This window comes from Coregonus clupeaformis, chromosome 10, assembly GCF_020615455.1.
Source record: "Coregonus clupeaformis isolate EN_2021a chromosome 10, ASM2061545v1, whole genome shotgun sequence".
Lineage (NCBI taxonomy): Eukaryota > Metazoa > Chordata > Actinopteri > Salmoniformes > Salmonidae > Coregonus > Coregonus clupeaformis.
In genome coordinates, this window is record NC_059201.1 from 30679815 (window position 1) to 30788021 (window position 108207).

General features: G+C 43.0%; 4 protein-coding genes across 11 annotated transcripts; 2 read left to right on the forward strand and 2 right to left on the reverse strand.

The window, feature by feature from the left end:
• Nucleotides 1–13983: 13983 nt before the first annotated feature.
• Nucleotides 13984–16106, forward strand: LOC121574989 (opioid growth factor receptor-like). The gene is made up of 7 exons (XM_041887713.2): nucleotides 13984–14055; nucleotides 14191–14211; nucleotides 14825–14885; nucleotides 14974–15052; nucleotides 15156–15222; nucleotides 15389–15537; nucleotides 15692–16106. The coding sequence occupies exons 1-7, from the start codon at nucleotides 14029–14031 to the stop codon at nucleotides 15933–15935; spliced, it is 648 nt and encodes a 215-aa protein (XP_041743647.1). The 5' UTR covers nucleotides 13984–14028; the 3' UTR covers nucleotides 15936–16106.
• Nucleotides 16107–21539: 5433 nt separating this feature from the next.
• On the forward strand, nucleotides 21540–39442 carry LOC121574987 (opioid growth factor receptor-like protein 1). 2 transcript variants are annotated; one of them, XM_045222950.1, is made up of 10 exons: nucleotides 21540–22500; nucleotides 23033–23068; nucleotides 23473–23538; nucleotides 26203–26241; nucleotides 26400–26454; nucleotides 26538–26616; nucleotides 31692–31758; nucleotides 37800–37948; nucleotides 38098–38749; nucleotides 38810–39442. In XM_045222950.1, exons 1-10 carry the CDS (start codon nucleotides 21775–21777, stop codon nucleotides 38942–38944), a joined length of 2004 nt encoding a protein of 667 aa, XP_045078885.1. In that variant the 5' UTR covers nucleotides 21540–21774; the 3' UTR covers nucleotides 38945–39442. The 2 variants fall into 2 exon arrangements, with proteins under 2 accessions (XP_045078885.1, XP_045078884.1); XM_045222949.1 differs by having other exon boundaries at nucleotides 38098–39442.
• A 9374-nt stretch (nucleotides 39443–48816) lies between these two features.
• On the reverse strand, nucleotides 48817–75027 carry LOC121574990 (death-inducer obliterator 1). Of its 3 annotated transcripts, none has more exons than XM_041887715.2 (16): nucleotides 74791–75027; nucleotides 66775–66895; nucleotides 65656–65774; nucleotides 64393–65374; nucleotides 63255–63588; nucleotides 62557–62781; nucleotides 61488–61695; nucleotides 57831–58362; nucleotides 57466–57625; nucleotides 57035–57151; nucleotides 56712–56867; nucleotides 56217–56370; nucleotides 55378–56051; nucleotides 55031–55120; nucleotides 54741–54936; nucleotides 48817–53182 (listed from the first exon to the last, which is right to left on the reverse strand). In XM_041887715.2, exons 3-16 carry the CDS (start codon nucleotides 65735–65737, stop codon nucleotides 49404–49406), a joined length of 7689 nt encoding a protein of 2562 aa, XP_041743649.2. In that variant the 5' UTR covers nucleotides 65738–65774; nucleotides 66775–66895; nucleotides 74791–75027; the 3' UTR covers nucleotides 48817–49403. The 3 variants fall into 3 exon arrangements, with proteins under 3 accessions (XP_041743649.2, XP_041743650.2, XP_041743648.2); XM_041887716.2 differs by having other exon boundaries at nucleotides 56760–56867; nucleotides 61488–61698; nucleotides 74791–75026; XM_041887714.2 differs by having other exon boundaries at nucleotides 61488–61698; nucleotides 74791–75026.
• Nucleotides 75028–75349: 322 nt separating this feature from the next.
• LOC121574991 (protein kinase C-binding protein 1) lies at nucleotides 75350–92501 on the reverse strand. 5 transcript variants are annotated; one of them, XM_041887718.2, is made up of 21 exons: nucleotides 92381–92501; nucleotides 85318–85388; nucleotides 84821–84972; nucleotides 83691–83912; nucleotides 83331–83444; nucleotides 82151–82216; nucleotides 81693–81785; nucleotides 81508–81595; nucleotides 81362–81417; nucleotides 81201–81278; nucleotides 80950–81065; nucleotides 80128–80639; nucleotides 79741–79884; nucleotides 79379–79534; nucleotides 78727–79260; nucleotides 78123–78623; nucleotides 77782–77981; nucleotides 77371–77451; nucleotides 77183–77261; nucleotides 76782–77021; nucleotides 75350–76654 (listed from the first exon to the last, which is right to left on the reverse strand). In XM_041887718.2, exons 1-21 carry the CDS (start codon nucleotides 92392–92394, stop codon nucleotides 76482–76484), a joined length of 3690 nt encoding a protein of 1229 aa, XP_041743652.2. In that variant the 5' UTR covers nucleotides 92395–92501; the 3' UTR covers nucleotides 75350–76481. The 5 variants fall into 5 exon arrangements, with proteins under 5 accessions (XP_041743652.2, XP_041743654.2, XP_041743653.2 ...); XM_041887720.2 differs by having other exon boundaries at nucleotides 92461–92483; XM_041887719.2 differs by lacking the exon at nucleotides 92381–92501 and adding an exon at nucleotides 89589–89612.
• Nucleotides 92502–108207: the final 15706 nt, after the last annotated feature.

Here is a 108207-nt window from a genome sequence, read left to right on the forward strand (position 1 = left end):
TAGCCTATCTGTAGCATGCTTTCCCAACGAGTCGTAGTGGGAGGACCACACAACATGTCATCGGGTGACTCCAAGTTTACTTCGATATGATGGTTATTATATCAATATTTGCGTGCATAAAAGCATTCTATCTACATTTCTCGCATAATTCATTTTACCGACACAAAAATATGGAAAGTTTACACGAAAAATGTTCCGTTTCCATCCGGCCTGTCATTACATTTTTTATCCGACATGTACTTTACTTGCATAAAAAGGTTGGATGGTTACCTGGTTATTGCAATGTATTTTTTTAAAATCAGTTTCCACTTCTCCAGTTTTATCGCTCTCCTTTGGGACATTAGATAGCCTGGCTGACGCGAGGACTTCGAGTTACAGTGCATCAGGCAAGTATTCAGACCCCTTGACTTTTTCCACATTTTGTTAATTTACAGCCTTATTCTAAAATGGATTAAATCGTTTTTCCCCCCTCATCAATCTACACACAATACCGCATAATGACAAAGCAAAAACAGGTTTTTAGACATTTTTGAAACTATTAAAAACAAAAAACGGAAATATCACATTTACATAAGTATTCAGACCCTTTACTCAGTACTTTGTTGAAGCACCTTAGGCAGTGATTACAGCCTCTTTTAGTACCCTATCATAATAATAGAAGTCATACCAATCTTTAAAGGTTTTATTTACAACCTCTGGGGTATAAGGTGTTGGGCAAATTGGTATAGGACCGTCTGACATGAAATATAACCCCTAACCCTAACTTGAGTTCACTGTCGGTAGCCATTTCCAGTGTGAAATGCTCAGTCTGAAGCCATTCGGCTATAGGTTTCAGAGCCCTATCATAACAATACAATACAAGTCAAAGTCAAATCACATTTTGTTTGTCACATGCGCCTAATACAACAGGTATTACTGTGAAATGCTTACTTACAAGCCCTTAACCAACAATGCAGAGTTTTTAAAAAGTAAGTAAGAAAAATGTGCTAAATAAACTTAAGGAGAAATAGTAACACAATAAAAATAACAATAACAGGGCTATATACAAGGGGTACCGGTACCGAGTCAATGTGCAGGGGTAGGGGGTAGTCGAGGTAATTTAGGTAATATGTACATGTAGGTAGGGGTAAAGTGACTATGCATAGATAATAATCAGAGAGTAGCAGTAGCGTGTGTTAAAAGTGTGAAGGAATGTGAATGTACAGTGCCTTGCAAAATTATTAATCCCTGTCACGACTTCCTCCGAAGCTGCCTCCTTTCCTTGTTCGGGCAGGCTTCGACGTTCGTTGTCACCGGCCTTCTAGCCACTGCCGCTCCTCTTTTCATCATTCCATTTGTTTTGTATTGTTTTTCACACACACCTGGTTCATATCCCCTCATCAGTCTCTGTATAAGTATTCCCTCTGCTCCCCATGTCTTTGTGTGTTATTGTTTCCATGTGGAGGTGTCACTAACTCGGTTGAGCATTATGTACTTTTATCGCCGGGATATTCACCTGTGTGTTTTTATTTTCCCAGTACACATTGAAGGTGCACTGTATTTGGTTTATGCATTGCTGCTAACTGCTGTATTGGACGAATAAACCATATTTTGTGATTCACACCTCCTGCACCTGACACCCACTACAGAATAACACACCAAAAAGAATGGAGTCAGCAGGAGCGGGGAATATGCCTGGAGTCTTTGAGCGGGTCCGGAAGCATTCCAATATAGTAGCCAGCTTGGGCGAAGCGATGGTTGGGTTCTCCAGGCCATCCAGCGCCTGGAGAGGAGAGGACCCGACCCTGCGGAACCAGCTGAGTGACCGGTTCCAGCACCCAGTGGTATTCACCTGTCTCGACCAAGGGAATACAATGGGACAGCGGCCCGCTGCCAAGGTTTCCTCCTGCTGCTGGACCTCTATTTCAACACCATCAGCCCTGCTCCATCGGATCGGGAGAAGGTGTCCGCCCTCGTCTCCTGCCTCTCGGGGAAAGCCCTGGAGTGTGCCAACGCGGTCTGGAGTGAAGGAGGAGATGCGTTGGACAACAACAGAGAGTTCGCTCGCCTCTTCCGGGCAGTCTTTGATCATCCCCCCGAAGGAAGAGAGGCAGGCGAGCGTCTGTTCCATCTGAGGCAGGGGACTAGGACCGTGCAAGACTTTGCCCTGGAGTTTAGAACTCTAGTGGCTGGGTCTGGGTGGAACGAGCAGTGCCTCATCGACCAATTCCGATGCAGCCTCCGTGAGGACGTCCGAAGGGAGCTAGACTGCCAGGATACCACTCTGACCTTTGACCAACTGGTGGACATGGCCATTCGGTTGAACAACCTGCTGGCTTCGAGAGGACGTCCTGGAAGGGGCCTGCCCATTTCACCCCCCCCTCACCCCGGCTCACGTTCCGATGGAGCTGGGTGATGCAGCGGTCCAGAAGAACGGAGGACGACAGATCCAGTGTCACTCTTGTGGCAGGATAGGATATTCTGCTGCACGATGTTCTTCTGGTTCTGGAGGCGGCAGGCAGGCAGGCAAGGCGCTCTTGCATCACTCAGGGAGCGCAAATCCACACTCTTTCAGAGCCCTCTGCTGCACAGTTAACCATCCACGTCCACTTCCCTGATTACATGGTAGGTCCCCAGTGTAAGGCGCTTGTTAGGTTGGGTGGGGGACTCAGGTGCAGAGACGGACACACGGACAAAGAGGGTGAATAAGGATGTAGTTTATTCAGCGTGTATTGGCAGAGAGAAGCAGTTCAGGGTGGAGTAGCTCCAGGCCGGGGTAGGAGCTGAGTGGGGTGGAGAGCCAGTAGTCCTGAGAGCTGGATGACGAGGATATCAGACAACAGAGGAGCAGGTTGCGGCGTGGGAATGGCAGGCAGGCAGGCAGCAGGAACAGACGGGATCTGGTCGAAGGAACGAACTGGCGCTGGAGAGGTGTCCAGCCCGGGTAGATAACTGCTGGTTGATTGGTGACAATGAGCTGCAGCTGGATGTAACTGATCTTGTGAGAGAATGGCCACGCCCCCTGACCTAGATCCTCTGACTGGGCTGCACAGCAGGGGGAGACAGACACAAACAACACACACAGGGGAAAAAGGGAAAGGAAAACAAGCGGGGACAGGACCAACAGTGCCGGACCGTAACAGTACCCCCCCCTCAACGGGCGCCACCCGGCGACCCACCCGGCTTGTCAGGGTGGTCCCTATGGAAATCAGCCACCAGCTGCGGATCCAGTATAAACCGTCGGGGAATCCAGGACCTCTCCTCGGGACCGTATCCCTCCCAGTCCACCAGGTACTGAAGCCCTCTTCCACGCCTCCGGACGTCCAGCAGTCTCCGCACCGTGTAGGCTGGATGGTCGTCAATAATACACGGTGGCGGAGGGGGATCCACAGGCGGACACAAAGGGCTGGAGGAGACCAGCTTCAGCTGGGACACGTGAAATGTAGGATGGACTCTCATGGCCTGGGGAAGCTTCAATCGAACAGCTGAAGGGTTGATGATGGAGTCGATCTCGAAAGGACCCAAATACCGGGGCGACAGCTTACGGGAGTCAGTGCGCAGGGGGATGTTGCTGGAGGAGAGCCAGACTCGCTGACCAGGCTGGAACTGGGGAGCGACTACCCTGTGCCTGTCCGCCACTCTCTTGTTGCGCTCTGCTGTCCGTAGAAGGGCTTTACGGGTGTCCACCCACACCTTGCGGCAGCGACGAAGGTTATCCTGAACTGACGGGACGGTTAACTCCTTTTCCTGAGACGGGAACAATGGCGGTTGGTACCCGAAAGCCGCCTCAAATGGTGAAAGGCCGGTGGCAGATGAGGTGAGGGAATTGTGGGCATATTCGACCCACGGGAGGTGTTTGGCCCAGGTGGACGGGTTCTGGGATGTCACACAGCGTAGAGCAGCCTCCAGGTCCTGATTGGTCCTCTCAGTCTGGCCATTGGACTGGGGATGGAAACCTGATGAGAGACTGACAGAGGCACCCAGAGCAGAACAAAACTCCTTCCATACCCGAGAAATGAACTGTGGACCTCTATCGGACACTATGTCCACAGGTATTCCATGGGGACGGAATACATGTAAGACAAAGAGGTCGGCTGTCTCACTGGCAGACGGTAATTTTGGTAATGCAACAAAATGGGCAGATTTAGAGAATCTGTCCACGATGAGTGAGTATGGTGTCATTACCCTCAGACATAGGAAGTCCAGTGACGAAGTCCAAGGCCACGTGAGACCAAGGACGACTCGGGACTGGGAGAGGCCGCAGCAGGCCCGAAGGAGCCCGGTGGGAAGCCTTATTTTGGGCACAGATGGAACAGGCCGCCACGTACTCCCGGACGTCAGTCTCGACGGATGGCCACCAAAAGTGCCTCTTCAGTAGCGACAGTGTACGGTTCATACCAGGGTGGCAGGAGAAGCGCGAGGTGTGGACCCAGTTGAGCACTTGCGGCCGCACGGCTGCGGGAACATAGAGAAGGTCGGGGGGGCCATCGGCCGGTCCAGGTTCCGACTCTTGTGCCGATCGGACGAGGGACTCGATTTCCCAGTGAACAGCCGCCACCAAACAGGAAGCGGGCAGAACAGGTTCAGGATTGCTGGAGTCTTCATTGTCTGTAAACTGGCGAGAGAGAGCATCAGGCTTGACATTACGTGTGCCAGGACGATATGTTAAAATAAACTTGAACCTGCTGAAGAACAGAGCCCATCTGGCCTGACGGGAGTTTAGCCTCTTGGATGACTGGATGTAAGCCAGGTTCTTGTGGTCTGTCCAGACTATGAAGGGTTGCTCTGCTCCGTCTAGCCAGTGCCTCCACTCCTCCAACGCCAACTTGACAGCAAGCAACTCCCGGTTACCCACGTCGTAGTTCTTCTCAGCAGGGGTCAATCTCCTGGAGAAAAAGGCCACAGGATGGAGCTTCTGGTCCGTGGGGAACGTTGTGACAGGACAGCCCCCACCCCCGAATCAGAGGCGTCCACTTCCACAATAAACTGCAAACTAGTGTCTGGATGAATAAGAACAGGTGAGGTGGTGAACAGTTCCTTCAATGTACTCACGGCTGACTCGGCCTCAGGCGTCCACAGGAATGGCACCTTTGGGGAGGTGAGCTTGGTCAGGGGGGAAACCACTCGGCTGAAACCCCTGATGAAGCGGCGGTAGAAGTTGGCGAAGCCCAGGAAGCGTTGTAGCTGCTTCCGAGACGTGGGTGTGGGCCACTCCACAACCGCTCTGATCTTGTCAGGGTCTGGTGACACTTGTCCCCGCTCGATAATAAAGCCCAAAAAGGGGACGGACTGCCGGTGGAACTCACATTTTTCTGCTTTCACATACAGTTTATTTTCCAGGAGGCGTTGGAGGACCAGACGGACGTGGGAGACGTGTTCATCCTGTGACTTAGAGAATATTAGAATGTCATCCAAATAGACAAACACAAAACGGTGTAGAAAATCCCTCAACACATCGTTAACCATGGCCTGAAACACTGCTGGGGCGTTGGTGAGACCGAATGGCATGACTAGGTATTCAAAGTGTCCGAGAGGGGTATTGAACCCAGTTTTCCATTCGTCTCCCTGCCTGATCCTAACGAGGTGGTAAGCGTTACGCAGGTCGAGTTTGGTAAACACGGTGGCACCATGAAGGGGTTCAAAGGCTGAGTTGATGAGAGGCAGGGGGTATGTATTTCTGACTGTGATGTTATTTAGTCCTCTGTAGTCAATGCAGGGTCGTAATGTTTTGTCCTTCTTCTCTACAAAAAAAAACCCAGCACCAACAGCGGAAGATGAGGGACGAATGATGCCAGAGGCTAGGGAGTCGCCTATGTAGGTTTCCATAGCTTCTCTCTCAGGACGGGACAGATTGAAAAGCCGACTGGACGGCAAAGGGGCTCCAGGCAGTAACTCAATAGCGCAATAGTATGGCCTATGAGGTGGTAGTGAAAGTGCCTTGGACTTACTGAATACCTCGGCCAGGTCCAAGTACTCCTCAGGGACTGAAGAGAGGTCTGGGGTTTTGACAGGGGAAGCAGGGGAACCTACCGAGGGCGGAATAGCCGACCCAAGGCAAGCAGAATGGCAGTGAGTGCTCCAACTGTGTATCTTGTGGTTTTGCCAGTCAATATGGGGGTTGTGAAGGCTAAGCCAAGGGAAACCGAGGATAAGGGGGGAGGCCGAGGAGGAGACTACTTTAAACTGGATGGTTTCTTTGTGATTGCCGGACAGCATGAGAGAAACGGGGACAGTTTGGTGGGTGATGTTGGCAAACTGACGGCCGTCTATAGCGGTTACTGTTATAGGCTTAGGCAGGGGCTTAACAGGGATCTCAGCCTGAGTGACCAGGTTAACGTCAAGGAAACTATCCTCAGCACCAGAGTCAATGAGAGCAGCTAATGGGAGGGACAGATTCCTGAACTGGACTGTAGCTGGGATAACTAGACGGGGTGCTGTGGGCATTGAGTCAGGTGTAGCACTCGCAAGTACGCCCACTTTTACCTGCGAGCTTTGTCTTTTGGGCGAACCGGACAGTTAATCAGGAAATGAGTGCGGTCCCCACAGTACATGCACTCACCAACCCGCATGCGCCGTTCCTTTTCGGCAAGGGACAGACGAGCACGGCCCAGCTGCATGGGCTCGTCTAGTTCCGTGGAGGGATCCGCTGAGGTGTGTGGGCGGTGTCCGAGGGGTGGTGTTGCTCGGGTTGCAGAAAGCGAGGAGGCCCCGCCTGCGGTGTGGACCCAACCGCCCCTCTCCTGTCTCCTCTCCCGTAGCCTGTTGTCTATTCGTGTAGCAAGGGAAACGAGAACATGAAGGTTAGCAGGCTCTTCACGAACAGCTAGTTCATTCTTAATCGTGTCACTTAACCCGTTAACAAACGCTCCCTGAAGAGCTTCGTCATTCCACTTGGAATCGGCTGCCAAGGTCCAAAAATCAATGGCGTATTCAGCCACGCTACCCTTGCCCTGTCGTAGCTTCAACAGTCTCTTTGTGGCGGTCCCGGCATGGTCCGGGTGATCAAACACAACTTTCAATTGAGAGGAAAAATCGTCAAACGACAGGCTGGCAATCTGCTGAGTAGAACAAGCCGCTTCTGCCCAAATCAAAGCTTTACCCCTCAGTAACCCCAGAGCGTAATGTACCTTTGATGATTCCGTGGAGAAAGACAGGGGCTTCTGTTGGAACACCAAGCGGCACTGAAGCAGGAAACCACGGCATTTGTTCAGGTCCCCGGTGAAAGGTTCGGGTGAGGTTGTAGGTGGTTCCCGAAGGGCAGGAGCGGAAGCCGAGCCAGGAGCCACTGTAGGAGGAACAGGCGGAGGAGAAGCAGAGGGAGGAAGAGTAGTGAGTGTTACCAGGTTAGCTACCTGAGAGGTGAGATGAGATACTTGATCCAACCACCGCTGGTTGTTATCCAATAGAGACCGGATGAGTTGGTCGTGTTGTCCCAATAACATTCCCTGTGACTGGAGGGCGCGTTGTACGCCATCCCCCGTTGTTTCATGTGGCATCTCTGCTGAGTCCATGTTTGGCCAGTTCGTTCTGTTAGGTTGGGTGGGGGACTCAGGTGCAGAGACGGACACACGGACAAAGAGGGTGAATAAGGATGTAGTTTATTCAGCGTGTATTGGCAGAGAGAAGCAGTTCAGGGTGGAGTAGCTTCAGGCCGGGGTAGGAGCTGAGTGGGGTGGAGAGCCAGTAGTCCTGAGAGCTGGATGACGAGGATATCAGACAACAGAGGAGCAGGTTGCGGCGTGGGAATGGCAGGCAGGCAGGCAGCAGGAACAGACAGGATCTGGTCGAAGGAACGAACTGGCGCTGGAGAGGTGTCCAGCCCGGGTAGATAACTGCTGGTTGATTGGTGACAATGAGCTGCAGCTGGATGTAACTGATCTTGTGAGAGAATGGCCACGCCCCCTGACCTAGATCCTCTGACTGGGCTGCACAGCAGGGGGAGACAGACACAAACAACACACACAGGGGAAAAAGGGAAAGGAAAACAAGCGGGGACAGGACCAACAGTGCCGGACCGTAACAGCGCTAGTAGATTTAGGCGCAGCTGGGAACTTTATGGACAGGTCTTTAGCTCTTAGTCTACGTATTACATTGGTTCCCCTGTCCATTCCATTGCCCATCAAAGCACTTGACAGTCGACCATTAGGGTCAGGTTTTGTTAGGGAGGTTACAGCACAAGTCAATATGATTACGCAGGAGACCCATAAGGAGCAAATCACCTTTCATATTCTTGAGTCCCCTGATTTCCCTGTTGTGTTAGGTCTTCCCTGGCTAGCACTACACGACCCCACCTTTTCATGGCCGCAGAGGGTTCTCACAGGGTGGTCACGAGAGTGTCAGGGTAGGTGTCTAGCTGTTTCCATTGGTGCGACCATGGTGGAAAGTCCAGACAATGCCTCCACCGTGCGCATTCCCCCCCGAATACCTCGATTTGGCGCATGCTTTTTCCAAAACGCAAGCTACCAAATTACCACCCCATCGGGCGGGGGATTGCGCGATAAACCTCCGGTTAGACGCTGTGCCTCCCAGGAGTCATGTACAGTGGGGAAAAAAAGTATTTAGTCAGCCACCAATTGTGCAAGTTCTCCCACTTAAAAAGATGAGAGAGGCCTGTAATTTTCATCATAGGTACACGTCAACTATGACAGACAAATTGAGGAAAAAAAATCCAGAAAATCACATTGTAGGATTTTTAATGAATTTATTTGCAAATTATGGTGGAAAATAAGTATTTGGTCACCTACAAACAAGCAAGATTTCTGGCTCTCACAGACCTGTAACTTCTTCTTTAAGAGGCTCCTCTGTCCTCCACTCGTTACCTGTATTAATGGCACCTGTTTGAACTTGTTATCAGTATAAAAGACACCTGTCCACAACCTCAAACAGTCACACTCCAAACTCCACTATGGCCAAGACCAAAGAGCTGTCAAAGGACACCAAAAACAAAATTGTAGACCTGCACCAGGCTGGGAAGACTGAATCTGCAATAGGTAAGCAGCTTGGTTTGAAGAAATCAACTGTGGGAGCAATTATTAGTTAATGGAAGACATACAAGACCACTGATAATCTCCCTCGATCTGGGGCTCCACGCAAGATCTCACCCCGTGGGGTCAAAATGATCACAAGAACGGTGAGCAAAAATCCCAGAACCACACGGGGGACCTAGTGAATGACCTGCAGAGAGCTGGGACCAAAGTAACAAAGCCTACCATCAGTAACACACTACGCCGCCAGGGAATCAAATCCTGCAGTACCAGACGTGTCCCCCTGCTTAAGCCAGTACATGTCCAGGCCCGTCTGAAGTTTGCTAGAGTGCATTTGGATGATCCAGAAGATGATTGGGAGAATGTCATATGGTCAGATGAAACCAAAATAGAACTTTTTGGTAAAAACTCAACTTGTCGTGTTTGGAGGACAAAGAATGCTGAGTTGCATCCAAAGAACACCATACCTACTGTGAAGCATGGGGGTGGAAACATCATGCTTTGGGGCTGTTTTTCTGCAAAGGGACCAGGACGACTGATCCATGTAAAGGAAAGAATGAATGGGGCCATGTATCATGAGATTTTGAATGAAAACCTCCTTCCATCAGCAAGGGCATTGAAGATGAAACGTGGCTGGGTCTTTCAGCATGACAATGATCCCAAACACACCGCCCGGGCAACGATGGAGTGGCTTCGTAAGAAGCATTTCAAGGTCCTGGAGTGGCCTAGCCAGTGTCCAGATCTCAACCCCATAGAAAATCTTTGGAGGGAGTTGAAAGTCTGTGTTGCCCAGCAACAGCCCCAAAACATCACTGCTCTAGAGGAGATCTGCATGGAGGAATGGGCCAAAATACCAGCAACAGTGTGTGAAAACCTTGTGAAGACTTACAGAAAACGTTTGACCTGTGTCATTGCCAACAAAGTGTATATAACAAAGTATTGAGAAACTTTTGTTATTGACCAAATACTTATTTTCCACCATAATTTGCAAATCAATTCATTAAAAATCCTACAATGTGATTTTCTGGAAAAAAAATTCTCATTTTGTCTGTCAGAGTTGACGTGTACCTATGATGAAAATTACAGGCCTCTCTTATCTTTCTAAGTGGGAGAACTTGCACAATTGTAAATGAGGCTGTCAACTGTCAGAAATTCACTGGTTGTAGATTTCCCCACTAAAAAAATATATAATCTTAAGAAATGTAGGTTTTGAGTGTAGTTAACCTTTAATTCAACTGTGCAGGCACCTAGCACTGTTGTTTGGTTAGCAGTGTTTCTGTAGTGCACATGAGATGGAGTTTTCAAAACAAATGACCACTGGATTGATGCAAATAATTATATCATTCTCCCAGGTAGGCATAGGCTACTTTGTAGCTAGCTAACATTTAATAGAGAAGGTTTTTGGGAAAGCCTTTCCATCTACCAGAAGACGGTTAGGCCTATCATTAGCATCGCTATATTTTTCCTGTTCCTTAATTGTTTGAAAACTGGACATTTTACCTTATATTATGAGGCATACAGTGGTGTAGTGCTATTTTTGTAGGTGATCAAATGTCAAAAAAATTATGTAAATTGTCATTTCCTCAATCAAAGTTTGTACCAAGAGATGTAGCCTATTGAATAGCCTATCATTATAGAATATGCATAAAATGTCTCCTCCAATTGCAACGTCTGCCTATGCCCACACGTCTGCCTATGCCTGCAGTGCACACAAGTAGCCTACAGCTCTTCATCATTCTCACCACCACCATAGAGAAGACAGGGAAGAAACCACAATTTACCCACCTCGAGGCTGCTATACATTTATACATTGGTTTGTCTTTCAATTTTTTTCATGGAATTTTTTTGGTAATTAAATTGAATTTATTTAGAATGTATCATCCTGACCGGTTGCATCGCTGCCTGGTATGGCAACTGCTCGGCATCCAACCATAAGGCGCTACAGAGGGTATTGCGTACGGCCCAGTACATCACTGGGGCCAAGCTTCCTGCCAACCAGGACCTCTATACTAGGCGGTGTCAGAGGAAGGGCCAAAAAATTGTCAAAGACTCCAGTCACCCAAGTCATAGACTGTTCTCTCTACTACTGCACGGCAAGCGGTACCGGGTGCCAAGTCTAGGTCCAAAACGCTCCTTAACAGCTTCTACCCCCAAGTCATAAGACTGCTGAACAATTAATCAAACGGCCACCTGGACTATTTGCATTGACCCCCCCCCCCCATTGTTTTTACACTGCTGCTACTCGCTGTTTATTATCTGTGCATCGTCACTTTACCCCTATCTACGTGTACAAATTACCTCGACTAACCTAATAGTTTTACCTGCTCCGTGTATTCTCAAATTGAAAAAAGTGAGGGAACGCTGCTCCGGCAGCACTACAACCTTGGAGGCATGTCTTACCTTACTTCAAAGTAGCCTATAGCCAAAATCCCACCATAGAAACATGGAGACAATTTTATTTCATTGTCTAGCAGCCAAAGGCATGATCCTAGTCATATTACCAACCCATGATAGTTTCGAACAGATATTTTCATCTCTGTCCATGAAACCACCGGTGTGCATTTTAGAACTGTGTTTTCCTGTAAATTGTATTTTGGAACATTTGCTCGTAGGCCTACCGCCTGGGCACATTGCTGCACTTAAAATGTGAGAAAATAATAGTTTATCAACATTTTAAGCTAAACATTCTGATCTGTTCCATCAGCCTTATTAATTGATACAGCGTATAGTTCCAATACACGACATTGATATGCATCTTTGATACACATCGTGGGGATTAAGAAGTCAGTATACGCAATGCCCACAAAAAGAAAGTACTCAAGTATCCAGCTCACATGCTCTCTCATAGGCCCAAGTCTGCAGAGCATTTTCAGACTTCTGTAGATTATGAATCAATCATTACTGTCATTTGTACCACATTGCTTTAGCATTTTCCCTGTTGTATTTCCTCAGTACACCGGTCCGTCAACAAGGCAACAAGTAAGTATTTTTTCATTTCTATAGTAGCTACTACACTGAGAAACAGATTTATTGTAGGACAACAATCAATATTTAACCATTAGTAGATGCTATTTAATAAATGTTGCACTTGTATGGCAACATTGGATCTCACATGTTGAGGAGTTGTATTGAATAATTAGGAAGGAATACTGAAAACCTATCTTTCATAACTTCAGATATACAGTGCATTCGGAAAGTATTCAGACCCCTTTACTTTTTCCACGTTTTGTTACGTTACAGCCTCATTCTAAAATGGATTCCATTATTTTTTTTGTCATCAATCTACACACAATAACCCATAATGACAAAGCAAAAACAGGTTTTTAGAAAATGTACCTTATTTAGATAACTATTCAGACCCTTTGCTATGAGACTCAGAATTGAGCTCTGGTGCATCCTGTTTCCATTGATCATCCTTGAGATGTTTCTACAACTTGATTGGAGTCCACCTGTGGTAAATTCAATTGATTGGACATGATTTGGAAAGGCACACACATGTCTATATAAGGTCCCACAGTTGACAGTGGATGTCAGAGCAAAACCCAAGCCATGAGGTCGAAGGAATTGTCCGTAGAGCTCCGAGACAGGATTGTGTCGAGGCACAGATCTGGGGAAGGGTACCAAAACATTTCTGCAGCATTGAAGGTCTCCAAGAACACAGTGACCTCCATCATTCTTAAATGGAAGAGGTTTGGAACCACTAAGACTCTTCCTAGAGCTGGCCGCCCGGCCAAATTGAGCAATCGGGGGAGAAGGGCCTTGGTCATCGAGGTGACCAAGAACCTGATGGTCACTCTGACAGAGCTCTAGAGTTCCTCTGTGGAGATGGGAGAACCTTCCAGAAGGACAACCATCTCTGCAGCACTCCACCAATCAGGCCTTTATGGTAGAGTGGTCAGAAGGAAGCCACTCCTCAGTAAAAGGCACATGACAGCCCTCTTGAAGTTTTGCCAAAAGGCACCTAATGGACTCTCAGACCATGAGAAACAAGATTCTCTGGTCTGATGAAACCAAGATTGAACTCTTTGGCCTGAATGCCAAGCATCACATCTGGAGGAAACCAGGCACCGCTCATCACCTGGCCACTACCATCAATACCATCCCTACGGTGAAGCATGGTGGTGCCAGCATCATGCTGCGGGGATGTTTTTCAGCGGCAGGGACTGGGAGACTAGTCAGGTTCGAGGGAAAGATGAACGGAGCAAAGTACAGAGAGATCCTTGATGAAAACCTGCTCCAGAGCGCTCAGGACCTCAGACTGGGGCGAAGATTTACCTTCCAACAGGACAGCGACCCTAAGCACACAGCCAAGACAATGCAGGAGTGGCTTCGGGACAAGTCCCTGAATGTCCCTGAGTGGCCCAGCCAGAGCCCGGACTTGAACCCGATCTAATATATCTCTGGAGAGACCTAAAAATAGCTCTGCAGAGACGCTCCCCATCCAACCTGACAGAGCTTGAGAGGATCTGTAGAGAAGAATGGGAGAAACTCCCCAAATACAGGTGTGCCAAGCTTGTAGCGCCATACCCAAGAAGACTCGAGGCTGTAATCGCTGCCAAAGGTGCTTCAACAATGTACTTAGTAAATGGTCTGAATACTTATATAAATGTGATATTTCATTTTTTAGTTTTTATATAAATTAGCAAACATTTCTAAAAACCTGTTTTTGCTTTTCCATTATGGGGTATTGTGTGTAGATTGATGAGGAGGGGGGGAAACAATATAATCCATGTTAGAATAAGGCTGTAACGTAACAAAATGTGTAAAAAGTAAAAGGGTCTGAATACTTTCCGAATGCACTGTAAATAGAGTACATTAATGGATATGGCTCATAAAGTCTGCTAGAGTAGGTGTTTGTCAGTGGTAGAATGGTAGCCAGCCTTTGATGCTAGTGAAACAGTTCCCTTCCAAGTTTTTGTTTCACTTTACATATTGAGCTCAGACACGTGGGCCTATCAGCATTGGTCAGGTCAGGTGTTTCCAGTATCTGCCATTTTCTGAACTCATGGAGTGAATGTGTTTTCAGTCTTACAGGTTTAACAGTTTCAGGAATGCAGCAAGGGATATGCAAAAGTACAGATGTGATTATCCAGTAAGTCATCATTCTCTTCAAAAAATCTTACACATTTATGCCATTTGTGTATTTTAAGAGTCCTCCAGTTAATCCGTTGTTCTTTCGTGACCCTTCAGATTGCTTTAGCATTTTTTTGTTCTTGTATTTTCTCAGGACCTATGCGGGCAAGAAGAAGTAAGCGTGTTCTTATTTCTTTAAAGGCCCAGTGCAGTCAAAAGTGTGATTTTCCTGGGTTTAAATATATTTCCACACTGAGGTTGGAATAATGCTGTGAAATTGTGAAAATGATGATAATGCCCTTTTAGTGTAAGAGTTGTTTGAAAAGACCGCCTTTTTGGTGGGATGGAGTTTTGGCTTGCCTGGTGACATCACCAGGCGGTAAATTAGTTAATAGACCAATAAGAAAGACAGTTCCAAAACTCTCTGCCAATAACAGATCGTTTTCAGTTTTCCCCTCCCCACTCAGACCACACCTAGACAGTCCTAGTAAAATTCTTGCTTGAGAAATTGCTTTAGCTAAGAAGCTATTTTTGTTTATTTTTTACCATTTTAATTGGAGAAAAAAAATCACAGTAAGGTACTTAGTTGTTACCTGTTACGGATAAATGATTTTATATTGAGATCAAAACCGCTGCGTTAGGCCTTTAAGTAATACTAGAGAATCAGTATAATTTGGTTCATCATTTGACAGGACAATTTCTCTGATGTTAATCCTGTACTGTTGAAATACAGCCATCTAACCAAGAAATATCCCTATTTCTGAATTTGCATTGCATCTTCTTTTCAGGATGATAGGCGTATGCCTAATTTACAGTTCTTTCGTGGACAGAGGGCCTCCTCCCCTGATGGTAATCTATACTGTTTATTGAATGCTGTGTAGATTTGACAAGACTCCAAGACATGGGCATTTGTAACTGTAACCTTTTCTCTGATAAGGTGTCTACATTGAGGACTTTCACAATAACTGGTATGGGAAGTATTCAAAACTGGAAGCTGTTCATTCATACATCCAATGGTCAGTTTCCTTAACATTTATATGGGCTTTTAATAACTTTTAAATAATTTGTTATAAATCAATTCTTTAAAATATATATTTTTTAAACGAACATTTTATTTAGGGTGTTCCATCTTCAAGAACGAGGAATGAATTATCAAGCCAAGGAACTCACCAAGAAGGAAATTGAGGTACTTTGTTGCATAGGCAAAAAATATAGTAGCTTATTTGAGGAAAGAAAGTGTTCTCTACATACTGCATTTACATAAGTCATATCTATTGACTGGGGGGCATAGAAATGAATGAAAATATATTTTGTCCATTATTGTCCTGACTGACAATCTGCTTCCTTCTCAGGCTTTTCTTGAAGATGAAACTGTGAAGAAGAAGCTGGTCAAGTCGTACAAGCTCATGCTGGACTTCTACGGCATACAGATGTCAAATGACACAACAGGGGAAGTGCGATGTACTAATAATTGGCGTGACAGATTTGACAACATGGACAGGTTAGCAAGTTCTTAATTTGGTCATTTAACTGTTATTATTTTATAGTCCTTGCAATATTATGATTTCAGTTTTAAAATGAACCTCTGTGAATAACAGTGCTGAGGTTAATAGTACCCTTGTATTTTTGTTGGTCTTGTGTTTTTTTTATGGTAGACATACACACAACAACCTGCGCATCACCCGCATCCTGAAGTGCCTGGGCACTCTGGGGTTCCCCCACTACCAGGCCCCACTGGTCCGCTTCTTCCTAGAGGAAACTCTTGTTAAAGGCAAGCTGTACAAAGTGAAGGAGAGCGTGCTCAACTACTTCATCTTCGCTTTCCGTGATCAGCAACAACGCAGGGAATTAGTTAAGTATGCCTACGAGAACTATGAGGCCAAACATGAGTTTGTGTGATGCCCTAAGAAAATCCAGAATATTTTCTCAAACAGAGAAGCAGTCTCAGATAATATGCAACTAATGGCAGGCCAGTCCCAGAATGGTGACTACTCAGATAACAGTGATGATACAGTTGAAGTCGGAAGTTTACATACACCTTAGCCAAATACATTTAAACTCAGTTTTTCACAATTCCTGACATTTAATCCTAGTAAAAATTCTAAATCAGTTAGGATCACCACTTTATTTTAAGAATGTGAAATGTCAGAATAATAGTAGAGAGAATGATTTATTTCAGCTTTTATTTCTTTCATCACATTCCCAGTGGGTCAGAAGTTTACATACACTCAATTAGTATTTGGTAGCATTGACTTTAAATTGTTTAACTTGGGTCAAACGTTTCGGGTAGCCTTCCACAAGCTTCCCACAACAAGTTGGGTGAATTTTGGCCCATTCCTCCTGACAGAGCTGGTGTAACTGAGTCAGGTTTGTAGGCCTCCTTGCTCGCACATGCTTTTTCCTTTCTGCCCACAAATGTTCTATAGGATTGAGGTCAGGGCTTTGTGATGGCCACTCCAATAGCTTGACTTTTTTGTCCTTAAGCCATTTTGCCACAACTTTGGAAGTATGCTTGAGGTTATTGTCCATCTGGAAGACCCATTTGTGACCAAGCTTTAACTTCCTGACTGATGTCTTGAGATGTTGCTTCAATATATTCCACATAATTTTCCTTCCTCATGATGCCATCTATTTTGTGAAGTGCACCAGTCCCTCCTGCAGCAAAGCACCCCCACAGCATGATGCTACCACCCCCGTGCTTCACAGTTGGGATGGTGTTCTTCGGCTTGCAAGCAACCCCCTTTTTCCTCCAAACATAATGATGGTCATTATGGCCAAACAGTTCTATCAGACCAGAGGACATTTCTCCAAAAAGTACCATCTTTGTCCCCATGTGCAGTTGCAAACCGTAGTCTGGCTTTTTTATGGTGGTTTTGGAGCAGTGGCTTCTTCCTTGCTGAGCAGCCTTTCAGGTTATGTCAATATAGGACTCGTTTTACTGCGGATATAGATACTTTTGTACCTGTTTCCTCCAGCATCTTCACAAGGTCCTTTGCTGTTGTTCTGGGATTGATTTGCACTTTTCGCAACAAAGTACGTTCATCTCTAGGAGACAGAATGCGTCTCCTTCCTGAGCGGTATGACGGCTGCATGGTCCCATGGTGTTTATACTTGTGTACTATTGTTTGTACAGATGAACGTGGTACCTTCAGCCGTTTGGAAATTGCTCCCAAGGATGAACAAGACTTGTGGAGGTCTACAATTATTTTTCTGAGGTCTTGGCTGATTTCTTTTGATTTCCCCATGATGTCAAGCAAAGAGGCACTGAGTTTGCAGGTAGGCCTTGAAATACATCCACAGGTACACCTCCAATTGACTCAAATTACGCCAATAAGCCTATCAGAAACTTCTAAAGCCACAACATCATTTTCTGGAATTTTCCAAGCTGTTTAAAGGCATTCAACTTAGTGTATGTAAACTTCTGACCCACTGGAATTGTGATACAGTGATTTATAAGTGAAATAATCTGTCTGTAAACAATTGTTTGAAAAATTACTTGTGTCATGCACAAAGTAGATGTCCTAACCAACTTGCCAAAACTATCGTTTGTTAACCAGAAATGTGTGGAGTGGTTTAAAAACTAGTTTTAATGACTCCAAACTAAGTGTATGTAAACTTCCGACTTCAACTGTATATCTGTTCCTCGCAATGATATTGTGAACACAGCTGATTCCATTAGGCCCTGTGTCGGAGCCATGGAACCCCAGATAAAGGTAAATCAGAAATTACTTGTGACAATTTGGCCACTGAACATCTTTCAATTAGCCAACATCATAATGCTCCAAAGCAGTATGGAGCTACTGGTTCTACAAGGCACTCTAATACTGCCCATGGAAATGAAAATAATCCCCCCACCAAAGATGTGCAAAATATTCAGGGAGATGACACAACAGGGAGTAGACCTCATAGAGATTCAGAGGGCAAGAAGAGTAAGACTTCAGTGAATGAGCCACCTACCGAAGAGGTTTCAGAGAGTCTGTTAAATACCAAAGATTCAGCAAATGAGCCACCCCCTAAAGAGGAATCCTCGAGCCAGGTTATGACCAATGAGGTTCCAGCCACAGGGACACATCCTAAAGAGGAATTCCTGAGCCAGGTTATGACCAATGAGGGTCCAGCCACAGGGCCACCACCTAAAGAGGAATCCGAGAGCTGGACTAAGGCCAAAACCCGTCCAAAGTCAATTCCGATTTCAGGAAACTGCCCATCCAAAAAGTGTAAAAAATTAAACAGTAAAACACCAAATAAGACTCCCGCTCCTACCCAAGAGAAGAGAGGTTATGTGGATATTTAACAGGCTGGGTTTTATGTAACAGTGAAAATGCTCAGAAGAGGAGTATTCCTAATAATTCTGCACAGCTAAATTGCGATGGTGAAGCAACCAGAAAGTAGATAAAAAGGTGGAGGGAAAGATTGCAAAGAAATGGATATTAAACAAGTATTAAACAAGGAATAGGACATTATGAATTGTCATTTATTATGTATACTTATAGTGTGGGGACAAAAAAAACTATCTTAACCATTCAATATATATATATATTTATTTATGACTATACTGGTAGGACTTTGTGATCTGGTGGTCAGTCATTGTTTTTGATGAACATTCTTGCTTGCCTTTGGAAGCGATTTCATACTTTCTACTGCTTAAAATATGCTACGTGCCTTAAAATATGCTACCTGCTTTTTTAGACTTGTGATTACATTTTGCATGTATAAACTGAGCTGATTTGAATTAAGTCTCTCTTTTTAGCTTATATGAGGTGAGGTTCCTGCGGTGAGTAGACTGTTCAAATGATACAACTTATTAAGTGTAATGCTGGCTGCCCTTTTCCCAAATACTGTATAGACAGATATGTACTAATCACTTACAATCATGTAATTATTTTGCACTATGGCCTATTTATTGCCTTACCTCCATAATTTACTACATTTGCACACACTGTATATATATGTTCTATTGTGTTATTGACTGTACGTTTTGTTTATCCCATATGTAACTCTGTGTTGTTGTTTTTATCGCACTGCTTTGCTTTATCTTGGCCAAGTCGCAGTTGTAAATGAGAACTTGTTCTCAACTGTCTTACCTGGTTAAATAAAGGTGAATAAAAAAAATTTAAAAAAATAGTGGCGCAGTGGTCTAAGTGGTCTAAGGCACTGCATCGCAGTGCTAGCTGTGCCACTAGAGATCCTGGTTCGAATCCAGGCTCTGTCGTAGCTGGCCGCGACCGGGAGACCCATGGGGCGGCGCACAATTGGCCCAGCGTCGTCCAGGGTAGGGGAGGGAATGGCCGGCAGGGATGTAGCTCAGTTGGTAGAGCATGGCATTTGCAACGCCAGGGTTGTGGGTTCAATTCCAGTATGAAAAAATTAATAAAAATGTATGCACTCACTAACTGTAAGTCGTTCTGGATAAGAGCGTCTGCTAAATAACTAAAATGTCAAATGTAATGTATAAGTCAGACATCTTCCTGTTCTCAATATTCAGGAAGAATTATACTGTCATCCTCTAAAAATATTTAGGAAAATGTAATCGGTATGATGTACTCTTCTCTGTCCTATTCACTATTCTCTAAGTCAATCATAGAAGTCTCATGTCCAAACTACATTGCTTTTGTTTGTCTGATTACATGACTACATTTCAACTGCCTTTGGTTACAAGACTGAAGTCCTTTGACTTTTGATGTGTTTATATCCATGACAGTTTTTGGTATACTTATCTGTTGCCGGGTGTATTTTAAATTGTCAAATAAAATAAAATCACACTAAATCTTGACCTTCTGATTCACACGTGAATGCAAGTGTTCCGTTGGAGGTGGCTCAACTGGTTGAGACTTACATAGATGGCTTGCTACCTGGCTGCTACTCACAACAAGACTCAGGGCAATTGTCCTGAAGTGGTTTACCCTGACATTGATTTACATGTAACTCAAATCAATAAAGAAGTGATCAGAAGAAAACTGTAATTAACAATACTATAGATGCAACCATTCATACTGTTCAATGACTTCAGACTATAGCAATCAAGTGTTTCCTCAATTCTCACATTATCCATTCCAGATATATGGCTTATAATTTCTCTACTTAGAAAAATGTAATTAAAAATATACCAGTATATACACAAATACATTCATATTTACATTACAAGGAAGGGAGTTTATCAGATTCTTGTACCATGTGAAGGTACTTTGACAGGAGAAAGGTAGATGTAATATATAAATTACATGGTATAATAAAGTCAGTTGAATTTAAATGACCTCAAAATGAGTTTCTTCAAATGTGACTAAATCCATAACATATGAATTGGCAAAAGGAAAACAACAATTTTTAGACCACTACAAGAGCATTTTACCATAAGATCCTTTGTCATGTAGAAAAACATTCCCAATAACATCTATTTACATTTACAGTTATGATGCTGGAAGTGAAAGTCACAGGGTGATTGAGTTTCTACAGAGAAAAGTTGTCCACAAAAGTAAGACATGTGTTTTTATCCCTTTCCACCTCTGCAGGTGTATCACTCTCCTTTGGGACATCAGATTTGTTTGTTTCTTTTTTGTCTTCTCTCTTTTCTTTGCTCTTGCTCCTGTCCCGGCGGTCTCGGTCTTTGTCCCTTTCTCTATCTCGGTCCCTGTTTCGGTCCCGGTCTCTGCTCCAGGACCTGTCCCTTCTCCTGTCTCTGTCATGATCCCGCTGCCTACTACAGTATTTGTAGGCCTACTGATAACTTAGGACTAAGGTTAACTCTTGTATCATGTTCACCTCTCTTTAATGTCTCTGCAGTCCATGTCAACAGAATGATGTATGGGAAACATCACCAGGCTGTGTTACCATTACATACTTATAGTGGGAGAAGGTGGCTGGATGTGTATCCCGGTGAAAGTGTGGACTAATTCAAATTATTTTTAATATACTGCCATAATGACATCCTTTCACTTTTCTGTCGCAAAGTAGCTTAGGCCTATAGATGGTGCTGATGTTCAACACAGAGCAATAATTATGTAGGTGGTAGGCCTACAATATGGCCCATCAAAGGCATTCATTTTTGTCTGAAAAGGTTAGGCCTATAATTTAAGTGAGGGGAAACAGGAGAAAACCAAATAAAGTCTGGTAAAATAGTTCCAACTGTTAGGTATGTTTCACTTTACAAATAGCTAGGCTTACATGACTCCAGTGAGTCATTTGACCAAACCCATATCAACAAAAAAGTGTAATGGTTCGCACTCAAAAAGATGACTGTACGTCGCTTTGGATAAAAGCGTCTGCTAAATGGCATATTATATTTAAGCTGACTTCATTATTCTATTTTTGTAAATGATTTTCACTGTATCAAGGATAGCGTACCAAACCCATATCACTCAGCAGTAAACTGGATTGGCTGGTACCAAACCCATATCACTCAGCAGTAAACTGGATTGGCTGGTGTTTATGACTTCTCGTAAACGTTGGTGGAGGCACATGACGTAGAAAAAAACGAAAGTGAAACTGTACAGACGTTCTCCGAATCCGAATGCAAGATATCGTGGTGGCTCTCGTGGTTTTGTCAATCATAAACTAATCTTTGTTAACCTTTAGAACATTTTCAATAGGCTACAAAGTCAATAGGCTACAGAGTACATTATCTTGTTATTAGGGCAAGGGCGCGGCAGAGTTAGTGGGCGTCCAATGATAATAGGAAGAGAGCTGGCCCGAGCAGTAAGTAGTAAAATGTTTTGCTAAATTGAGACAACAACTTTTTAGGATGCTTCGCAGGATTGAACGGTTGTGGCCATTTTTCCTGGTTCCAGTTCTCTCCTACTTACCCTGGAGATTGTTCATGGGAAATTGTTTCGCTTGGCTTTTGGAACGCACAGGGAAATGTATCATGCCAAGTGATCGTGACAGTCCAGAATCCCTTCCCAGTGAAGGAGTGAGGAGTCCAGAATCACTTCCCAGTGAAGGAGTGGGGAGTCCAGAATCCCTTCCCATTCAAGAAGTGGAGAGTCCAGAACCCCTTCCCAGTGAAGGAGTGGGGAGTCCAGAATCCCGTCCCAGTGAAGAAGTGGAGAGTCCAGAATCCCTTCCCAGTGGAGCATTGGGGAGTCCAGAATCCCTTTTTAGTGAAGAAGTGGAGAGTCCAGAATCCCTTCCCATTCAAGAAGTGGAGAGTCCAGAACCCCTTCCCAGTGAAGAAGTGGAGAGTCCAGAATCCCTTCCCAGTGGAGCATTGGGGAGTCCAGAATCCCTTTTTAGTGAAGAAGTGGAGAGTCCAGAATCCCTTCCCATTCAAGAAGTGGAGAGTCCAGAACCCCTTCCCAGTGAAGGAGTGGAGAGTCCAGAATCCCTTCCCAGTGGAGGAGTAGGGAATCCCGAATCCCTTCCCAGTGGAAAAGTGAAGAGGCCAGAATCCGATGAGTACTACTGCGAGTACGACTCGACATGGGAGGATCCTCCAAGCAAAGAAACCAGTCGTCAAAGGCCCCAACATGTACGTACACAGGCTCCTGGGCCCTGATTATGTTTGTTTTGTTGTGGACTCTCAGCAGATGAGTTTTAGAATACTGTAGCCCAGGGGTATTCAACTCTTCCCCTACGAGGTCCGGAGCCTGCTGGATTTCTGTTCTACCTGATAATTAATTGCAGCCACCTGGTGTCCCAGGTCTTAAGTCAGTCCCTGATTAGAAGCGAACAATGGAAAAAACGCAGTGGAACTGGCTTTGAGGTCCAGAGTTGAGGGCTGTAGCCTATCATTAAAAGTCTCCTATTGGCACCATAAAATACAGATGAGATATTTAATTTTCCAAAGCAACATTTAACATATTTTTTCCAATGTAGACCTAGAATAATGTTAATAACTCATCCTTTAGAATTTTCAGACAAAAATCGTATAAAATGCTTTTCTCAATGGCTTATACATGTGCTCTGTCATATGCCCAAATCTTCAGATAATTTTCAGACCTCAGCAGATTATGAATCACTACTGTTCTTTGTACCTCATTTTCACTGTTGTATTTCATCAGGTGTGGGTACACCAGGACACCGGTTGGTCGCAAAAAGTAAGTGTTATGTTCTGATACATTGAGAAACAGGGTTTTGGGACAACATTTATAAATATTTATTTAACCATTATTGCATTTGTACAACATTGCATCTCATATTGCTCACCATTCAAAGCTCCGCCAAGGGGTTAGGAATACTGATGTATTATGTCTGTCTATGTGAAGATCTCCATCTTTAACTTGAAAATACATCAAATGGGTATTACTGATAAAGTCTGCTATAGGCCTATGTCAGTAGCCAAGTAGAATGATTGCAGGCCTATGCAGCAAGTGACGTTTTACTTCCAAGTTTTTGTTTGACTTTACATATGAGCTCAGACATGTGGGCCTATCAGTATTGTTTAGGTCAGGTGTTTCCATAACTGCCATTTTGTGAACTCATGGAGTGAATGTGTTTTTAGTCACACAGGTTTAACAGATTCAGAAGTGCAGCAAGGGATATGCAAAAGTACAGGCGTGATTATCCAGTAAGTCAATATTCTCTTCACACAATATTACACAATTGATGCTATTTCATATAAATCCACCTCATAATGATGGTGTGCCACAGGCTACATTATCAATCCTAATGCAGTTCTACTGCTGCTGACTATTAATCATAGACTCTTAGGAAACAAGGTTGCTGAGTAGAACCATATAGGATTCTTCGGTTTGTCCCCATAGGCAGTGGTGTCGTGCAATTTTCTTCAATCAAAGTTTGTACCTACAGCCTATTGAATAGCCTATCATTATAGAACAGAGCTCTCTAACCCTGTTCCTGGAGAGCCACCCTCCTGTAGGTTTTTCACTCCAACCCCAGTTATAACTAACCTGATTAATCTTATAAACCAGCTAATTATTAGAATCAGGTGCGTTAGATTAGGATTGGAATGACCAATTAGTGAACATAAATCATTACTACGTGGAATTGCAGGAAATGTATTTTAAAACAGCCATAAAATCAAGCTTTTGGTGTGGTGTATTGATGCATCTCTATAAACAATAACCTACATGCATTATTACCTCCAACTTGGCCCAATTCACATTTCCAATTTCCCACCCTGACATCCCAAGCTAGAATGGGCACTGCGTCTCAATAGCCAATAGAGGCTAAATATCCGAAGCAGGGCTACAGAAACGTCAAGAGTGGGTCAGGCTCCTTGGGCTTTGCGGTGGCCACTCTGGTTTGGGTGTCCTTGGCAGAACGGTGTCACCGTAACCAAGTGGTCACATATCGTTCTGTGTTCCACTGTGCAAAAGGGGTCCGTGGAGTTTTATGAACATCAAGGCAGACACAGGGTGAATTTAGATTTTTTTTCGACGTTCTGATTGGCTAAAGTGGTCAAGCGTCCGACGGGCCTCCGCAGTGCACACACGTAGCCTATAGTTCTTCATCATTCTCGCCACTGCCAGAGAGAAGACAGGGAATACACCACCATTTACCTCAAGGCTGCTATACATATTTATTTGGTTTATCATTCTATCGTTTCTTAATGGAATTTTTGTGGTAATTAAATCAAATTTATTTAGATTTTATCTGAATTTATTTTCCAAAATAGTTTTACCAGCGCCTAGTATTCTTAAATTGAAAAAGGTGAGGGAACGCCGCTCCTCCACTCTCTGGCAGTACTACACCCCTGCCCATAGGGGAACCCTTTTTGGTGCTAGGTAGAACCCTTTGCAGAGGGTTCTACCTAGAACCCTCTATGTAGGGTTCTTCATAGAACCCTCTGTAAATGGTTGTACCTAGAACTCTCTATGAAGGGTTATTCCTAGAACCTTCTATAAATAGTGCTAACAAAAACCCTTTTATCATCTCAAGGTTATTCCTAGAACCTTCTATGAACGGTTCATCCAGCCTTATCAGGCTTTACAATTAAACTTTTTATGACAATCAATACATTACATGTATCACAAGGCCTTTCTTTGAGGGCGGTGTTAGGAAACTCCTGGTTTACAGACCACATCAGGCCTGCAAGTCACATCATGCTGGCTTGCAAAGTGATATGTAATTGATATGTAATTGAGAAAATCCAACAATTTGAACTTTTAATCACCCGCAACCTGCTTTCAGAATGATTGCCAGGGTAGGGAAGATTGATAGGTGAGACTACTTAAATCATCTAAACTTGAACAACCATCTCAGTAACGGGTACAATACAGTGCCTTCAGAAAGTATTCAAACCCCTTTACTTTTTCAACATTTTGTTGTGTTACAGCCTAAATTTAAAATTTATTAAATTTAGATTTTTTGGTCACTGGCATACACACAATACCCCATAATGTCAAAGTGGAATTATGTTTAAAACGTTTTTTTAAACAAATTAATTAAAAATGAAAAGCTGAAATGTTTTGAGTCAATACATTTTGTTATTTTTACATTTTAGTCATTTAGCTGACGCTCTTATCCAGAGCGACTTACAGTTAGTGCATATATTTTTTCATACTGGCCCCCCGTTATGGCAAGCCTAAATAAGTTCAGGAGTACAAATGTGCTTAACAAGTCACATAATAAGTTGCATGGACTCTTTGTGCAATAATAGTGTTTAACATGATTTTGAATTACTACCTTATCTCTGTACCCCACACATGCAATTATCTGTAAGGTCCCTCAGTCGAGCAGTGAATTTCAAACATAGATTCAACCACAAAGACCAGGGAGGTTTTCCAACACCTCACAAAGAAGGGCACCTATTGGTAGATGGGTAAAATAATATCCCTTTGAGCATGGTGAAGTTATTAATTACACTTTGGATGGTGTATCAATCAACCCAGTCACTACAAAGATACAGGTGTCCTTCCTAACTCAGTTGCCGGAGAGGACGCACACCACTCAGGGATTTCACTATGAGGCCAATGGTGACTTTTAAACAGTTACAGAGTTTAATGGCTCTGATAGGAGAAATCTGAGGATGGATCAACAACCTTTTAGTTACTCCACAATACTAACCTAATTGCCAGAACCCTTCTTGCCTTCCAAGGAACCATCAAATAACCCTTTGCCTTACAAAGAACCCTCGTCTTCCAAAAAGGTTTTTAGATGAAAACAGTTCTTGGTAGAACACTATCCCTCTGCAAATAACCCTTTTAGAACCCTAAGAGTGTAGTCGGTAGCTTGTACAGTAAATAGCACTTGGTTCTTGTTTCCACAGGAGCATAGAACACACTTGTACTTCGGCGGGCAACAACAAGTAAATAAGTTATCATTCCTTTATGTAATAAATAGAAAAACTGAATGATTTAAGTAATAATTTCACTGTCCAATTCCTCTATAATTATTGTACTGTTTTGATACAGCTCTCTGAGAAATATCCTCATTTCTGAATTTGCATTGCTTTTTCCCCCTCAGGATGATATGCCTAATTTACAATTCTACCGTGGACAAATACCCTCCTCCCCTGATGGTAATCTATTTACTGTTTCTTTGAGTGCAGTTTAGATTTGACAAGACTTTGACATTTGTAAATGTAACCTTTGCTCTGATTAGGTGTCTTCATTGAGGACTTTCACTATAAATGGAAAAGGCAATATTCACAACTGGAAAGAGTTCACTCATACATCCAATGGTTAGTTTCCTTTACATATGTACATGGGCTTTTAATTATTTTTATTTGGAATATTAATTGTTATAATACAATTCTTTAAAATGTGTGTGTGTGTGTGTGTGTGTGTGTGTGTGTGTGTGTGTGTGTGTGTGTGTGTGTGTGTGTGTGTATACAGTTGAAGTCGGAAGTTTACATACACTTAGGTTGGAGTCATTAAAACTCGTTTTTCAACCACTCTACAAATTTCTTGTTAACAAACTATAGGTTTGGCAAGTCGGTTAGGACATCTACTTTGTGCATGACACAAGTAATTTTTCCAACAATTGTTTACAGACAGATTATTTCACTTATAATTCACTGTATCACAATTCCAGTGGGTCAGAAGTTTACATACACTAAGTTGACTGTGCCTTTAAACAGCTTGGAAAATTCCACAAAATGATGTCATGGCTTTAGAAGCTTCTGATAGGCTAATAGACATCATTTGAGTCAATTGGAGGTGTACCTGTGGATGTATTTCAAGGCCTACCTTCAAACAGTGCCTCTTTGCTTGACATCATGGGAAAATCAAAAGAAATCAGCCAAGACCACAGAAAAAAAATTGTAGACCTCCACAAGTCTGGTTCATCCTTGGGAGCAATTTCCAAATGCCTGAATGTACCACATTCATCTGTACAAACAATAGTACACAAGTATAAACACCATGGGACCACGCAGCCGTCATACTGCTCAGGAAGGAGACGCGTTCTGTCTCCTAGAGATGAACGTACTTTGGTGCAAAAAGTGCAAATCAATCCCAGAACATCAGCAAAGGACCTTGTGAAGTTGCTGGAGGAAATGGGTACAAAAGTATCTATATCCACAGTAAAACGAGTCCTATATCGACATAACCTGAAAGGCCGCTCAGCAAGGAAGAACCACTGCTCCAAAACCGCCATAAAAAAGCCAGACTACGGTTTGCAACTGCACATGGGGACAAAGATTATACTTTTTGAAGAAATGTCCTCTGGTTTGATGAAACAAAAATAGAACTCTTTGGCCATAATGACCATTGTTATGTTTGGAGGAAAAAGGGGGGCGGCTTGCAAGCCGAAGAACACCATCCCAACCATCCCAACGGGGTTGCAGCATCATGCTGTGGGGGTGTTTTGCTGCAGGAGGGACTGGTGCACAAAATTAATGGCATCATGAGGAAGGAAAATTATGTGGAATATATTGAAGCAACATCTCAAGACATCAGTCAGGAAGTTAAAGCTTGGTCGCAAATGGGTCTTCCAAATGGACAATGACCCCAAGCATACTTCCAAAATTGTGGCAAAATGGCTTAAGGACAACAAAGTCAAGGTATTGGAGTGGCCATCACAAAGCCCTGACCTCAATCCTATAGAAAATGTGTGGGCAGAACTGAACAAGTGTGTGCGAGCAAGGAGGCCTATAAACCTGACTCAGTTACACCAGCTCTGTCAGGAGGAATGGGCCAAAATTCACCCAATTTATTGTGGGAAGCTTGTGGGAGGCTACCCGAAACGTTTGACCCAAGTTAAACAATTTAAAGGCAATGCTACCAAATACTAATTGAGTGTATGTAAACTTCTGACCCACTGGGAATGTGATGAAATAAATAAAAGCTGAAATAAATCATTCTCTCTACTATTATTCTGACATTTCACATTCTTAAAATAAAGTGGTGATCCTAACTGACCTAAGACAGGGATTTTGTACTAGGATTAAATGTCAGGAATTGTGAAAAACTGAGTTTAAATGTATTTGGCTAAGGTGTATGTAAACTTCCGACTTCAACTGTGTATGTATATATATATATATATATATATATATATACAGTGGGGGAAAAAAAGTATTTAGTCAGCCACCAATTGTGCAAGTTCTCCCACTTAAAAAGATGAGAGAGGCCTGTAATTTTCATCATAGGTACACGTCAACTATGACAGACAAATTGAGATTTTTTTTCTCCAGAAAATCACATTGTAGGATTTTTAATGAATTTATTTGCAAATTATGGTGGAAAATAAGTATTTGGTCACCTACAAACAAGCAAGATTTCTGGCTCTCACAGACCTGTAACTTCTTCTTTAAGAGGCTCCTCTGTCCTCCACTCGTTACCTGTATTAATGGCACCTGTTTGAACTTGTTATCAGTATAAAAGACACCTGTCCACAACCTCAAACAGTCACACTCCAAACTCCACTATGGCCAAGACCAAAGAGCTGTCAAAGGACACCAGAAACAAAATTGTAGACCTGCACCAGGATGGGAAGACTGAATCTGCAATAGGTAAGCAGCTTGGTTTGAAGAAATCAACTGTGGGAGCAATTATTAGGAAATGGAAGACATACAAGACCACTGATAATCTCCCTCGATCTGGGGCTCCACGCAAGATCTCACCCCGTGGGGTCAAAATGATCACAAGAACGGTGAGCAAAAATCCCAGAACTAGTGAATGACCTGCAGAGAGCTGGGACCAAAGTAACAAAGCCTACCATCAGTAACACACTACGCCGCCAGGAACTCAAATCCTGCAGTGCCAGACGTGTCCCCCTGCTTAAGCCAGTACATGTCCAGGCCCGTCTGAAGTTTGCTAGAGTGCATTTGGATGATCCAGAAGAGGATTGGGAGAATGTCATATGGTCAGATGAAACCAAAATAGAACTTTTTGTTAAAACTCAACTTGTCGTGTTTGGAGGACAAAGAATGCTGAGTTGCATCCAAAGAACACCATACCTACTGTGAAGCATGGGGGTGGAAACATCATGCTTTGGGGCTGTTTTTCTGCAAAGTGACCAGGACGACTGATCCGTGTAAAGGAAAGAATGAATGGGGCCATGTATGGTGAGATTTTGAGTGAAAACCTCCTTCCATCAGCAAGGGCATTGAAGATGAAACGTGGCTGGGTCTTTCAGCATGACAATGATCCCAAACACACCGCCCGGGCAACGAAGGAGTGGCTTCGTAAGAAGCATTTCAAGGTCCTGGAGTGGCCTAGCCAGTCTCCAGATCTCAACCCCATAGAAAATCTTTGGAGGGAGTTGAAAGTCCATGTTGCCCAGCGACAGCCCCAAAACATCACTGCTCTAGAGGAGATCTGCATGGAGGAATGGGCCAAAATACCAGCAACAGTGTGTGAAAACCTTGTGAAGACTTACAGAAAACGTTTGACCTGTGTCATTGCCAACAAAGGGTATATAACAAAGTATTGAGAAACTTTTTGTTATTGACCAAATACTTATTTTCCACCATAATTTGCAAATAAATTCATTAAAATCCTACAATGTGATTTTCTGGATTTTTTTTTCTTCTCATTTTGTCTGTCATAGTTGACGTGTACCTATGATGAAAATTACAGGCCTCTCTCATCTTTTTAAGTGGGAGAACATGCACAATTGGTGGCTGACTAAATACTTTTTTTCCCCACTGTATATATATACAGTGAGGGAAAAAAGTATTTGATCCCCTGCTGATTTTGTACATTTGCCCACTGACAAAGACATGATCAGTCTATAATTTGAATGGTAGGTTTATTTGAACAGTGAGAGACAGAATAACAACAAAAATATCCAAAAAAACGCATGTCAAAAATGTTATAAATTGATTAGCATTTTAAGGAGGGAATTAAGTATTTGACCCCTCTGCAAAACATGACTTAGTACTTGGTGGCAAAACCCTTGTTGGCAATCACAGAGGTCAGACGTTTCTTGTAGTTGGCCACCAGGTTTGCACACATCTCAGGAGGGATTTTGTTCCACTCCTATTTGCAGATCTTCTCCAAGTCATTAAGGTTTCGAGGCTGACGTTTGGCAACTCGAACCTTCAGCTCCCTCCACAGATTTTCTATGGGATTAAGGTCTGTAGACTGGCTAGGCCACTCCAGGACCTTAATGTGCTTCTTCTTGAGCCACTCCTTTGTTGCCTTGGCCGTGTGTTTTGGGTCATTGTCATGCTGGAATACCCATCCACGACCCATTTTCAATGCCCTGGCTGAGGGAAGGAGGTTCTCACCCAAGATTTGACGGTACATTGCCCCGTCCATCGTCCCTTTGATGCGGTGAAGTTGTCCTGTCCCCTTAGCAGAAAAACACCCCCAAAGCATAATGTTTCCACCTCCATGTTTGACGGTGGGGATGGTGTTCTTGGGTCATAGGCAGCATTCCTCCTCCTCCAAACACGGCGAGTTGAGTTGATGCCAAAGAGCTCGATTTTGGTCTCATCTGACCACAACACTTTCACCCAGTTCTCCTCTGAATCATTCAAATGTTAATTGGCAAACTTCAGACGGCCCTGTTTATGTGCTTTCTTGAGCAGAGGGACCTTGCGTGCGCTGCAGTATTTCAGTCCTTCACGGTGTAGTGTGTTACCAATTGTTTTCTTGGTGACTATGGTCCCAGCTGCCTTGAGATCATTGACAAGATCCTCCCGTGTAGTTCTGGGCTGATTCCTCACCGTTCTCATGATCATTGCAACTCCACGAGGTGAGATCTTTCATGAAGCCCCAGGCCGAGGGAGATTGACAGTTATTTTGTGTTTCTTCCTTTTGTGAATAATCGCACCAACTGTTGTCACCTTCTCACCAAGCTGCTTGGCGATGGTCTTGTAGCCCATTCCAGCCTTGTGTAGGTCTACAATCTTGTCCCTGACATCCTTGGAGAGCTCTTTGGTCTTGGCCATGGTGGAGAGTTTGGAATCTGATTGATTGATTGCTTCTGTGGACAGGTGTCTTTTATAGAGGTAACAAACTGAGATTAGGAGCACTCCCTTTAAGAGTGTGCTCCTAATCTCAGCTTGTTACCTGTATAAAAGACACCTGGGAGCCAGAAATCTTTCTGATTGAGAGGGGGTCAAATACTTATTTCCCTCATTAAAATGCAAATCAATTTATAACATTTTTGACATGCATTTTTCTGGATTTTTTTGTTGTTATTCTGTCTCTCACTGTTCAAATAAACCTACCATTAAAATTATAGACTGATCATTTCTTTGTCAGTGGGCAAATGTACAAAATCAGCAGGGGATCAAATACTTGTTTCCCTCACTGTGTATATATATATATATGTTGTTGTTTTTTAAACAAACATTTCATTTAGGTTGTTCCCTCTTCAAGAACCAGGAATGAATTATCAAGCCAAGGAACTCACCAAAAAGGAAATTGAGGTACTTCTAGTAGTTTTTTTTTAGCAAGGAAATGTTCTCTACATACTGCATTTACGTACAGATAACTACGAAAATAAAGGAAACACTTGCGTAAATGAGGGATACAAAGTATATTGAAAGCAGGTGCTTTCACAAAGGTGTCCGTCCTGGGTTAATTAAGCAATTAACATCCCATCATGCTTAGGATCATGTATAAAAATGCCCAGTTGCCCATTATTTTGGCTACCTTGGCAAGAAGAAGAGATCTGTGACTTTGAAAGAGGGGTCTGAAAGGAGAATTGGAGATTTAAAGTGTGTGTGTCTGTGTCTGTCTGTGTGTGTGTGTGTCAGTCACCAGATCTCAACCCAATTTAACTCTTGAGACAGCATTTTCCACCACCATCAACAAAACACCAAATGATGGAATTTTTCATTAAAGAATGGTGTCGCATCCCTCCAATATAGTTCCAGATACATGTAAAATCTATGCCAAGGCGCATTGAAGATGTTATGGCGGCTCGTGTTGGCCCAACGCCCTATCAAATCAAATCAAAATCTAATCAAATGTTATTTGTCCCATGCTTGGTAAACAACAGGTGCAGACTAACAGTGAAATGCTTACTTACGGGCCCTTCCCAAAAATGCAGAGACAAGATGAGATTAAAATAAAATAAATAATAGAAAAATAGTAACACGAGGAATAAATATACAATGAGTAACAATAAGTTGGCTATATACAGGGGGTACCAGTACCGAGTCGATGTGCAAGGGTACAAGGAAATTGAGGTAGATATGTACATATAGGTAGAGGTAAAGTCACTAGGCAACAGGAAAGATAATAAACAGTAGCAACAGCGTATGTGATGTGTGTGGAAGTGTGTGTGTGTGTGGCAACAGTATGCCTGTGTGTACATGTTATGTGTGAGTGAGTGTGTGTATGTGTTGGAGTGTCAGTGTAAGTATGTGTGAGTGTGTGGGTAGAGTCCAGTGTGTGTGTGTATAGAGTCAAAAGAGTAGAAGCTGTTCAGGGTCCTGTTGGTTCCAGACTTGGTGCATCGGTACTGCTTGCCGTGCGGTAGCAGAGAGAACAGTCTATGACTTGGGTGGCTGGAGTCTATGACAATTTTTAGGGCCTTCCTCTGACACCGCCTAGTATAGAGGTCCTGGATGGCAGGGAGCTCGGCCCCAGTGATGTTCTGGGCCATACGCACTACCCTCTGTAGCGCCTTGTGGTCGGATGTGAAGCAGTTGCCATACCAAGCGTTGATGTAGCCAGTCAAGATGCTCTCAATGGTGCAGCTGTATACCAAATATTTTCAGCCTCCTGAGGGGGAAGAGGCGTTGTCGCTCCTTATTCGCGACTGTGTTGGTGTGCGTGGACCATGTTAATTCATTAGTGATGTGGACACAGAGGAACTTGAAGCTCTTGACACGCACCACTACAGCCTCGTTGATGTGGATGAGGGTGTGCTCGGCCCTCCGTTTCCTGTAGTCCACAATCAGCTCCTTTGTCTTAATGATGTTGATGGAGAGGTTGTAGTCTTGGCACCACACTGCCAGGTCACTGACCTCCTCCCTATAGGCTGTCTCATCGTTGTCAGTGATCAGGCCTACCACTGACGTGTTGTCAGCTAACTTGATGATGGTGTTGGAGTCGTGCGTTGCCACGTAGTCGTGGGTGAACATGGAGTGCAGAAGGGGACTAAGCACGCACCCCTGAGGGTCCCCCGTGTTGAGGGTCAGTGTGGCGGATAAGTTGTTGCCTATCCTCACCACCTGGGGGCGGCCCATCAGGAAGTCCAGGATCCAGTTGCAGAGGGGGGTGTTCAGTCCCAGGGTCCTGAGCTTAGTGATGAGCTTGGAGGGCACTATGGTGTTGAACGCTGAGCTGTAGTCAATGAACAGCATTCTCACATACAGTGGGGAAAAAAAGTAATTAGTCAGCCACCAATTGTTTAAGTTCTCCCACTTAAAAGATGAGAGAGGCCTGTAATTTTCATCATAGGTACACGTCAACTATAACAGACAAATTGAGAAAGATAAATCCAGAAAATCACATTGTAGGATTTTTAATGAATTTATTTGCAAATTATGGTGGAAAATAAGTATTTGGTCACCTACAAACAAGCAAGATTTCTGGCTCTCACAGACCTGTAACTTCTTCTTTAAGAGGCTCCTCTGTCCTCCACTCGTTACCTGTATTAATGGCACCTGTTTGAACTTGTTATCAATATAAAAGACACCTGTCCACAACCTCAAACAGTCACACTCCAAACTCCACTATGGCCAAGACCAAAGAGCTGTCAAAGGACACCAGAAACAAAATTGTAGACCTGCACCAGGCTGGGAAGACTGAATCTGCAATAGGTAAGCAGCTTGGTTTGAAGAAATCAACTGTGGGAGCAATTATTAGGAAATGGAAGACAAACAAGACCACTGATAATCTCCCTCGATCTGGGGCTCCACGCAAGATCTCACCCCCGTGGGGTCAAAATGATCACAAGAACGGTGAGCAAAAATCCCAGAACCACACGGGGGGACCTAGTGAATGACCTGCAGAGAGCTGGGACCAAAGTAACAAAGCCTACCATCAGTAACACACTACGCCGCCAGGGACTCAAATCCTGCAGTGCCAGACGTGTCCCCCTGCTTAAGCCAGTACATGTCCAGGCCCGTCTGAAGTTTGCTAGAGTGCATTTGGATGATCCAGAAGAGGATTGGGGAGAATGTCATATGGTCAGATGAAACCAAATAGAACTTTTTGTTAAAACTCAACTTGTCGTGTTTGGAGGACAAAGAATGCTGAGTTGCATCCAAAGAACACCATACCTACTGTGAAGCATGGGGGTGGAAACATCATGCTTTGGGGCTGTTTTTCTGCAAAGTGACCAGGACGACTGATCCGTGTAAAGGAAAGAATGAATGGGGCCATGTATGGTGAGATTTTGAGTGAAAACCTCCTTCCATCAGCAAGGGCATTGAAGATGAAACGTGGCTGGGTCTTTCAGCATGACAATGATCCCAAACACACCGCCCGGGCAACGAAGGAGTGGCTTCGTAAGAAGCATTTCAAGGTCCTGGAGTGGCCTAGCCAGTCTCCAGATCTCAACCCCATAGAAAATCTTTGGAGGGGAGTTGAAAGTCAGTGTTGCCCAGCGACAGCCCCAAAACATCATTGCTCTAGAGGAGATCTGCATGGAGGAATGGGCCAAAATACCAGCAACAGTGTGTGAAAACCTTGTGAAGACTTACAGAAAACGTTTGACCTGTGTCATTGCCAACAAAGGGTATATAACAAAGTTTTGAGAAACTTTTGTTATTGACCAAATACTTATTTTCCACCATAATTTGCAAATAAATTCATTAAAAATCCTACAATGTGATTTTCTGGATTTCTTTTTCTCATTTTGTCTGTCATAGTTGACGTGTACCTATGATGAAAATTACAGGCCTCTCTCATCTTTTTAAGTGGGAGAACTTGCACAATTGGTGGCTGACTAAATACTTTTTCCCCCACTGTAGGTGTTCCTCTTGTCCACGTGGGAGAGGGCAGTGTGGAGTGCAATAGAGATTGCGTAATCTGTTGGGGCGGTATGCGAATTGGAGTGGGTCCAAGGTGTCTGGAATGATGGTGTTGATGTGAGCCATGACCAGTCTTTCAAAGCATTTCATGGCTACAGATGTAATAATGTGGTCCTCTGTAGCTCAGCTGGTAGAGCACGGCGCTTGTAACGCCAAGGTAGTGGGTTCGAACCCCGAGACCACCCATACACAAAAGATTTATGCACGCATGACTGTAAGTCGCTTTGGATAAAAGCGTCTGCTAAATGGCATATTATATTATTATTTATAATAATAATATGCCATTTAACAGACGCTTTTATCCAAAGCGACTTACAGTCATGTGCGCATACATTTTTACATATGGGTGGTCCCGGGGATCGAACCCACTACCCTGGCGTTACAAGCACCATGCTCTACCAATTGAGCTACAGAGGACCACACTACGGGGCGATAGTCATATAGACAGGTTACCTTGGTGTCCTTGGGCACAGGGACTATGGTGGTCTGCTTGAAACATAGTTTTTTGGGTAGAGCAGACATTTCCATTTATTTTTGTTATTTGAATGTGTGACATATTTATGATATAATTTACAAAGATTATACCGTTTTTATCAATTAGTATATTTGAGTTTAACCATAATATTTGTTGTAATATTTGTTCTGTCTTTTCTGGTTGATTAAACTGAAATTCCATCCAACTTTCTATGGCTTGTTTTAAAAAGAGCGATATTTTGGAGATTATTACATTTTCAAATAGCCGAAAGTGAGAGGTTATAATCTGAATAAAGGTAAAAAGGCCATTCTTGAACATGGGGTGAGACATTCTTAATAATCTGCTAGAGAACCAGTTCGGATTTAAGTATAACTTTTGTATGACTGATGCCTTTAGTGAGAGGTCTAATGGTTTAATATTTAATCATTTCTGCCATCCGAATTCATATTCATTATATAAATAAGCCCGTTTAATTTTGGCTTGTTCAGTGTTGCTTGCCTCAAAGCGAGCATAGAAGGCATTTAGCTCGTCTGGTAGGCTCATTTCACTGGGAAGTTTGGCTGGGTTTCCGTTTGTAATCTGTGATAGTTTGCAAGCCCTGCCACATCCGACGAGCATCAGAGCCGGCGTAGTACGATTCGATCTTAGTCCTGTGTTGGCGCTTTGCATGTTTGATGGCTCGTTGGAGGTCGTAGCGGGATTTCTTATAAACGCCCGGATTAGTGTCCCCCTCCTTGAAAGTGGCAGCTCTAGCCTTTAGTTCAGTGCGGATGTTGCCTGTAATCCATGGCTTCTGGTTGGGGTCTGTACATAAGGTCACTGTGCACTTATTAATGAAGCCGGTGACTGATGTGGTAAACTCCTCAATGTTATTGGATGAATCCCGGAATATATTCCAGTCTGTGCTAGCGAAACAGTCCTGTAGCTTAGCAACCACTTCATCGGACCACTTCTGTATTGAGCGTGTCACAGATACTTCCTGTTTGAGTTTTTGCATGTAAGCAGGAAGCAGGAGGATATAGTTATGGTCTGATTTGACAAAGGGAGAGCGAGGGAGAGCCTTGTATGCGATTTTGTGTGTGGAGTAAAGGTGATCTAGAGTTTTGTCGCTTCTAGTTGCAATGTGACATGTTGGTAAAAATGAGGTAAAATGGATATCAATTTCCCTACATTAAAATCATTGGCCACGAGAAGCGCCACCTCTGGATGTGCATTTTCTGGTTTGCTTATGGCCCTATACAGTTCATTGAGTGCGGTCTTAGTGCCAGCATCGGTTTGTGGTGGTAAATAGACAGCTACGAAAAATAGCATGGTCTGCATTTTATCATGAGGTATTGTAACCCAGGCAAGCAAAAACTCTAGACTTCCTTAACATTAGAGATCGCACACCAGCTGCTGTTGGCAAAGAGACACACCCCTCCTCCCTTCGTCTTACCTGAGGCTGCCGTCCAGTCTTGACGATGCATAGAAAAACCAGCGAGATGTATATTATCCATGTCCCCCATTCAGCCACAACTCTGAGAAACATAGAACATTACAGTTTTTCAGGTCCCGTTGATAGGATAGTCTCGAATGGAGCTCGTCCAGTTTGTTCATTAGTGACTGTACATTCACCAATAGAACTGAGGGTACAGGTGGTTTATTAGCTTGCCGACATAATCTCGTCAAGGTGTCTCTTCGCCTGCCTCTCTTGCGCCGTTGCTTCCTCTTTCGAGTCCCAGAGATTAGGGCCTGTTCCGGAGGAAGCAGAACATCCAGAGCTGCCGACTCGCTGAAGTAGAAATGGTCATCCAAATCAAGGTTAGTGATCGCTGTTCTGATGTCCAGAAGCTGTTTTCAGTCATAGGAAATGATGGCAGAGACACTTTGTACCAGACAAACTATGTTGGTGTTTCCTTTATTTTAGCAGTTACCTGTATGTCATCTATTGACTGGTGGGCTTAGAAATTAATGAAAATACAATTTGTTCATAATTGTTCTGAATGACAATCTGCTTCTTCCTCAGGCTTTCCTTGAAGATGAAACTGCGAAGAAGAGGCTGGTCAAGTCGTACAAGCTCATGCTGGACTTCTACGGCATACAGATGTCAAATGAAACAACAGGGGAAGTGCGACGTGCAAATAACTGGCGTGACAGATTTGACAACCTGGACAGGTTAGCAATTTCTTCATTGGGTCATTTAACTATTATTTATTTTATAGTGATTGCAATACATAATAGCTAACATTTCAGTTTTCAAATTAACCTTCTGAGAATAACAGTACCTTTGTATTTTTGTTGGTCTTGTGATTTTTCTATGGTAGACATACACACAACAACCTGCGCATCACCCGCATCCTGAAGTGCCTGGGCACTCTGGGGTTCCCCCACTACCAGGCCCCACTGGTCCGCTTCTTCCTGGAGGAAACTCTTGTTAAAGGCAAGCTGTACAATGTGAAGGAGAGCGTGCTCAACTACTTCATCTTCGCTGTCATTGATAAGCAAGAGCGCAGGGATCTAGTTGAGTATGCCTACAAGCACTATGAGCCCAAACATGAGTTTGTATGGTGCCCTAAGAAGATCCAGATGACTTTCTCAAATGGAGAAGAATTATCAGATAATAGGCAACCAATGGCAGGCCATTACCAGCATGGTAACTACTTAGATGACAGAGATGTCAGTGACGACCTATCTGTTCCTCACAATGCTATTGTTAGCACAACTGTTTCCATTAGGCCAGAAGGCAAGAACAATTCAGTGAAAGAGCAATCTCCTCAAGACTTATCCCAGAGCCTGGAGAAGACCACTGAGGTTCCAGCCATAGAGCCATGTCCTAAAGACCCATCCCAGAGCCAGGTTCAGACCACTGAGGGTCCAGCCATAGAGCCATGTCCTAAAGACCCATCCCAGAGCCAGGTTCAGACCACTGAGGGTCCAGCCATAGAGCCATGTCCTAAAGACCCATCCCAGAGCCAGGTTCAGATCACTGAGGGTCCAGCCATAGAGCCATGTCCTAAAGACCCATCCCAGAGCCAGGTTCAGACCACTGAGGGTCCAGCCATAGAGCCATCTCCTCATAAGGTATCCCTGAGCCAGGTGAATAAAGCCAGAACCAGAGATGGCACAAAGGGCCCCCGCCCCAAAAAGCCTAGAATTGGGGAAACTACCTAAACAGTTTTGGAGAGTGTAGTGTCTGAGGGTCTATGATTGTGCTGACGTTTGCAAAAGTCTGTTAGAGGAAACTTGGCTCTGCTTTCGGAAACATCTGGAAAGCATGACTAAGTTCCTGGAAAAAAGGATATGGGAAGATATGTGAAAAGCCAGGGATTGGTGTATTAAAATCACGCCATACTATGTCACATAGGATATAAATACCAGGTCTTGAACAAAGGAGATGAGAATAGCAAATCACAGAATTGGGTCCGGCTGTTCTTTAGATATCTGCAGGTATCTGTAAATCTGACGCTGAAACTCTTTGTTATAATAAACCTTTATAATCAAAGTACAGTGTCAGCGGATCTTCTTATCATCACGGCATTATCAGCAATGTTTGTCTTTTCACCACATTTTAATGGCGACGAGGCTTTTGGGACGTGATATGTATTTTCTCTGCATTCCATTCCTGGGACTTTTTTAAGAGTGTATAGAGATGTTTTGTAATTGATAACAACATAACTATAAATCTGCAGATTAGGATAAGTGCAGATAACAAACTTGGAAGTAGGATTTGTGTTCTATGTTCTGTGTTCCGTGTTCGTTTGTGAGTTTTGTTAAGTGTTATTGTTTGTCTATGGGAGGAGAGAACGGAGCGACAGCGGGTCTGTCTACTCTGTTGTTTGGCTTGGAGAGAGAGATTTTTAGGAGGGCTCTGTTCACTCTGAAATCGCATTGGTGACTGAACTGCGCACGCGTGGGATTTTATGAGTTTAGAGTTACGTAGAACAGATGTGCCACTCCCCTGCACTGAACAGTCTCAGAGCAGACAGAGAGGGAGGGGGAAACTTGCACACAAGTGGAATGTTCTGCTTGTTGAATTAACTGTTGCTTGACTGTGAAACTGTTTGGTTGATATCGGTTGAGTTGGTGAATGAGAGATATATTGACGGATTAAAAATAATAATAATAAAATAAATAAATAAAATAAAATGTTATTGAGCTATTTATAATATTCCTGAGTTAAGCTGTTTGCTTATTTCTTAGCGTGAATGTGAATATAAGTATGCATAAAATACTAAATTGTTGTCTGTTCCTTTGTTCTTCTGTCATATGAGAGACGAGAAGGAGGAGACAGAGAGAGAGAGAGAGAGAGGAGGTGCTGACCAGTAGATCAGCGACAACAATCCAGTCCAATCAAGGCCAGTACTGTTCTTATCCACAAAACCTACTTTCCCTTACAGGATATAATACATACATTGTGTACACATAGAATATTTCATGTTGTGACCATTTCGCAGGAACTTGGCAACAGACTGATGAATTGATGTAATTGATAATTGCACATTAGAGTTTTTGTGAATGACTTGTTTTGATTAGTGTTGTGTTGGAAATCCAGCATTGACATTATTCTGTAAAATTAAGATAATTGGGTGCTTATTAAGCAATTGGGTTGTGGGTGCTGTAGTGTTGCTGGATTACAGGTCTTTTCTTTTTGGATTGCTCTGAAGTTGACTACTTTCCTTTACTTTTCCTGATCGGATGTGGTAAGACTGCCACTAATCAATAATTTGGTAAAATAAAATTCATAAAATAAATTTATATATTGATTAATTAATTGATTAATTGATTAATTAATTATTTTTAATTTAAATAAATAAATTAATTTAAAAAAAGAGGGAAACATATAACAGAGTCGTTACAATGGGGAAAAAGGACATCAAAACTACAAAAGCAATTACTCCTCTTGATGTAGTACAGAATAGTAATCCTCTAGTTAATGGTATTGCAAGATTATCTGAAAAATGGAATAAACGTTGGCCTGACATTGAACAACCATGGCCAGTGGAAGGGACTCTTAACCCAGACGTCATCAAGATAATGCAAGTGCTTGTATCCACGTATAAGGCAGATCAAAAGAAGGGGGGAAAAGGACAACAACGTAAAGAAAAGAGACAAAGAGAGCTGGGTGTTCTTAAGCTGTTTGAAAATGAAGGACAAAAACTGATAAAAGATACAAAAGATAAGAGAGACAGAGGTACAGAGAAAATGGCAAAAGAGGTGAAGGTGACAGAAAAACTAATGGCAGAAGTCAATACACCTTTCTCACATATGGATTCAGCAAAAACACCCCCACCTTATGAGAAAGAAGCCAAGTTTAAGGACGTTTATCCTCAGCTTCCAGTGATCATTCAGGAGGGTGACTATTGCATCAGAGATGAAGATGAACGAATAATAGAGAGAGGACAAGCAGAAACGACCATAAAGATGAATCCAAACTCCAAAAGTAGGAAGAAAATGAGATGTCTGGAAACTAAGGGTAGAGTGAGGTTCAGGAGGATGGAACTTGATGATGATGATGATGATGATGATCAGAGTGATTCAGAAGAGATCATGGGTGGATATGACCCTGTCATCAGACAGAGGTTGGCCAGAGCGGAAAGAAGGGGTGATGGAAGTTGGAAGAAGAAGAATACAAGTGATTCAAGTTCTGATGAAAATGAAGATGGAGACAACGATGAACATTTGGAGATTAAAGGTGCTTCATATTCAAGAGGATTTTATCCTACAATGACTAGCACAGAATAAATAGAAAGAGATATAGACCGATGCGTATCATACCTGGATAAGGCCAATAATTTAGAAGAAGTAAGAGAGCTGGAAGAACAACTCAAGAAGCTGAAGATACAGAAGAAAAAACTGCTGAAAAAAGGATCCCAAGAATTGGAGAAGAAGTATACATTGAGGCCAAGACAAGGGAGCACAAGTAAGAAGATGATGCCAGTGATCATTCGAGGACAAAACCTAGAATATAAGCCTTTGCAGAATACCGATATGTCAGATATACTTGAGAAGCTGCCTACTCTTCAAGATGGAGCATATCCTTGGATTTCAAAGTTGGAAGAAATTACGGTGGGAACACAGTCTGCCATAGGAGACATTAAGAGACTTTTGGCTAATCTCCTTGTGATTCCAGGCATGGAAGAAATTTTTCAGAGAGCTGGACTTCATAGATATGTGGGGACTGCAGTGAACGACCCTGAATTGTTGGCTGCAAGTAGAAATCGGCTGTGGAGAGCACTGAGAGATACGTTTCCAACAAATGTGCATCCTGACAACATTCTGATTGATCCACTAGGACAACAAGAAAATCCGAGAGCCTACGTGTCAAGAGTTCATCAAGTGTGGAGAAATATTACCGGAAATGATCCAGATGTGAGTCAAATTGAGCAGTCAATCTTGAGAGCTAAACTACAGATGGGACTGCCCTCACCAGTAAGGAGCAAACTGGCAGAGGTGGTTGGACTTGGAAGCATGACAAAAGGTGTCTATACAGATCATATAGCCCATCAAGTGGATCTGTACCGGAAAAAGGAACACAACCAGAAAGAACAGGACCAAGAAACTCTCAGAAAACTCAATCAAATACAACTGGTGGAGAATAAGAAGGAGAAGAAACAAGCTCTGGTTATGCAGAATCAGTGTAAACCAAATCAACAATCACTGCCACAGCTTCAACCGAACCAGTTCCAACCGCAATTGTACCAGACACCAATAGCGGTACCAGTTGTTTCATATCCATAGATAGTTTCTGGAAAGAAAGAATTTCAGAGGAAGATACAGGAGCAAGTGAAGATCATCTGGAGGACAGGTGAACCCTTATAGGAGCAAGGATTCTAGGGGTGCCTAGAAGATCCGAAAGGGGGGTTTCAGCTGGTAGCACCAGTTAGGGAAAAATATCCAACAATTGAAGTGAAAATAAACAATGGACCATGGGAAGTGATGATGGATAGCGGAACTGCTTTTATCTGTGTTCAGCCTGAAGAGGTTACACATCTCACTATGTCAAATCAACTAATTATGAGAAGGATTTGGAGGAGTGAAGATCAGCGATTTCTGAAAATGATGATTTTGGCTCAAGGACAAGGAGAGTCATAAGCTGTATGGATGACAGATGAATCTATTTGAAGTGTGAAGATGAATTGAGAATCTATGGAAGAAGAGATGTTGAAAAAAGTTCAAGAATGTTTGGGATATCAAAGTAGTACTGATATTGGATTTGTGAAATCAGCCCAATCGAGGTGAAAGTTGAACTTCGACCAGGAACCAGACCTCCTTGGAAGAATCAGTATCCATTGAAAGATGAAGCAATCCAAGGGATTGAACCAGAAATTGAAGGACTTTCGAAAGCAAGTGTTTTGAAGACAATGAAAAAAAAAAAAAAATCCTTAGAGTAGCAATCAATTATTGTTTTGGAGAAACCATGATGATTTAGGAAGCTATGGGTTAGCTAATGTTGTAAAGGGGAGGTTAGGAGAAAGATCACAAAGGAGTATGGTTTTTGGAATCATATTTTCTGGAATAGATTGACTATGTCATAGGCAGGTGCATAATCTGTCTGAAAAATAATGTGTGACTGATATTCTTGGTTACATTCATATACCAAGAGGTGCATAAGATGTTCAACTAAGCTAAAAGATGCTCAGTCGGTTGCAAAGTTGTTGTGTAAAGAAGTCATAAGCAGGTGGGAATTTCCCGATTTAATATCCTCAGAAAATGGGAAAGAGTTTTGTGAATAAATCAGTGAAATGGTTTTTGAAAAAAAAAAAAAATTAGAGAAAAAGAAAACATTGGAAAAAGTCAGACTAAAATGTTATGAAAACTAGGGTTGAAATAACTCTAGGAAATTTGGAATATCTGATTGTGGGATAATTATATTATTGTGATATTTAGTATTTTCTTATGAATCAAAGGGGGAAATGGGATGTGATTAATTGTATATATAATCTTATATATCATTCTTATATTATTGCTGATATTGATGTTTTAATTTGAACGTGTTGTTTTGCAAAAGATACTGTTTGGTCTTTTCTTTTCTTCCAGAAGCATATGGGGGAATATGTAGAGGGACTCAAATACTCAAACATGGACAATATGAATGGACTGGAAGAAGTGGAACAAGGAAGGTGTGGAAATGTTCAGATTCCATCATCGACGTCGCATTGAAAGTCGACACTGTGGAGGAGATGAAGTGTAGTGGACTACATTCCAGTGTTATATTCTTTCTGTATTAATTTTTGAAGAATTATGTTTTCTGTTGTTGGGTACATGTGGGGACCTCAGATGTTTTTGTTTATTTCGTTGAAGCTTAGGGATATTGGGTCTAGGCAGGGACAGAGAGAATCCACAGGAGGGTCCGATGGGTCGACCAGCCTGAATGTGGACATTTTGATTGTATTTTGTTTGCTGGGGTTTTCATATGTATTCAATTGCATCATTGCTTAAAATGTATTGATAAAGATTTATGAATTGATCTGGAGTACTTAGGTGGTCGCCTAGGGCAGAGGGGCCGTGAGAAAATTGTTATTTGTCATAATCCTATTCTTTTTGTTTTCGAGACTTAATTAGTCTCGAAGGGGGGAAATATGTAGTGTCTGAGGGTCTATGATTGTGCTGACGTTTGCAAAAGTGTGTTAGAGGAAACTTGGCTCTGCTTTCGGAAACATCTGGAAAGCATTACTAAGTTCCTGGAAAAAAGGATATGGGAAGATATGTGAAAAGCCAGGGATTGGTGTATTAAAATCACGCCATACTATGTCACATAGGATATAAATACCAGGTCTTGAACAAAGGAGATGAGAATAGCAAATCACAGAATTGGGTCCGGCTGTTCTTCAGATATCTGCAGGTATCTGTAAATCTGACGCTGAAACTCTTTGTTATAATAAACCTTTATAATCAAAGTACAGTGTCTGCGGATCTTCTTATCATCACGGCATTATCAGCAACGTTTGTCTTTTCACCACAAGAGCACCAGTAAAATACCAAATAAGTATCCTCCTGCTACCAGAGAAAAGCAATAGTATCTGGACATTTAAACAGGTGTTTAATTTAACAGTGGAGATATTAATAAGATGAGTGTATTCATCCAAATGCACAGCCAAATGGGTAGATGGTGAAGCAACCAGAGAGCATAAAAGGGGAAGGGGAAGATTTTGATATTTTATTAAGGTATAATGAAATTATAATTGACTGTTATGTGTACTTAGTATCAGTGGTGTAAAGTACTTAAGTAAAAATACTTTAAAGTAATACATAAGTAGGTTTTTGGGGTATCTGTACTTTATTTTACTATTAATATTTTTGACAACTTTTACTTTTACTTCTATACATTCCTGAAGAAAATAATTTACTTTTTACTCCATACATTTTCTATGACCCAAAAGTACTCGTTACATTATGAATGCTTAGCAGGACAGGAAAATGGTCAAATTCATGCACTTATCAAGATAACATCTCTGGTCATCCCTACTGCCTCTGATCTGACGGACTCACTAAACACACATGCTTCGTTTGTAAATTATGTCTGAGTGTTGCAGTGTGCCCCTGGCTATCCGTAAATAAAATATTTAAAACATTAAATGGTGCCATCTGGTTTGCTTAATATAAGGAATTTGAAAGTATTTATTATTTTACTTTTGATACATATATTTTTGCAATTACATTGACTTTTGATACTTGAGTATATTTAAAACCAAATACTTTAAAACTTTTCCTCAAGTAGTATTTTACTGGGTGACATTCACTTTTACTTGAGTAATTTTCTATTAAGGTATCTTTACTTTTACTCAAGTATGACAATTGGGTACTTTTTCCACCACTGCTTAGTATAGGTATAAATATCATAACCATTCAACAGATTATAAAAAACGACTGCTCATTTTGTTATATAGATCTATATATTTTTTTATTACCGCTAACTATCTTGGTAGAACTGTGTGATCTGGGCCCCATTTCCCAAAAGCATCTTAAGGTTGAGGTCATCCTTAGGAGCATCGTTAAATCTCAGAAATGTTTCCCAAAGCCATCGTTATTAACGTTGCACTTGTAAACGATTGTAATCTAACGCCTGCCTTTGACCACTCGTCGAACAGCTAAGTGCGTCGTTAATGTTTTTTTGCCCTCCCGCGTCACTTTATACACAGATCTCCACTAAACATAGAAACACATGGTTTATCCGTCTCTATGTGACGCTGATAACTTCAGAACAAAGTTGACTACAAATACAACGTTGCCAATGTTTTTGCAATTTATACAAACAAGCAATGTATAAAAAGAGCGCTGCCTTTCTTTCGATCCTATCAGTATCAACACATGCTCCAAAGACGCACTAGGAAACGTTCTTTCTGCATGGTGTTTTGGGAAACGCACGACATCTTCGGCCGTTGTAGGAAAGATGCATCATTAAAACACTTGTAAACATCAATTCCATCGCTATCGGGAAACCGGGCCCTGGTCAATCACTGTTTTTAATGATACTTTTTGCTTGCCTTTTTGGGGGGTAACTTCACCACTTTTCAACCTCATTTTCATTATCTCCAGCATAATACGTGTAAACATATGTAAAAAACGCACATTCCTACGTTTTGTAGAAAAATAATATTAAGTTAAAAAGTGCTACCCGATGACATGAAAAGTTTAAACATTTTTAAAACTGATTTTCAAACACTATGACATTTGCGGTGAAGTAGGGAGCAAGAAAATACCCTCCCTTGGGCTGTAAACTCTATGCAAGTTTTGAAAATCACTCTTTACTTTTAATCCTACCCTGTGAGTCACAGAGAAGCCTTCATTTAAGGCTGTTTTCACATATGTAGGCACTGGTTTGATGCTGGAGATGATGAATGAGGTTGAAAAGTGGCGGAATTGCCCTTTAAGATATCACATACTTTCTATTGTTTAAAGTAGGCTGCAGGTGCCTTAAAAAGTAGGTGCCTGCCATTTTAGAATTGTGAGTTACATGTATAAACTGAGCAGATTTGAATTAAAACAAAACTGAGCCGATATGTTCTAAATCTTTCTTTTCAACCTCTATGAGGTGAGGTGTAAGTGGGACAACTTCCTGTTCTCAATATTCTGGAGGAATTTTACTGCCATCCTCAGAAAATACACTGCTCAAAAAAATTAAGGGAACACTAAAATAACACATCCTAGATCTGAATGAATGAAATAATCTTATTAAATACTTTTTTCTTTACATAGTTGAATGTGCTGACAACAAAATCACACAAAAATTATCAATGGAAATCAAATGTATCAACCCATGGAGGTCTGGATTTGGAGTCACCCTCAAAATTAAAGTGGAAAACCACACTACAGGCTGATCCAACTTTGATGTAATGTCCTTAAAACAAGTCAAAATGAGGCTCAGTAGTGTGTGTGGCTTCCACGTGCCTGTATGACCTCCCTACAACGCCTGGGCATGCTCCTGATGAGGTGGCGGATGGTCTCCTGAGGGATCTCCTCCCAGACCTGGACTAAAGCATCCACCAACTCCTGGACAGTGTGTGGTGCAACGTGGCGTTGGTGGATGGAGCGAGACATGATGTCCCAGATGTGCTCAATTGGATTCAGGTCTGGGGAACGGGCGGGCCAGTCCATAGCATCAATGCCTTCCTCTTGCAGGAACTGCTGACACACTCCAGCCACATGAGGTCTAGCATTGTTTTTGCATTAGGAGGAACTCAGGGCCAACCGCACCAGCATATGGTCTCACAAGGGGTCTGAGGATCTCATCTCGGTAGCTAATGGCAGTCAGGCTACCTCTGGCGAGCACATGGAGGGCTGTGCAGCCCCCCAAAGAAATGCCACCCCACACCATGACTGACCCACCACCAAACCGGTCATGCTGGAGGATGTTGCAGGCAGCAGAACGTTCTCCACGGCGTCTCCAGACTCTGTCACGTCTGTCACATGTGCTCAGTGTGAACCTGCTTTCATCTGTGAAGAGCACAGGGCGCCAGTGGTGAATTTGCCAATCTTGGTGTTCTCTGGCAAATGCCAAACGTCCTGTACGGTGTTGGGCTGTAAGCACAACCCCCACCTGTGGACGTCGGGCCCTCATACCACCCTCATGGAGTATGTTTCTGACCGTTTGAGCAGACACATGCACATTTGTGGCCTGCTGGAGGTCATTTTGCAGGGCTCTGGCAGTGCTCCTCATGCTCCTCCTTGCACAAAGGCGGAGGTAGCAGTCCTGCTGCTGGGTTGTTGCCCTCCTACGGCCTCCTCCACGTCTCCTGATGTACTGGCCTGTCTCCTGGTAGCGCCTCCATGCTCTGGACACTACGCTGACAGACACAGCAAACCTTCTTGCCACAGCTCGCATTGATGTGCCATCCTGGATGAGCTGCACTACCTGAGCCACTTGTGTGGGTTGTAGACTCCGTCTCATGCTACCACTAGAGTGAAAGCACCGCCAGCATTCAAAAGTGACCAAAACATCAGCCAGGAAGCATAGGAACTGAGAAGTGGTCTGTGGTCACCACCTGCAAAACCAGTCCTTTATTGGGGGTGTCTTGCTAATTGCCTATAATTTCCACCTGTTGTCTATTCCATTTGCACAACAGCATGTGAAATGTATTGTCAATCAGTGTTGCTTCCTAAGTGGACAGTTTGATTTCACAGAAGTGTGATTGACTTGGAGTTACATTGTGTTGTTTAAGTGTTCCCTTAATTTTTTTGAGCAGTGTATTTAGGAAAATGTAATAGGTATAATGTACTCTTCTCAGTCCTGTTCACTATTATTTTAGTCAATCATAGAAGTCTCATGTCCAATCTACATTGCTTTTGTTTGTCTGATTACATGACAACTGCCTTTGGTTACATGGCTCCAAATCTTGACCTTCTGATTCACACATGTGCATCCAAATGTTGCATTGGATTGGACTCAATTTGATGTGAGTAGCAGGTAGCAAGCCAAGGCTCAGGGCAATTGTCCTGAAGTGGATGTACCGGACATTGATTTACATGCAACTAAAATCAATAAAGGAATCTGTTAGTTTAGGTAGTGCTCAAAATACACTACACATTAATGACAAAGAGAAATGTAGTCATAAGGTAGGTTTAATTGGCCAAGTTTAAACAAAATCAGGACGTTTCAACTGTAATTAGCAATACTATAGATACAACCATTCAGTGCTTGACTGATGAACATACAAGCACATACTGTCCAATGACGTCAGACTATAGCAATCAATGTGTTTCCTCAATTCTCACATTATCCATTCCAGATATATGGCTTATTATTTCTCTACTTAGAAAAATGTAATTAAAAATATACCAGTATATACACAAATACATTCATATTTACATTACAAGGAAGGGAGTTTATCAGTTACTTTCATGTGATTCTTGTACCATGTGAAGGTACTTTGACAGGAGAAAGGTAGATGTAATATATAAATTACATGGTATAATAAAGTCAGTTGAACTTAAGACCTCAAAATTAATTTCTTTAAATGTGTTAAAATGTATAAAATATGAAATGGCAAAAGGAATACAAAAATGTTTAGACCTTTCAACTACAAGAGCATTCCCAATAACGTCTATTTACATTTACAGTTATGATGCTGAAAGTGAAAGTCACAGGGTGATTGAGTTACTACAGAGAAAAGTTGTCCACAAAAGTAAGACATTATGTGTTTTTATCACTTTCCACCTCTGCAGGTGTATCACTCTCCTTTGGGACATCAGATTTGTTTGTTTCTTTTTTGTCTTCTCTCTTTTCTTTGCTCTTGCTCCTGTCCCGGCGGTCTCGGTCTTTGTCCCTTTCTCTATCTCGGTCCCGTGCTCGGTCTCTGTTGTTTTCTCTCCTGTCAGGCTCTCTCTCCCTGCCTCTGTCCCGGTCTCTGCTCCTGGTCCTGTCTCTTTTCCTTTCTTTGTCTCTCTCCCGGTCTCTGATCCTGGCTCTGTCTCGGTCGTAGTCTCTCCTGTCAGGCTCTCTCCTGTCAGGCTCTCTCCCCCTGACTCTCCCCCTTCCTCGGTCACGGTCTCTCTCCCTGTCCTTCCTCTTGTCTGTCTCTGGATCCCCATGCCTGTCTGCCTCTGGAACCCTGTGTCCGTCTCCCTCCGGAACCCTGTGTCCGTCTCCCTCCGGAACCCTGTGTCCGTCTCCCTCCGGAACCCTGTGTCCGTCTCCCTCCGGAACCCTGTGTCCGTCTCCCTCCGGAACCCTGTGCCTGTCTCCCTCCGGAACCCTGTGTCTGTCTCCCTCCGGAACCCTGTGTCTGTCTCCCTCCGGAACCCTGTGTCTGTCTCCCTCCGGAACCCTGTGTCTGTCTCCCTCCGGAACCCTGTGTCTGTCTCCTTCTGGAACCCTGTGTCGCTCTCCCTCCCTCCCTCTGCTGCGGTCTCTCTCCCGGCTGCGGTCCCGCTCCCGGCTGCGTTCTCTCTCTCCTCGGTCTCTCTCCCGGCCTCTGTCCCACTCCCTCTCCCGGCTCCAGCGCTTTCCCTGGCTCCTCTCCCATGGCCTTGCCCCGTGGGGCCCCTCACGGTCCCTCTCCCTCCTGCGGTCCTCAGACAGATCCCTATGCCTCTCTGACAACCCAGAGGAAACAGGGATTGGCTCCCGGTCTCTGTGGCCACCCTCAAACCGACTGGCCCTGTCTCCACCGCGAGACTCTGAGCCCTCTCTGGTGGAGCTGCTCCTTCTCATGTCAGGCGAGTGTCGTCGCCAGTGGTCATCCCTGTGGGACTCTGGGCTGTGGCCCCCCATGCGGTTTGGTAGAGGTATGGGGCCCTCTAGAGGGGTCGGGAGCAGTGGCCCACTGTGGCGAGTTGGTCTTAAGTCTCCTGGATTGTCAAGGCAAAACCGGTCAGGTCCTCCGAAATGCTGAGGTGGGCCCCCCCGGTTGTCTTGAGGGGGTCTCTGGTCATCATAAGATCCCCTGTGTGGTGGTGGGGAGGGTGCTCTAGAGCCCCGAAACTGGTTAGGTGGATGGAAGCGCTGTCCACCCACATCTCCACTGGGAGGCGGGCCTCCCCGCCCCTCATACTGGTTGTGTGGAGGTCCTCTGTAAGAGGGGCCTGGTGGGGGAGCCTGGTTGTCTTTGTACATGTGTGAAGGGGTCTGACCCTGGTGATGGTCCATGCCCTGCTGGTAGGAACCAACACTGGCATTGTTGTACTGATCTACAGGGGCTCTTGGTGGGTCGATCATGGGGGCTTGGGACCCGTGATCCCCAAAATGAGAAGGCGGAGGACCTCTGGGCCCGGGAAAGTGGGATGGAGGGGGTCCTCTGTTGTCAAAGTGGCCTGGGGGAGGCCCTGTGAAGGGAGGAGGGGGGCCTCTGGGTCCAGGGAAGTTGAATGGAGGAGGGGGTCCACTGAACCTTGGTGGAGCTAAACCATTTTGCCCGTCAAAAGTAGGAAGTGGGGGAAGGCCTTCCATGAACTGGCCTGGAGGGGGGCCTTGCTGCCCCATGTGCTGGGGAGGCAGGGAGCCCATGGGGGTATTGAACATCTGGGGAGGTGGGGCTCTCTGGCCCATCGGCTGGAATGGAGGGGGTCCTCTGGGTTGCATTATGGTCTGGGGTGGAGGACCAGGGGGTGCCTCATACTGCTGCTGAGAGCCTCCCCACTGGTTCTGATAGGGAGGGTAAGCAGCAGGAGGTGGCCCATACTGAGAGTACTGAGACTGGTCGCTCTCCACTTGCATGGGTGAAGGAACCGGTATGGGTGGAGGTCTCTGCATAGGTAGAGGGCCTGACAAGGAAGGAATACTCTGCATGGGTGGGGGAACTGATATGGGTGGTGGTCCAAGCATTGGTGGTGGACCCTGCATCGGTGGGTGTCCAAGGTGGGGTGGGAATGTGGTTGTTGGGGGAATGTCAGGAGGAGCTCCATAGTCCATGTAGCCTGATGTTTCCATGTGTAACATGTGGGAGGATTGGGTGTCCACCAGGGTGGAGCTATCCTGGGTGACATTCTGAGACAGTACATGAATTGTAGGTGAAGTCGAGGAGTTGTTGTTTGCGGACATGTTGTAGTAGCCAGAGGATGTAGACCCTTCACTGTTCTGCTCAAAACTAGAGATCTCTCCTGTTTTTAAAATGCTGGCTGCATTTGGCCAAATACTGTATTTGTCAAAGTCACTCTTGGTTGGGTCGACTTCCACAGTTCGTTTCTCCACGTAATTGACCTCCATATCAGGTTCTACACGCTCACCTAACAGGGGAATGGACTCCTCTGTTGTGTTTGATTCCAGGAAGGGAAGAGATTCTGTTATAACCTCTTCTTGGGACAGTGGTGTTTCTGGCTCTTGGACATCAGTCTGTTGTGGTGGTGTGGTGTCTGTGACAGGAGCAGGAAGAGGTGTCTCCTCTTTTTCTATTGAGTCTGAGGTTAGCCTCCTGGGGTCCCTACTCGGCCTGGGGTCCCTGCTCTGCCTTGGGTCCCTTCTCTGGTTAATCAAAGGAGCGGCAGCAGAGGAGGATTTCACCAACTCATCAACCTTTTTGCCCAGCTGCAGGAGCTGACTGTTGGCCAGTAGGGATGGCTGTGAGATCAAGCTGTCAGTGACTGAGAACGAGGCAGCTGATGTCCCTGTGGTTGACCTTGGTTGGCGGATGGATTCCTCCTGCTTCTCAAGCTGACGTTTCTGCTCCTCGATTTGTTTGTTGAGATCCTCCAGCATTTTCTGCTGTTCGGTCAGACCTCCAGGTGTGGTCTTGGCTTGACCAGGGACATTAGTCCTGACCTCCTCAAAGATGGTGTCATCCTCCGGATCATAGGCCACATCGTCCACATCCATAGCCTCTGGCTGCTTGATGACATCAGGTTCTTTAACTGACTTCTGGGGTGCTCCATAGCCCATACCTGGGTCATACTCCTCCTCTGGGTCATATGGTCGGTCATCCTCATCCTCCTCCACCTGCTTCTCCTTAGGAATCTGTCCAAACTGCTGAATAATGGGATCAAGCAGAGTAGCAGGGCCGGCTGAGACGTCAACAGCACCATGCTCAGAAGGGGACATGGAGGCCTCAGAGTCATGCATCTTGTTCCCAAACAAAGTCTTCAGGATGGTCTGAAGGGGGGTGGCATTGGCAGCAGAGGACACAGCAGAACTGGAGGAAGGTGACTCTCTGCCTGTAGCAGGGGCTTTGACAGAGGACAGGAAGGACAGCACTGATGAGGCTGCCATGGACGTAGATGAGGTCTCGGAGGAGCTGAGAGGGGGAGGTGTACCTGGGGGGGTTGTGCTGAAGGGAAGATCCTGGGTGTACCGCAAGGCTTTCTCTGCTTTCACTTCAGCCTTGATGGCTGGGGTTGGTTTTGGAAGGCCGGTGTCATCTAGGTCTCTGATTTGGGTCATGGAACGCTTCTCTTCAGTCTCCAAGGAGGCTACAGCACGCTTCTTGTCCTTCTGGCAGATCACCAAGCCGAGGAGGAGGTTAGGACGCGCTGGTTCAAGTCCTACAAGACAGAAAGTTAAAACAATGAAAATGCAATAAAAACATATGTATCCACTCACACACTTGTATACTGCATATCTCAACTAGATTCAAGAAACATTTCCAGAGATACAGATCTGCTTGAAGTGAAACGAGAGCTTGTTTCAAACACCCCCTGCTATGACAGCAACAGAGGAATTCAAAGACAGGGAATCACATTATGAATGGGAATTTCTTTAGCACACCAAACCAAAACAGATCACAAAAAGGTGTTGATTTAAAGTCACAAGCTGTGGTCTTCACTTTCCATTTTGAATTGTTCAAACAGTCAATAACATGAGCAAAAAATGCCACCTGTATAATCAGGTAAAAGTATAACCATTAAATTATAAAATGAATGTGTCAAAAGAATACAAACAAGAATTGTAAGCCACAGAACCTTTATAGGAGTATTAAGAATCATCACACTGCTGAGCAGTCAAACTCCCCATCATACTTTGAGAAATGTGACTGTCTGTAAACCGCATTAGTCTACATGTTCCTGTTGTTTGATCAAACAACCTCATCACACTTCGAAGTTACAAACACTCAACAGTTTCACTAAGCTTTTCATCTTGCTAGATTGTGATTAGTATGCATTCTCATGAAGTCACTTGTAATTAGTGGACATTTCCACATATTCTTTACGATTCCATATAAAAAGACAATATATTTGTTGTACAGTGCATTCCACTCATCTTAAGTTTTTAATGACACATACTAATCCAACCTCTGCTGACAACAAATTATATGGATGTGTTTCTTGATTCTTAAATTCAGTCTAACAAGTGTTTGAAAGCCATAGATTCTTCTCGCCCTTCATCTTCTTTAAAACGGCAACATGAGTGGGCCCATCTCTGTCCAAGGCTCTCTGAGCTGGACATCTCTCAGGATAACTTACCATGGCTCCCCAGACATTCAGTTTGTGGTATGGAATGGGCTTGGTGCAGGTCAGGTGCTGCCCCTTCAGTTATGACGTGTAAGTACTGGAGATCCACTAATGCAGTAGACCAAGTTGCAGTGTAGAACACTTTAAATGTAACATACTGTGGGGCAGATGTCATTTTCAGAAACAACATCATTACCCAAACATTTTTCAATGGAGTATCTACAGTGCAGAATAAAAGGTGAGCCTTAAAAACAACAGGCTGAGACTGACATCTAAGGCTGCACCAACCTGTGATGCACAACATCCTTTATTTAAGACAGACGTGTGATACAAGGTAATATACACACAAAGTACACATAGCACATAGAAAAAGTACAGAGGGATGTTCATGGAGGAAGGCAACAACAAAAGCACATGATCGCCCCCTACAGTGTATATCATAAATGAACTTCATGAAACAATCTCTCATTTCACACAGAGGAAAACTAAGTAAACTAACTAAACCCTGAAGATACTTACCACTCAGAACAAAATGATTGACTGACATCATTACTAACTTAATTGTCTTCAGGTATATTGACACATCATATTGAAACCAGCATGTGAGTGTTAGGGTTATCAGAGGCCTCTGTGTCTCCCTGCAGATGCTTACCTGGCCCATCGAAAGGTAACAACTTGGTGGGCAGGGGGTCCTTGGAGCACAGGGGGATGAGGTACAGGTCTTTGATGCGGCGATTGTTGTTGGCGACCACTCCAAAGCGCTTCCTGCTGCTGAAATAAGAGAAGAGCGAGACGTAGGCCACCTCCTCTTCCTCTGTGGCTGGATGGAACCGGATCAGACACAGCTCCTGGGGACAGGGCAAACACAAACAGGGGTGTGACCTTAGGGTCCTCGACCAGGAAGTAGGTTGTGTATAAATACCTCATGGTGGACAGCTTTACCTTGGACAGAGACGTCTTTAGTTTCCCCACATAGTCCCACACGGTGCTGGGGGAGATTCGGCCTCCGATGTGGATGGTGTCAGGCAGGTCCTGTACAGGATTAACAATGTCACTTTTGTGTTGAACTCTGATGACATTATTACCACATCTATTCACAACCAGTTCAAACAAGTAATACATGTATTCTGGTCATAATGTACTTAAAGTTTCACTATGATTAAAATATAACAGCTGTCATGTAGTCAGTCTGAGTTATTAGTTCTACAATGTGTTTTTTCTTAGCTCACGTAAAACAAACTACAACTACCATTGACGTACGTTTTTTTTCAAACAAATGAATAACCAACCTCTTTCAGGTGCTCAAAGGTTCCAGAGACCAGGTATGCCTTAGTGACAAACTTGGCCACGGTGTGCATGTTGACAAATCCTTTCCACATCATCTCCTGACTATGGAGGAAGATGGCGGTCTCACCCTCTGGAGGAGGCTCTGACGAGGCAGCTTTCTGCATGACGGGCCTGGGGATGGAGGGTGGAGGAGCCGGGGGCATGGGCAGGGGCCCCTTGGGCACCACCTCCATCACTACAACCGGAGCAGGCTCTGCTGAGATAGCCGGTCTTGAATAGGTATCTGCTGGGATAGGTCTTGAATAGGACTCTGTTGGAATGGGTCTTGAATAGGTATCGGTTGAGATCGGTGCCACCATGGAGGTGTCTGGGGCTGAGTGGGTGACCGTCACTCCAGAGCTGTGTCTTGCCATGCGTGGGTCTCTGCGGGTGATGCTGACAGAGGAGACTGCTGGTGCGGTAACAGGGGCTGGGGGCTGGGGCGGAGGTAACATGATGCTTGCGTCCTCCTGGTACGGCAGGGGCTCAGGGACTGGCATCTCACTGCCGGGATAATTGACCGGCGCACCTTCACCTGAGGAGGACCTGGGCAAGCGCCTCACCTCTTGCCTCACCTCGGGCTTCTTGGAGAGTTTGGCCTTCTTGGCTGCTGGTTCATCGTCTGCAGACTTCTGGCCTGGAAGACGGGAGACAGAGGCTACTTAAACCTTCAAATCCACTAAGTGAAGCATGGAGTAATAGGAATGAAGATATTTCCTCAGAGATCTTTGATGGACATATGCCACCGTTTCTTGCATACCATCAAAACACTTCACCTCTCATTCTTTTCATTCATTTTTACCTGTACAGATTTTGCAGTTGAGGTCAAAGAGGTGGGCCCTGTGTTCGGCCGTGGTGTCCCGCATCATGCTGAAGATATCTGGCAGGGCACTGCCACGCTTCACCCCAGCCTGAACTGAGCCAGAGGAGGGAGTGGAGCCAGCTTCCTCTTGTTCCTGAACACATTGGAAAAGGAGACCAGAGAGACAGTCAAATCTACAAACTGACTTTCAGTGGATTCTCAAAATAGCACCATAGCCAAATCTGATGAGGGCCTGAATACCAAAATTATTCTGAGCAACCATTTGTTGTATGGCAATAACGTTTTCTGATACATGAATCATTAGATCATCTGTAAAACGATAGCTACATTTATGCACAGTGTGTGTGATTTGAAACTGTAAAACCACAATATGTTACCCACATGTTTGCCACCCAGCATAGCATGGTTCTAGTCTTATGCAGGGAAAATGAAGATGAAAGACAAGCAGAAGTGAAAGAGAGAGCCACCACTTACTGCAGCAGATGCCATGTGAGGAGATGGAGAGGTGCCAGAGATACATACGTCTCCATCAGACATTGGAGGAGCATCCTCCATGTCCACATCAGGGGGGCCAGCATCCTGCCTATGTCTCGATTTGGACTGCCCTGTGTGGGATCTAGCGCTGGGAGCCTATGGGACACAATGGAGGTCATCAACTTAGTGTCTGTAGCAATATATGGGAATATAAGGCTAATGATATGGTCTCTTTAGTAGTGATATTTAGTTGCACAATCAATGAAATTCCAAGTCTTGCTCTGTTCATAGAATTATTGGTTCCCGTTATCATGTTCTCTTACCTCAGTGGTGTCAGGCTTCCTCCATTCTGAGATCTCTTTGGAGAGCAGCTCATCTGCACTCAGCCTCACCAGCCTGAAGGGGCTGACCTCTCCCCAGACCACCCTGTAGAAAAGGCCCTGAGACAAGCACAACACACTGTCATTCACATAATTCTAGGTCTGGTAGGCTGCACATCTGGGTTGGAGTGAACATAACTTCCAATATTCAGGAGATTAATTTAAATCCAATTCATGACTCACGATCAATTAATGTAACTAAATTTACCCACATACCAACAACGCATTACTATAATATAGAAAGACAGTTTGTCATTAAAATGTACATGGCTTTCCAACATTCAGCATATTTGGTTTAGCCTACACAACTTATCACATGACTAGTCTCTTCTGCAGACACAAAAGAGCCCAAGTCAGTGTTTCTGTGGACTGACCTTGTTTTTGGGGTCCTTCAGGTTGAACATGAGGCCCCTGTACTTGTTCTTGTACTTGCTGTCCGTACACAGGCAGAGGTTGAACATCTCCTTCTCAATGTTGACAGCCAGTTTTCCCACCTCGTTCTCAGACATATTCAAATCATCACTGTCACTCACCCTGGTGGGACAATGAGATACAACTCACATTTTAGAGCTCTAAATTAAAAGTTACAAATAAAGATTTCAGGCAAATCTATTTCCCATTGGCCTACAACAATCTTATTCTCTTAAAAATATCAACATTCAGATGAAAGACCTTAGGTAGCATGAAGTTCACAAAACAATACAAACTATTCTCTCAAATAGACTTATGGGGTACGCACCTCTTGTATAGGATGTCTGTGAGCGAGCGGCGGATGTTCTGTCTCATCTGGTTGTTGGGCGGAGCTGTCGGGCACATCATGGAAGGTGCTAAAGTAGCTGGTTCATGGCGTCGGGAGGAGGGGGCTGGGGATGGTGAGGACAGGATTCTGGACGGACTACGGTCTCTCTGCTGGGGCTGGGCCTGCTTCTTAGGGATGGTAAAGCTGGACTTGCCAACCCTCAGGGCCCCTGTGACGTGATGTCGTGGGGCGTCTAGAGAGCCAGGGCCAGAAGGGGTCAGAACAGCAGGTGGTGGAGGTGGTTTCTTGGATTTGGTTGTTTTTTTAGGAGGGGGGGGTGGTTGTTTCTTTGGTGCCTTAGCACTGCTGACTGGAGTTGCTGCTTTATTGCGTCTGGTGTATGTCTTTAATACTTTGGGGCCACGGGTCTTCTTTCCTCCTTTGCGCGGCGCTGTGGAAGCAGGCGACTTCTTCTCAGGAGGGGTTGGTTCCTTCTCACTCTGGTCCTCTTCACTCTCCTTCTTTTCAGGAGCTGCGGAGGATAAAACAACACACTTTAAACCCAAGTAGAAACAGTATGTGAACCATCATAAACATAATGTGTGAAGTAAATAGAATTCAGAATTTAGGACATGTAGGCATATACAATGTGATCTTGGGGTGGTGTAAGATATCCCCACTTAGGTTCACTTAATGACTGACTGCCAGACAGCATCTGACCAGAATGCATACAAAGAACACAAAATATTGGTGATTTGAAGACAGGACCTCCTCCCTTTGTTGGATCTAGAAATAAATACCTTGCAATTAGAAACACAAAATAAACCTGCTTAAATACATCATTCCATTCACTGAAACAGCCAACCATATGCACACACACAACAACGGGTTGAACAAATATAAAACATAAAGATAGAACTTAGAAATCTCCATTATTCTCTTGCAAAAATGTATTCATGTATTTGTGTAAAGGAGCCATTGTGTTGGCGTTGCAATTTCAATCCTCTTCTCAACATCAGTTCAAATGGTGGTAATCCTCTTCATGAAGAATGTAGACAAGACTTCAGTATTATCAGAAAGGATGAGTTGACTAAATCCTCACAGGCCTGACTGTGTACTAAGTGAAGAAAGCAACACAGTTCTCTCTGATATGAATGGTGCCTGCATAACCAACATTTTACATCTGTTCCTGAGCACTGGACCCCAATCAACAACCCATCAGATAAGAACATATCCTAGATATGTGTCCTAAAAGACACCTGTCTAGAAAGTCACTGGGTACAGGGTTTTCTCCACAAAACTAAAATTATATTGGTTTCTCCCTTTGTCTGGTCTTTGAAGAGCCCACCAGTTGACCCACTCTATCAAGTGGCCCAAAAACAACCAGTTTCCCAAAAGTTCAACTGAACTTGGAACTTACCATGTCTGGGAAAAGAATGTCTGAACATTAATCTGCCTCCACTACCCACCTAAAATCTGATATTTTCACCACTGAAAATTCAGTGCTGTGAGGCTAGCACACAAAACAGTCCTAACACCATCTACCTTCAGGGGTACACGTATTTAATGAGAATTCAATAAAGACAAAATATGTATATTGAATATAAACAACCTCAACAATTCAATAAAAAACTATTCAAGATCAATGCAACATCTTTCCACAGACATTGGAAAGGAAAGTGAAAGGGGGATACCTAGTCAGTTGTACAACTGAATGCATTCAACTGAAATGTGTCTTCCACATTTAACCCAACCCCTCTGAATCATTGGTTGTGCATGACAAGTATACTAGTACAAATTACTTTTGTATGACCATGTCAAAATATGTACATCAATATTAGTTATAGCTTTGTTAAAGCACATTAAGCTTTTCTGCCATGTCTGTGTTGCTCATTACTAAAGTATGAGGATTCTGGCTGTACATGCAAAACAGCAATACCTGCGAGTGCCATCAAGAGAAAATGCTACTGCCATCATCAATTACACAATTGCTAATTGAGCCAAAGGCACAGACCATTCACCTCCAGCCCAAACCGTTAAACCGGTTCTTACCTGTACAAAAATAATCACTTGCATGCTTTAAAATCACTGCATGTTCATTTATGCTGATTTCAAACAAGACCACCTGTTTAGACACACAAAAGGTAGCAAAGGCAATTTCAAGTTGACTGATTTGTACAAAAAAAATATATATCTTGTTGTCAAACAATCAAAATGTCATAATCAGAACTTGTATGTCTGCAAAATAAGATATTACAGATCAGAGGATATAGACATGCGAGCAGGTCATGAGTGAATCACATATGACATTTCCACTCACGGCCGAGAGTAACAGGCAGCTGGTATTATGGTGGATAAGCTGATTCCTGAGGGCATGAACTACCAAAATACCTTGCGACTGCCCTCACACTCCCAAAATCCACAACCTGTAATAACTGCCCTCATAATAAGTAAGCTGGATAAAGCTAGGAACCAAAGCAGAGTTCCTCATAGTGAAAAATATACTAAATTGTCCCTAAATATATCTTTCAATAATTTCATATCAGTAAATCACAATTGTGGTATAACTTTTACGTGACAACAGTCTGCCTCTCTGCTCTTTCTGTAGTTTATGAAGACTCTGGTCTTCCATTCTTCTTGTGCAGTCATTCAAAAATACTTCTGTGCAGTGTCTTCAGCTGGTCTTGTCTCGGTAGAAGAAACTATAGATTTCCTGTCCCAGCTGTTCCCCGTCTGTCTGCTTCAGACTTTCACTTCCTTCTGGCATGGTGTAGATCTGTGCCACATGCTGTCTGAGAGCAACTGGCCAGGACATCCCCAGTAATCCAAGACCTCTCCCATAATCAATCAAGGCATCCAAAAATCTGTCTTAACACCTTTTATTTTATCGCCAGTGTCCCAGAGGGAGTTTGGATGCATGACATTCAATATGAATAATAATGTTAACTATTTTAAAAACCAGCACGTTATTCACAAAGCTAATAGTGAATACTTCCATGGCTGCGCTGAAGAGACGTATTGCTTAATTAAATCAGCAGTGAGCTGTATTTCTGGATAGTCCACTGTATAAATCCAGGGATAAAAAGTCACAGACCTACCTGCTGGAGAGAGGAGGGAGGGACTGCCTTCAGATGAACAGCAGCGTTGGTAAGAGGAGCGCATGGAGAGATATTCACACGCACCACATGGGTGCCAACACACACACGTAATATAGTCACCTAGGATTTATATAAATCTACATCATAAGTAATCCCCAACCATTGCTTTGTTCATGGTTACTGATTTTCTTTTTAACAATAGGGTTTTCAAAATAAATCCTAAAATACTTACCCTTGTATCCATTCATAGCAATGTGTACTTATCCACTCTGCATACCTGACTAAGTAACCATGCCCTGGAACATACCCTAAAACTCTGAATACATTTGGGGACCCATTGTCATTACTGTTTTCCGCACAGATATGGGTCATTCATCTAAGGCATTACGTCACCATGATAACAACCACATTTACAATGGGCAAACAATGTGGTTTTTAAAAAAAAACCATCATAGATCAATGCATATCATACATTCAACAGGCTCACTTGACAACCCCTATAGTGTGAGAAGATAAACAGTTAAGAGTGGATTATTAAGACCTTCAAAGAGATACATACACGTTTTGTTTAACACTGTTGGTGGTGCTATGGGTGTAGTCTTTTCTGGCGTTACTGCATTGTAATTATGGTCGCTGGACCAGGACGACATGGCAGGTGGTGGTGGATGCTCTTCGTGCTGCTCTTCATCACCATCCTCGTCAGCCTCACCGTCAGACTCTTCCTCCTCTGTGGACTTCTTGCTGGTCTTCCTCCCTGTGGTGGAACTCTTCTGGACGGACAGACAGACATGCAATCAAATCAGTAACGGGGCACAGGAAGGGTTTCATATAAAAATATTTAAAGTTATGTTGTTATGTAATGCAGGATGATGCATTTTTGAATGAGGAACAAGGTTATTCACATTATGTGAGCACAAGTTCATTGAATTTCACCTGTGGTGTGTTTGTGCATATGTTCGGCTCAATAACATACTTAATGATCAAAGTCTGACATTGACCTCAATTCACCTATACATCTAATAAAAGCAAATGGACAAAAGCACATCAATATACATACAAATGTAAACTGTTGCCAATTCATTACATTGGGGAAAAAATTGCAATTTAGTAAATCATATGAGAGTTGTCTGTAATTTATTAGACACCATGGAATAGATGAAATAGCAATTGAATAGCAAAAATATTTCTCCTGGGGCAATGTCGCCCTGTCCCTCCTCCACCAGATGTTCCTCAGACCAGAATTGTGTTCTGTAGTTCCTACTGATGCAATCAATCACCAACCTTCCCATGAATGTTTGCTACCAATGATGCAGAAAAAATTACAATCTAGCAAGTAACCAATAAACATTATTTCAGGTCACTATAATTACTCAGATATTTCTGGAAAAAATCTAACCAGCTGTATAATCCATTAGTCATTGGCAATGAGATATTCACACTCAATTTCATAAGAAATAATAAATAAGAAGAAATTGGTGTCAATTTTTGTGGCGATTTAGAGAAAGTATTTCAAAACACTTGAATGTATTAGGCCTATGCTTAATTTGGGCTCCACACAATTTATTACTAACCAGTTTCAGTAGGTGAAAACCTAAACATATTTGGTATCTTATGAACCCCATGTTTACCTTGGGCGTTGCCCTGGTACCAGGTGTTTTCTTCTGTCCCTTGGCCTTGTCTTGGTCTTTCTGCTTAGGTTCATCTTTCTGCTTGGGCTCGGAGATGGACTTGGCTGCCATGGCTGCGGCGGCATGTCTCAGGATACACTCGCTGCCGCAGTAGACAGAGTCCTTCAGAGCATTCTTCTCACAGCCTGGCCCGATACATTTGGGCAGATTAGACTCCTCTGCCGCCTGTTGAAAGTCAAACAGGTCACACAGGTGCAACATATACAATACCACTGACAGATTCATGTATAGGCAAAAGTGTCAGAGGTTATAATATACAAATATCCATATGAAGTAGGGATGGGCAGTTGAAAGAAAGTGTGTTCGAGCACTATCAAACTATTTATGGGGCTGATGGCAAAAGAGTATGCCAGCGTTGTTCCAAATACAGGTTGTCCTGATTCAACTGAAAACGAAAACCTATTTTCACTACAAACAATAAACACATCTCAGAGTTTGAAATGCTTACACATGTTGAGTGCTTGTATTCAATTATTAGTAATAAAATAGAAACCTTCAATCAAGTACTCACACCCATCCCTAATATGGAGCTCTCAGATGTCTTTCAGAAAGCGATTATTGGCATGACATAAACATGAATAGTTTTTTTTTGTTGAGTTCATCCACTGGAGCTATGAGAAAAGTAATAGAAAACCTACTGCCTGAAAAATCTTGATCTTCTTTTTCCCACTGGGGTTGGTTGTTTTCTCTATCCTCCCTTTGATCCCCAAGTCATCTCCACCCTTCTCATCTGCGCCAGCAGCAGCTGTAGGTGAGGAAGCTGCCACAGAGGAGCTCTGCTCGGCCTTGCGGGCCCCAGGGGCAGCTGCTTTGGGTTTGCCATTGGGCTTGGCTGTCTGGCTCTTCTTGGTGGTGCAGTTGGGGCAGACGTAGTCCTCCCCGTTCCTCTCCATCAGACGTCCACGAGCCTCAGTGATGCCCACACAGTCTCCATGGAACCACTCCTCACAGCGGTCGCAGCAGATCATGAACCTGGGCACACACACATAGAGCACTTAGCAGAGCACAGAGAAACTGCTATGCAAATAGTAGGGGGGGGGGGTTATATATTGTGATATTATTTTTGACGATTATATATCGCAATATTTTTGCGCTAGTTGGCTGTACCGGCACCAAAACTACAGTATTTTACCTTCATAGCTTGTTCTCCATATTCTTTTAAATAGGGAGCCAATTAGTTTTCAGCACTTTTATTTCCATGACTGATCAAAACTTGTTTCTCATGGCTGTCTCTTGTCCCTTCGCAGCAGGCATACGGTGAACAACATGAAAATTGAATCGCAATAAAATAACAGTATCGAACCGCAATACATATAGAATCGTGAGAATCACAATACATATCATATCGGCAGCAAAGTATCGTGATAATATCGTATCATGAGGACCCTGGCAATTCCCAGCCCTAGCAAACAGAGCCACAGTCGTAGACAGAGGGTTACCAATGTGTAACCTGTGATAGTTGGTATATTAATGTGGTCAGCTGTAGCTCAGTTGGTAGAACATGGCGCTTGCAACACCAGGATAGTGGGTTTGATAAGAGTGTCTGCTAAATGGCATATTATTATTATTGTTATAACAGCGTTATAAGGCAGCGACAAAGCTAATATGGTAAAGCATAGTTTACAAGTCACTCAGGTTAACTAATCACTAACCATTCATCCCCTTGTAGGTGGGCAATGGAGGCTATTTTGATCACAATCCGTGAACACAAGCATTTGCAAGAACTAGAGGCGTCAGATTTCCAATTGAAATGCATAATAACATCCAAATGCTTACCTTTTGTTGTGTTTCTGTCGACAGATGCAGTACAATGCATTAGGGTCATATCCTTCAGCGTCGCCCGAGTCACTGGATGATGAGGATGACGGGTATTCATCATCATCCTCATTTTCATCATCTTCCTCCTGGTCTTTGCGGGTCTTTGCTCCTCCTCTGGACTTTGTGTCTCTCTTGTTGGGGTTGGTGCCCCTACCGGCCGCCTTGGCAGGACTGCTGGACCTGGTCTCTACGGGCTTCTCCTCGCTCTCCTCTTTTACCTTCTCTTCCTCCTTCTCATCTTTTTCTGCCACTTCTTTCTTCACAGAGTCCTGCTCTGGCTGAGGCTGCACTGTATCCTCCTCCTCTTTCTTTTCAGGGATGGTTGTCTTCTTGTCCTCCTCCTCCTCCTGGGGCTGAGGCTGGGGATCTTTGGGTGCATCTCCACTACCCTTCTCCTCATTGTCAGAGCTTCCATCATCACTGACCGAGCCACCTCTGCTGCTGCTGCCACGGCCTTTAGCCTTCCGAGTTGTCCTCTTCCTGCTCCTCGTCTTCCTCACTGGGGAATCTGGTTTATCTTCCACAGACTTGGCCTCTGCGTTGCCGTCAAAGCTGGCCTCAGAGGCAGTTTCCGCATCTGTATGGGTCTGGGAGGGAGGGTCCCCACCCTCTATGCTGCCAGGTGCACTCCTCCTCCCCACTGTACGCGCTCTCTTGGTGGTGAGCAGGAACTCCTCCAGCTTGTCAGTGCGTTTGGCCTGCCTCCCGCTGCGGCGCACAGGCCCTACTTGGCCATCCTGGCTCTCAGCAGTCGTGTCTCCTGGCATTTCTCTCTTGGCTATGGTAGTCCGACGGAATCCCCAGGTCTTCTTGAACTCGCTTGTGGTCTTAGCAGATTGCTCAGTCTCCTCTAGCTTTTCCTCAGTAGCATTGTCACCGTGCTCTTGGTCTTCTTTATCTTCTCCGTCCTTCTTCAGGACTTTATCATCCTCTGGGATAGCTGTTGATGGTATCGACACATTAAGGGCCACAAATAATGTGTTTACATTAAGTAGCAGGTTTTGCCAATAAAAAAGACTATGATTTACTAAGCTAATTAGGTCTACAATGTGTATATAGGAATAGTGAAATCCCTTGTGATTCTAGTAATCCTGACCCTACACACTAATCAACACCTTACAAAGAGGAATTACAGAGAATCCAGCAGTGCAGTGCCCATTAAAGTGAGACAAACAAGATGCCCCCCTCATTGACAAGGGAAAGGAAGCTAGTCCAAGGTACCTTGAGAGCTGCTATCCATAGGGTCCTGGCTCTGCTCTGGCTCGGGAGCTAGATAGAGCTCAGGGCTCACATTCTCCTCCATAGATGATGGAGTCACACACTACTTTCAAACAGAACGTCTACAGTTAAGAGAAGAGCACAAAAGACGAGCTGTGAGATAGCTACTCTTGAACTCCATTTAACTGAGGAGTGTGGTTGTTTTGGGGAGGGTGGTTGGAGCAGCACTTTGTCAATGTTAAACAACTTTCTTCATATCGATAGACAACCCTTTTCCCAAAATTATCCAGATTTGTTTTTGTCAGCCATTGCTGTCTTTTCATACCATCAATTTTCCTCCTTTCCACAAACTGGCTACAGCAGGCTGGCTGTTGTAGTTATAATGATAACTCTACCCGTAGTTGAATCGTGAATTTATCCTTGTTAGCCTAGATCCTGTTACACCGCTAACCATGGTAAGATGACAAAACAGCAGCAGCAGAATTTTGATTCAACGAAGTTATGAGTATTCTAAAACTCCTCCTACAGAACAATATTTGTAAATCTTTCAGGTAAAACGGTTTTACAATGCCATATTGTCACCTTGCTGTTCATTGTTACCTCTTAAACTGTTTGCTATTGGAAATTATACTGGTATGACAGAAAATCTGAGGCTGTTCACTAATTGGGCCATGTCGAATTCGTACAATTAAGCAATAAGGCCCGAAGGGGTGTGGTATATGGCAATTTACCACGGCTAAGGACTGCTCTTAGGCACGACGCAACGCGGACTGCCTGGATACAGCCCTTAGCCGTGGAATATTGGTCATATATCACAAACCCCAGAGGTGCTTTATTGCTATTATAAAGTGGTTATCAATGTAATTAGAGCAGTACAAATACATGTTGTCATACCCTTGGTATATGTTCTGATATACCACGGCTGTCAGCAAATCAGCATTCAGGGCTTGAACCACCCAGTTTATAAAAACAAAATAGAACACCACTACCGGGACAAGCCTAGTCTGTTGAACCATCTACATTTACACAATTCCTATTGTTTACAAAATAAATGGAACCCCCGTAAATTAAACAAATAAGTGCATGGCATCCGTTTTATTCTTTGAAAGAACATGAGCCTACCTGCTGCTCTGTAGTGGTAGGGCACTGATTAAGTGCTTCTCTGATGAGAAAGGTGCTACGTTTCCACTCACAGCAGTTTCTGATCAGTACTCATTACAGGTCTGGTACTGGGATCTTGGACCTGTAGATGTCAGAAAACAACCGTTAAGCATTTGAGGGTAAGTCCCCTGTAGCTCAGTTGGTAGAGCATGGCGCTTGCAATGTCAGGGTTGTGGGTTTGTTTCCCACTGGGGGCCAGTATGAAAATGTATGCAGTCACTAACTAAGTCGCTCTGGATAAGAGCGTCTGCTAAATGACTAAAATGTAAATGTAAATGAAATGGCAACAGTATGCAGCCTTGAAAAGCACAATACATCACAACAGGTTGGCACCCATCCAACTCCTAACTTTCAATGTGTGTGTGTGGGACACTTTCAGGGACTTCAGATCATACAATGTCACAGATTCCAAATTCAAGACACTGCTGAAACAGAGGTTGTTCTGACAGTTGGTCTATATGAGACCCACTTCCTTTAGTCTTATCATAACACAATAATTCACTTCATCTAGACCTATTGATCTACTGTAATAAAATATTGCTAAATAATAGTGACTACTGCAAATAAGGTTCAGTGTGTAGGGTACAGATATTGTCAACTTGTTACAAAATATTTGTCGTAATCAAGAGACACCAGTAGATAATCATTATCAGCCCCACCTAATTTAATTCAGATTAACAAAAGATGTATCCCAATCCCAATTGATGACTAAACAAACCTAAAACCCACGTTGTAGTTATCATTATCAAATAATTATCAAAACACAACAAATAGGCCTACATGTTATAAACAATGCCTGCTCTTACGTCCCCCGCACCCACCCCCCCACAGCAGTTGGACTGAAAACAGATACAGTGGGGGAAAAAAGTATTTAGTCAGCCACCAATTGTGCAAGTTCTCCCACTTAAAAAGATGAGAGAGGCCTGTAATTTTCATCATAGGTTCACGTAAACTATGACAGACAAAATGAGAAAAAAAAAATACGAAAATCACATTGTAGGATTTTTAATGAATTGATTTGCTAATTATGGTGGAAAATAAGTATTTGGTCAATAACAAAAGTTTCTCAATACTTTGTTATATACCCTTTGTTGGCAATGACACAGGTCAAACGTTTTCTGTAAGTCTTCACAAGGTTTTCACACACTGTTTCTGGTATTTTGGCCCATTCCTCCATGCAGATCTCCTCTAGAGCAGTGATGTTTTGGGGCTGTCGCTGGGCAACACGGACTTTCAACTCCCTCCAAAGATTTTCTATGGGGTTGAGATCTGGAGACTGGCTAGGCCACTCCAGGACCTTGAAATGCTTCTTACGAAGCCACTCCTTCGTTGCCCGGGCGGTGTGTTTGGGATCATTGTCATGCTGAAAGACCCAGCCACGTTTCATCTTCAATGCCCTTGCTGATGGAAGGAGGTTTTCACTCAAAATCTCACGATACATGGCCCCATTCATTCTTTCCTTTACACGGATCAGTCGTCCTGGTCCCTTTGCAGAAAAACAGCCCCAAAGCATGATGTTTCCACCCCATGCTTCACAGTAGGTATGGTGTTCTTTGGTTGCAACTCAGCATTCTTTGTCCTCCAAACACGACAAGTTGAGTTTTTACCAAAAAGTTCTATTTTGGTTTCATCTGACCATATGACATTCTCCCAATCCTCTTCTGGATCATCCAAATGCACTCTAGCAAACTTCAGACGGGCCTGGACATGTACTGGCTTAAGCAGGGGGACACGTCTGGCACTGCAGGATTTGAGTCCCTGGCGGCATAGTGTGTTACTGATGGTAGGCTTTGTTACTTTGGTCCCAGCTCTCTGCAGGTCATTCACTAGGTCCCCCCGTGTGGTTCTGGGATTTTTGCTCACCGTTCTTGTGATCATTTTGACCCCACGGGGTGAGATCTTGCGTGGAGCCCCAGATCGAGGGAGATTATCAGTGGTCTTGTATGTCTTCCATTTCCTAATAATTGCTCCCACAGTTGATTTCTTCAAACCAAGCTGCATACCTATTGCAGATTCAGTCTTCCCAGCCTGGTGCAGGTCTACAATTTTGTTTCTGGTGTCCTTTGACAGCTCTTTGGTCTTGGCCATAGTGGAGTTTGGAGTGTGACTGTTTGAGGTTGTGGACAGGTGTCTTTTATACTGATAACAAGTTCAAACAGGTGCCATTAATACAGGTAACGAGTGGAGGACAGAGGAGCCTCTTAAAGAAGAAGTTACAGGTCTGTGAGAGCCAGAAATCTTGCTTGTTTGTAGGTGACCAAACACTTATTTTCCACCATAATTTGCAAATAAATTCATAAAAAAATCCTACAATGTGATTTTTTGGATTTTCTTTTCTCAATTTGTCTGTCATAGTTGACGTGTACCTATGATGAAAATTACAGGCCTCTCTCATCTTTTTAAGTGGGAGAACTTGCACAATTGGTGGCTGACTAAATACTTTTTTTCCCCACTGTAACTAAACCTGGACAGGTAAAGATAGCATTTAGATTATAATTAATTTTTTAACAATCCCTCTCCGTAGCATGATAAACAATATCCCTGAGCAAAAGCGCCAGACCACAGATTGCTCAATAAAATATTCCTATTAGCCCAAGTAATTTAAGCTACGAAATATATTTTTTAACTATTTGCTCAACAAAGACAGACAGTTTAAGAAAAGGGAATATATTCCCCAAAATCAAAGCAGCTTGCTATATTTTCAAATAACTTTCAGATCAGTCTGGCCTGACCATTCCACTGACAATACCACAAGCATGAGGACCTCCAAATCATTTCCACCTCAAACATGTCTGAGAAACTTGTGCAGAATAAATAGAACCAACCATGTTGTAATTGTATAATGGTGGTGGGAAGGGAATTGATTTGAGCAATCATTCAAAGCATGGATACTATCCTCCAACAATGGCATGAGTGACTCAAATGAATCATCAATGCAGCATGATCGATGAGACAGCCTATAGGGAGGTCAGAGGCCTGGCAGTATGGTGCCAAGACAACAGCCTCACCCTTAACGTGGGTAAGGCAAAGGAGCTTATCGTGGACTACAGGAAACGGAGGGCCGAACACGCTCCCATTCACATCAAGGGAGCTGTGGTGGAGCGGGTCGAGAGCTTCAAGTTGCTCGATGTTCACATCACTAAGGACCTATCATGGTCCAAACACAGCAACACAGTCGTGAAGAGGGCACGATAGGGCTGGGCGATATGGCCTAAAAAAAACAGATCTTTATTTATTTTTACTTACGGGTGATTCACGATATACAGTGCCATCGGAAAGTATTCAGACCCGTTGATTTTTTCCCACATTGTTACGTTACAGCCTTATTTTCAAATGGATAATAACAATACAATTATCACATCCCCACACAATACCCCATAATGACAAAGCAAAAACAGGTTCTGAATTTTTTGCTAATTTATATATGTAAATAAAAACTGAAATATCACATTTACATAAGTATTCAGACCTTTCACACAGTACTTTGTTGAAGCCCCTTTGGTAGCGATTACAGCCTCGAGTCTTCTTAGGTATGATGCTACAAGCTTGGCACACCTGTATTTGGGGAGTTTCTCCCATTCTTCTCTGCGGATCCTCTCAAGCTCTGACAGGTTGGATAGGGAGCGTTGCTGCACAGCTATTTTCAGGTCTCTCCAGAGATGTTCGATCGGGTTCAAGTCCAGGCTCTGGCTGGGCCACTCAAGGACACTCAGAGACTTGTCCCGAAGCCACTCCTGCGTTGTCTTGGCTGTGTGCTTAGGGTAGTTGTCCTGTTGAAAGGTGAACCTTATCCCCAGTCTGAGGTCCTGAGCGCTCTCCCTTTATCCTGACTAGTCTCCCAGTCCCTGCCGCTGAAAAACATCCCCACAGCATGATGCTGCCACCACGCTTCACCATAAGGATGGTGCCAGGTTTCCACCAGACGTGATGTTTGGCATTCAGGCCAAAGAGTTCAATCTGGGTTTCATCAGACCAGAGAATCTTGTTGCTCATGGTCTGAGAGTCCTTTAGGTGCCTTTTGGCAAACTCAAGAAGGCTGTCATGTGCCTTTTACTGAGGAGTGGCTTCCGTCTGGCCACTCTACCATAAAGGCCTGATTGGTGGAGTGCTGCAGAGATGGTTGTCCTTCTGGAAGGTTCTCCAATTTCCACAGAGGAACTCTGGAGCTCTCTCAGAGTGACCATCAGGTTCTTTGTCACCTCCCTGACCAAGGCCCTTCTCCCCCGATTTCTCCGTTTGGCTGGGCGGCCAGCTCTAGGAAGAGCCTTGGTGCTTCCAAACTTCTTCCATTTAAGAATGGAGGCCAATGTGTTTTTGGGGACCTTCAATGCTGCAGAAACGTTTGGTACCCTCCCCCAGATCTGTGCCTCGACACAATCCTGTCTCGGAGCTCTACTGATAATTCCTTCGACCTCATGGCTTGGTTTTTGCTCTGGCATACACTGTCAACTGTGGGACCTTATATAGACAGGTGTGTGCATTTCCAAAACATGTCCAATCAATTGAATTTACCACAGGTGGACTCCAATCAAGTTGTAGAAACATCTCAAGGATGATCAATGGAAACAGGATGCACCAGAGCTCAATTTCGAGTCTCATAGCAAAGGGTCTGAATACTTATGTAAATAAGGTATGTTTTTTTTTTTTATATATACTTTTGCAAACATTTCTAAAAAAAACGGTTTTCGCTTTGTCATTATGGGGTAGTGTGTGTAGATTGATGGGGGGATAATTTAATCAATTTTAGAATAAGGCTGTAATGTAACAAAATGTGGAAAAAGTCAAGGGGTCTAAATACTTTCCGAATGCACACAGCACAGAAGCGTCAAAGGAGACGAAACCAAAAAGACAGAACACTCGTAAAAACTGAAAATACGACAAACCTAGATTCTAGCAATACAGGAGGCATTTGGAACACGGACCTAAAACATAAATTAGAGTTAATCTAATATAATTTCATTTATCGCCCAGCCCTAGGGCACGACAATGCCTCTTCCCCCTCAGGAGGCTTTAAAGGTTCAGCATGGGCCCACAGATCCTCAAAACGTTATACAGCTGCACTATTGAGAGCATATTGACTGGCTGCATCACCGCTTGGTATGGCAACTGTCTTCGGCCACAAGGCGCTACAGAGGGTAGCGCATACGGCCCAGTACATCACTGGGGTCGAACTCACTGCCATCCAGGACCTCTATACCAGGTGTTGTCAGAGGAAGGCCCAAAAAATTATCATAGACTTCTCTCGGCTACCGCACGGCAACCAGTACCGAACAGGCGCTAAGTCTGGGACCAAAAGGCTCCTGAACAGCTTCTAACCCCAAGCCACAAGACTGCTAAATAGTTAAACCAAATAGCCACCCGGACTATCTACATTGACCCTTTTTGCACTAACAATTTTTTACTCTATACCCACACACGCTATTATCTATCCTGTTGCCTAGTCACTTTACCCCTACCTGTATGTACATATCTACCTCAATTTCCTCATACCCCTGCACATCGACTTGGTACTGGTACCCCATGTATATAGCCAAGCTATCATTGCTCATTGTGTATGTATTCCTCATGTTACTATTTATTATATTCTGCATTGTTGGGAAGGGCCCGTAAGTAAGCATTTCACTGTTAGTCTACACCTGTTGTCTACGAAGCATGTGACAATTAACATTTTATAATATCTCAATGAGAAAGGAAATTGTGGATGGGGGATATACAAATGCAGCAATTAAATAGAGACAATACCATTTCTGCTGTTTTTGGGGTTTGCCTGGGATTCAAGTCAGTCATATTTATCTCTGAATTGGGTGCATTAATTGACAGAACATCTGCAATCAATCATAAAATTTAACTAGGTTGTAAAAGCCTATTAAACTCTCCACACTAAATAAACACTTCACACCAAAAACTTGACATCAAAATACATTAGCACAGCTCTGGGAATGGCTTTGGTTGTATAGAAGTAGTCTAATACACAACAGTTGTTCAGTTTTAAAATGTGCACCCCATTCCGTGTTTCAATGACTGACAAACACACATGCAGGGAAACACTGACATTTACTTTCACATGTTAAGATTCAATATCCATTTACATTGGTCTGATTATTCTCAAATGCATTTCTCATCTCTGACATACTGTTGGGGAGGGCACACCACTGAATATAAATAGTTATCTTGTGCGCCAAAGGACCATATCGACAGTATTAGTGGGCAAATGCAATGCAAAATAACCGCATTACTACAACTCACCAATAGATGAAGCACTTGCCAAAAGATAGACCCTACTGTTATGCTTGTTTACACTGAGCTGCACTGGGGTCGAAAAACGTACCTCAATGCAGGGATGCCACTGTACTCCAAATTGTAACTTTATCCACACTGCTCCATCGAGAAGATTGAAATACTGCTTGTTTTCTGGGAAAACTGCCCTTTTCAGTGTACAATTGCATTTATTCTATTGCTATTTATCCCGTTAGCAATCAAATGTACATGTTAACAGTATCTTCTGATTGCATTTAATTAAAATGTGAGACATAATAATTGTAATCTATTAGCTTCCAAAATGTAAGTAGGTATATATATATATATATATATATATATATATATATATATATCTGTCCGATAAAACATTCTGATTTTATGGCTTGTCCTGCACTTTATAAAACATATATTGGTTCCTTTCTAAACATAGCAATGTGAATGCAAAGAGGACTCGGTCCACAAAATAGGTGAAGTGATCTGGCAAAAGAGATGAGTCCTCATTCAAAGGCAGAGTGGTAGGCCTATTGATATTTCTTCCCCTCCTTTAAAACATAGTAATTAATTAAATAGCCTCACCCACAAAATGCAAAGGAATTTCAAATGTCTGGATTTGAATTTACAGCGATTCAACAGAAGAAAAAGTATTAGCTAGAGAACCACGGTGCTGGGGTGAGAGAAGGGTGCACCACGGATTGTTCCCCGACCATGGTCACGACACACGTAAGAAAACCACTCCCAGAGATCCACCCCAATTGGCATGTGGGAGGAAGGGGTGGTCAATGCAACGTTGTTAGCGAGCTACAATGTTATTCTAAACTAAAGCGTGGGGATGTGACAGTGATACATACAAATGCCTAACGTTATTTCGCATTGTGCTAGCTAGATGGCTAGCTCTCCAGGCCTCACAGAACCATTTAACTAGATCTTGACAACCGTTGTATGTACACATCACATGCTCGACTTTGTCTTTCGGATCATACAAATTCAAATCCCGACAGTCGTATTTGTATTCGGGTGGCTGGCAAAGAAGTATCTGAATGACACAGAAGAAACAATCATTGACACGAACCGCTCATCCTGGTACCGTTAACGTAGCTAGAGCGCAAATGCACGTCGCAAGGCGTCTGCGTCCACTGAGAAATCCGACACGATAGTTAGCTTTCGAGTTAGCTAGGTCGTATGCAACAAGGGGGTCATATTAAACAGATAGCTAGATAACGATGAGATTTGTTGGATGGCTAAATATCCTAAGCCACATTTAACTAGCTAGCCAAGTACTTGATGTTTAGTAAACAGCACTGAAGCAGAGAAGCTCGAGAAGGATCACACACCCACCACTTTAATTTAGCAAACTAGGTAACGTTAGCTATCACCATGCATGGTGACCTCAACATGTATTAATGCCACCAGACAAAATGTGTTCATGCACACACAGATAGGGACTCGTTTAAAGCCAAATAATTTAAGTTTACGAACATACAATTAGCGTGATGTATTACCCGCAAATGACATTGCAAAACGCGTAACGTTAGCTAGCTAGGCCACCACCATGCTTCGCCTGGCTAGTTAGCTTGCTGCTTACAACTAGCTAACGTTAGCAGCTTTCTAGCTAGATAACTTTCAAATAGAAACAGTATTGAAACGTACTGTAGCTAGTAATTGACAAAGAATGCCACACAAGTATAGTTTGGGTATATAATACGTTGCAATTCGACCCACTTGTAAACATTGACGATATTTTACGTTCTTGCACTGTCTCCGTTTAGTCCTCCATTTTCATTTCGTCTTGGTTGGCTCGCGCTAGCTGGCAATGCAGAATGGCGCTGACTGATTGTCAGCTAGAGGAGACCTATCTTGCTCAGTTGTTACTACAGCGCTAATTCAGGACAGGAGGGGAAAGGCGGATTCTGATTCCAAAACAAACCCCATGTAAACCAGGGCATTGCCATTCAATCTACAGTAGATTAAGCGATCACTTTATTGGTCAATTGCACACAAGGTCCAACGGAAACGTTACTTCCGTTTATAACCCCGGGAGCTGTTGTGGGGGGTTAAACTCAAGGGCACAACGACAGGCAATGGCATCTAGGATTTGATACCTAGATGACATTGCAGCTCACTTCCCGTCAGATTTTTGTAGGCACACTTGTACTCCAAATCAAAATTCGAGGTCACACAGTACAAAAATGGTGCCATCAGAGCCCTGCTGCTACCTTGTTGAATAGCTCTCAGCCCAAGGTCTTTATGATATAATAATAATGGTATTTTGTCAAGGTCAAACAGTTTCAGAACATACTTTATTTACAGAATGTAAACAAACAAGACATTAAATACAACAGAGTTAATTTAGTCTCTTCTCTATACAGGGAGGAATTATTCCATTACAGTAGATTGTAGGGAAATAGTTTGTGAAAATCAAATGGCATTTCCATTTGCTCTCAGATGAGTGGATGTGTAGTAGAGCGCTCAAACCGGACATACAAAGACTTGTTCGCTGTAGTCTATCATTTTCAACCAGATACATTTACGTTTTTGAATCATGTGGCAGACGCATTGAAAAATGTAACAGCCTTCAAAATGTTGTCGTGTATTCTGTTACCTCTCAAAAACTAGGCCTGTGTTTGCCATAAATATGGTTTATTTTTCAGTGACAACATGCAGAAATAGGAATCAGGACAAATGGCGGTTGCATTATGATGAACACGAGTCCCAAGGGAGGAAAGAAAAACATTCCGAAATGGAAAAGCCTCATAACTATCTTTAAACCATATCTTAATTCAACAGGCAGTGCATTGTACATTATCTCTGCAATAAACTGTAGGCAACATTCTGGTATAAATAATAAATAAATTAACATACACAATTGTAGAAAAAAATAAATTAACCGACATTTGTGTCAACACTCATCTGAAGCCATGTTCCATTCTTGTCCGTTCACATTGAGTTTGGTCATGTGGGCGATCATTGACCAAACTGTCCAGTACCAAAACGTATTATGCACTCCCAATAAATGTTTATTAATATTACAGATAATAGATACACTTTCTGAAACTTTCTATACAGCTTACTCACACACCCACTCCTGAAATTTAGCCATGAACAGCTGCTTCTCTATGAGTTTGCTAAGGGAGTGTAATGTAATGTGACAGTGATTGCGAGAACAGGTGGCGCCGTCTTGTGGTTACTTGTCCTATAGTACATTGGACATTCATCTCCTGGACATTCAAGTAAATATACTTGAGATGGAGAAGGATGATTGTAGCTTTTCGGGAAAAATGTAATTCTGGTCATTAACCAAAAATAAAGCCTTTGGATTACTCCAGAACAGCAGCTTGAAAAGAGAAAGTGTCGATAGTTTTATGTTACAGGTTGAAGTGCAATAACTCAATGGTTGGGACAAGGGCTCAGTGTTAGGAAAGACTAACAGTGACATTGTCCTTGCTTTTCTCCACGTTAGAGTCTTTGTCTGTGGGGGCAGATGCTGTCATTCCTCTGGGAGAAGTTTGACCACTGGACTGTCCTGAGGCTTTGTTTGGGCCGTCTGCCGTGGACCCCGACTCAGGCTCTTGCTGTGAGGCTGTCGCTACAAAAGAGAACAGAAATATATAACTATACAATTGTAAGAAAATTGATACCTGTAGTCAGATGGATTCAATGTTCTTTAACTAATATAAATTCAGCTTTGAATATGGCTGGTGTGTGTGCGTTACCTGATTGTGTGCAGGACTTCATATGTTCTGGCCAATGGGCTTGCTGGCAGGGGTAGTCACAGTAGCTGGTGTTCCAGCAGCAGTAGAATATGGCCTCCTTCTTGCAGTTGGCACACCATTGCTTCTTCTTGGTCTCATCTACCACCTGTTGTTTCTCCACCTCCATCTGCTTCTTCACCTCCGCCATCAATCGCTCCCTCTCCTGCTCCAGACTTTGCCTCATCTCCGCCATGGTTAACTCTGCACATGCACACACAGAGAATACCATAACCTTCTCCGTAGAATAATGCCATTACTTCTCCTTAGTCAATGACATCCATTGTTATACTGAGAGACAGTCCTTGACCCAGATTTATCTGGGTCATCTGCAGTTGAAGCTAGAGTAATGCAAAGGTCCTTACCTAGATTGTGCTTCATTTCTGACAGCTCCTGCTGATGAAGCCACTGCAGTTTTTCTATTTCAATTCTCAATCGTCTAATCTGTGTGGGAGAGACAAGGACATACACTCAGACTCCCCAGAGTCATACAGCTAGCTATTATAGGCATGGTGGTATTCAGTCCCTCTGAGGGCGACCAGCAAATACCTACCTCTGCTAATGTGTTCCCTGAAGTGCTTTTGGAAAGGTCTGTGTACAGCTCAGTCACCGTCCCTTTGATTGTATCCATTATCTGAGGAAAAAGGAGACCTGAAGCAAAACCTTTTTCAGAAGTAAGCTTTATACAATCTTTTGAATGCAGACCCATCACACTCTTTTGAGTACCCAAGAGACCAATGACTAATCATAACTTCATTAAATGCAGATGACATATAATAAAAAAAGCATATTTTGATTGGTTGAGAATCTTTATCTAACTGCCATATGTAAAGTTGTCCCCCAAAAGTGTGCATGCTTTAATAAGCCCTGCTCCAAGTCCCAAACCATAATAATATACTGATAGTGTAGTATACAGTCTTCAGCTTGTTTACTCTGGCCATCGATCCAAGCCTTGCATACTTACTTTATTAGTGTACTTGGCGATGTCAGCTGCTACATCTGCTGATGAGGTGGGGATCTGGAAGTCCCCTGCCATGGAAGAGGTGGTGGAGGGGCCACTTCCTACTCCGGGGGCTGCCATCATGGCCACAGAGGGTGGGGTACTGGTCACCAGGGTAACAGACGACGTGGACGTATTGAGCGGAGGGTCTTTCTTCTGGACAGCTAGAGTAAACAACAAGAATCAAAACTAAATCAGTGACATCACAGCGATGTTTTTTAGTCCTGCAGTTGCCCTCAAATAGTTTTTTTGCTGTGTCCATTTTCTCTGTAGTGTGCTAATTATCAACTAATACTGTGGTGTACCTTTGACAGATTGCCTGGTCTGATACCGCGTGCTTTGGGAAGGTTGCTGTGGCAATGAGGAAGAGGTTGCAGATGCTGGCGTTTGCGGCATTGTTTGTGTCTGTGGCTGGCCTATTGATGCTGCCTGCAGCTGAGGTGTATCTGGCTGCTGATTCTGTTGCTGCCGCTGCACCTTCTGCATGTGCCACTTCTGGGAGGAAGTCTGGAACTTGTTGGTGGGGTTCCACACCACCGCCCGCTGCACCACCGGGACAGTCTCCCTGGGCAGCAGAGGGCGCTGTTTCTTCACTGCTGTGGTGGCGGAGGAGGCTGTGATCGGGGCCGTCGGTAGTGTGGCATTGGAGAGGGTGGTAGGGGCGATGGTGGTGGAAGAGGCAGTAGTGAAGGACACCATGTTTAGAGGCATGGCTAGTGGAGAATGTGATAAATCTTTCACACTGGGGGTTAAGGAAGGGGCTGTGTTGTTTTGAGATGGCGTAAGGGAACTTGACAGGGCTTTACCTACAATGGAAAGAATATTAATTAATAACAGCATCGGTTTTGGTTAAACTTTTTTCTCGCTTTCATATTTTATCAACTAGTGGTAGAGAACAGGAGGACTCACCCTCTGTCTTATTGGCTGGTGGATCTTTGGTGGCGCATGAATCGTTCCTACGCCTCTTCCTGTCTCTGCCCCCCTGGTCCTCCCCCAGGTCAATCACCAGCTCCCTCTCAGAGTCTGAGTCGTCCACCAGAGAGGGCTGCCTGGCCTCCTGCTTCACCTGGTGCTTCTCTCTGGATGCCGGGGACACTGGGGCTCCTTTGGCTTTCTCTGGGGTCTCTTTGTTCGAGTCTACACCCTGCTTCTCTTTAGATGAGGATTCAGAGAGGGTAGATGGTGCCCCCGCATCCCCCATGGTTACCGTGGCAGTTGCTGGCCCCTTTGTTTTGACCTCGTTTTGGCTGGGGGGCAGGGGGTCTTTGGATCCCCTCTTGAAAGGGTCCTTCTCGCCCTTGTCATTGGCCTTTGTGTGCTGGCCCGCCTTCGGTTTGTGTTCCTCGTCGCTGGCGTCACTGTCACTCGAATCTGATTTATCAGAGTCGTCTGAGTCGCTGTGTTCCACTCCTTTATACACGTCCTCAGAGATCTCATCTATACCTGTACACAGCAGAGGGGAAATTGGGGGAAATGTATAACGTCAACGATTTTTTGGGTTGTTTTCATACAAATGGACTAACTGAAAACAAAGTAGTTGAGTGGTGCCGATATCACTCACCCAGCTGGGCCTTGCAGCTCTCAATGGTTTTGTCCAGGTTTAGCTGGAAGCGGCTCCTGATCTGTCTCTTGGGTGAGGTGAGGACTGGTGGTGCCCCCTGCTGCTGCTGTACAGTCTCACTCAACTCCTTTAGATCCATCTCGGCTTTGCTACGGTCTGAAAGGCCAGCACACAAGATCACAAACAATGTTATTGACTGGTTGAAATCAGCTCCAATCACTAGACCTAGTAGGAATGCCTCTACATATGGTTAAGGTATATGTATATGGTTTTGCTGTCATGAAGCCTTTCCCAGGTGTGCTAAACAGGTGAGCTTTGAAGATGATTGTGGTGTGACTGAGGGCAGGTGTGTGGCAGCTCACCCAGGTTGAGGTTAAGGATGCTCCCTGTGGGAGTTGCTTTCTCCTGCTTGGGGACGAGAGGCAGAGCAGGATCCTGGGAGTGGAACGGTTTAGGGCTGTCATTGGTACCAGAGGCAGGACCAGGTCGAGTGGAAGCAGGTGATGCTGTGGAGAGAGTAAGATATCTATATCTATCACAGTCATGCTCTTCTTCGGATCTTAATTTAAGAGGTAGGTTTAAAAAAAAAAACTTCTATGGCAATTGTACGTTGAAGAAATCAACATGCCCCGTGTTTACAGTGCTTGATTTATACCGAAAACCAGAGTCTAGGTCACTGTTACAGTATATTCCATATTCCCCTAGGACTTCTACTCCAGACTGTCAGAGAGGCAGTGTGCAGTACCTACCTGCGCAGTCCATGGACTCCTCCCCAGCACTGTAGTGGCTGACTGGGGCTCTAGCCTGGCCCTTGTCTGGTGTGTCCTGCTCTCCATCAGAGCCTGTGTGAGCAGAGGAGTTGGTGCTCATGGGCGAGCGGGGCATATCTGTTAGGGAGATCCTCCTGCCTGTACTCCCTACAGCTCCACTCATGCCCCCGCCCCCGCCAGACAGCATGCTCCTGGCCAAGGGCATCTTGGGAGATGCAGTCATGTCGAAGTTGAACTTGATCTTCTCCTGCTTCTCGGGCCGGACAGAGCCGGACGAGGGGTTGGCGGGATCCAGCAGCATTTGGTACTGGTTGTCAGGGGTGTAGGGTGTCCGGAAGGGGGCGTAGTTGAACACTCCAAACTTCTTCCTCATGTTCTCCACGTAGACCTCCATCTCCTGCATGGCACTGTTGAAGATGCTCTTAGTCTTCTTCACAGAGAAGGGAATCTCCCTGGACATGAGGTAGCAGTTGTTTAAGGGGACCCACGCCCTGGAAGGTGAAGAAACATAATACAACTCAACAGCTGGATAGAGACGAAGGATAGAGACGGAGGATAGAGACGGAGGATAGAGACAGAGGATAGAGACAGAGGATAGAGACAGAGGATAGAGACAGAGGATAGAGACAGAGGATAGAGACAGAGGATAGAGACGGAGGATAGAGACGGAGGATAGAGACGGAGGATAGAGACGGAGGATAGAGACGGAGGATAGAGACGGAGGATAGAGACAGAGAGCTGTGAAATACCAAATGTACTGATGAGTATAAGTGACATAGTTAAGTACCAAAGGGGAATTACCTGTCGTGTTGCCCGAAGAAACGAGCATCCACCTGCCCGTCTTTGTCCCGCAGTGCTTTGGCAGGCCAGAATGGAAACCCCTTCAGCTTGGCCCACACCAGAGGGTGAGGATTACTCTGAGCAAAGGAAACAGGAAGACTAGTTATCATACAGAGGCCATTATACAGATCACATTCAGTATACACAAGGTACTACAATTAAAATGTATGACTCGTTTAGCACAAGCTTTGATTTTAAGTAACTGAACTCACGCATGGCTCACAGAACCAGTTGTCTCTCTTTTGGCAAGCTGATAGATAGCACTCCGGACAGACCTCAATCTCATTCATCTAAAATAGAAGAATCATTGTACGTGTAAGAAGAGTCTCTTCTGAAGGCCTGAAAGAATCTTTGACTGCATACCCATACTGACCTCATGTTCACAGATTTTCACTATGACTTTAGCTGTGGCAGTGAGCTTATGATTGCCTAAAATAAGAAGGTCACAGTGAGTAATCATTACAAACCAGTTTTTGATAACCAGTAAAAATCCATTGCAATCAAAACAAGGACACCGACCTCCATTATAAATTATGCAGTTGTGTAAAATCCATTTCACATCTGCCAAGAAAGCTTCAGTACAGCCATACATTTTCTTTTTTGTATTCTGGAAAAATAAAATAGAAAAGGTCAGTGATCAACAACTGGTGAGGTTTGGTATTGTAGTTCTAACCCCAAAGAAGGAAGGACATCACATTTCTAACCTTCTCTAATGTACAGAGGTCCATGGCGTGAAATATATACTCTGCGTAGTCCGGATGCTGTTCCAGAGATACTGGTTTCTGGAAAGGTTCCGTCTGGAGAAGAGACAAAATAAACGTGCACAGTGAATTAACCTTCATATTCCAATTCCAAATTGGCCTCACTTAGGCCAAATCCTAACTTGAGACACACTCATAGCTAAAACTTTAATGTAAATATATAATTGCAATCAATTCAAGATTTAGGTTAAGATTTCAATTGCTTGAAATCGCATCTCAATTTAGGATTCAGCCTTCACTGCATGACCTCCACCACCACAACACACACACACTCTACCACCCCAGGACAGACAATAGCAACTAAAAACAGACAAACAAAACAAAAATAACACTCCAAACAGGAGGAAAATAACAGGGGGGAAATATGATTAGGTCTTTTTTTAGTGTGTTTGTTTGATTACCCAATTAAAAGCCTTTCTCTGCGTGGCGCCTGCATGGGGGGAGTGAGATGACGAGCGTGGTTGGTCCTGAAAAAGAGTAAGAGGGGCAACTGTATCCTCACTACACCACCGCTTTACAAACTGGACCCTTGGTTCAATGGTTCCTTTCCTCTTTATGCCATTGTAGAGGAGAGGACTGGCTAAAACAGGCTTGGGTGGTTTAGTGTTGTTAGAGCACCCTTACTTATGGCTTACCATTTTGTAACCAGAACACCAAAGGATACTTCAGACTTTGAGTACAGTAAATAAGTTCCCAGTGTATTGGGGAAGGAGCAATGGACCTCATCAATGATGGACACAAAACCATGAGAAAGCATTGAGCGGTCTTAAAAATCAGACCATATAAACAAGCACACGACCATTCCATTGAGTTCTGTTCACTCACATTGGAATTACACAAAACATTAGGAACTCCTACCTAATATTGAGTTGCACCCCCTTTGCCCTCAGAACAGCCTCAATTCATCAGGGCATGGACTACAAGGTGTTCCACGGGGATGCTGGCCCATTTTGACCCCAATGCTCCCCACAGTTGTGTCAAGTTGGCTGGATGCCCTTTGGTGGTGGACAATTTTTTATAAACACGGGAAAGTGTTGAGCGTGAAAAACCCAGCAGCATTGCAATTCTTGACACTCAAACCATTGCGCCTGGCACCTACTACCATACCCTGTTCAAAAGCACTTACATCTTTTGTCTTGGCCATTCACCCTCAGAATGGCACACAAACAATCCATGTCTCAATTGTCTCAAGGCTTAAAAATCCTTCTTTAACCTGTCTCCTCCCCTTCATCTACACTGAAGTGGATATTATTTAACAGGTGACATCAATAAGGGATCCTAACTTTCACCTGGATTCACCTGGTCAGTCTATGTCATTGAAAGATGTTCCTAATGTTTTGTACATTCAGTGTTTATGATTTTTACTAACACTGATCTCTCTATTCTTCAACAGTTCTATATCTACTGTCAAAACAATTAGTCAATAACAACAGTTAGAAAAGGTAGAAATAAGTAGTTATTCCATGACAATGAGGGGAGGGTGAAAGCAGAAGCACAAGCCTTTGGAATATGTACCCTATATACAGTTGATTTAGAATGTTACTGATCAGTCAGTTGGAGGAGGGAGGTCAGTGCACTTACACCTGGCTGTTTCATCTTCTGGAGTGCAAACTTTAGCAGGTATGACAGCTGGTCTATTGTTAGCATCGTCATTGCTTTACTCTGAGTCTCTATGCACTCTGCAACTGTTATTTTCTGAAAGAAAAGAGGTAGATATTTTGTTAGCAAGATGTATATTGCCATTTCAAAGGATATTCCCAGTATCAAGCCTCATTTTACTACCATGACCACATCTTATACCAACATGATCAGAATTTCTTGTAACTCCATAAAATATGGATGTCTGTCATCATAGTCCGGCCTCAACCCCCAGCATTTTAAAGTTCTAAAGTTGTCTTCCTGGTAGACAACTGCTTTTCGGTCCCACCCACAAGCGAGTACCTCACACTCAGGGCAGAACCAGTCACCCTCGGGCTCTGCGGGTAGTTTGAGGCACTTGGCGTGGTACACCCTCGGGCAGAGCTCACAGCAGAGCACCTGGCCCTCGCGGTGGCACAGCCAGCAGTAGAAGTCATTCCTGCCGTCCTGCGGCACAACATCAACAGGGTCTGTGGTGAGTGTTGGCTGCTTCACATAGTAAAAGGGACCATGTCTTAGTTCTGACTGAAATGCAGGCAAGAGAAAGAGAATGTAGGGGGTTTCAAAATCAGGTGTGAGATTACATGAGCAGCACAGCAGACATGAAAAAAATAAAAACAAAACAATAAAAAAATATGGTTTCTAAAAAGACAATCTACATTTACATTTTAGTCATTTAGCAGACGCTCTTATCCAGAGCGACTTACAGTTAGTAAGTGCATACATTTTCTATACATAATCTACATAGTAACTGTCCAAAACACAGACTGCTTAGAACCCTGTGTTGCAACATAAGGCATTAAAACATTGATTAATTGACCGTACCTGGTATCAGACTGGAAGAGAATCATTACTGTAGATTACATTACAAATTCCCCTTCAAAAGGTCAAGACAGTGAAAAGGATCAGTTTGAGAAACTAGCCTTTAGTATCACTTACTGATTGGATCTGAAAAGCAGTCTGTGTTTTGATCCACACCTGTTACTTTTTTGCATTGAGACAAGCGTTGATCCATGGCTTATAAGCCAAGGTTGCTATTGTAATTGACCATTTATAAAGCTGATAAAAGTGCTAATCATTAATAGTCTCAGTGTGTGAGCAACGGCCGAAGCATCACCAATCACTTGATTTTAGTAGGCAAAATTAGTAAAACAAGCATGCAAACACATTAATGAAACAATTATTTAGATAATCTTTTTACATAGTATTAGGACATATAGGCTTACTGTAGCACTATAAGAAAAGATAAACCCCTGGTGTCACAAACATCAAATAGTCCCCTGGCATACCAAAAGACTCAATTGGAACAGAAAATGTTATACATAGGTTTTTTAGTAGGATATATTTCAGTGTAACAGAAACCTAGCAGCTTCTGAAAGCGCAACAGTGTGAGCACAGAGGAGCAGGGAGGGGAGTGGAAGGGGAGGTCGCACCTGGTCTTTACTGCTGCTGACCGCTCCTGGTTTCTTCTTCTTTTTGACCGGGCTGGGGGAAGTCTCAGCCGGGGAGTGACCATTAGATGAGTGAGGGGGGCTGGACACCTTGCGTTTCTGGGCCGCCCGCTCTACTGACCCAGGGTCTGAAACTGTAGGGAGGGGTCAAAGGTCAGGCAAACCAACATGACAGATGTATTATTTCCCAGAAGAAGGTGCATGTACTGGCCATAGAACAGTAGATGTTCATTGTTTTCATACAGTACAGCAGATAAAAACAAGTTACCATAGTGATAAGACATGACAGCGATATGAACAGAAGCAGCACATTAGCCTCCATCTTGTGTGATTCAGCTCTGTACCAAACACACACATACAGTAGCCTACACTCAAAATGGGAGCAATAAAATAAAGCCTTTCACCACCACCACATACTGCCCGCAGGCATAGGCTTAAATAGGTGATAGTACAGCTCAGCTTTCAGTGTTTTTTCTCACCTTTGGATCGTGTAGAGATCTCCATCCCCTCTACTGTATCCGACTCAGTCTTCACCTCCTCCTCAGCCAAACTGGCAGAGAAAAGAGATGCACTATCAATGCCCTGTTATGACAACACCTACAGAAAAAGACTCCCAACATATATCATTTCATCCAATGCCTTTTTTACAGTTTGACTCTCAATATGTTTACACCAGACATTGCTTCATCCACAGTATGTTCAGTATGCACGTGGTTTCGCAACACCATCTACTAAGTAACAATCATAAATCACACTGTATAAAAGCATCTGCTGAAATACTTGTGTGTAAATGTAAAACCAAGGTCTCACAAATCTTATTTGTGTGGATCTAGTATCATTTTCAGAGGAAAGACAATCCCGTCTGGCTGTAAAGGTCTGCTTCAACACTGACTCACACTCTCAGTCTCACTACAATGGGGTTATTCTTAGAGTGAGAGTACATTTGGCCCGGAGGCAAACTCTGTCTAAACCAATCCTGACTGGACACAGACACACACTGTTCGCTTTGGTGCAGAGGTATCATAAATCTACAGGCTATGGCCAGCAAGAGTCCCTCTCTTATTGGGAGATGGAAAATGTCTAGTAAAGCAGTTAAGAGTTCCAGAGTGTGAAACTGACAGAATGTGATTAGTCTAGAAGGTCACCAATCATCCGTCAGTGCCTCAGAACAATGTCCCAGGGATTAGATTTGCTTTTCTAATGCTTTTCATACATTGCTTTTCATACATTTCATAACATGGGGTTGAATCCTATCTACACATGAACTCAAACCCATAAATCATGAATTGATGTCAAAAGGGGATTTCTCAAATGGACAAATTACACACAGAGACACATCTTATCTACTGGAAATGACTGGGCATGGATGTTATGTAACTAACTGTTATGTAACTAACAGCTAAATGTGTTCTAGTTTCAAACTCAACATGTAGTCATTCCATATGATTTCAATCACTTTCTTATTGCACCCCTTTTGATTTGAACGAAACCTTCCATACATCTTTGCCCATGGTAGAAAGGTACTTTTTGAACCTGAACACCAAAACATTCAGGAGAAAGAGGTGCTCAAAGTTTTCCCATTTTGCATACCCCACCATACCATGAGACATCCATGTCTTCACTGAAAAAGATAAAGGGTTGAGTTTGATATAATTTGAAAGCTTACAAACAGGGTTGTGAAACTGTTTTATGATTTATTGAAAGAAATTGATTAAAATGTTTTTAATAAAAACAGTCATTTTTTCAGCAATTACCAAAAAATGCGTAAACGGATGTTTTTCTTGTTTATATACACTATATATGCAAAAGTATGTGGACACCCCTTCAAATTAGTGGATTCAGCTATTTCAGCCACACCCGTTGTTGACAGGTGTATAAAATCGAGCACACCGCCATGCAATCTCCATAGACAAACATTGGCAGTGGAATGGCCTTACTGAAGAGCTCAGTGACTTTCAACCGTCATAGGATGCCACCTTTCCAACAAGACACAGCCCTTCTGAAATTAGCCCACTCAACTACCTCATCCCCATATTGTTATTTATTTTGCTCATTTGCACCCCAGTATCTCTATTTGCACATCATCTCTTGCACATCTATCATTCCAGTGTTAATACTAATTGTAATTATTTTGCACTATGGCCTATTTATTACCTTACCTCCATAACTTGCTACATTTGCACACACTGTATATATATTTTCTGTGGTATTTTTGACTTTATGTTTTGTTTTACCCCATATCTAACTCTGTGTTGTTGTTTTTATCGCACTGCTTTGCTTTATCTTGGCCAGGTCGCAGTTGTAAATGAGAACTTGTTCTCAACTGGCTTACCTGGTTAAATAAAGGTTAAATAATAAAAAATTACAAAATCAGTTTGTCAAATTTCTGCCCTGCTAGAGCTGCCCCGGTCAACTGTAAGTGCTGTTATTGTGAAGTGGAAACGTCTAGGAGCAACAACAGCTCAGCCGCAAAGTGGTAGGCCACACAAGCTCACAGAACGGGACGGCCAAGTGCTGAAGCGTGTAGCGCGTAGAAATCAACACTCACCAGTTCCAAACTGCCTCTGAAAGCATCAGCACAAGAACTGTTCGTCGGGAGCTTCATGAAATGGGTTTCCATGGCCGAGCAACCGCACACAAGCCTAAGATCACACCATGCGCAATGCCAAGCGTCGGCTGGAGTGGTGTAAAGCAAACCGCCATTGGACTGGAGCAGTGGAAAAGCATTCTCTGGAGTGATTAATCAAGTTTCACCATCTGGCAATCCGACGGACGAATCGGTTTGGCAGATGCCAGGAGAATGCTACCTGCCCAAATGCATAGTGCCAACTTTAAAGTTTGGTGGAGGAGGAATAATGGTCTAGGGCTGTTTTTCATGGTTCGGGCTAGGCCCCTTAGTTCCAATGAAGGGAAATCTTAACCCTACAGCATACAATTACATTCTAGACGATTCTGTGCTTCCAACTTTGTGGCAACAGTTTGGGGAAGGCCCTTTCCTGTTTCAGCATGACAATTCCCGTGCACAAAGTGAGGACCATACAGAAATGGTTTGTCGAGATCGGTGTGGAAGAACTTGACTGGCCTGCACAGAGCCCTGATCTCCACCCCATCGAACACCTTTGTGATGAATTGGAACACCGACTGCGAGCCAGGCCTAATCGCCCAACATCAGTGCCCGACCTCACTAATGCTTGTGGCTAAATGGAAGCAAGTCTCCACAGCAATGTTCCAACATCTAGTGGAAAGCCTTCACAGAAGAGTGGAGGCTGTTATAGCAGCAAAGGGGGGACCAACTCCATATTAATGCCCATGATTTTGGAATGAGATGTTTGACGATCAGGTGTCCACATACACTACATTACCAAACGTATGTTGTAGCTCAGACCCTATTTTACATAATCTGAGGTGTTTGTGTTGTAGAGATAATAGAATAGACATTCAAGTTGACATTCGACAATGGGTGGACCAGAGGCCATCTTTCTAGTAGTAATTGGAAGTTAGTTTCAATTCAATTTAAATGTAAATGGCGTACCACCTAGATTGCAGGGGTCTGTAGGGATAGATCCACAATTTCTATGGTTGAAATGACACCCACCCTGCATTCAAGAAAATGCTGCGTCTCAACCAATGGCGGGCACAACACAAACACTTCAGATGATGTAAAATAGGGTTTAAGATACATTTTCGAAAATGACAAAAATCTGAGTTGATGCCTTTTTAGATAAATTACGTTAAAGCTTAAAAAATGACAATTGTTTAAACACATTTTTTTCAAGAAATCATAGAATAGTTTGACAAACCTGTTGGTAATCTTAAAATGATATCAAACTCAACCGTTCCCATCACACATGAATCCTGAGCCCACAACCATTGGGCCCCAAGACCTACTGAGACATCAAAGGCTGAACTGAGGCCAGGGGCAATGGAGAACCATCAGCTCTACAACTGCATGGTGACTACAATGCCATGGTCATTACCCTCTAAAATGAGACTACCCCAGTCTCATGCACTTTATATCCCCCAAGAGAGAAGCAACTCAAACATTCCTGTTTCATTGTCTTGAACAAACACAGTCCCAGCCTTATGCATACACATCATTTAAATGCACACTTCCTTGAATAAAAAAAAAAAGGTACTTTTTGGGAATGCCACTACTTAATAAGAAAACTGTCAAACAGGTTTTATGCAGTATCAGCTCAAAATGAACATCCTTGTTTTTTCAGACAACAATGTGTCGATCCCCTTGTTTCAGAAATTGTTTTTTACGCCACGGCACAAGCTACTGTCTCACAGCTCAGATAGGTTCCATTTCACCAGCTTTTTATTTAGCTCTTGGAGAGAGCAGCATAATTAGAATGCGAGAGTGCCAGATACAAAGATAGCAGCTCCCTGTTAGAGAAGCATATGTAGTCCCTTTTCCACCATTTCTTTATCACCCCTCTCTGTCTCTCTCTTCTCCATGTTGGGGGCAGAAAATGACAGACAGAGCACTGGCTTTACTGGCCTCCACCTCTGATAAAGGCTTTCAGCACAGACAGAGAGTCTGCCTCAGCAACATCCCCTCCTCCTCCGGTCAGATGAGCAGAGTGAAAGAGACAGTGAAAACACACTAAACCAATGCCTACAACACCCTTCTTGTAGATAAAACATTTCAGAAAATACATAATTTTCATTAATATAGTGATATAATCCCTCCCACACCCTCTCTGACAGAACACCCATGCTTCAATGTAGGAAATTGACAGCATACCTTTTTTTTCTCTATACGCACAGAATACAGATTCTTCAGCCTTTAAAAAAGAAAAAATGCTTTTATTTTTTATTAGTGAGGCCGGTGGGGGATGAGACAAAGATTGGTGCTGAATTTTCCAGAAGGGCCTTGCTCTCCCTGCTGCTCTCTCTGCGATTGTCAATCTTTAACCTCAGCTGTGGACTGCCGATTGGTTTGAGCGCCACACGGAGGTGCCTGATTGGGCGCCTGGCTCAGTGTGCCACACTGGCTCTCTTCTCCCCTATCTCCTCAGACACAGTGCTGCAATGCAGAGAGGATTTCTCCTCACTATCACAAAACCCCTGGAATCAAGTCCCTCAATCCCATATAGTCCTCACTGGCTGTGTGCATTTTCTAAAACATGGGGGATGCAGTTACACAGGCAGAGAGGGAGCGTATCAGATTCCCTCCCTCTCCCTCCACAGCTCTGAGGCAGTGTGTGTGGCGTCCATTTTGAAGACATTCCCTCCTTGCCTGCCTGCTGAGCACACTGCGCACACACGGCTCCAGCCGAGGCGAGCTGCTGTAGAGATCACACACAGCTTACCAGTAGACCGGCTCACAGGAATGCAGGAAGGGCCTTACACTGAGCACAAAGACAGGGCTGAAAAGCAGGCCTCAGAATCAAAATGGACGGCTGTGGTTAAGACTGGAGAACATGCTGCCAACACCCTTTTCCCAGTCCAACACTTTCCTACTGGCTTTACTTCTGGACCTTTACAATGTGTCTATACTTGTAACCAACAGTGGTATTGCTATTACTTACTTTATTCTGCCAGTGCCACTTTGAACCATAATCTTGATTTGTTGTTAAATAAATACTAATGCTGCCATTAAAAAGATTGATTGACAAAAACAATGATGGTTTAACATGGAGAACAAATCTGAATGACATGAAGATCGTTAGAAAAGGTCAGACTACTCAGGTGTGGTGAATAATTAATCAAATGTGCCAGCATGAATTGGTTTTCTTGTTTGAACCATTAGTGTAAAGCAGAGTCAGTTGTAGCTCTAGAAAACCCTTCAGCTCGCCCACAGCCGGCCATGTGAACTACAATTCTGACGCCGTATTACAAACATCAATAATCATCGCTTGTTAAGCGGTTTTCGAAACGTATGGCCCTTATCTTTCATTTCAGCGATAAAGAATATTTCAAATAAAAAAGATACACTAACGTTAGCAGATTTGCACAGATCCATACACTGTGTGTGCCTCCAGTTTACGAACTACACTTCCTCCCCAGTTACGCTTACAAACAGGTGCACGCTAGATAGCTATTTAGCACAGGTGGTCACCTTTGTCTTCCGTCGGACTTCCTTAAACAAGCGCTGTAACGTGGCGATATGGCCATGTGGGAACACTAATAAAAGGTGTGTAGTAATTTAACCTTTTGTGTTTAGTAAAGTTTTTCTCGCTGATATGAAATATATGTTCCTTATGTTTCCAAAACCATACCGCAAGCGATTAGTGCTAACTTTTACAGCAAGCGGCAGGGTTCTTAACAAAAGTCCCCAGAGAAGAAGATACCTTCATCAATGGGTGCTAAAGGTAGTTAGTGTCTATGAATGGGCTAAGTCGGTGGCAGCACCTCAAATCCTCATGCCAGACAGGAATGAAAAGATTAAGGGCATTACCAAAGACCATTCACAAAAAGGCACTGGATGAAAAGGTTTGCTCTCCAGTCAATTCATTAAGAACCATTGTAGGGTAAAAAGTAATGTGCTTTGACTCTGTGAATTTGAGGCAATTGGCGTTACATGCCAGACATTCAGGAATAATATGATAGTTTACATTGTTGTTGACAAAACATCTGCCGACATACAGCATTCGTCTATGTGTGCGAATTCTATGAGTTCCACTACAGAATTAAAGATTCTTATATCCTTCTTGGGACAATTATATTTTTCTGGCCAAGGCTGTCTGAAACAGCCCTGCTTTCCTTCGTCAGGCTTCACATGCAAACACCCAGAGTGCCTAGAGCCATTGCACAGAAAGGGGAAGCTCTCTGAAATGGCTGCCACTCCACAGCAAAGAGAAAGCTGTGAACTGAAAGACCATTAGGAAGATTTTCTAGTTGTTCAATACATTTTTTTTGTTTAAACCCAGATAAACCTTGTTCAACAACTCAACATGCTAAAAGAAGAATGCGAGATCTACCCGTAGGTATAAACAGTAGTCTGGAAAAACACTGAGAATATGAGAATATGCCTTTTGAATAGTTGATCTTGTTTGTCCTCAAAGATTGCTTTCCTGCTTAAAAGGGCATACAATCAAAAGCAGTGCCCTGCTCTAATACCACTGAGGCCTAAATCATTTTTGCTGTGCGGTCATTGCTGAGCTGTCTCTTTACCATCTGTTAAATCCACTGGGATCCCCTCTTGAACGTTACAGCTCTCACCTCCCCACACCTTCCATTTTGATTGTACAGGCCTGTGACACAGTCATAAACCCTTACAACCCGACAGCCAAGCCAAACTGATCAATCCTGTTCCTTATTCCAACAGGGATATATTCCTCTTGCCATGCTATATTCTGTAAAAAGGTAGTAAGACAGGCTGACCCCCTATGTGATCAGAGAGACATAACCAGCAGAGGCAGCCTGCTGTGCTGTACTCTGCTCTCCTGCCAGGCTCCACTACTGTGCTGTGGGGACTAGCAGGCTCTCTTCCCCCTCTCTCCCTGAGACAAACCTGTATTCCCGAGGCACAGAACATACACAGTAGCTGGTAGCTTATTAAAGAGGAAGTGAAATAATGAAAATCAAGCTTACCTCTGTGGATGCATGGCTAACAAACTCAGTGTGTTATGTCAATGCTTATTAAAACATGGAGGACAGCCCTCTGTCCTCACCCTGCTCAGAGCACAGCCACGGCTCTCCAGGCTGGCCGATCGGCTGCTAGGATAGAAACCAAGCTGTGAGTGGCCTGCTCGCACTGGCAGGATGTAAGACTGCAGCTGATTGGCTGGGGCATTTCCTGGCTGCTAATCTTTTGTTCTGCACAGGCAGGCAGGAGAAGCGCTGTGGACCTACCAGAGAAACAAGGCCCAAATCACAAAATAAACAATTTCACAGCACAGAACATCCAATAAAACCACATGGTGCTGTAATCCATGCCTGACCCGTCTATATTACAAGGACATTTGGTTGTATTTCACAAAGTACAGCAACAGGAGCATGAATACTGGACAGGCCCAAGACCTCATGTTTCAGAAAAGGCCTTTGTTTCATAGATCTCACCCTTAAGTTAAAACCATCCGCAGTGAGAAAGTGTTGCACAAATACACAAGAGCAAACAAACAGTGAGAGACAGTCAGCGAGGTCGATCTGCAAAGTTTCCTCCTCTTGTAACTGAGATGAACTCCTCCAAAAGCCGACTGAACATCAACACATTACATAACAGTGCAAACAGAGAAAAAAATGTAGATTAATTACTATTTTGAAGACAGAAGTTGACACCAAGTTGTTATGTGCCATCAAATTATAATGTGGTCACATAAAAATGTAATTTTTATGAACAGATAAGTGATAGTGTTATCTAATCAAATAAATACATAATTGAAGGAACTTTTTGTGATGCTATGGGTATTTAACCAATTATGTTTATTTGGCAAGTCAGACTAAACAGGGTTTCAAACCTGTACAGTAGGCAATACTATGTTATTATTACCCCCATTAAAACAATACTATAATTGTGATTTGTCTGCTTTCCTAAGGGACGTTTTCTTTCAAGAAACAGACTAACCTGTTGGCCTATAGCAGAAAGGAGAGATTAAATGAAATATGGGATTAATCAAAAAAATATATATTCCTCTCTGCATGTTGACAATGTACAGTAGTCCCTGTATTGCCTATGACATTTTATTTTTGCCCTCATCGGCACATTGCATTCACTGAAACTACACAGGGCACCAGTTTATCAACCGTGAGACATTTTGCCTTGTCCCTTTTGCCTGAATAGACAGCTCCATCTTTGGCACTTTGTAGACCATAGACTGTAAAAAAATATATATATGAATAGGTTAGGCAGAGCTGCAGCTCTGCCTAACCTGAAGGAGAATAGTGACCTCTTGTGGAACCAAATGTGAAAAGGCATTACTAGGCCAGGCTAATTAGTTCACCTGGTAGCAGTAGGCTAATTGCGAGGGGCTAGATAATTAACTCAAATCTTACTAAGCTAGTTATGAGAATTATTAAATTTGCTGAAAATAGTTATTAATAAGTGTCGCTAGCTATATGAATAAAATACTCACCAAACGTCTCACTTGTAATTAGACTAGGCTATGCCTATTAGTCGACCAACAACAACATTTGAATTGGATTTGAACTCGTTTAGGCAACCGATAGTGCATGGGCGCTAGATCTGCACTATGGGCTGTCAGGCTAGATTTTACGTGCACACTAATAATTCGATATTACACTGATTATGGCAGTAGGCCGAGTATGGAAATAGTTATGTAAACACCCTACTCTGCTTATCTTAATCAAATCGAAGTAAGCATATGCCGATTAAAACACCTGGTTTTCTAAGCAATCTATCGAATTATTAGGACATGGAACACCTTTAATCGGTGTATTCGATCTGCGCATGTGCCCGCCGGTAGCGCAAGACTTCTTCTTCAACGAGAGACGACTCGTTTTCATGCAATTTTTTTCATTGATTAATACGGCACCAAACATGCTAGTTAGATATAAAATTGCTCGACTAATATCTCCTCGGCAAAAACGTCAACATTTATGACAGATTTCTTGAGTTATCTTAGATTAATTCAGACAATGTTGGGGACGTATTCTGGCTACGGCGTCTTAAAATGGACAAACAGTACTATTGCCGCTTTTCTCCTCGTTTTTCAAACTACGGTATTTTCATGACAGCACACTGCTCTGTTCGCCAGCCGAAGTGAAGCATGCTGAAGCCTTTAACCCTACAATTCACTTAATGATGCCAATATCACGTTGAACATGATGAAATGTGTCCAATAAATTGTATTTAAAAGTCTGTATTAAGTCTGTATCAAATTGTATTCGTCAAGTACACAGTTTACAGCAGGTATAAAAGGTGCAGTGAAACGCTTATGTGCTAGCTCCCTCAACATTGCAGTACAATAATCAATAGTAATAATTACCAAAAGTCACGTAAAAAAATAGCAATTAATTATAAGGTAGTATGCATAGTAATGTAAACTATATACAGTATAGATTATGCATGTGCTATGTCAAGTATGACTGTTACAAATATAAAGTGTCTTGGTAGGGCAGTTGAACAAATAGTAGGGTGAATTCGGAATTAGTGGGCCACTTTTTGCATTTCCAACTTCTGTAACCTCTTTCGACATCTATGCAACATATTAGCCCAACATATGATACATTTCTGAAATCCTCAAGATGTTTCATAATCACACAAAATAATTAAATAATGTTGATATCATATTCACAGATGACACACCGAGTCAAAACCATATTTTTAGTTCACATTTGGTAGACTGGGACAGCAGGTTAGATAAACTGGGACACCATTATTATAGTTCTAATTGTACCCCAATGACAATTACATTTTGTGTGATTAGGAAACATTGAGGATTTCATGTATTATGTGTTGGTCTAATATGTTGGATAGATGTCTGAAGAAGATACAGAAGACAGAAATGAAAAAGTGTCCCACTTTTTCTGAATTCACTCAAATAACAGTACTAATAACAGTACTAAAAAAAAAACATTAAGGATATAGTACTACAAGAACCAGAGCCCTGCATAACCTATGTACAGGGGGGTCCTTAATGTAAACTGGATATCTTTCCTCCATTGGAAAAGCCTATAAGACTGTCCCAATTTAGCTACTCCGTGTTGTCCTACTTTAGCTAGCTATGGTTGGTAAAGCAGGACAATAACAAAATGACAGATTTACAAAATGTAAACATAATATTGGCAACTTTTTAATGTATTTTGATGCACCAGTACATAGTATGAACATTTACATCACAATGTGGCACTGTGCATTATTTATGACATGGTTTTATAACCTTAACATCAAAACAGAAAAAAAGCTATGTCACTGATCTTACCATTGTGCTTTGCAGGGTGAGCTTCCTGTTGGAATATTGCTCTTCCCCCCTCTTTGATGTCATACCAATGAAGTGATGTGATTTTGATTATGTGGTTTCTCTGCAAGAGCTTAGTAACAATAGTTTAGATTTTCTCTTGTCAGACCATGAAATAAATGCATCAGGATTAAGCTGTCCCAGCTTATATGATGTCCCACTCTTTCCGAATTCACCCTATATAATAGAACAGCAGCATTGTGTGTGTGTGTGTGTTATACAGCCTTGCCATGACTTCTCTCCAATAGGTAGAGCGCCTTCAGAAAGTATTCACAACCCTTTTTACACATTTTGTTGTGTTACAGCCTGAATTTAAAATGGATTAAATTGAGATTTTGTGTCACTGATCTACACACAATGCCCCATAATGTCAAAGTGGAATTTTGTTTAGATACATTTTTACAAATGAATAAAAAATGTAAGCTGAAATGTCTTACGTCAATAAGTATTCAACCCTTTTGTTATGGCAAGCCTAAATAAGTTCAGGAATAAAAATGTGCTTAACAAGTCACATAAATTGCACGGACTCACTCTGTGTGCAATAATAGTGTTTAACATGATATTAAAATGTCTACACCATCTCTGTACCACACACATACAACTATCAGTTGAGCAGTGAATTTCAAGCACAGATTCAACCACAAAGACCAGGGAGGTTTTCCAATGGTTCGCAAAGAAGGCACCTATTGGTAGATGGGTAAAAAAAAAAGCAGACATTGAATATCCCTTTGAGCATGGTGCAGTTATTAATTACACATTGGATGGTGTATCAATGCACCCAGTCACTACAGAAATACAGGCGCCCTTCCTAACTCAGCTGCCGGAGAGGAAGGAACCCGCTCAGGGATTTAGTTCACCATGAGGCCAATGGTGATTTTAAAACAGTTACAGAGTTTAATGGCTGTGATAGGAGATAACTAAGGATGGATCAACAAGATTGTAGTTACTCCGCAATACTAACATAAATAACAGAGTGAAAAGAAGGAAGCTTGTCCAGAATACAAATATTCCAAAACATGCATCCTGTTACTAAAGTAATACTGCCAAAAATGTGGCAAAGAAATTAACTTTTTGTACTGAATAAAAAGCATTTTGTTTGGGGAAAATCCAACACAATGCATCACGGAGTACTACTCTTTATATTTTCCAGCATGGTGGTGGCTGCATCATGTTATGAGTATGCTTGTCATCGGGGAAAACTGGGACAAAAGTAACACTGTTTTTTCCTAATTACTCAGAGATCGATAGAGCTAGACACACCATATTTTATTACAAACAGCTTATACATGTCCTCTACAATTAGCAACTAGTAATTTCATTTCTAGGGTAAACTAGTTTGAATTAAATAGACCAAGAAGAGAACTACCGCAACGTTACTTTTGTACCTGTCGACGGGGCGGGCGTAACACGGCCTTGGGACGGAAGTTACAACTGGTGAGAAGTGCACAATATCTGTCTTATCTCCATGTTTCTGGTTTGTAATGCTTATTACTTTCAATAAATGTACTATCAGACATAATTTCATGTTTGTATCGATTTAAATAATTCATGCTATAGGTTTGTAATTTATGAAAATGAACCATGCGTCAACATTGCAATGTTGCGCAACCACAATATTTTGCCTTACAATATTAATCAGACTTAAATGGATCACATAATAGGTGTATTAACCATAATTTTCTCACCTCACTTTAATGGGAATGTAGTAGGAGATGCTTTTCACAATTTTCAATGACTATTCATGCTTAGCCCTACCAATCTGGTGCGCTCCAGCTGTCGTTGTCATGCGCGCTCCTCATGTCTTGATAGAATACATTTCTTTATTCTCTTCACAAACGGCAAACTCATCATGCTCATCACATTTCCATGGATTGACACAAGGTAATTGACCACCAGAAATATATATATATTTTAACCACTAAACTGTCGATAAAAGTTTGTGATAAACTAATCCAAGGCATAATTCTAATGATATCAAATATAATTTTCTTGTTGATACTATTCTAACATTATAAAAGCAATATGAACTAGATGAGACAATGGTCTGTGCTTAAAAGTTTATTTTTATTTTATTCCAGGTCATCAGTTTACATTTTGCTATGTTCGTCCCACCAGTCTCTCCTGTAACTTCTCCCAGGCTAACACCTAAGCCTAGCTAGCAAGAAAATGACATACAGTTCCAGTCAAAAGTTTGGACACACCTACTCATTCAAGGGTTTTTCTTTATTTTTACTATTTTCTACATTGTAGAATAATAGTGAAGACATCAAAACTATGAAATAACACATGTGGAATCATGTAGTAACCCAAAAAGTGTTAAACAACCAAAATATATTTGAGATTTGAGATTCTTCAAAGTAGCCACCCTTTTCCTTGATGACAGCTTTGCACACTCTTGGCATTCTCTCTACCAGCTTCACCTGGAATGCTTTTCCAACAGTCTTGAAGGAGTTCCCACCTATGCTGAGCACTTGTTGGCTGCTTTTCTTTCACTCTGTGGTCCAACTCATCCCAAACCATGTAAATTGGGTTGAGATCGGGTGATTGTGGAGGCCAGGTAATCTATTTTAGCACTCAATCACTCTCCTTCTTGGTCAAATAGCCCTTATACAGCCTGGAGGTGTGTTAGGTCATTGTCCTGTTGAAAAACAAATGATAGTCCCACTAAGCGCAAACCAGATGGGATGGCGTATCGCTGCAGAATGCTGTGGTAGCCATGCTGGTTAAGTGTGCCTTGAATTCTAAATGAATCACCTACAGTGTCACCAGCAAAGTCCCCCCACACCATCACACCTCCTCCTCCATGCTTCACGGTGGGAACCACACATGCGGAGATTAGCCGTTCACCTACTCTGCGTCTCACAAAGACACGGCGGTTGGAACCAAAAATCTCAAATTTGGACTCCAGCCCAAAGGACAGATTTCCACCGGTCTAATGTCCATTGCTCGTGTTTCTTGGCCCGAGCAAGTCTCTTCTTCTTATTGGTGTCCTTTAGTAGTGGTTTCTTTGCAGCAATTCGACCATGAAGGCCTGATTCACACAGTCTCCTCTGAAGAGTTGATGTTGAGATGTGTCTGTTACTTGAACTCTGTGAAGCATTTATTTGGGATGCAATTTCTGAGGCTGGTAACTCTATTGAACTTATTCTCTGCAGCAGAGGTCATTTTTCCGGATTGACTGACCTTCATGTCTTAAAGTAATGATGGACTGTCGTTTATCTTTGCTTATTTGAGCTGTTCTTGCCATAATATGGACTTGGTCTTTTACCAAATAGGGCTATCTTCTGTATACCACCCCTACCTTGTAACAACACAACTGATTGGCTCAAACGCATTAAGAAGGAAAGAAATTCCACAAATGAACTTTTAACAAGGCACACCTGTTAATTGAAATGCATTCCAGGTGACTACCTCATGAAGCTGGTTGAGAGAATGCCAAGAGTGTGCAAAGCTGTCATCAAGGCAAAGGGTGGCTACTTTGAAGAATCTCAAATATAAAATATATTTTGATTTGTTTAACACTTTTTTGGTTACTACATGATTCCATATGTGTTATTTCATAGTTTTGATGTCTTCACTATTATTCTACAATGTAGAAAATAGTAAAAAATAAAGAAAAACCCTGGAATGAGTAGGTGTGTCCAAACTTTTGACTGGTACTGTATGTTTGGAACCTTCAACAACTAAACGCAACCAAAGAGTATGGATATACTGACAAGATACTTGTCTCTCCACTCTAACAATGAGAGTCATTGTCCACAAAGTGGCACATTGGGCGGTCTAGCTCCCGCCTATCCTTTCTTTGGATTGGTGGATACATTTCATTATTTTAATGCTTTTTTGGATATTCGATGAGGGTTGTTGCCGTCAACCACCTGTATTCAATTGAAAGATGCTATGCTACTAGCCTCATGCCATGAATAGCCATCTCGAGACAACTCCGATATAAAGTGGTTTTTTTCTCAAAGTTGCGGGGATATCACATGTCCTACTTATATCAGTACACTCTCGTAATAACCTAAGCATTACGAAACTTATATTCAATCAAATAAACCTCATGTAGTAAATAAGCCATAAAGATTTTTTTTTACCGAATTCGACATTCATTGACCTCCATACAAAAACTCCTTGCTTGGTGGGTGAAAAACGCCACCTGCTGGAGAGAGACAGATTTTCCACCGAGTTGGGCCTCTCTCTTTACCTCAACATCTCTAACACAACTCTACAACCGGAAAACACTTCCGGGTCTGTTTCTGTTTTACTTACATCGCTCAAAGCCCCTTTTTGTTTATAATAACTCTGCAAAACATGGTCAGACTGGTCCGTTTTTTGCAGGGAGGTCATCCTCTACATTAGGAACATGCTGACTTCACTATGTCATTCTAGCTTTTGTGTTATCTGAGAAAATGGGCGTGTTACTTTCGCCCCTTGTTACTTTCGTTCCGGCTCTTCCTACATATTGACTGGGGAACAGGAGAGGAGAAATATTATTTCTTTCTTTAGCATCTTGAGAGAATGCAAATGCACAATTAGATACCATCGGTAGAAGTGTATTCATCAGCATCATAAAATCTGATAGTATTTCAACTAGCCTACATAAAATATGCATTCAAGCCCGAACTGAAATCTTATCAGAAACATGTTGGGTTGTTTTCACAGCTTTCTATTTCCTTACAACCTGTCAATCTGATGCAAATTGGAAATTTTACAAAGAAAATCATTCCCGTTTTTTAAAAGTTGTTGCATTTTATCCCTGGTCCCTACATTTCTTCACTCCGTGAAAGAAGCAGAGATGACAGAGAATTTGACTGATGTCAACTAGATTGAAGCGTTCATTCTATCGATGTATGACATTATTCTGGTGAGCAAGGGTTCATTTAGTCTTCTACGGCAACATATAATGACAGAAGAGAAGCTGCATGTATTTAATTATATACAAGTTAAGTAACAAATAGCCTACCAAAATGTCGGAAAATATAACAGAAACATATCCAAAAAAAAATCCTGCACCCCCTGTGAAAAAATCGTTCCGCAGTCTCTGACTACAGCGCATTTTCCATATTAGCGGGTCGGATGCAGGCCTCAGATTTTCAATTTATCACATAGCCTATAGTCCGGCGGTTGCGGATGGGTTATTAGCAATTGCAGGCGGGTGAAAAAACAGTTTACGGCGTACCACTACTATAATGGTCTATGGCTCCGTGTCTGTGAGAAAGCACTCCACTAGATGTCACCCTCCAGCTTGCCTCATAGCAGATATTGTATCTTGACAGTTTTGCTATGGACCCCATGCTGCATTAATAAATCACAACATTCACATAATGCCTGGGAAAAGCTTTCCTTTGTAAAGGACAGAAAAAAACATCCAATGCGCTTAGGGAAAATGAGGAATATTATCAGTTAAGGTATATTATTGCTCATTGAAGAGCACTGGTTGACCAGTGCATGTTTTTTTTTTTCATTCACACTGTATGTAGCCTACCTTACCAATCTACAATCTACAATCTACAATCTACATCTCACCAATCCAACCCTCTTCGATATCATCCCATAACTGCAGAGGAATGGCACACCCTCTAAAAGCAGTCATCAATTTGAGATAAAATGGCCAGGCGACAAGAAGTGCATGTGGAGTTAACTATAAAAGCAGCTTTCTCTGACCTGTCAAGAAAGAAAGCCCAGTGATATCACAGCATTCAAATTCCCCTTTCCCCCGTGCTAGAAGAAGAACTCACAATATGATGTCCATGATCTACTGTATCTCTATATAGACACAGGTCAGGCGTGTAGTTACATAGTCATCACCTTTGCTCTGTATAATATATTATACACTGCCTAATCCCATGCAATAGAAGCATCCCTCTCATTGTTGTTGGTTGCACTGTGCAGAACTAGTATAAGCCATCTAGCCATCTGAAATGAGAAATATCTGACTTCATCCATGTGGCGTTCATGGGAAACGGTTTCTATGAGGGGAAATTTGACGTGGATGCTTCTCGAACTTTTCCCCAGTGATAATTCAGTCGAAGAGTTGTATTATTTTCTCTGTGGAAAATCTTGGCATAGATTTAGGGAAATATTGATCATATAGGAATAATTTCCCACTTTATGTCCTTGTTAAATTAATATATTTCAGACTTGTAAGTATTTTCATTTCTTCTGTAGTTTTATTTCATGCAATGATGAAACCTGAAAGCAGACCTACTGTATTCTCACTGAACTAAAAGGTTTTTGAAAGAAGGAGAATGAAAAAATAAGAGAAACCCACACAGTAAAATGGCAGGTGAATGTTCTGTTGTTATGTAGGCTATCCATGAGATACGCTCAGCAATCATTAACTTGGCAATGATTAAATACTTGCCTGTGAGTTTCACTGACGAGGGCTCTAGAGCAAACCATCAAACACCTATCATTCTAAAATGTTTATATGACCACCTCTATATCAGGTGGATAAAAAGACACTTCTCAAATTGGTCCTCTGTCTTTCTCTCTTTCTCTCTTTCTCTCTCTCTCTCTCTCTCTCTCTCTCTCTCTCTCTCTCTCTCTCTCTCTCTCTCTCTCTCTCTCTCTCTCTCTCTCTCTCTCTCTCTCTCTCTCTCTCTCTCTCTCTCTCTCTCTCTCTCTCTCTCTCTCTCTCTCTCTCTCTCTCTCTTTTTCTAAGTAAACTCACTCTTCCTCTTGAAAATAACAAATTAATTCAATATTGAACATTCTCTGCCCTTTTCATGTGTGCTTGCTTTATCTATGAATGTAACATTTCTTTGTAAAATTATATTAATAGATTGTGCCCATGAACTGTAATTAGGGCTGTGACGATACCAGTATTGCAATAGTTTTTCCATGGCAAAAATGAAAACATGAAGCAAACCTTTAAAAACATGCTGTATGTAAAATATAGTGTGCTATAGCTTGGAAAATAAATAAATGTGACTCTGGATGACAACATAATGATGTTTGTTTCCAACATTAGGGCTGTTTTCCTAAATAAATTAAATCTGCTCAATGTTTTGTTTCCTTAGCACCATACTAACTAGTATCATGATACTGGTATTGTCCCGGCCCTAACTGGAATATACCTCTGTTTGTCTTCATCATGATCCTAAAGCCTTGAATTTGAGTGCAATTCAAATGAAGTGGGGGAAGTCGTGGGTTGATGAGCAGAGAGGCACCAGATTGGTTGTTTGCAGGTAAAGCAATCTGCAAATACATTAATTATTAGGGGCTATCTCCTGTCCTTACAAACTGTTATCTCCTGTCCTTTCATACTGGAAAGGCAGAGTGGGTAGGGGGTTGGGATGTAGCATCTCACACTCAATGACAGAAGGGGAGGTCAGTTTGTGGTGTGTTGTGGGGGAGGGGGCACAAACAGAGCTATGGGCTCTGTGGAATGTAATTGAGGCTCACTCTTTAACACACAAGCACCCAACCAGGCAAACAGAGGATTCATGATAGCAGTGTTGGCTTTATGGCTGTGGTGATCTCTGTTATTAACACATCATCTCAGTTGATTGCTGTTTATCAAATACAAGTGAACTCCAGTAACATCATTTTATGGGAAAGAATCCATATCAAACTTTCTCCCAAGTGACAAATAATACTTCATTTTGTGTTTTGAGTTCATGAGCTAAATTATGCATATCAACAGCCTGAAACAAATAGGTAGGTTAGAAGTTAAAATCAGTATAAAATTGGCTGGACTGCATAAATGGGTCCCCTGTAGCTCAGTTGGTAGAGCATGGCGCTTGCAACGCCAGTGTTGTGGGTTCGTATCCCACGGGGGGCCAGTATGAAAATGTATGCACTCACTAACTGTAAGTTGCTCTGGATAAGAGCGTCTGCTAACTGACTTAAAAAATAAATAAATAATAATCTCTTTGTGCTTGAAACTTGGGACACAGCTGAGGCAATGAACATCACATATTTTTTTCAACAACACCCCTTTGAAGGTGACTACATAGAGGCCTAGCATGTAAGTAAAACTTTTAAGAGACATCGCCACACTGCATTTCAGGTGGGGTAGTTTTTCCAGTATACACTACCGGTCAAAAGTTTTAGAACATCTACTCATTCAAGGGTTTTTCTTTATTTTTACTATTTTCTACATTGTAGAATAATAGTGAAGACATCAAAAATATGAAATAACACATATGGAATCAGGTAGTAACCAAACAAGTGTTAAACAAATCAAAATATATTTTGTATTTGAGCTTCTTCAAATAGCCACCCTTTGCCTTGATGACCGCTTTGCACACTCTTGGCATTCTCTCAACCAGCTTCACCTGGAATGCTTTTCCAACAGTTTTGAAGGAGTTCCCACATATGCTGAGCACTTGTTGGCTGCTTTTCCTTCACTCTGCAGTCCGACTCATTCCAAACCATCTCAATTTGGTTGAGGCTGGGGGATTGTGGAGGCCAGGTCATCTGATGCAGCACTCCATCACTCTCCTTCTTGGTCAAATAGCCCTTACACGGCCTGGAGGTGTGTTGGGTCATTGTCCTGTTGAAAAACAAATGATAGTCCCACTAAGCCCAAACCAGATGGGATGGCGTATTGCTGCAGAACGCTGTGGTAGCCATGCTGGTTAAGTGTGCCTTGAATTCTAAATAAATCACAGACAGTGTCACCAGCAAAGCACCCCCACACGATAACACCTTCTCCTCCATGCTTTATGGTAGGAAATACACATGCGGAGATCAACCTCAACTTGACGTAGCATAATGGCCAGCTACGCTTGCAATGCAGCTAGTGTTTGAATTACAATGAACTTATTTTGGACAAAACAGAGACGTGGTAGTAGCCCGGGCCATTGAGAGAATCCGCACATTTGCTGTTATTTATGGTTCACCCGTGCTAGGTTAAGTAGCTATCTGTGATCGTGACGGTCGAGATAATGACCCACCACTATGCCGTACAACGGAAAGGGTAGGATTGGATACTTACGTCAGGCCACCCTCTCGTGGGATACATGTAACATTGGTACAGAATAGGCTACTTATGACACCATATGTCTCAAGTTCACATACATTTTAATTTACTGCAGGGCATGGTGAGAATCATGTTGGTGTTAATTCACGTGTGTGTGAGAGAGATCACATTTTAGCGACTCTGGGGTGCACACTCCTCACCAAGTTTTTGGTTTGAAAAATGGCAACAAAACGAACTACTGATCAGAGTTTGTATGCTGAGCATTTGCTTTCTGAGGCAGTAAGGGAGCATTCTTCGACAGCTTGCTCATGTATTCTCGACAGACAATGGAGAGTGAGTCCTTTCGCTTGAATTTAAAGGTTCAGGTCTAGGTGTGCAGTATTTGCTCGGGGGCAAACCACGTGAATCACAAGCAACCTTGCTGATACTCACACGCACACATGTACAGGAGGAGGAGGACCAACCCATCCTGACTTGCAAGATTCTCAATGCTCTGTCTGGCTTCAGATATTTTTGTGGCAAATGAATTGCATTTTCCCTAGAATAACTATTCAATCACATTAAAGTTTTGGGTGTTGTTATTGAAGATGGGGTTGTGTTATAGCCATGTCGATCTGTCTGTTTTCTAAGCAGGGCCAGGAGTTTTTCCCAGATTGTGACCCAGTCAAGAAAAGCTTGAGGCCCTAGTCATAACAAATCCTCTCTCCTCCACACTACTACCCACCATACATGTGACATGTAAGTCTGGTGAAAAGTATGTGGACACACCTACAAATTAGTGGATTCAGCTATTTCAGCCACACCCGTTGCTGATAGGTGTAAAAATCGAGCGCACAGCCATGCAATCTCCATAGACGAACATTGGCAGTAGAATGGCCCGTACTGAAGAGTTCAGTAACTTTCAACGAGGCACCGTCGTAGGATGGCACCTTTCCAACAAGTCAGTATGTCAAATTTCTGCCCTGCTAGAGCTGCCCCGGTCAACTGTAAGTGCTGTTATTGTGAAGTGGCAACGTCTAGGAGCAACAACGGCTCAGCCGCAAAGTGGTTGGCCACACAAGCTCACAGAATGGGACCGCCGAGTGCTGAAGCGCGTAAAAATCGTCTGTCCTCGGTTGCAACACTCACTACCGAGTTCCAAACTGCTTATGGAAGCAACGTCAGCACTGTTCGTCGGGAGCTTCATGAAATTGGTTTCCATGGCCGAGCAGCCGTACACAAGCCTAAGATCACCATGCAAAAAATCTTAAATGTGGACTCCAGACCAAAGGACACATTTCCACCGGTCTAATGTCCATTGCTCGTGTTTCTTGGCCCAAGCAAGTCTCTTCTTATTATTGGTGTCCTTTAGTAGTGGCTTCTTTGTAGCAATTCGACCATGAAGGCCTGATTCACACAGTCTCCTCTGAACAGTTTATGTTGAGATGTGTCTGGTACTTGATCTCTGTGAAGCATTTATTTGGGCTGCAATTTCTGAGGCTGGTAACTCTAATGAACTTATCCTCTGCAGCAGAGGTAACTCTGGGTCTTCCATTCCTGTGGCGGTCCTCATGAGAGCCAGTTTCATCATAGCGCTTGATGGTTTTTGCAACTGCACTTAAAGAAACGTTGAAAGTTCTTGAAATGTTCTGTATTGACTGACCTTCATGTCTTAAAGTAAAGATGGACTGTCGTTTCTCTTTGCTCAAGACAAAGGAGATGATTGTGGACTACAGGAAAAAGAAGAGGACCGAGCACGCCCCCATTCTCATCGACGGGGCTGTAGTGGAGCAGGTTGAGAGCTTCAAGTTCCTTGGTGTCCACATCACCAACAAACTAACATGGTCCAAGCACACCAAGACAGCTGTGAAGAGGGCACGACAAAACCTATTCCCCCTAAGGAGACTGAAAAGATTTTGCATGGGTCCTCAGATCCTCAAAAGGTTCTACAGCTGCACCATCGAGAGCATCCTGACTGGTTACTTCACTGCCTGGTATGGCAACTGCTCAGCCTCCGACCGCAAAGCACTACAGAGGGTAGTGCGTACGGCCCAGTACATCACTGGGGCCAAGCTTCCTGCCATCCAGGACCTCTATACCAGGCGGTGTCAGAGGAAGGCCCTAAAAATTGTCAAACACTCCAGCCACCTTAGTCATAGACCGGAGCGCCAAGTCTAGGTCCAAGAGGCTTCTAAACAGCTTCTACCCCCAAGCCATAAGACTCCTGAACATCTAATCAAATGGCTACCCAGACTATTTGCATTGCTGCTGCTACTCTCTGTTTATTATCTATGCATAGTCACTTTAATAACTCTACCTAAATGTACATATTACCCCAATTACCTCGACTAACCGGTGCCCCCGCACATTGACTCGATATTGGTACCCCCTGTATATAGCCTCGCTATTGTTATTTTTACTGCTGCTCTTTAATTATTTGTTACTTTTATTTCATATTATTTTATATTGTATTTTTTTGGTATTCTTTCTTAAAACTGCATTGTTGGTTAAGGGCTTGTAACTAAGCATTTCACTGTAAGGTCTACACCTGTTGTATTCGGCGCATGTGACAAATAAAATTTGATTTGAGCTGTTCTTGCCATAATATGGACTTGGTCTTTTACCAAATAGGGCTATCTTCTGTATACCCCCCTACCTTGTCACAACACAACTGATTGGCTCAAACATATTAAGAAGGAAAGAAATTCCACAAATGAACTTTTAACAAGGCACACCTGTTAATTGAAATGCATTCCAGGTGATTACCTCATGAAACTGGTTGAGAGAATGTCAAGAGTGTGCAAAGCTGTCATCAAAGCAAATGGTGGCTATTTGAAGAATCTAAAATCTAAAATATATTTAGATTTGTTTAACACTTTTTTGGTTACTACATGATTCCATATGTGTTATTTCATGGTTTTGATGTCTTCACTATTATTCTGGGGTAATATGTACATTTAGGTAGAGTTATTAAAGTGACGCCAGGACAGCGGAGTCACTCACCACCTTCCGGAGACATTTGAAACCCCACCTCTTTAATGAATACCTGGGATAGGATAAAGTAATCCTTCTACCCCCCCGCCCCCCCCCACCCCCCTACATTTAAAAAAAATAATAATAATAATTGTAAAGTGGTTATCCCACTGGCTATAGGGTGAATGCACCAATTTGTAAGTCGCTCTGGATAAGAGCGTCTGCTAAATGACGTAAATGTAAATGTAAATGTATATTCTACAATGTAGAAAATAGTAAAAATAAAGAAAAACGCTTGAATGAGTAGGTGTTCTAAAACTTTTGACCGGTAGTGTCTATATATTTTTCATTCTCAATTGTAGACTGATTGAGATAAAATATGCCCAGACCAAGGAAACAGCAAACAAGGAGCTAATTACCAAGTGTTACACAGTCTCTCACTGGCTCTCTACTCCAACCTTAGCCTCTTTCTAAACCCCCCCCTCCATCTTTAGCCCTGACTCCCCAACAGTTGAAATTCTACGCTGGTGTGCTTGAGAGATCACCATGGAGACAGATTCGGCACTATCTTCCATGGCTCTTCTCCAGAGTGCAGTTGGGCCTCCTTAGTCCTGTCAGTCTCC

Coding starts and splice junctions, on each gene's coding strand:
- LOC121574989 (XM_041887713.2), top strand. CDS start 14,029: ATGCAAAAGTACAGATGTGATTATCCA. Junction 14,886..14,973: donor GAGGGCCTCCTCCCCTGATG/GTAATCTATACT, acceptor TTCTCTGATAAG/GTGTCTACATTGAGGACTTT. Junction 15,053..15,155: donor GTTCATTCATACATCCAATG/GTCAGTTTCCTT, acceptor CATTTTATTTAG/GGTGTTCCATCTTCAAGAAC.
- LOC121574987 (XM_045222949.1), top strand. CDS start 21,775: ATGCTTCGCAGGATTGAACGGTTGTGGCCATTTTTCCTGGTTCCAGTT. Junction 23,069..23,472: donor ACACCGGTTGGTCGCAAAAA/GTAAGTGTTATG, acceptor ATGTGTTTTTAG/TCACACAGGTTTAACAGATT. Junction 31,759..37,799: donor TCACCAAAAAGGAAATTGAG/GTACTTCTAGTA, acceptor CTTCTTCCTCAG/GCTTTCCTTGAAGATGAAAC.
- LOC121574990 (XM_041887714.2), bottom strand. CDS start 65,737: ATGGAGGAGAATGTGAGCCCTGAGCTCTATCTAGCTCCCGAGCCAGAG. Junction 65,375..65,655: donor TATGGATAGCAGCTCTCAAG/GTACCTTGGACT, acceptor TACCATCAACAG/CTATCCCAGAGGATGATAAA. Junction 62,782..63,254: donor AGATCAAGATTTTTCAGGCA/GTAGGTTTTCTA, acceptor GACTTTCAACAG/GCGGCAGAGGAGTCTAATCT.
- LOC121574991 (XM_041887718.2), bottom strand. Junction 81,596..81,692: donor ACCTCTGTACATTAGAGAAG/GTTAGAAATGTG, acceptor TTATTTTTCCAG/AATACAAAAAAGAAAATGTA. Junction 81,279..81,361: donor TGAAAATCTGTGAACATGAG/GTCAGTATGGGT, acceptor CTTCTATTTTAG/ATGAATGAGATTGAGGTCTG.